Source organism: Dipodomys merriami, unplaced genomic scaffold (assembly GCF_024711535.1).
Source record: "Dipodomys merriami isolate MVZ:Mamm:240054 unplaced genomic scaffold, mDipMer1.0.p SCAF_18, whole genome shotgun sequence".
Lineage (NCBI taxonomy): Eukaryota > Metazoa > Chordata > Mammalia > Rodentia > Heteromyidae > Dipodomys > Dipodomys merriami.
In genome coordinates, this window is record NW_027203159.1 from 32,333,293 (window position 1) to 32,477,471 (window position 144,179).

Here is a 144,179-nt window from a genome sequence, read left to right on the forward strand (position 1 = left end):
CTCAAAAAACAAATTGCCTTTCTGACATAACAATCTCTCTGATTACCCACATCCTCATTGTGACCTCATGACAATTAAGATCAGACCCCTGTTATAACATCACAAGCACATTTTGACATAATTACCAGTATGATACCACATTGTCATTATGACACCATGGATTCATAAGGGACATAACAAAACTACATTTGCATCATAGGATGGTGACATCTCATTGACATTGTGACTACATAGACACATTGTGCATGCCTATTCTGTGATTTCATTCTATCAAATATGTCATGGGAGTTGTTGGTCAAATGCCATTGTGGCAGTTGGGTTGAGGCCAGAAGACCATTTGATCTCATTACTATTGTGAAGTCACAATCCATTTGTGACATCACATTGCCATGTTGATATCACTACCCTCCTGAGACATCACAAACCTGTCCTCATAACTTTTGTAACATGCAGCCATTATGACACATTATGACATCCTAGGCCCTTTGTGAACTCATAATTAGTTTTGGGCCTCATAATACTTTAGCTATGATATGTCATAGAAATACACAGACATCATGACAACTGATTCATCAGACTGCCAGATGTCATGACCTTTGTGGCACATTTTGATTTCATAAACGTGTTAGGACATCACCACATTTGTGACAACACATGCCTTTGGAGATATCACAGTCCTTTTGTGAATTCTTATAGTCATTGTGAGTAAAGGAAAATTGAAATCCAGAATGCCATTGTTACATTGAAACCCATTTTGACATCACAAAACTATTGTGACCTCATCTCCATTATTGCATCACTAACTGTGGCATCAAAACAAGATTATGATGTGTTTCTGTGCCATGACATTGCTGTTATAACACTACCACATTGTCACTTCCCAGACCTATTATGACCTTTTAGCACATTTGAAAAAACATATGGCCTTTGTGTCATCACACTCTGTGTGATGTCACCTATATCTTCATTTTGAGCTAATGACAATTGGGATCAGACATGCCATTAGGGCATCATCACATGTAAAATCAAATTGTCTTTGTGAGACCATCCATTCTTGAGACACCAGAAAAGTACAATGACATGAATGCATTAGGTTTTCACATTGTCATTGTGATATCATATACACATTATAAATGCCTATGCATTGGTTTTATTTTATATCAAATTTGGCATGTGGGTTGAAATCAGAAACCCATGTGACATCAAAATTATTGTGACCTTACACTCTGAAATCAAATGGACATTACAATATCACTAACTCACTGTGGCATCACAAATCTGTCCTGTTCTCATGTGCTGCTATAGTTATATCTAAGTCTATGTGTGAGCTCATAATTTGTTTTTGACCTCATAATATATCAGATATAACATGCGATATCAGAAATCTACTGTGATATCATGACCATTGTCAGTCATCATGAACCTGTGTCACATTGTGACATGAGCATATTGTTAGGAATTTTTGCATTTGTGACAACACATGTCCAAGGAAATACTTCAGTCTCTGTGTGAATTCATATATTTATTGTGAATGAATGACCTTTGGTATCAGTAATGCCATTCTGACAAACCCGTGCATGTGACATTAGAAATTTATTTTGACCTTATCATCAATATGGTATCACCACCTATTTGCAACATAAGTACTTTAGTATGATGTGATACTTTGAAATCATAATGACATTGTGATATCGTGATATCTCAATTCCATTGTTTTCACAAACCTATTATGACCCACAATAATTTGGAATATTCACGTACTCTGAGTACTAGAGCTTCTTCTGAGAACTCACAACCTCATTGTGAACTAGTACAAATGAAAGTGAACATGCAGTTGTTATAGTAGTTATATTACAAACATGTTGTGACATCACGAAGCCTTTGTGATCTTATTACCATTGTGACATCACAAACCCATTTCATATCACATTGCTCTTGTGACTTCATGATCACATTGGGGTATCCAAAACTTATTAGGACCTCTAAGCACCTTTAAAAAGAGTTCATGGTCTTTATGACATCACAATCCCTTTGTGTACCCATCTGGATATTGTGAACTAATGGCAATTCAGATCAGACATGCCTGTAACATCGTAAACACTTACGATGTCATGTTATTGTCATTATAACGGCATCAGCTCATTATAACATCCCCAAATACAAGAGTATCATACCATTATAACATCACAGAGTCATTATGAAGTCAAAGAAACATTATGAATGCATATTATGTATTTTCATTCTATTTCCCATAGGATATATGGGTTGATATCAGAAACGTATTCTGATCACACAACCATTGTGACATCACAAACCACTTGTGATATCACATTGTCATTGTGATATCACAAACCCACTGTGACATGACTACACTCTCCTGTCCTCATAACTTTAGTGGCATGCTGCAATTGTGATATTTTAGGACTTTTGTGAGCTCATAATCTGTTCTGTACCTCTTAATATTTCACATATGATATATGATACATAAATGAACTGTGATATTATGACCTCTATGACATCCCACTGCCAGATTTCATGACCATTTTTCACATTATGATATTGTATCACAGGTTTGTACCATCACAAAACAGGACTTCATTAAGTTTGTTACAACACATATGTGTAGACATCATAGTTTCTGTGAATTCATATACTCATTGTGAGTTAATGAATTTTATGTTTCAGATTTCCATTGTGACACCACCAATTTATTGTGACATCACAAACCTATTATTACCTCTTCACCATTATGGCATCATGAAATAGTTGTGACATTAAAACATTATCACATGATATTGTTACTTAACATTGCCATTATGATATCATTGTCTCATATTTTCACAAACATAGTATGAATTCATAACATTTTAAGAAATTCCTTGTCTTTGGGACTTCAGGCTCCCTCTGTGAACTCATATCCTCATTGTAAAATAGTAATATTTGAAATTGAAGATGTCACTGTGATATAATAACTCATAGTGATATCCCAAAAGCTTTGTAACCTCAAAACTACTGTAAGATCACAAACTGACATCAGATTGCTGTTGTGACATCATGATCACTTGTTATCTCAAATATATGACCTCAGGATCTTTTAAAAACCATATGTCCTTTGTGGCTTTGTGCAATCACAATCTCTATTCATATCCTGATTGTGAACTAATGACAATTGAGCCCTCACATGTCATTGGAACCTCACAAGTACTTTGTGACATCATGTAAAGTGTTACATCTAATTGTTATGATGACACCATTAGCTCTTTGTGACATATAATATAATATAATAATATAATATGATATAATATAATAATAATAATAATATAATATAATAAGATAATAACCTCATCAACTTATACTCCTCAAACCTTGATGCACCCAAGTATTTTTGTTAAATACTCTGAGACTTACAGAATAAAATAGATCCAAATACAATAATACTGGGACATGTTAATTCTCCACTCTCACCAAAGGACAGATCTACCAATGACAGGATTGACAAAGAAGCCTCTGAATTCAATGATAACATATCTCAAGCAGAATTAATTGGCATCAATCATGTTTTCCAACCTACAATAATCCAGTACAAATTCTTCTCAGCAGCCCATGGAACTTTCTCCAAAATAGACTGTATCATAGTTCATAGAAAGGCTTTTAGCAAGTAAATGTGAATGGACATATTCCCCTGTAATCTGTTTGGCTACAGTGGAATCAAGCTAGTTCTCAATATCAAAGCACACCATAGAATTAATGAAATACATGGAAATTGAACACATACTTCTGAGCAACACCTGTGTAACAGGAGAAATTAAAGAAAAATGTAAAAGTTTTTAAAATTCAATGAAAATGAATACAAATCACAAAGAAATCTGTTGGGCATGGCAAAAGAAGAGTTGAGGGACAAAATCTTCCTCTCAGTGCATACATCGAAAAAGTAGAGACAGAGAAAGTAAATAATGTCATGTTGCAAATAATACTTTTATAAAAACATGAACAACTTGAACCTAAAGTTAATAATGGAGTGAGAAAAATCAAAATAAGAGCTGAAATTACAGAAATAGAGACTAAGAAATCTATAAATAAATTTAGCAAAAACAAAAAGCTGTTCACCTGAAAAAACGCTGTCAAGTTTAAAAGAAGAATAGAGGAAATCAAAATCAATAAGATCACAGATTCCATGAGAAAAAGTATAACAAATATCTGACCTTCAATTCTAAATAATTATTTCCAGAATCTAAACTCAGTAAGGGAGAAAAACTTAGCAGAAATGGATGAAATTTTACAGAAATACAAATTGCCCATACTGAACATAGAGGAAATACAACAGTTAAAATAATCCAATAATTTACAATGAGATAGAGGAAACAATCAGCAGTTTTCAAAAAAGGAAAAGCCAAGGACCAAAGGAATATGATAAAACATTTAAACAGGAACTAATACCCACACACCCCAAACTCTTCAGAAAACAAACAAACAAACAAACAAACAAAAACAGAAGGAATTCTATGAAGCCAATATCACATTCATCCCCAAACCAGGAAAAGACCCAACAAAATAGAGAACTACAGAAAAATCTCCTTGATGAACATAGATGTAAATCTCCTCAAAAATATTAGCCAACAGAATTCAGAAGCATATAAAAAATCATATATCATGAACAAGTGGACTTCATCCCAGAAATGATGGTACAGTTGAACATACGTAAATCAATAAATGTATTCCATCATACCAACAGATCCAAGCTCAAGACGACATAATTATTTCCATTGATATGGAAAAGGCCTTGGATAAAATACAATGTTCATTCATGTTAAAAGATCTTGAGAGCATAGGTATAGTTGAAAAATCCTTTGAAACAATAAAATCTATATATGACAGACCAATAGCCAATATTATAATTAATGGGGGAAAACAACAAACAATTCTCCTAAAATCAGGAAGGAGGCAAGGATACTCACTCTCCCGACTTCTCTTTATTACAGTTCTGGAATCCTTAGAGCATAAAGCCAGCAACAGACACTAAAGGGATCTGCATAGAAAAGGAGGAATTGAAACGATCCCTTTTTAAAGATGACATGATAATATTCCTCATTGTTCCCAAAAACTCCAGCCTGAAACTTTTAGAATTTTAAACAATTTTGGCAATGTAGCAGGATAAAAAATTAACCCTCAAGATCATTGGCCTTTCTGTATTCTAAGAAAATACAAGCAGGAAGAGAAATCAAGGAAAGATCCCCATTCACAATAACCTCAAAAAATAAAATATTTAGGAATTAGCCTAAACAGAGATGTAAAGAAACTATTTAATGAAGACTATAAAAACTTAAAGAAAGAAATCATAGAGGACTCCAGGAAATGGAAAGATCTTCAATGTTCTTAGATAGGCAGATTTAATATGAGGAAAATGACCATACTGCCTAAATTAATATACAAATTCAATGCAATTCCCATTAAAATCCCAATGATGTAATATATTAAACTTGAGAAAACATTCCAAAAATTCATAGCCAAAACCATTCTATGAAGAAACCCCAACAACACTGAGAAATGATGATACGGATCTCAAACTATCCTATAGAGCCATGATAATAAAGAGAGCAAATTGGTACTGGCAAAAAACAGGCCCCAATCCATTGGAATGGATTAGAAGGTCCAGAAATAAAACCACATTCTTACAGACAAAGAAGCCAAAGACATGAAGTGAAGAACTGTAGCTTCTTCAACTACTGGTGCTGGGAAAATTGGCAGCCACATGCACAAAGCTAAAAATGGACCCTACATCAACTCAAAATGAATTGAAGACCTTAACAACAAATGTGAATTTCTGAGACTTCTTCAGGACAGAGAAGGACAGAAACGAAGTTATAGGCACAGGCAGGAATTTCCTGAACAGAGTCACAGGGTCAAAATATTTTGAAGAGAGATTCCACAAATGGTACTACTTTAAAAAGTTTCTCCATGGCTAAAGACATAGAACTCAAACTGGAAATACAGACAACTAATTGGGAAAACAATTTACCATGATATATCCAGTATATACAGGGAACTCAAGAACATGATCCTTCCAAAAACTAACAAAACAATTTCTAAATGACCAAGGGAACTCAAGACAGACTTCTAGAACAGATAAAAATAGCAAAGAAATACATGAGTAAATGTTCATCCTCCTTGTCTGTAAGGGAAATGCAAATAAGAACAACCCTGAGATATCACTTTACCCAATCAGAATGGTCCACACCCTAAATGACAAATACTGGAATGGAAGCAGAGAAAGAGAATCCCTACTGCACTGCTGTTGGGAATGTACACTAATACATACACTTTGAAAACAGTATGGAGATACCACTGAAAGCTAAATATAAACTTCCCCTATGACCCAGCCATACCATGCCTCAGAATCTACCGTGAACAATAGGAAGCAGTATACAGGGACACATGCATCTCCACATTCATTGGCGCACGGTTCACAATAGCCAAGATATAAAAAGAACCCCAGAAGCCCCAGTGCAGGTGAATGGACCCAAAAATTGTTTCACTTGTATACAATAGAATATTATACAGTAATTAGAAAGGAGAAAATAATAGAATTTGCAGGAAAATGCATGGAATTTAGAAAAAGTTATTTTGATGGAGGTAAGCCAAGAGTAAAGAGACAAATTGTACGATGTCCCTGATATGTGAATGTAAAATACAAAATGTATGGAGATATGACAAAGTAAACAGGTCCCTAGAACCAATGACCTCCACTCGTCTTGTTATATCATTACATAATGACCTAATTCTATTGACCAAATATATGCCATATATGTGCAATTCTGAGGGAAACTAGAAGGAATACACTAAACCAGAGGTAAACTAGGAAGATCATACTACAGAGGGGCCCATCAGCTGCACTGGAAACTGATGAAAATGAACTGGACATGTCATTGTGATATCACAAACTTTTAGCTACATTACAAACCCATTGTAACCTCATCATCACTGTGACAAATATATTGTGAAATTGCATTGCTGTTCTGACATCATGATCATATTGTGATATCCCAATCCTACTATAATCTCTTAGCAACTTTGAAAAACCACATGAGTACCCATGTCCTCATTAACAAAAGACAATTGAGATGACATGCTATTGTAATGTCATAAATCCCTTGTGTCATCATCACCAGTGTAAAATCACATTGTCATTATGACACCATCAGTTCAATGTGATATCACAAAAACACAATAACATCATAGAATTAGGATATCACAATGTCATTGTGAGGTCATAGACCCATTGTGAATGCCTATTCTGAAATTCCATTCTATTTCAAATGTGGCATGTTTGTTGATCTGTGAAACTCATTGTGATGTCATAAACATTGTGACATTACAATCCTTTCTGACATCATATTTCCACTGGGACATCACTAACACACTGAGACATCACAAACCTGTCCTGTCTTCAAATCATCTCTGAAATGCAGTTATTTTGATATCTTAGGATCTTTCTGAGCTCATAATCTGTTCTGGATCTCATATTTCAGGCATGACAAGTGACATCAGAAATCCACTGTGACATCATGACCATTGTGATATCACACTGCCAGACATTGTGACCATTCTATCACGTTATTACATTGAAATTCTGCTACAACACATGTGTCTCCACATTTATACCCTGTTACCACTGTTTTTTATTCTTTCAATGTTATCTAATAGTTTTAGTGTGGTCTAACAACCTGTGTAATTACCTCAGTGGTTTCCCTGAACATCAGGGGACTCTAGTTCCTTTAACATCTGCTTTGTATCCTTAAGCTCAGTCTGGAACTTGGAGCCTTCTGCCTTGTTATCCTCCTCCTTTTCTCTTATGAAAGCTTCCTTTCATGATCAAAATCTCCTTTTTAAACTCTTCAAGTTGCAAGTGTGCTTCTAGAGTCACATGAGAGTTCCTTTGGCTGTCCAGCTGCTGCTCCTTTTCACAGCACCTTTGCTTTTCAGCTTCACCTTGAAATTCTCAACACTGCTATCGACAGTTTTTTCATACTTTCACATTTTGCATTGGGACATGCTACTTCTGCATTACCTTTCCTGCGAGGATCCCAATAGTCTGTTAAGACTTTTCTTGGGGCTGGGAAGGTGGCTCAGTGGTAGAGTGCTTGCCTTGCATGCCTGAGGCCCTGGGTTCGATTCCTCAGCACCACATTAAGCAAAAAGAAAAAAGCCGGAAGTGGCGCTGTGGCTCAAGTGGTAGAGCGCTAGCCTTGAGCTGAAGAGCTGAGGGACAGCGCCCAGGCCCAGAGTTCAGGCCCCACGACCGGACCCCCCAAAAAAAAAAAAAAGACTTTTCTTTACTAGTTTTCTTTCTTGTTTTTCACTTCAGTTTATTTTTGTGACAGATCATTCAACTGTGTGTTTAGCTGTAATATTTTGCTGTCCAATGCTCTTTCTGTTTCCCAGGCATTCACAATCAGAGCATGTGTGTATTTTAGCTCTTTCTGAAAAGTAACAATTTTTCTTTCTTAATGTTAAATATTTTTTTTTAATTTTTATTGCTCTAATTCTATTTTTCCCGATGATTCTCCCTAAACCTATGAATTTCTGGTCTGCTGAATACCTTCATGATATTCTTAGCCTAATAATCCATAGTAGTTTGATGTTGAATTAGATTGTATGTGTTGAAATAGATTGTATCTGCAGCCATTTTGACTGCATCAATCCGTCTGTACAACTAAAGGGCTATGGTTGATGCTTGCCTTAAAATAGTCCTAGCACTAAACTGGTTCATAACAAGTGGGCAGAAAAAGCCAGAGAAACACAAGAAAGATGGCAAGTCCAGGTGTCTCTACTCCCACTCATGATATCTGGTGACAGAACAGTTAATGAATAATCCAGAGAATTACCCAGAAGTTCTAGAAACACTGGGAAACATGGTGAATAATAAGATTGGTGAATAATGAAATAGAATTCCTGCAAAGGACTCAGTGTGAGCATGATAGGGAGCAAGAAGAGGCTAAACAAAGATTGACACATTAACTTCGTGAGCATACTCAAGCTGACAAAAATTAATACAGGAATCTCCTGACCTTAAGGGAGCTAATCAAAGAATAATACAGGAATTGCCTGAGCAGGTAGAGAATAACCAAAGAGAAAGACAGGAATTGCCTGAGCATGAGGAAGCTAATCAAAGAGGAATGCAGGAATTTTGCAAGCTGGATGAGAATAGACAAAATTCAATGCAGTCATTCATGAAATCCAAATTAAGGAATTAATAAAGTCCATTCAAAATCGAAAACAAAGCTCCAACAAAGAATTTGAAGTCATAAAAGCAGACTAATTAGAAAGAAAGTAAATAAAACACAAAATAGAAAGTCTTGACAATAGGTTAACCATGCAGAAGACTGAATCTTTAGGATTGAAGACAGCCTAGGTAACACAGAGAAAGAACATACAACTATACAAGACATACTCAAGACATATGATAGGTCTATTGCATATTTTGAAAACACCTTCAGAAAGCCTAATGTGAGGAAAATGCGTGTAAAAGAGCACATAGAGACAGTAATTAATGTTCTATGAAATTTATTTAACAGGATCCTGGCAGAGAACTAACCTAACATGCAAAAACCTAGGCCTTTTAGAACTCCAAATAGATCAGACAAGAACAGGACCTACCACCAACTCAGTATGATACACATAGGATAAATTCAGAGAAAGCAAAGAATCCTGAAAGCTGTCAGGGAGAAATATCAATCATTCAAAAAGGAAAAACAATTAGAATAACTGAAGATTTCTCAGCAGAGTCACGCAAAGCAAGAAGAGCCTGGAATGTTATATGGCATGCTCTAAAGACAAACTATCAAGCAAAAATACTGTACCCACCTAAACTCTCCTTTATAATGGAATAAAAAACAGTAACCTTCCATAGCAAAGAAAACTCAAATAATATATGGAACAAAACTAGCCCTAAAAAATATACTTAAGATGTCCTACACATAGAAAACCAACAAGAGCATTATAAAGGCCAAGAAACCACACCCAAACTGAGAATCAAAGAACCATAGGAAGAACCCAGTTGTCACATCCTCCAAGAATGTGAGCTACATGGCAGGAACTAACAGAGATCATCAGTTCTAACGCTCAATATTAATGGTCTAAACTCTCCAATTAACCGACATAGACTCTTTAGATGGATTGAAAAGCAAGATCCTTCTATCTGCTGCTTTCAAAATCACAACTTGCCCATAAAAACATAGATATTCTGAAATTGAAAGGCTGTAATAAAATCTAGCGAGTAAACAGTACCCATATACCAGTAGGAGTTACAATCCAAATATCAGATAAAAAAGACTTCAAAATAAAATTAATGAGACGAGATAAAAAAAAAAGGTCCCTACATAGAAGTTATGGGATCTCTCCTTCAAGAGGATATTAAAATTCTAAACATCTATTCGCCAAACAACGGAGAACCCAAATTTATTCAAGAAACCCTACTTTTCCTCACATCTCACTTAGATTCAAAGACATTAATTGTTGGGGACTTTAACACACCATTATCCCCTCTACATAGATCAACTTGGCAAAAATTGAACAGAGAAACCACAGCTCTAAACAACGGCATAGACCAACTACATTTAACAGACTAGATTTAACAGAATATTTCACCCAGCAACATCAGAATACACAGTCTTCTCAGCAAGGCATGAAACATTTTCCAAAATAGAGCACATTTTAGGTCACAAAGCAAACTTGTCCATATTCACAAACATTGAAATTTTGCCCTGCATTCTTTCATACCTAGGGGAATAAAATTAGAAATCAATACCAAAACCCATCAAAGAAAGTCTCTTTTTACACATGGAGGCTGAACAACACATGGCTGAGTCACTAGTGGCCCATGTAAAAGACTAGACAGTAAATTCAAATGTTCATATTATTCAACAAAAATTAACACACAAGTTACCAGTTCCTCTGGGACACAGGAAAGGCACTACTCAGAGGCAAGTTTATAGCTCCGAGTTCCTTCATCAACACTTTGGAGAGATGTGAAAGCAACAATTTAATGAGACACCTGAACCTCCTTGAAAAACAACAGCAAACTAAACTGCAATCCAGTAGATGGAAACAATTAAAATTACATCAAAACTGAGTGAATTAGAATCCAAAAAAACCCCACAGAAACAATCAACAAAAGGATTATTTTCAGGGATGCAAGGCTGTTTCAATATATGCAAAACAATTATTACAAATTATCACTTCTGAAGAGCAAGGATAAGAACCAAATATTTTCTCAATAGATGCAGAATTAATATTTGACAAGGTCCAACACCACTTTATGATGAAGGCTTTGGAAAAATTTGGAATCCATGCAACATTCATCATTATTATAAAGGCTATATAAGACAAACCTACAGCAAGCATTTACCTAGATGGTTTAAACTAAATCCATTTCCTCTAAAACCAGGATTGAGTCAAGGATGACAACTCTCTTCACTTCTCTTCAATTTAGTATTAGAAGGCCAATAAAATGATGCACATATAAAGGGGAACTAAAGAGAGATAGATGAAATAAAACTCTTCCTCTTTGTGGATGTGGAGACATAAAAGTAGAGTGAATTTAACCAAGTCCTAATGCCAGAGAGGGCAATGGATTGGACAGTATGTATGATAGGAAAAAATTTGTAAAAAAGAAAAAAATGGAAAAACAAAAATTTAAATTTAAAAAGTGAAACACGTAAAATAATTTAAGTCTAAAGAAATTATACTGAGGGAAGAAAAGGATAGGATGAGAGGAGGGGAGGGACACTAAGGAGACATGAAAAACTAAAAAATAAAATTTCTTAAAATTAGTTGTTAATTATTATTAATTATACAGGTATAAAAAGATAATACTCTATTAAAGTAGTGAAGCCTAAGAGCTTATGAATCAAGTAATAAATTTCTACATTAAATATGAAAACAATGGAGGATAAGCTCTAATGTTCGAAGATAGGTGTATATCTCAAGATGAGCAAAACAGTAATTAAGTCATCCAAAAAAGAAAGAAAGAGAAAAACATGAAAAGATTGAAAAGAAGGATCCAAATGTCAAAAAAATAAAAATAAAAAAGAAGTATGCACACACCCATATATAACCTAAAATAAAACTTTTGAAGGAAAAACAAACAGATTAATAGAAAACACTTCTTAATTTAAATTTTAAAAATGTTCAAAAAGCGTTCTTTGATATATTTTTTGTGGGGAGGAGATGGGAAGACCGTATATCTCCCCTAGGTCCATAAGCAGTCTCTTGGTAGGGTCTCTGGTCTGATTGTGGTGTTTGGTTTTCCTGTGGCTTGATGGGATTCTTAAGTCAGTTTTGTTTGAGCAGGCAGAAATATGCTCTGCTTTTCACAGGATTTTGTGATCCTCTCCCCAGGCTACTTCAGTGCTAGGGAGATCTGCATTGAGTTTCACAAAAGAGGAAGATGGCTGTTTCCTCTAGTTTGGAAATGCTGTGAAGAGGCTAGGTTCTGAGTAGGGTTGAGGCCTTTCAGCAAACAGATTTTTGCTGCGGGGCTATTTCCTGAAACACTCACAGAGCCCAGCTTGGTGTAAATCTCAGGGTTTATGTTTACTGAGTTTCAATGGTTTGTCTATGCTTCTGTAGAGAGGGGCAGTCTCTGGCTTTGTATACCCAGTGAATAAAGTCACTCCTCCAGCGACAAAGCTGCATGTTTCTAGGCAGAGTGACTTTCCTCTGTGTGGTGCTGAGCCTGGCAGTTCAGGTTAGGTTCTTATGAACTGACTTTTTAATTTTCTTCTAAGCGCTGAGTTGGAGCTAGATGCTCAGCAAGGCTTTTGTCAATATTAATGATGGAGTTCTCCGTGGTGGGGGAGGGGCTGCCTTCCCTCCTCTGCTTCCTGAGGAGTGAGGATGTCAGGGTTCTATTCACTCCAGATTCGTGGTTCCTGGGATATCTCTGGTGTGTGAATGGCAGGATGAAAATATCTGCTACTCATCAGTTCTTGCTGGTATTGAGTAGAATCCACAACCCTGCTGTGTGTGGCACATTTGTCCTGAACTCTCTCTGTTGTACATATGGAGGCTACAGCTACCGCCACTGCCAACACTGCCTCCACAGCTGGGGCTACCAGCAAGTGGTCCTATCTGTATCCTTGCCTGGCCAAACTCTGTACTCTGATGGCACAACTTGGTGTGATTCTTTAGCCTAGGACTGCTCACTGAAACACTAAATCTGCTTTCTATGCAAGAGCTTGTTTAGCCTCCAGCTTCTCCTTTGGCATTTTCCTCTCCCTCCTAGGCAGTTGTTTCTTTGAGGATTTGTTCTTATAGATATGACATTTTCAAGTTTCAGATATATTTTATATATGAAGCTATTGTCCATTGTATAGCTAGTGAAGATCTTCTCCCAATCTCAGAGCTTTATTCTGATCTTGCTTGCTATGTATACTGTGCCATGAAAAAGCTCTGCAGCTTACTGCAATTCGATTTGTCCATTATTTCATTGATATGTGGTGTTTCATTTTTTCTCTTTTTTTAATTTAATTTTATTTTATTTGTGAACATACTGTACAGAGGGGTTACAGTTACATGGGCAGGATAATGCGCTTACAAAGCATTGCAGCCTCCTCCTTTGTTTACACTTCACACCCCTTCCCAGGCTACCCACCCACCCCAATCCTTCTTCCCCCCACCCACACTGATGTTGTAAAGCTCGCTTTTGACATGAAAACTTGTACTTCTCATTGTTGCTACAGGTCCACCTGTATCCTTAAACGCTTTGTTTTTTCCCCAACTCCTCCACAAGTTACACTGACATCAAATATAGTGAAAGCAGGGGTTATACTGTGGAGAAGGGACATACAAAGCAACAAAGAAATAATCTTATAAATGCGTTAGAAACACAGGCATGAAAAAAACATTAAAATACATATCTAAGGGTACATTTTCCTAATATCACATTATCTGACCTTTTCCGCTTGACTCATACATATACTAGATATTGCAAATTTGGGCCTGGCTTACTTCACTTAATATAATTTTTTCCAAGTCTTTCCATTTCCTAACAAATGGGGCAATGTCATTCTTTCTGATGGAGGCATAGAATTCCATTGTGTATATATACCACATTTTCTTGATCCATTCATGTACTGAGGGGCATCTGCTTTGGTTCCATATCTTAGCTTGGGTAAATAATGCTGCAATAAACATAGTTTTGCTGGTAGCTTTAGTGTGGTCTTGTTTGTAAACATTTGGGTAAATGCCCAAAAGTGGGATTGCTGAAGTCTTTTGAGGAACCTCCACACTGCTTTCCAAAGTGGTTGAACAAGTTTACATTCCCACCAACAATGCAGTAAATTTCCCTTCTGTCCACATCCCCTCCAGGATCTGTTGTTGTTAGAGTTCTTGATTTTTGCCATGCTAACTGGAGTGAGGTGGTATCTCAACGTTGTTTTGATTTGCATTTCTTTTATGGCTAGGGATGTTGAGCATTTCTTCATGTGTATATTGGCCATCCTTCTTTCTTCTTCAGAGAAGCTTCTCTTTAAGTCTTTCGCCCACTTATTTATTGGGCAGTTGTTTCTTTTAGGATTTGTTGTTGGGTGGTTTAATTTTTTGAGTTACAAGTATATTTTAGATATGAGACCCTTGTCTGTTGTATGGCTAGTAAAGATCTTCTCCCAATCCGTGGGCTTTCTATTTATCTTGCTAGCTATGTCATTTGCCCTGCAGAAGCTCTGCAACCTTATGCAATCCCATTTGTCCAACCTTTCTTTGATTTGTTGTGTTTCCGGGTCTCTATTCCGAAAATTTCGGCCTGAGCCAAGGAGACCTAGGGTTTCTCCTATTCAATCCTGTAATGTTTTCAGAGTGTCTGCTTTGAGTTCAAGGTCTTTGATCCATTTGGAGTTGATTCTGGTGCAGGGTGATATATAAGGATCTAGCTTTAGTTTTCTACATGTAGTTAACCAATTTTGCCAGCACCATTTACTGAAGAGGCTGTCTTTCTTCCATTCTATTGTTTTAGCTTCCTTATCGAAGATTAGATGACTATAGGTCTGTAGGTTCATTTCTGGGTTTTCAATTCTATTCCCTTGGTCCTGATGTCTGTTCTAACGCCAATACCAAGCTGTTTTGATTACTAGGGCTTTATAGTAGAGTTTGAAATTTGGTATTGATATTCCTCCAGCAGTGTTCTTTCCGTTGAGGAGTGTTTTTGCTATTTGGGGCCTTCTATTGTTCCATATGAATTTTTGGATTGCCTCTTCTATTTCCTTGAAGAATTAGGGTAGAATTTTGATAGGTATCGCGTTGAATTTGTAGATAACCTTGGGAAGTATTGCCATCTTCACGATGTTAATCTTGCCAATCCAGGAGCATGGGATGTTTTGCCATTTTTTAAGTTCTGTGTTGATTTCCTTTTTTAAGATTTTAAAGTTTTCATCATAGAGGTCCTTCATTTCTTTAGTTAAGTTAATTCCTACGTATTTTGTTTTTTGTGGGGCTATTTACAAATGGAGTTGCTTTCCTAATTTCAGCCACACTTTTCTCATTGTTGGCATACAGAAAAGCCATTGATTTTGGGGGGATAATTTTATAACCTGCTACTTTGCCAAAGTTATGAATCAGCTTGAGTACTTTGGGAGTGGAGTCTATGGGATTCTTTAAATACAAGATCATGTCGTCTGCAAAGAGGGAGAGTTTTATTTCTTCTTTCCCTATTTGGATCCACTTTATGTCTGCATTTTGTCTTATTGCTGTAGCTAGGCATTCTAATAATAGATTGAAGAGAAGTGAAGAAAGTGGGCATCCTTGTCTTTTTCCTGAATTAAGAGGAAATGGCTTGAGTTTTTCACCATTGAGTATAATGCTGGCTGTAGGTTTGTCATATACAGCCTTTATTGTATTGAGCAATGTTCCATGGATTCCTAATTTTTCCAAAACCTTCATCATAAAGGGGTGTTGAATCTTGTCAAATGCTTTTTCTGCGTCTATTGAGATAACCATGTGGTTCTTGTTCTTGCTCCTGTTGATGTGATGAATAATTTTAATTGATTCGCGTATATTGTATCAGCTTTGCATCCCTGAAATGAATCCTGTTTGATCGTGGTGTATGATTTTTTGGATGAATTGTTGAAGTCAATTGGCCAAAATTTTGTTGAGAAGTTTTGCATCAATGTTCATCAAAGAAATGGGTCTATAATTCTCTTTCTTTGATGAGTCCCTGCCTGGTTTTGGGATGAGGGTTATGATGGCTTCATAGAATGTGTTCGGTAGTGAGCTTTCTCTTTCAATTTCGTTGAAGAGTTGGAGGAGAATTGGTGTGAGCTCTGCTTTGAAGGCCTTGTAAAATCCCGCTGTAAAACCATCTGGTCCTGGACTTTTCTTAGCTGGGAGGTCTCTTATTGCTGCTTCTATTTCAATGTTTGATATGGGCCTGTTAAGATAGTTTAACTCATATTCGTTTATTTTTGTCATGTCAATATTTGCTAGGAAGAGGTCCATTTCTGTCAAGTTTTCAAACTTATTAGCATAAAGTTTTGAGAAGTATTCCCTTATAATGTTCTGAATCTTGGTTGTTTCCGTGGTGATGTTTCCATTCTCATCTCTGAGTTTATTAATTTGCGTGTGTTCTCTTCTTTTTCTGATAAGATTTGCTAAGGGTCTGTCAATTTTGTTAAGTTTTTCAAACAACCAACTCTTTGTTTTGTTGATTCCTTCTATAGTTTTTTTGGATTCTAATTCATTTAATTCTGATTTAATTTTGATTATTTCTATCCGTCTACTGGATTGGGGTTTATCTTGCTGCTCTTTTTCAAGGAGGTTTAGATGTGTCATTAAATTGCTAGTTTCAGATCTCTCCAATTTGTTGATGTAGGAGCTCAGAGCTATAAACTTGCCTCTGAGTACTGCCTTTGCTGTGTCCCAGAGGAGCTGGTAATTTGTGTGTTCATTTTTGTTGAATAGCATGAACATTTGAATTTCCTTTCTAATCTCTTCCATGACCCACTCTTGATTCAGCAGTGTGTTGTTCAGCCTCCATATGATACCCGACTTTCTTTGTTGGCTTTTGGTGTTGAGTTCTAATTTTATTCCCTTGTGCTCAGAGAGAATGCAAGGTATAACTTCAATGTTTCTGAATTTAGACAAGTTTGCTTTGTGGCCTAAAATGTGGTCTATTTTAGAAAATGTTCCATGTGCTGCTGAGAAGAACGTGTATTTTGATGCTGCTGGGTGAAATGTTCGGTAAATGTCTGTTAAGTCTAGTTGATCTATTTAGCTGTTTAGATCTGAGTTCTCTCTGTTGAGTTTTTGCCGAGTTGATCTGTCCAGTGGGGAGAGTGGTGTGTTAAACTCCCCAACAATTAATGTCTTTGGATCGATATGGGATTTGAGGAAAAGTAGTGTTTCTTTGATGAATTTGGGTGCTCCATTGTTTGGCGAATAGATATTTAGAATTATAATATCCTCCTGAAGGAGAGATCCTTTAATTAGTATCTAGCGGCTTTCTTTATCTCTTCTCACGAATTTTAATTTGAAGTCCATTTAATCTGAGATTAGGATTGCAACTTCCGCTGTTTATGGGGGCCGTTTGCTTGGTAGATTTTGTTCCAGCCTTTAACATTGAAAATGTGTTTGTTTTTATGCACAAGATGTGACTCCTGCAGGCAGCAGATAGAAGGGTATTGTTTTTTAATCCAACTAGACAGTCTATGTCGCTTAATTGGAGAGTTTAGTCCGTTAACGTTAAGAGATAGGACTGAGAGGTATTTGGGAGTTCCTGCCATGTTATCTACCTTCTTGGGGGCTGCGAAAACTGGGTTCATCCTAAGGTTCTTGGATTCTCAGTTTGGGTGCAGTTTGTTGGCCTTTATTGTGGTCTTGATGGTTTTCTATGTGTAGGACATGTTTAAGAATCTTCTGTAGGGCTGGTTTGGTGGAGATGTATTGTTTAAATTTTCCTTTGCTGTGGAAGGTTTTTACTTGGCCTTCAGTTATGAAGGAGAGTTTAGCTGTGTACAGTATTCTTGGTTGATAGTTGTTTGATTTTAGGGCATGGCACTCATCATTCCAGGCTCTTCTTGCTTTGATTGTCTCTGCTGAGAAATCTGAGGTGATTCTAATTGGTTTCCCTTTATAGGTGATTACCCTTTTCTCCCTGACAGCTTTAAGGATCTTTTCCTTGTTCTGAGTTGATCCTGTGTGGATTATAATGTGAAGGTGGGATGTCCTATTCTTGTCTGGTCTATTTGCGGTTCTAAAGGCTTCTTGTATCTGAATAGGCCTATCTTTTTGCATGTTTGGGAAGTTCTCTGCTAGGATCCTGTTAAACAAATTTCCTAGACCATTAACTTCTGTTTCTAGATGCTCCTCTACACCCATTATCCTTATGTTAGGCCTTCTGATGGTGTCTTCCAGGTGTTGGGTAGATCTATCATATTTCTTGGACTTGTCTTGGATGGTTGTATGTTCTTTCTCTATAATATCTAGGCTGTCTTCAATCCCTGAGATTCGATCTTCTGCATGGTCTAACCTGCTGTCAAGACTCTCTACTTTATTTTTTATCTCTTTTCCTTCTAATTGGTCAGCTTTGATGGCTACAAGTTCTTTGTTGAAGCTCTCTTTTAGGTCTTGTATGAATCTCTGTACTTCCTTAATTTGGTGTTCAGTGTTTGTTCTCAAATCACTTAGTTGATTGGATATGGTTTCTTTGGACTCCCATTCCTTCTGTTGGGTTCCATTCAGCATTCCCTTTGTGGTCTCCCTGACTTCCTTCAGCTCTTTGTTAATGGATTCTATGGATGCCTTTAGTGATCTTTTTGTGTTCTCTACCTGGTCTCTCAATTCCTGTATTACTCTTTGTGTAGCTTCCTCACGTTCATGGGATTCCTGCAGTTCTCTTTGAGTGTTCTCAGCCTGCTCACGCCATTCCTCCCTTTCTGTATGAGTATTCTCAAGTTGCTCACGCAAATCCTGTATCAGTTTTTGAGTAGCTTCCTCACGCTTATGATATTCCTGTATAAACTTCTGGGATGCCTCCTCTCTCTCCCTATCACGCTCATACAGAGTCCTTTGTAAGTTGTCAAACTTCTCATTTATCATGTTTGCTATTAGTGTTTGTAGAGCTATTTGGGAACTCTCCTCTGGATTGTTCATTATCTGATGTGACCACTGATTATCAAGATTGGGAATTGAGATACCCGAATTTGCCATTTTTCTTGTGTTTTTCCGGCTTACTCTGCCCATTTGAGATGAAGATAGCACCAGTTTTGTGCTAGAACACTATCTTATGGCAACCATCAACCAAAGTTTGCATTTGTACAGTCAATAGTCTACAGATACAATCTTGTTCAACAGATACATCTATTCAACATCAAACAACTATATTTTAAAGGACTTCGAACCGCAGAAAAGAATTTGGAAAACCAGAAATTATTAGGATTAGGGAGAGATGTGGGTAAAAAATAGGAATAGATTGGTGTGGGGAGGCACAGGGAGAGTTAACTATGTCCTAATACCAATGCAGGAAATGGGTTGGGTAGGATGCAACTAGAGAGAGAGAGAAAAAGAAGAGAGGGATAGGGGAATGAAAAGAGACCAGAAAAAAAATAGAAACGTAAAAAATATTTTTATTATAGAGATTAAAAGACCATCTATTTAGAGAGGAATGTGAATATGTTGAGAGAAAGGGAGGGACATAGTGGAGATGTGAAAAACTTTAAGGATGGGAAAGGGAGAAGAAAAGATCCGAAGTTCAGTAGAGCTAGACAAAAAATAAAAAGATAATTAAGAAAGAAAGAAAAAGAGAAAGAAGATAAGAAAAGAAAGGAAAACACTCATTCACTTATTCCTAAAATAAAAATTATAAGAGGAGAAAAAAAAAGTTACTGGAAATCAATTATTTTTCAGAAGAGGCAAAAATTAAAGATTAATAAAAGTTTTAGAAGAGAAAAAATTTTTTACATATCTAAAGTAACAAAAAACAAAAAACAAAAAAAGAAAAGAAGAAGAAAAAAAAGAAAAAAAGAAAAAAAAGAAAAAAGTCCTTTGATTTTTTTTTTTTTGGGGCGGTAGGGGTGGGAAGAATCCTGTATCTCCCTTTTGTCTGTAACCAGCCTTTTGTTGCAGTCTCTGGTCAGCTTGATGTCCTTTGGCTTGATTGGTTTCTTAAGTTGGTTTGTTGGAAGAGGCAGAAAAACACTCTGCTTTACCCAAGATTTTGAGATCCCCCTCCCAGGTTAGTTTTCTGGGAGGGTGATCTGCTTTGAGAATCACAAAAGAGGGGGATGCAGTGGTGAGGCTAGGTTCTGGGTAGAGTTGAGGCCTTTCAACAATCAGTAGCTTTTTCCTGGGGCTGTTTTGTGCAAAAAAAAAAAATCTCCCAGAGCCCAGCCTGGAGCCGTTCTAAGGGATTCTGTTTTTCAATTATTTTTTGAGGCTGCTAGAAGGCGGGGCAGCCTCTGGCTCTGTTTACACAGTGAGGGAAGCCACTCCAATGGCTGGCGCCTGAGCTGGGTGACTTTTCCCTGGATGGAGCCGAATCTGGCAGGTCACTTCACCTTTAAGTTCTTGTGACCTGCTAAATGACTCGTTTTATTCCAAGGCCTGGGTTTGAGCTGGCAGCTCCTCTGAGCTTTGTCGGTATCCAAGATGGAGATCACCGGTGCTGGGGGGGGAGGGGTGGCCTTCCCTCCTCTGCTCCTTGAGAAGGAGTGAGGATGTCGGGCTTCTACTCACGCCGAGTCTTGGATCCTGGGTCGTCTGTGGTCTGCAAGCTTCAGGATGAAGATGTCCACTCTTTGTTGGTTCTTGCTGGTGTTGAGTAGAATCCGCTCACCCACTGCGTCTGGCTCCTTCTTCCCGGACTCTCTGTGTGAGTGCTCAGGTATGGCCCCGGTGGCTGTGTTCTCAGCCGCTTGCGACCCTGCCGCCGCTGCCGCGGCGGCTGCTGGCGAGTACTTAGATGTGTCTTTTTGCCTTGGCTTCCCTCTCTTGTCTAACTCTCTGTCCTGTGATGGCACACTTGGTGTGATTCTCTGGCTTAGGACTGTTCACTGGAACTCTATAACTGCTTTCTATGCAAGAGCTTGTTCAGATTACAGCTTCTCCTCCGCCATCTTCCCGGCTCCCCCTCAGGTGTATTGTATTCCTTCTGAATCTCCACAGCACGCAATGGAAAGTAAGACAATGGAAGTCCATCTTTTGTACTTCTCCAGTTGTATTTATAGATCTTTATTCAAAGCAGAACATAAGTAAAATGTTTTGTGAGGGCAATTATGTCAAACTGTGTATGCCATGTTTCACAAACTGTAGAGGTGGTTTCCTTTTCTTTACCATTTCCTAGTTGCCAAAATGTAAAGTAATGTCATTCTTCAACACTAAATCCTTTTGTTAAGATACGCACTGTATTATCATAAGGCATATAATTCATTTTGGATACTTTAATTTTCCGACTGTGCTCAACAACTGTTCACATGGGAGATGTATTGTGTCTCTTATCTATATTTAAGTTATTGAGTACAAAATTGTTCTTTTATTTTGATTAAAAATTTCAGAATATTTGACGTATGACAGAATAAGGTGTTTTTTTTTTCTTGAATGTAACACTAATTTCCAGAGCTCCAAGGGAAACACAGCTTCTGCATTGAGTTTGTAAAGAAGACATTTGATATGTCTCCATTTGGGGTATTTTCAAATATATTTTCAATCACCCTTTCTATGAGTTTATAAATTGAACATAAGTAACCCATATTTCAGTAATAAAGGCCAAAATTGAGTAAATGTATGTTTCTAAAGTTCGTAATAAAATTTTATGAAGCCTGGCATTGATTCCTTCTATTACAATCATATCAATCTGAGAGATTGAGACCTCTGTATTAGTTTTTGGGGCCAGCCCAGGAGGGAAGTCATTGAGACTTTTATCTCAACTATCAAAGGACAACAGAGAGAAGAGGTGCTATTGCTAAAATTGCAGAAATCTAGCCCTCTGCCAAAGGATGCACTAGCATAGCTCCCATATCGTGTCAAGCCCCACGGAAGGCATTGTGCCCAGAGAAATCTAAAAAGAGAAAATTTGAATATTTTTTTTCACATTTGAACATTTGTTACACAGAATCATTCTCAAATTGCTTCCAAATTTGCTATTTGTCCCTTCAATACTTGCCACCTGGTACTGTGAGATTACACAGTTAATATATTACAACTTGTATAGAAAAAAACTTCTCTTGAAGATGATGTAGGCAAACCTGATATCTAAAACACAGTCCAAGTCAATGTAGGCCAGTTGCTCCAGAATCTACTCTGATGGTAGATTTCCATTTGCTTGTAGTCAACACAACTTAGAAACAGAAACAAGGCAAGAGTTCTGGGCTGGGAAGGAGGTTCAGTGATAGAGTGCTGGCCTTGCATGCATGAGTCCCTGGGTTCGATTCCTCAGCACCACATAAGCAGAAAAATAAGCCGGAATTGGCACTGTGGCTGAAGTGTTAGAGTCCTAGCCTTGAGCTGAAGAGCTGAGGGATATGCCCAGGCCCAGAGATCAGGCCCACGACCAGAACCCCCCATCCCCACAAAAAAAGAGTTCTGAAAATACATGGAAATATGTTTCCTCAGGGGAAGTCTGGGATAAAGGTAAAGAGTTTATTTATTTTTCTGAATTTTCCGTGATTGAATCTCAATTTATGTGGTGTTTATGAATGATTTGTTCCTTTAAGTGTGAAATTAAAATTCTTTGTTCAACTTGGTTTGTCTCATATGCTAATATCAATACATTTATGGATATATGCTGTCCTACATGATCAAAAGCCATGTCAAACACAATTTTTTTCTTTCTTGCTATTGCTCCTAACATATTTTTAAAATAATTTGTTCTTTTCAATGTTTATAATCCACCTAAATGTTTCTTGTAAGTTTCATAAGGCTGTCAATCTTGTTATTGTTCTTTAAATTGATACGGTTAAAAGCAATTTAGTCTAACTCCTCAACCAAGTATATATTCCTCTCGTTGGCAGAATCGTTAGAAGATCGTATTCCAAGTTTTGTTTGGGGCACAATCAAAACGTCTGGCAACAACAGGTAAAGAAAATGCTGGTTTTTATGATATATAACTTTCTGTAATAATTGAAGTTAAAGAAATAGGATGAATGAATAACACATTTTCCTTTCTGCAAAAAGATGTATTTTGCTCACTACAAACGAAGTTTTGGATTACTCTCTGACTTGGTGACTTGATAGTATAATTTTACTAAGACCAACCCTAAGATATGTATTCAAATGTTTTTTTTTTTTCATGTGATTGTTTCTAACACATTTATAAGATTATTTCTTTGTTGCTTTGTATGTTCCTCCCCCACAGTATAATCCCTGCTTTCACTGTATTTGATGTTGGTATAATTTTTTTAGCAGAAGGGGAAAATCCAATCCTTTAAATAGGGATACAGGTGGACCCATTGCAACAATGAGATGTACAAGTCCTTATGTCGAAAACGAACTTTAGAACATTCATGCGGGGGTGCAGGGAGGATTGGGTGGGGGGCTGTGGGAGTTTGAGAAGGGATGGGAAGGGGAAACAACGGAGGAGGCTACAATGCTTGATAAGAAATGCACTTATTTTCTTGCCCATGTAAATGTAACTCCTCTGTACAGTATTTTCACAATAAAACAAACAAACAAAGAAATCAATCAACCAAACCACTGAAGATCAGAATTTCCTTATCTGAAAAATCTTCTCATAGGCTTACAATCAATTTCAATCAGGGAATGCATCCATAGCAGTTTTTTTTTAACCAATACTTTCTCCCGCTTTTCATGGTTTCAGGGTTCACTCATCTCATAAATTATGAAATTGTAAGTGGGAATACCTTCAACTGGTAATTGATCAATGTACACAGTTGCATGTGGGTATCATGTCTACATTTTCAAATTGATTATTATTGTAAAAATAACTACCTGGTTTAAATTGTCTTCCTGCATTATTTGAAGAGATTCTTGAGATGAATTACAATTTGCACTTGGCAAACAGATATATTAATAAAGTATATTTAGAGCTATTTTTAATCATCAATACATACATGGATATCACATTTACCATTCTCGAATAAAATATGAAAACACATTGGATATGGTATAGATAGGATAATCAAAATTAGATGTGTAATTACAAAATGTATTGTAGCTTATTGAGTATTTATGAGATTGTCTAAGAACTGTAATTGTTAGAATAAACTTGTCCTTCCAGGGTCACAAAATATATTGTACTGTTGATTTTATGGATTATCAGAGCAACCATCTCTTCCTGAAATGGTAAGGTGGCAAATAAAGGAACAAGTGAACAGTAATTGGGCTTCCATGGAATTGTCCCTAAGAATTTATTACATGTAGAATGATGTAATTTGTGTTGCTTGCCAATAAGAGATATTATCCTTTTTATAAGTGAGCCAATGGATTTTAGATGTACTGATATTATAAAAAATAATCTTCTCTGATCAGTCCTGTTTTTTTGAATGCGTGTTTATCTTAAGACCAAATTGTATTTACATGAGCCTCTCATCACGGTCGGGCCTCATATATGCTTCCTGTGAAAAGGTAATAAGCATACTAGGAATTTGTATTCAATTGCCTGCTGTATGTTAGACATTACAATGTTATGTGCAGGATCATTTGGCACGTTTTATAGTGAAGAAAGTGTTAACTGAGGCAGACTAATGGGAATAGACATGTTCACCCTTGCATCAGATGAAAGTTTTCTCATGAATATTATAGAGAGGACTAAAACTCATACTGCTTTCACACTGAATGGATCAATTCAATATTTGATCAATAGAATTAAGAATATGCCATGGGAAATGATTTTTGGGGTCGAAAACCACATTTGAGGGCCAGGTGAAATGTTATTAATTCTAGCATTTCTTGTGTTTGAACCATTAGGCTCTTATTATGGATTAATAAAGTCAAGGAGTATTTTCAGAATCATTTCTGGAATTCATCCCCTCAGAATGGAATACTATAGAGCAATATACGTAAGGAAAATCACGTTTGGACCTGCAGTGTGCATGAATGTCGGGAACAGAAAAATCATCAACACTCTGGATATCAGAGAAAAGAAGCCTGGTACAAGTCCTTTAGGGACATGTAGGAGGCTGAGATCTGAGGAATAGTTTTCAAGCCAATCAAACAGGAACCTTTGTCACACCCTCATTACCTCATAACTGGAAGTGGCATTGTAGATCAACTGGTAGAGCATTAGAACTTTAAAGAGCACAGGGACTGTGAACAAGCCCAGAATTCAAGCCCAACGACCACCAAGATCCAAATAAAGGACTGTAATGCAATATTCATCACTGGTATTTTGGTTTACTCGCTGGTATTTCCAAAATATCGGAAATACTTTCACCAGATAGGAGCCAGTTAGATTTTATTCACTTCCTAGTTGTACTAACTTGCATTTTCTTTGCAATTCAGAGTAGTGTAACATGCAGTGATATTTCCTCAACTTCTTTTGTTATTACCATTTAATATGATTCTAAGTATTACTAGTCTGTTCTCTTATGATAATATGTCCTATTTATGAATCATAATTTTTCTGGCTTCTAAAATTGGATGATATTTGAGACCCTGTGAATTGATGGGAGAATGTGTGAATATGTAGACAATGTTACTTCCTCATTTGTCTTTTAAAATTTATCCAACACTATTTTTGTCAGTATATATATGTGAGTAGATTTGTGCATATGATCTCATAATTCTGTTTCCTGTCCTCTCCATTTGGAGATGCAAATATTTGTGTGTGTGTGTGTATTTTTGTGTGTATGTGTGTGCACAAATGAAATTGTGCACAGTTTTTCGCTTGAAAACTGAAGATATTTTTTTCTACCTTCAATTCTAGATTTTATTCAATCATGATAAACATTAAACACAGGTTGTCCAGGAATATTTTCCTTATATGTCTTCTTTGGTAATGAGAAGTGAATCCATAATTGGGCCATTGATAGTTAAACACCTGACCCTGGGCTCAAACCCAGCCATGCATTCCAAAACTTGGTGTGCTTCTGGCATGCAATTCTCATAACCATATGTACTTGAGAAAGTAATTTTAATGAAATAATATTAACCTAGTTAATTGAAATTTTCTATATTCATTTTAAAGTCCAATATTTCACTCTTCACACTGACAATTGACATGTGTATGTTTCTTAAAGGTTAGATGTTTTTCTGGACTGATGAATATATTTACTTCATACCAATTCACAATGTGAATGTCACTTTTAAGGATTTTTTTTCTCTACACATAATAATGGGAAAGCATTTTTTTTATTAGATTTCTTTTAATTGTAACTGAAGGTATTTTCATGGTATCCCTTCATAATTTACTTTCCTGCCATACAGCATCTATCCGTTTAAAGGATACATCTCATGAAATAATCACTCTTTGTGCTTTGTTTTTATGCATGCCTTCACAAATATTGAAATGACGATAAAAATATGTTTATTTAAATTCATCGCAATAACATTATATAGAAAATCCACTATGACTTTTCTATTCTATTCAACTATGTGAACACTTTCTTCTTATTTTCCTGTATCATGATACATTCATGAATATTTTAAAAGAGACATATTTCAGAACCGTTGCCAAGGCAGAGCTGAGCCTGAATGGGGAATATTGGGAAAGATTTGAAGAACTGGACCATAATAATTGTAGTAATGGTTTGACTACGGTTACACTTGTAATGTTCAACTAACTTTGAATGTGTTGAGACAGAGAGTGTCCAAGCATAATTTGTGAAATGGTTTGTATACAAAGAACAAGTTTGTATGAAAATGGAAGTGGAACAGCAAGCATGAAATTTTTTGAAAATAACTGATGATGTGCTCATTAATTTTTGAATATCTCTTGAACTACTAATGAAGTACATGTTCATATGCAGATTACAGAAATATAAACTAGGGTTTTTTCCAAAGAAAGTAAATAATACTTTTCTCTTATTTCTTACAGGAATCATTGTTATCAGACAATTATTTCAAACAATTTCTCATAGTTTTAGCTACATCTTACTTATATTTTGATTTCTTCTACCTATTCACCCCTACATTGAGTTCATAAGTAAACTCAGGTGTTTATGTCTTCATTGGAATTCACCATGTCAGTTTCCACATAGACATATTAAGGTTGCAGTATGTAAACGTCAATCATCAAATCTGAATTTTTTTCTCAACAGAGAACAAATCATATTTCATTTTTCACTGTACTTAAATTTCCTTATGGGTATCATCTTCCATTACATATATTGTTAAAATTGTAGAGCATAATAAATGCATAACAAAACCTTAATGATATTAGACTTCTTATACAAACTTATGATTTTCTTCTCTGTACTGAAAGACTGAAGATTTCTTACTATACAAGTGTCTCATCGATCTAAATAATTTCCATGTTTAATTTAATCTGAGCAAGGATTCTAGTAGTTCTGTCCAAAACCTGTGGCAAGGAAATATGAGGTTCTTGTGTGTACACAAAATATCATTCAAAATGTATTCTTTTGAGGAGGGAAATGCAATTTGTGAAGATGGTATGATTTTGTGAAGAAAATATATTTTTCAGGCAAGAGGATATTTATCTTCTGGAAATGTGTCAATATATTTCTAAAATTTTTCAAGAAGTGTGTACTGTAGCTGTCGAGGTTAACAAAAACACTTTCATGGAACCATATTTGATGACTATCTTCATTTTAAAATTGTTTGTAATTTGCTCCATATATATTTGCCCTCACATATTTATAGATGACTTGGCACTTTGGTCTATAACATTAGTTTTTTTTTTATTGTGAAAATACTGTACAGAAGGGTTACAAATACATTGGCAAGATAATGAGTACATTTCTTTTCAAGCATTGTGGCCTCCTCCTTTTCTTCCCTTCCCATCCCTTTCCATCCTCCCCTTATCCGCTCCACTCAAACCTCCTCCCCCACACAAAAGTTGTAAAATTCATTTTCGACATAACGACTTGTACATCTCATTGTTGCAATGGGTCCACCAGTATCCCTATTTAAACAATTTTTTTCCCTTCCCATCCACAAATTATACCGACATCCAATACAGTGTAAGCAATGGTTATATCATGGGGGAGGGACCTACAAACAACAAAAGAATCATCTTATAAATATGTTAGAAATAATCATGTGAAAGTTGTCATGTCAAAAACGAACTTTACAACGTTGGTGCATGGGAGGTAGGATTGGGGGGGTGGGGGGGTTGGGAAGGGATGTGAAGGGTAAACGAAGAGGCTGCAATGCTTGATAAGAAATGTTTGCATTATCTTGCCTATGTAATTGTAACCCCTCTGTACAGTATCTTCACAAAAAATAAAAATTGAAATTAAAAAAAAGAAAGAATCACATGAAAGAAAAAAAAAAACATTTGAATACATATCTTAGGGTTCATTTCCCTAATACAACATTCTTGATGAAAATGGAATAGTCTGAAGCATAGTTTAGGAAGACCCACCTTATGAACACTTGTTGGTTGTTTTCCTATGCAATATAGTATCAATGCAGTTGAATTACATTGGTACACATGAGGAAATTTAATATTTTTATTATTGGTGGTGAAATGCAAGAGTTTCTGTTTATGGGCATATGTGTGCCTAGTGTGTAATTTCAGATGTTTCTTGGTTTTCCTGAAGAAATAATGAAGAAGAATGAACTCAATATTTATTTTTGAGGTATGGCTTGGAACCTGTAGACTCACGGTAACTTTTGCCTTTTGTAGACTGTTCAAAATGAGAAGAGAACAGATCTATTAACACATGTCTGTATATAGACTGCAAATCAATCTGCATACATATCCATGTGTAAACAGGAAATTTAAAATAAGTGTATCAATACTCTACTCTTCAATTCAACTTGGCAAGTTGATGTACAAATTTATTATAATTATGTACGCAAGCCAGTGAATCACTTTTTTGTCTTATGTTACCCTATTTCTCAATTTTCTTACATTTTATTTTGCTTCAAATATCCTTGGACCCAGCAGTAAATGACATTTCCAAGATATTATCTTGTGAGGAATGTTGTGGCACTTTCCTCCATCTCAATATGTTGTTGTGTCCCATCTTTGTTCTATTCAGATTAAAGTTTATGCAATCCACAGGTTACCAAAATCAAATATAATGACAATGGAGAATCCTTATGAAAAAGAATACAATGTAAGAAAAAAGAAATAGTTTTTCACTGTATTTAAAAAAATAACAATTATAAACCTCTTATTTCAGTATGTTGGTGTTCATTTTGCTTACCCTAATCTTCTTGTTCATATGTCATAGGAATTAAGCACTTTCAGTACTCTTCTTGGATGAAACAAGACATATAACAATGAATATAAAAAGAAATACCAGCTCACCTATATTTTAAATGTCACTTCTAAAGAAAAAATATGGCCCTTCTCAAGAAAGAAGTATAAATGCAGAAAAATTAAAAAGAAATAATAGATAATAAGTATTTGTAATACTATTTAAAGGCCTATAAAAAACTTAAAAGTTATATCACCCTCCATCAGTTCAAGTTCCAAATGAATCAAAGATGTTGAGGTAATGGAAAATATTGTGAATGAAAGGAATACAGAAATACTAGGGCACATTAGAAGAGGTTGCAACTTTCTGATTACAGAGGCTTAAATAAATTAAGTCAAAGAAAAGCCAGACAAAATTGTTTGAACCTGCAGAGCTGATTCCTGACCAAGGACACATCTAGAAAGGTACATTAAGCCAGAAGACTGGAAGAAGATCTTCAGAAGCCAAGAAGTAGAAAATGGTCTTAGAGCCTAAATATAATGAAAATTCAACCAGCCAAAGCTCCCTGCCCCCTAAAAAATTCCAATCGATAATGACCCTTTATGGCAAGAAGTCTAAATATTTAAAGAGAGATTTCAGTGATGGGGAATTGAGAATGATTAAAGGAAATATGAAGAAGTGCTCAACAATGCAAATCAAGTCAACATCGAGATTGCAACGCATTCCATTGGAATGTAAAAGTCACATTAATTGCAACATTATTTACCATAGGAAAAATAAGAAATCACCCCAGATGCCTGAGTGTCGATAAATGGATCAAGAAAATGTAGCATATATACACAATGGAAATCGATTTTCCACTAGAAAGGATGGCACAGTCCCATTTGTAACGAAATGGAAAGAGTTAAACAAAACAAAACAAAACAAAACAAAACAAAACAAAAACTGAATTGAAGGAGTGCAGACAAAAAACAAACCTAACGTCCATGGTTTCTCTTATTTGTAAAATCTGTTATATGTCCATTTTGGTCCTAAAGGAGGATCACAATAGCTTAATAATAATATACGTAAGACTGTAGAAGCTTAGGCTAAGCAAAATGAATTCTAGATACAAAATAAGTTGGTTTTTCTTTCTGGATTTTTAAAAAAGGAATCTGCGGAGCTGTTTCTTTTTAGTTGCATTTTTCCTTTACTTTCCTATGTTTTGTACAATGCTGTCATTGTATTTGGTTTTGGTACACTGTGTATTACATTTAAGTTAATCAGAATTAGGCATGGGAAAGGGAATGTCAAAATATGAGACAAAGGAGAGAGAAAGAAATTAAGAACAATCCCAACAAAATAATACCTTGGAAATACACATTACATCTAGTGGGGAAAAAATGGAGATTTTATGCTGAAGAACAGTGTAGGAAAAATTAAGTAAGAACATATAATGAGAAACGTACTTATTCACGGTCTTACATATGTAATCTCTTCCCTCTGTACATCACCTTGACAAGATTCTATTTAAAAAACTATATTGGTATATACACCACAATTTTCATAAATTTACACATAGAAATTTAAGTCGATGGGTTTGTAGTACATATACACAATTGTGGAAATAGTTTTGTTCTCTTGAGTTTCCTAAAACATAGAAAAGTTACAGGTTTCTCTGTCACAAGCTTGCAAGGCAAAGTTGACAAATGAATGTTGAAATCATTTTTGTTCAAATATTTCTGTACAAATTCCAATACTCATTTGAAATTGCAAACCCAGAGAAATCCTGAGGCTCAAATATGCTCAGATCAGAAACCCTTACAATTTCACAACTATCATAAATGTGAGCAAGATTCTCACATGTGAAATTTCCTCATCTGCAGTCAAATATTTCAACTTTTTTGATTACATGGCAAGAGAGATCTTCCTAAAGTATGTTTCAAAGGCTATTCCATTTATCAGTAGGAATGCTGTGGATCAGGAATGCCAAATGAACCATAACATGGTTGTGGTAGGCCCATAAATATGAGGGGCAAATTACCCAAAATTTGAAAACAAAAATTCATTAGATATGGTTTTGTGAACTGCTCCTGAATTATAATCCAAAGTTACAGATTAATCTTTCTTCAAAAGATTAGAAATGTACCAGTATATTCTCAAATTACACACGTATTCTTATCTGATAAATCACAGATTCTCTGTACAAAATATGGTATCTTCAAAAAGTACACATTGTCCCCCCAAAACCAAAAAAAAAAAGGTCGATATTGTATGTACCCTTGCAAGAATATTTTTTCCCTGCTACAAGCAATGGGAAGAAGTCACAGAATTCTGCAAATTACATAACACATGAAAAATATTGAGAAGATTTAGGATATTATGACTTGTGAAAAACATTGCAAAATTAGATGGTTTAACAAACCCATAAACTTTCCCTACCCATTCTTGTGTTTGGAACACAGAAGTTGATCTGAAATTTTTATAAGGGAACAAATATAAGTATACTTTTCTAATATTTTTATTATATTCTACAGCAATAACTTCTGAAATGGAACATATTATTCCAAGAAAAACATAAATATTGTGATGGTTCCACTTACATTTAGAATTTAGAAAACAGTACTTTCCTCAGTTATCTTTCTTCACCCAACAACCTGGGAATGCTAAGTAATGAGCACTATGCTATGTCTAATGTGTCCCTGAAAGATGTGCTTTTGGTCTTCTATGCCCTTTAGTTCCACATTTTGTTTCATTGACTGTTCTGGCATTAGGCACAATTATTCATTATGCAAAATAGTCAAGATACTTAACTTCCCTAAAATCAGAAAAAAGCTGATTCTTTTCTATTTGCCTTGAAATTTTTCTGTAACTCTTGTCCCTATCATTGCAGGACAAAACAGTCATATAACTTTTGCATTCTCTAGAGAAACATAATTCCAAACCACTTGTTGGTGTCTCATTATTATCAAATATTCCATTGTACATTGGTTCATATCTGCTATCAATAAATCGTTAATGGAAAATTCTTGATAGTACATAGCACACTAGTAAGAATTAAGATATGTGTAGGAAATGGTTATTAATATCACACACACACATTCTGCTCATATGGAACCCCCCTTTGTAAAATGTGTGATTCTTTTTGAAGGAAAATTTTGAATGGAATGATTCTGAACTTTGTAATTTTACAAAGCTCTGTAAAATTCTTTCAAAAAATGCCATTTCAACATAAGGCTGTTAGTATTTTGAAGCAATTCTGCCAAACATTAAGTGTGTAGACCTTCAATGTTACACAGAAATATTGTGAATGTTTCTTCCTTTTTTTGTTTGTGGTGGAGTTTGTATTCTGGGCTTGGGCTTGTTCCCTGAACACTGCAGCTCAAAGCTTACGCTCTGCCACTTGAAAGAGACTGCTATTTTTGGTTTTCTAGTGGTTATTTTGAGACAAAATTCTCACTGACATTCCGGCCCATGCTGGCTTTGAAACTCCATCCTCAGGATTTTTCCTTTTACTCTCAGTTCTAAACATTACTCATATTCAGAGATTTTCTGAATATCAGTTTTTATCTTCCTACAAGTTCATTCTCTTGTCATATTCACTAGTTTTGATTGAAATGCCAGGATACTACACAATGAATAGCAATATTGTTCTTATCACATAATAAGTAGAACTGCTCTCTAAATTTCTGGCCAATATTCCATTAACTCTCCAAATTTAAAACTTTGTCTTTGCTAGAAAACTTTCAGAATTGTTTCCCAGCAGTTAATAATAACACACAGATAAATATCAAAATGTACTTTCAAAAAATGACATTATTCAGGCACAGAAACTATATATCTATACATTTTCAGTAGCTTCCTGGGAATTTTTCCCATAATTCAACCTGTGATCCACAAAGTACAAATGTTCTACAAAATTCACTAAACAAAATATACATTTTTACAATAAAATTTTATTGAAAATTTATGGAAAAACCAATCGTTTATGTAGGGATACAGGTGGATCCATTGTAACAATGAGATGTACAAGTCATTATGTAGAAAACAAACTTTACAACATTGGTTGGGGGGAGGGGAATTGGGTGGACGGGAGTTGGGGGGGATGGGAAGGTATGCGAAGAGGAAAAAAAGCAGGAGGCTACAATGCTTGATAAGAAATGTACTCATTACCTTGCCCATGTAATTGTAACCCCTCTATACAGTATTTTGAAAATAAAATATAAAGGAAAATTTTTTTATTAAAATCATCTGAATAGTTCTGTGAATTAGGCTGTTTATCCTCCATATGCTATGCACCAAATAATAATACAGAATTAATTCCAGAAACATTCCTAACATTTAACTTCAAAATGTATATTAAATAAATATTGAGAAATCTTTCCATCTAAAGGAGGACTTCAAATGAATTTAGTAGTTATCCAGATGTTTCATATCTGAGATAACATTTCTATTATTCACATCAACATAGTTTCCAAAAATGGACCTAGGGGAGATATTTCAATGCCTTTAATTTGAAGGAAACAGGAAAGTATTTGAATATATTCTGCAATAATCAGTTCTACGTTGCTTCTAGCCACTCTGGAGAGAGGATCCAGAAGGCAAGCATATTTCCTGAAAGTCATGTCAGAAATAAAGTGGAAAATAAAAAAAAAGTACCTCACCCGAAAGAGTAATGAAGAATAATCAATCAGGCTTGTTACTGACTAAGGACTCACAATCAATAATTTATGAGAAAAAAATCTTCACCATCCATAACCAAAAGGCATTGACAATTCTGAAAAAGGGAACATGTTTCATGAATAAACACTTTTTGAGAAACAACTACCAAAATAATCTTGTGTAAACTAACTTTGAAAATGACTGACATTTTACATTACCGGTACTAGGTTTTGAATTGAGTTATTAATTCATTTAATTATTTTCTGCCTTGAAGGGTATAGTGATTAAGGGGATGTCCTCCAGCTTAGGTGCTCTGGGAGAACATACACACTGTTCAGATGACATTCCATAGGATCTACATTTTATGCAGTTAATAGTAATTATACTCACACATTCTACCTTTAATGTATGGAAGATGCACAGCTGACCTAACAAGAACAACACTGTATGTCTGGCTATAAAATCACAAGCTCTGTTTCTTTTCAGATAAAGGTTGATTTATTTATGAAAATTTATTCAAACTTCTAATAGTTGGTCAATTTGAGACAGCAGTCCATATGCTAAATCTGAAATATTCTCCATTTTCTCTTTGAGTATCCTGGAGAAAAAATCCCCAAAGACAGTTTGCTAAGTAAATATGATTTCCCGATTATAAATTTAGACAAAACCGTTTAATGTGACCTAATGATAATTCAAATATTTTAACCTCATTTTGAAAATAATTGTCAACTCAAATTATAGTTCTTTTAGGAGGGAAGTATACAATAGTCTAGATATTTGTGTAAAGAGAACATGTGAAAATATAGTGGCCAAATGAAGAATTTCCATTTTTTCCACAAAATTTTGATTTGTTTCTTTGTGTCGAACTATGTTAATGTGTGTGTACTCATCACTTGCTATGTTCTTGTTAGTTTCTTCCTATCATTTTCTCTTATACATGTTTCTGAAGTATTTGATTTGATCTGGCGCAATCTTGTTTCAACTTATGCCTCCTCAGTTGCAACAACAAAATTTTTCTTCCATTATTTAGGGAAGCAGAGATATTCCCATGCTTTTAATAGGATTAACCCAAGCATAAATATGTTCAAGATGGCACCTAGAAATAATATTTAAAATAAAACATTTTTATGTTTCCTGCCTAAAATTCTCTCTTATCCCTCATTTAGGATAACCACTAATTTCTCTAACATTTACAGGATTTAAAAAAATATAGATGTTCCCTTTCAGTACAGGTCTGAAGATACAGATATGTGAAAATTAATTTTAAACAGGATTAAGTCTTTAGAAGCTCCTCACATTGTGCTGTTGTGCAATATTGACATTTAGCATTCATAAATTTATGAAAATATAATTAATTCTACATTATTCTATAGCTTTCCCTATTATCATTACATACTGTGACTGTTATTACTTTACAAACATTGCACAATCCTTAAGGGAAACAAAGCAATTCTCAGTTTATATATAGGGCAGAATTATGCATGGCATGACTTTTGGATTTATATTGAAGATTTTTTAAATCATATCAGTTCATAATTTTTTGTAGGTTGATAGAATTCTTGAATCAATTACTAGTTTTTCATGACAGAATATACATAGCTTCACATTGTGTTGTGCAAGAGTTTTTTTTTTTTTTTAATTTAATTTGCGGGGAGGGGTTTATGAAGCCTGAACTCTGGGTCTGAGCACCGTCCTTCAAATCTATATTTCAAGATTAGTGCTCTATCACTTCAGCCACAGAACCACTTCTGAATTTTTCTGCTTATTTGGTTCTGCGCAATTGAACCCATGACCTCATACATGTAAGGCATGCACTCTACAAATGAGCCAACCTCCCAGCCTCAGACAAATGCTATTTTCAGAATTTTGGATCTATAGCAATCCCCATGAATATATGTGCCAGTTATTTCTTGATTACAGAAAGTATATTAAGGTCTTTTGCACGAAAATATATCAATATTGTATTGTTACCAGTGAATAGTATTCTCCCATTCAGGAATTAATTTTTAGCACCAAATAAATCATTCTTTTTTTTTTTTTTTTTTGTAAGCACAGAAGAATCGTTTATTGCAAGCTCGAGCCTCATCTCCCAACCTTCACAGATGCAGCGGGTCAGATTTGAGAGCCCCAACTTATGGGATGGCAGGGTTTTTTTAATCACAAGTAAAGCAAGGACAGGGGGCCCCCAACTTAGCACTTACATCATTGGCTAACAATTGGATAGCTAAGTGTTAGTAAGTTTTGTCATATTCTTATTGGTTAGTACAATTGGTTACTCTTTACCAATTTTAGCAGACATTTAGTCAGCGCTTTATAAAAGTCTTGTAACAGTCTCATTAGATAGGGCAGCGAGCTAAACCACCAAAAATATGCTGGCAATGCAACACTTGTGGTCTCAGGGCTCTGGGGAATTTCCACCTTCTCACTCATTGGCTGTTGCTAGGGGAACTTATCAGGTAGGGTGAAGGTGGGATATCTGTGATCATTTCGGAGACCTAAGCTCCTATGCTGGAAATAGGCCATGTCTCAAATTGGACCTTTTATGCACAAAATGTTGATTGTCTTGGTAGGGTTCTACATATCCCCCTTTTCTTAAAATTACATAGGGGATCCAATCATGGACCCCTAATATTAAACTCTATGTTAACTTTATCAATGGGTGTGTGGTAAGGGTTGTCTTAATGTCTTTGTATCAGATCACCAAATAAATCTTTACAAAATTTTATATTTTACAGAAATTTCAAATGGATTTATATACCCCAAACACAGGAATTCCCACTGACATTTGAACTAGAACTTTCAAGAAAACTTTTAGACAAGAATAGACTACTGCCATGTTTTTGACAGAATCATTCTATCACAGGTGATCACTGAGTAAATTGATTAATATATAGTGAGGTTTTAGATTTTAGTATTTACTCATATTGCTGAAAGAACTTCAAAGAGAGAATACATGCTGAATATTTTAAGAATGTGATTTGTCAAAAACTATTGAAACTAGCAACATGAAAATGTATATTAGGTGTTGATATGGTGAGATTCATAAATTTTAGGAAAAATTCCACATCCTGTTACAACTGTTGTCAATTACACCTCCAACCTCACAAACCAACAAAAGTATGATACATAAAACGAAGTTGCTGAGAATTTCATTTAGCCCAATACAAATCCCACTTTTAACACTAACTGCAAGTTACATCATTTTCTTGTTACTTAATGAATTACTACTTATAATTTAATTGATAAACTATACATTCTTTTGGCTGGACATTGCACTATAATAAAAGTGTTTGTTTTTATTGTTGTTTTTTAGTTTCCTTTTTATTCTTTTTCTTTAGGACGCTTTCATTTGTATGCTTCTAATTTCATGATGCTTGTCTTATTATTTGAAAGCAGAATATATTTGACAAGAATTTTTTTGGAGTAATCATTCTGAATATCAATAAACATGAGGTAAACATTATAATTGACTTCAGTTTAATTGCTTTTCAATTTTCTGCTAAATCAATAGAATTCCACCCTTGAGAATAGAAAAAAAGATAATTTCTTAATACAGTTTGTTCAACATAGAATTTAGGGAATAATGCAGGCTAACATCAACTGGTATATTCTCTTAAATCCTGATCATATTTTCTGTACCTTTCAGGAAAGGGTATTTTCCTTTGAGAACTCAAACAGAACAAAAATCTCACAATGCAAAAATTGTCATATGTGATAAAGCTACCTCTACGAAATAGAGTAATAGGGAGTTTGGATGGCATAATTAGTTCATTTTTGTTTTGTGTTGGTATTTTTTGTTCTTTTTTAAAAATGTTGTGAAAAGATGCTGTAGAGCAGAGTTACATTTATGTCACTAATGGGGATATTTCTTTTGGAGCATTGATACCCATCCTTTGTTTTATTTTTCCACTACCATTTCTCTCCTACATCTCCAATACTCTTTTTCCATCACAATGTGGTAAAGTTCATTTCCAATGGAGTGTCCTGTGAGTATCATTATTTGAAAGGGTCATATTTTGTTCTTGTTTCAGGATTTTAATTTTCTCCTTCGCCTCGCAAATTAGACCAATTTATATAGAAAATAGGTACCAAAAGCAAATGCAGTGACAGGAATATAGCAAAGTGAGGTGAGCCAGGGCGAACGCAATTAGACTCCGCCCACTCCCTTGCAGCTTTGAGGTAAACAACTCCATATTAGGCAGTGCTTGGTGGGACGGTGGGGCCTGGGCTTTGCGCATGCGTGAGCCACATAGAGTCCCCAGCCAATCCCGTGGCACTTGGTGACGGTGAAAGGCAGACGACCAATAGTAGAACGACACGTGTCCCTATTCCCTATATAAGCGGCCATGTTTTTTGTGCACGCTCTCTCGCGCTCAAGCTCTCCTACAAGTAAGAAGGCTCTCCAATAAAGTGTGATCTGAGAAGAATCCTGGTGTGGTGGTCGTTCTTCCTCGCTGGTCGAGAAGGCGTTCGCCGCAAGTGGTGCTGAAACCTGGTACCCACGCGAGAGGCCGAACAGGAGCCAGGACTCAACACACAGAGAGTGTGGTGCACACAGGATGGTGCACCGGTAAATTCCCAGGAAAAGGGGGAATCCGCGACAAGAGCGGGGGTAAGTTCCCAGGTAAGAGGGGATCCGCCATAAAAGTGGGAGGGATTTTTTTGCTCGTCTCGGTAGATAAAAGAGAGAGCAGAAACCCGGGAAGAAATAAAACACAGGCCTAAAGTGAAAGTAACAAAAAATAGAACTTTTAGAACTAAGATGGGTGCTGCCACATCACATCCAATTTTTCTGGCCCTGGAAGAGCTGCTTCGCTCAAAAGGACTAAAGTTAAAAAAGGATACTTTACGGAGGTTCCTTGAGGAATGCAACATTGTAGCTCCTTGGTTCATAGTGTCCGGGAGCCCTACCTCAAAGGAAATGATGTTACAAATGGGCTACTGCCCAGGGCAAGGACTAGGAAAAAACTTGCAAGGCTGTAAAGAGCCTATTGATGCCCACCGAAAACTTGATAGACATGGGCTGGGTTTTTCATAGGTGCCGCTGAGAATCATATTTGAAAGAGTTATATTTTACTGCTCATCATTGTCATACCTTGTAACTAGCATTTAGATATTTAAAGGATCTATTAAATTAGCATTGTATTTGGACAAAACAACCAAACTGCAGGCCTATTTTCTTTCATACCTAATTAGAAATAAAAGATAGAGGTTCTTTAAATTCAGTAGGCCAGTAATAGCTTATAATTCCCTTTCTTAAATTGACTCTTCTGCTGTGAGCTTTCTAATGACCTTATTTTCGAAGTTCCTGTTCAGGAAATTGAGGAAAAAAATGCTTGGATTCAGGTTGATTTTGAATATGTTTCCTATAACTCAAACACAAATTTTGATTAGTTTTAATTTGATCCTAAGTGTTTTGAATTTCTTGGCTGATATAGTAAGATAGTAGAAAGATTCAAGTTTCATAGACTCAGAAACAAAAGTTAGACAAACAGGACTGGATTATTCATAGCGGCCACTGGGGGGGGCATTCCCATAGTTTGGAAGACGGGGGATCCAGTATGGGTGCCTCAGTGGCCACTGCCCTCTGAAAAGCTTGCTGCTGCTCAAACTCTAGTACAAGAACAGGTAGAACTGGGGCACCTTAAGCCTCTGTTTCTCCTTGGAATGCTCCTATTTTTGTAATAAAAAGGAAATCCGGAAAGTGGAGATTGCTACATGACTTGCGTGCAATCAATGGACAAATGCAAATTATGGGTCCAGTTCAGAGGGGCATTAATTCTCAGTTGCGAGGAGGGTTAATGGTGGTCAACCAAAGGATTGATCTCGTCCAGGAACAAGTGGACACCCTTTGGCAAATTGCTCAGCTTGGCTGTCAGTGGAAGTATGCGGGGTTATGTGTGACAAGCATTCAGTATGATAATCTTACCTGAGCTGCAAACTTATCTAAACAGTTGTTGAGTTATCTTCTAGGTAACTGGACTGGTGAGTTTGATGAAATGCTGGATCAGCTGCGGATTGCCATTGTGACCGTGAATTCAACGCGAGTGGACCCTGGATTGGTGGATGGACTCCAGTCTTGGATCTCCTCTGCAGTCTCCTGGTTTAAGAGTGGGTGGGAGTCGGAATGTTTTTAGCCTGCTGCCTGGGAGGATGCGTGGTCTGCCTATGGTTGGTCTGTGGCCTTTGAGCCCAAACCAGAAGGGACAAGGTTGTTATCTCGCAAGCATTAGCCGCTTTGGAGAGTGGATCCTCACCCCAGATCTGGCTGTCGGCCCTGAGAGGCAATTAAGCCTTAGCATTCTGCATAGCCTTAGCACACCGAGGGATCAGGGGATCACATTGCACCGGGACAGGTATGCAATTTGCAATTTGTTACAGGGTGCGAAGCAAGTGCACTGCACTTGAGGAGGACCATCTCCTCAAGAAGAGCATGTTGGGTTGCAAGTGGGTTGATGCCCAAGATCCCACCTCTGCAAAAAATGCATCGGACGGGCCTGGTCATCACTGGGGAAGGCGACCTTCAGGCGAAGACCAGTGCAAGGTCCTCTCATTAATGTTTTAGACAGAGGCCCAACCTCTACTCTTACCTGTTGCCAAAAAACAAAAAGGGGGAACTGCGGGGAGCCGGGGCGAACGCAATTAGACTCCGCCCACTCCCTTGCAGCTTTGAGGTAAACAACTCCATATTAGGCAGTGCTTGGTGGGACGGTGGGGCCTGGGCTTTGCGCATGCGTGAGCCACATAGAGTCCCCAGCCAATCCCGTGGCACTTGGTGACGGTGAAAGGCAGACGACCAATAGTAGAACGACACGTGTCCCTATTCCCTATATAAGCGGCCATGTTTTTTGTGCACGCTCTCTCGCGCTCAAGCTCTCCTACAAGTAAGAAGGCTCTCCAATAAAGTGTGATCTGAGAAGAATCCTGGTGTGGTGGTCGTTCTTCCTCGCTGGTCGAGAAGGCGTTCGCCGCAGCAAAGGAGAAAGAACCTACAATAGAAACAACAACAAAATTCATTTAATATATTAAAATCAAGAAAAACAGCTTCTGTCCATATATTTTTTGATTTCACGTAACATAGTTTTATATAGTATTACAGTAACTATATACCTCTATGTATCTATGTATCTATGTATTTATGTATCTATCTATCTATTTCTCTCCACTTATCTATCTATAATCTATCAATCTAATTCACTTTCTGCTCATCTGATATCATATACATATGCCAATTATTGCAAATGATCCATTTGTGTTGATCCTTTGGAAGGGACAAACCGAATAAGCATGAACAGAAGAGACTCTAAAGGGATTTTATAAATTCCTATACCAATCACATCTAGAAGAGATAAAACTGGTCTTGAGAAATATCCAGGAGATACTGCTCAGGTATAGTGAGATAAAATTATTACCTGTCCAGTTACAACTAAAAATTTTGTTGACGATTGCAAAATCATATGTTTCATTGTATTTTCAATAATTTTGCTATACATTTTTCCTGTCCTTTTTGGATGATTAAAATTGGAGACCTGGACTTGGTGTTCAAGACCTAAAGGGACACAAACCTAAAGGGATTGTAGTCTGATATGAAATGTGGACTATATAATTAATGGCAGGAATTGAAATCCAATGATGTATATAAACTTTCAATGTGACATTTCAAATACACTTCGTTTGATTAATTTCAGGAGATAGTTATGAGGGCCAACACTTAGAGATTTCCTGTACTCTAGTAATAAATACATAAAGAAGGAATGGGATTTCCTTTTTGAATAATAACAAAATATGCCAACAAACAAAATGCATGAAATATGAAGAAGGAAGTTAGTCAAGGAAAACTTTCTTTCTATGCCTTTCATAGAACAAATGGGAAAATAAATATTATATATCATTTGCTTGAGATCAATGCATTCTTCGTTTTTCAAAATGTTACTTCATGAGAATTTTAGAAAAAATGCTATTGATCATATTTTTTCTTACTTGTCAACGAAAAATTACAGCCTTCAAATGTACAATTAGGGTAAACGCTAAAACACTATTAACTGCACATTTTGCAAGTACTGATGAGCCAGAAGCACATGCTACTCAAGTTCATGCCAATTTTAACAATTTTGCACATGAGTTGAAACACTAATTACTAATTGTTTCCAACATAATGTATTTCATTGTTTATACAAACTGGTGTTATATGTATCTTTTTTTTTGAAATTACGAATTGTTTTCAAATATATTGCCAAAGAATAAATGATACGGTGGAACTATTCCTGTTGCTAACTAAACTGGTTCTTCAAAGTTTATTTTGTGAATTTCTACCTTGTGATAGAAACAGGAACTGTGTAGTTAGGGTATAGGTTAGATATGTGAATAAGGACAATGATCATCACACCTGCTGGTTTTGAAAACAGTTTGTTTCTGGTGATGTGCATATTTATTCATTAGTATTTTTCCTATTGAATAATATAAAATATTGACTGCAATCTTTGCAGAAAAAGTTATCATGAATACAATTGTTGAGCTTGATTCAAAACTAATACTTACTTGAATCCTGGAAAAGAGAGTATATGGCTTACCCTAAGGAATTTCTATTCCTATTGGATTGTTTAGGGACTGTAGAAAGACCAAAGAATAAACGTAAGCAGAAACGTTTCACAATGCATATCAAAATGGAAAAATGTGAGAATACATACATAGATTGGCTATATCTGCCCTTCCAGACAGTGACCAACATAAGTCAAGAAACATTCATTTTTATAAATTCTACACGTTTCTATAAGTGTTCATGTCAGAAAAATGGAAGCCTCTTTGTGGTGAGCAAAGCATTTTTTAATATTCACATTTTCTTATTCTGTAGTTGGTTGTTGTGTAGGGTCAAAACACCTGGACAAAGAAATTAAAGTCAGTAGAGTCATTGAAACTTGGATGAACTCCTCAATTTCAGAAATAACATGATTTCTCTGTCATCAAACAATTCATAGATGTTTAACTCAGAAAACTTTTTTGTGACAAACCATTTTGAATAGTTTTTCAGTGTGGTCCATGACATTTCAACTACAATAGTGCCATGAAGCAAAACGTTCATTGAATCATTTTCTTTGTTGCTTATCCTGTGTGCCTTATGCTTGATCACTGTTAGAACAAATTGCAAATATTCATGAATCCTTGAATGCCATTCACTAGAATACAACTTCAGTGATGTTTTTTTGGTTCTTCATGAGACACTGTCCTTTCAAATATTTTCCCAACATATAAATTGTGCATGAATTATTAATAATTGTAGCTATCAGTAGGCTCTCAAAGATAGTCTAATTTTATCTCTATTACTTCCACTGAAATTGGTGTTAAACGAAGTATCTTGTATGCAGTAGCTTACAATGCCGTAGCATACACAACAGAGATAGTGAAAACGGGACTGACTAGTAGAAGGAATTAGAATGAGGATCAAATTGCAGGCTGGTCAATAACAGGCAGAAATTATCTACTGATCAAATTACTGAATTTTAATACAGTTGAAATGAATTCTACTTCGTTGAAGAATATAAGATGTTGGATGTTGTCCTAGACTTTGACTTAATTGTCAGAAACACATGTTCGGCTGGAAGTCCAGAGATCCTGATTCTTATATGATCTTGATTTTTCCTATCAGAAGAATGATGAACACATCCACAATAAACACAAAATCTCATATTTACTCCTGAGAAGCCTTCTGAAGGGAATTGTTTCTACCTACTTAAGAGAGGGTTCCTGCCCTGCTTCACCACATATCAAGCACTCCTATATCATCCTTTATCAGATTCTAAGTGCTCATGTTTTTGCTTTTGCTCAGAGATTGGGCCTGACTTTCCATTTAAAGACAAATAATAGTTTTTTAATAGTTTTCTCTCTTTGTGGTTTTATTAGAATTGTCTCAAACCATGTTCCATTGTTTGACACATAGCAATATTGAAATTCCTCAGTTCCTCAGGTTTAGCAAAGAGCAATTCCAAACAGGGAGATCTGACAATCCACATTATCCGTTCCTTATATTTTAATAACAACTACTTATATTTGCAGTTCTTTGTTCAGATACACTAGATATTTAATGAAGGAATGTGCCACTGAGTAATACATACTAGGAATTTGCTTAAGTCTCTCTACTCCTAAAGTCCCCTGAATGTGACTAGAAAATATCGGGTAGGAGGTTTTTTAAAAAATCACTTGGTATTATGAAAAATATGGGTAGTGAATCTACCTAATACTAGAATAGTGACAAATACAATGGACCACCTTCTATATGTCATTACACATGTTGATTTCACTTTTTAGAACTTTGAATATACTATTTTTAATAATACAAATTTGATTTCATGTTTTCTGGATAGATCTGTAAACCAAGGCTTTAATTGAAAATTCTACAAAGAAGTTATATTCTTTTGAAATATGCAAATTCTTCCTATTATGTGGAACACAAATACATAAAACTATATGTGTGTACATAAACCCACACATTCAGTAATATTTCTTTATAGAGTAAATGCTTTGGTTTTTTGTGTTATATACTAACATTAATATTTGTATCCATTCTGGTCTTTATCTTGCTCTTTATTTTATATTTGCAAGTAGTTGCTTTGAGAAATCATAGCCCATTTTACTTTACATGAATATGTATCTAAGGTATGAATTATAAAGACATACAGAAAGATGAAGCACATGAAGTAAAGAAGATGAATTTTTTTGCCATAAGTCAAATATATTCTAAAAATATCTTATGAAACTACTTTTTATTAACATATTGCTAATTGGCATTCCTGTATATAAAAATAAACACTGTCATTCTGAGACAAACTCTACCCTTACAACAATATGGATAACTTTGTGTAATGATGGAGTCAGAGAATGAACATGGAAGTTTTATGTATAAACAGCACTCAAACTTAACCCGAGACAATTTGCTTTAGTAAATTAGCAGCAGTAAGATTCATTTTTGTGATTTATTATGATCACTTTTCAGGATGCACCATTTATGAACATGAGAATTTTCCTAATTTTCAAATGATGCTGCCTGTCTGTTTACTAAAGACAGCATTTTCAAGATGTTCCTAGCTATCAGTAGGAAAATAAAGAAATGAAGAAGGGAAGAAAATAGTAAAAGTTAAAGATTGGTTTATTGTGGTTAATGAACCACAGAAGTATATTGCTGTCTAGGCAGAACTAACAAATAGGTCTTGAATATGAGGTCTAGGGCAGCGATTTGAATTGCAGTCCTGGGACGTTAACGCATGTCTTGGGACCTGTACACAGGCCTGGGAGTAGAACTTGCTGCCTGGGTCTTGAACCAATGGCCTGGCCCTTGAACTCAGGATGGGCATTGACAGTATTGCCTAGGCCTTGAATTTAACTCCTGGACGTTGAAATTACTGCAGCAGACTTAATCTTGGCTTGGGCCTTAAAGTCAGTGTCTGGGAGTTGAACTGGAGCACTGGACCTTGAAAACGGTGCCTAGGATTTGAACTGGGATCCTAGGACTTGAATTCATATTTGGGCTTGAAACTTTGGCTCAGGCTTGAACTTACAACTTTGGTCCTGAAGACGGGGCCTGGAATTTGCCCCTGGACCTTGATCTCTGAGCCTACAATTTTAATTTGGGACCAGATATTTTTACTCATGGTCTTGGACTTGACTCTTGTCCTGGGACTCAATTCAAGGCCATGGCCTGGCATTCAAAACAGCCATTTGAACTGGGATCCTGTGCCTTGATATGGGCCCTGGGATTTGAACTTATTTGTGGACCTGAAACTATAGGCCTGCACATTGAATTCACACACTGAACCTTTAGCTCACAACTTGAGGCTTCATCTCAAAATGTGTTATTTGAATGGGGCCCTGACCTTGAACTTCAGGTGGAAGTGGGAACCTGGGATGTAAACTCACAGCCTGAAACTTGAACACATGCCTGATCCTTGAAATCAAGAACAGGGACTTGGATTGTGGCCCGAACATTAAACTCAGGACTCGTGACTTAAACTTTTAGCCTATGTCTTGATCTTGGGGCCTAAGACTTGAATTTAAAAGTTGGTAATTGAATTCACAGCCTAGGCTTTGGGGTTGGGGCCTAGGTATTTAGCTTTCTGTCTGGCTTTGAATTTGGGCCGAGGACTTGAACTTTCAGCATGGAACCTAAACTCAGGGCCCAGAGACTTGAACTTGGCATTCAGGACTTGAATAACCACCTTAAACCTTGAACTCAGGCCCTTAGCCTTCAGCTTTTGACCTGGTCCTTAAACTCAGGGACTGAGACTTGAATTCAGAAACTGGGACTAGAATCCCAGACTGAGCATTGAAATTCTGACCTACTCCTGGAATTCATGAACTTAATCTTGAACTCAGTGCCTGGGACTTGAGTTTGAACCATGAGCAATGAACTCGGGCCATTGGTCTTGAATTGTCAGCCTGGGACTTGCAATCAGGGTATGAGACTTATAGTCACATCCATGGCATTTAACTTGTGTCCTAGGCATTGAACTTGGGAATTTGGCCTTGGACGTTGAGAATTGAACTCTGGATTGGGACTGTAACTTGCATGTCGGGCCTTGAACTCACAAAATAGAACTTGGACCTTGACAGTGTACTCAGTGTCAGGGATTTGAACTTGCAGTATGCAATTTGAACATGGGCCACGGATGTTAACACAGACTAGGAAATGAAATGTTCATGAACCTTGAACTTGGAGCTTGGTAGTTGAACTCAGGCTTGGCCTGGATCTCCCGTGCTGGGCCTTGAACTCACAAACTGGGACTTGAATTAGGATTTACCTGGACCTTTTACTCAGTGTTCAGGCAGGGGCTTGAACTCATGGGGTGGTACTTGAAATGCTGCATGGACCTTGAACTTGCATGCTCGGATTTGAAATCCTGCCTGGGCTTTGAACTCACAACCCAGGATTTGAGCTGGGTGCCTGAGCCTTGAATTTGGGGCCTAGGAGTAGAAATCATATTTGGGGCTGAAACTCTGGTCCTGGATCTTGAATTCACAACCTGGGTCTTGAAGTTAGAGTCTGGGCCTTTATCTCTCAATATGTGCTTTAATCCTAGGTCTGGGCCTTGAACATCCAACCTGGGCCATGAATTCAATGCCTTTAACTGACAGTCTGTGATTTGATTTTATATCCTGGTTTTTGAACTGGGGTCCTGGACCTTTAACTCAGCAAGAAGGGAATAGTGGTGCTTCAGTTTGGGGCCTGGCCCTTCAACTCATGATCTGAGCCTTAGTCTCCTGGTCTGCTCCTTAAACTGAAAGCCTAGGATTTGAGGTCTGTGTGTGGGTCTTGAATTCAATGCTATGGCATTTAATTGGTAATCTGGGCCTTGAACTGGGTACCTCAAACTTGAAATGGAATCTGGAACTTGAACTCATAGACTGGGTCTGGGTTTTGAACTCAAAGACTTGGCCTTCAACTCACAGCTTGGGCCTTGTTCCCACAATGTTGAACTATAAGAGGAAGAGGGAACCTCAGATTTTAACAAGGTTCCTAGAAATTAAATTCACAGCCTGGGTCTTGACCCAGTCTTGGCACATGAGTTTATGTCCTGGGCAATAAACCTAGGTCCTCGAACTAGAACTTATGACCTGTGATTTAAACAGTGGCAATGGGACTTCAACTCAAGGACAGGGACTTGGACTCAGCACCTGTGACTTGAATTCTCAGCCTGGTATTTTACTCATGGACTGGTACTTGAATTTTCAGCCTGGGATTTGAATTCCTGGCCTGCAACTTGAACTTTTGGCTTGGGATTTGAACTACTGGCCTGGCCATAAAATCTTAGCTGGGCTATTTAACTCAAAGATTACTACTTGAACTCATAGACTGAACTTTTGGCCCGGACATTGAACTTAAAACCTGGGAATTAAACTCAGAGACTGAGCCGTGAACTCTCAGTGTGGCATTTGAATTCAGAACATGGACTTCTAAGTTGGTGCCTGTGATTTGAACTAAAGTCTTGGACTTTGAACACAAAACCTAGGCCTCAAATTGGATGATTGGACATTGAACTGTTTACCTGGGACTTCAAACCATAGCTGGGCCTAAAACTGGGCCTGGGACCTAAACTCACAACCTGGGCCTTGAAACTGAAACCTGGGCATGAACTCACAACCTGGCCATTGAACTCAAAGCCTGGGACATGAACTCATCGGCTGGTAGGTTAACTGGGACCCACGTCCTTGAAATCTGGGTCTGAGGATTGAAATCAGGCCCTGGGCCTTGAACGTTGGGCCTTCAACTTGAAGTACAGAACTGGCAATTTTACTCTGGAGCCCTCGTTTCTGTTCAGCTATATGCGTCATCTGTACTGGTGGCACTTGGCACTGTGAATGCGTATCCTCGGGTCTTTGTGTCTGTGAGTACTGGCGATCCTGCTACTGCATATGTGGCATTGATAGTGAGGACTCCTAGTAATGTTAATGTGTATCTTGGAATCATTGTGTCTGTTCATCCCAGTGAACCTTCTGGGGCACAAGTTGCTCTGGATTCACATGCCTGCTCTATAATCACCAGTATTTGATCAAGAGAATATGTTTATTCTTGTGGTTATCGCAATTAGTATACTTTTTCTTGCAGAGGAAAATGTACAGGACATGGGAAATGATTTTTGTGGTCTAAAACCACACTTGAGCCAGGTCAGGTGACAATGGTGTTAATTCAAGAGACTCAAGTGTTTTACACATGAGGCTTACAAATTAATAAAGTCAAGATTTTTCTCAGGTTCATTTAGGGAATGAAGCCCTCAAATTGAATATTGAGAAAAATCATGGTTACTCATAGAACATAAAGTCCCATCAATACAGTATGGATAACAGAGAAAAGAAGCCTGATACAGGTCAATTAGAAACCTGTAAGAGGCTGACATCTGAGGATCAGGTTTCATGGTAGCCCAGCAGGAGCCTCTATGAGGCTCTCATCACTAATTCATCACATTAGAATTGGAAATGGAATTGTTGTTTTATTGGTAGAGCATTAGCCTTGATGAGAACAGGCCTGGGAGTTGAAGCCCAATGAAAACTTCCAACAAAAACCAGAGACAGAAATGGCATGCAATGTGGATTAATAATGCCCCATACTCATTGGTATTTCCAGAATCTTTGAATTAATTTTAATGAAATAAGGGTGATTTACATTTTATGCACTATCTATTTGGACCATCTTGCATTTTCTCTTTGAAAGTCAGTCATGTTTGAGGGGCAGTGATATTTCCATAAGTTCCTTGGTTGTGAGAACACTTAATGTAACTCCATGATAATACTAATCTTGTTCCCTTAATCTAATATGTCTTAGTTATAAAAGCATAATTATTTTGGCCTTTAAAAGTAGATGAAACTAGCAATCTGTGAATTGATAAGAGAATCTATGACAATGTAGGATACCAGGTTACTTGCTGATGTCAATTAAGGTTTTAATCAACTCTGTCTTTGTAATTATACACCTGTGAGAAGATTTCTGTTCATGATCAGATATTTTTATTACCTATCCATTTGTAGATCCTTGTGTGTCTGTTTCTGTGTGTGGGTGTGGGTGTATGTGGACAAACTGAAATGATGTCACAATTTTTCCCTATGCTTTTCAGCACCCATAAGATGAAGCAGAGCACATTACTATGATTTTTGGAATTTAAAACTCAGTAGACTTGCCCACCTTCAATAATTGATTTTACTCCATCATGATAAACTTTAATCACAGGTTGTACCATATATTTTTTGTATTGCTTCTTTGGTAATGAAGATTGAATCCATGATTGGGTCATTGCTTTCAAGCCTCTTACCTTGTGCTCAGTCCCAGGCAAGTGCTCCAAGTGTTGGTGTGCCTCTGGCATAGAAATCTCAAAGGCATACATATTTGAGAAAATATTCTTAACAATGAAATGGTAATGTAAGTTAATGACAATTATTTCCATGTTCATGAAGTCCAATATTTCCATGTTCATATTGACAGGTGACATTTATATATTCTTTTGCCTGAAGAAGATATTTACGTGATAACACTTCACAATGAGATTGTCACTTCACAATGGTATTTGTTTTGTCCGCATATAAGAATGTAAAAAGATTTTATTTATTTGAGTGATGTCACATTGCTTGTAATTGTACCTGAAAGTATTTGCATGCTATCCCTTTATATTTTGCTTGCCTAACTTTAAGCATGTGGCTTTGGTAGGATATATCTCATGAAATAATCACTCTGTGTGCTTTGTTTTTAGGCATTCCTTCACAAATATTGAAATGGAGATCAAACTATCATGTTCATTTGTGTTCATTGCAATAAAGTTATACAGTATATCCACTGGAGATTTTCTTTCCATTACAACCATTGAAGGATCCCTCCTAATTTTCGTGGATGCATAACATATTCAAAAATAGTTCTTAAGAGACATATTTCAGAACTTTTGCCAATAAATAACAGCCTGAATGAAAAATTTAGAGTAAGGTTTGAAGAATTGGACGATAATAATTAAAGAAATAGATTCACTACTGTCACATTTCAAATGTTCAACAAACTTTGTGTTGGGAAACAGTGTCAAAGAGTAATTTAGAGAAGTTGTGAATACAGTGCAAAGTTTGAATGGAACTAAATGTGAAAAGAAGAATGAAACTTTTGACAAGAACTACTGTTATTAGTTTTTGCATTTCTCTCCAACCACTACTCAATTTCCTTGTTCTTTATAGGCAGAATACAGAAATATATCTTTGGGTCTTTTCACAGCAATAAAAATACTATTGTTTTCTCTTACTACTTTGCAGGAATAATCAGTGAACAAAACATGAGTTGAAACCATGTCTCATTACTTTACCTACATTTTAAATTTATAAATACATTGTGAAGCTCAATCAATGAAATAAATTCGCTTTGATTTTTAATACCTATTCCAACTTTCAAATTTCATTAGAGTACACCTTGTTTTCCTTGAACACAGAATTAAACCCAGGTGTTTGTATTTATTGCAACTCACCATGTCAGTTTCCACATAGATTTGGTAAATTAGGAGTATGGAAACTTCAATTATTAAGTCCAAATTTGCATGCTTCCCTAAATAGAACAAGTCGTACTTAATTTTTCACTTTCCTCAAGTTTTCCTATGAATATGAAGTTCCATTTCATTTATTGCAATAAGTGTAAAGCACAATAAATCTTTAACAAAAGTTTAATGACACATTATCCCTTATATTAATCTTACATCAATTCCATATAGAATGGCATGAAAGTTTAGACGGGATTTTTCAACCAAAATTCTGAAGTGTACGTTTTACTATACAAGATGCTCATCCATCTCAATGATTCCCATGTGTAAGGACATGTGAGTTCTTTCCAAAGCCTGTGGCAAGGAAAAAACAAGTACACAAAATGTGTTTGGTGAAGATAGGATATGTTTGTGTGTAGAATGTGATATTTATTGGGCAAGAGGATATGCATCTTTAGTAATTTCACAATATATATTTACAATGTCCTAAGAAAAGTGGGCTGTGACTGTCGAGTACAACACAAGGCACTTTCATGAAACCATATTCAATGACTTTATCTTCATTGTCAACTTGCCACATGTATATATGGCCCCCACATATTTATAGTTAATTTGGCACTGTCGTCCACAAATTCCTCATGCAAAATGGAATATTCATTGATGAATATTTTAGGAAAATCCACCTAGACACAAATTGTTCAGGGGAATTCTATGAAATCAGTGGAGTTGAATTATTTGAGGATAGATGAGAGAGTTAAAAATTTGAGAATTTGGCTTATAATTAGAATTTGGCTTATAATTGGTGTTGAAATCAGAGAATTTCTCATTATGGTCACATTTGTGCACCTATTGTGTAATTTGAAATACATATTGGTTTTCTGTAGAAATAGAGAGCAAGAATGAATTCCGCATTAATTTCTGAAGGATACTTTGGAACCTGTGGACTCAGGGAAACCTGTGACTTTTCTACTTCAGTAGGCAAGTAAAGAAACCAAAACTATCAACATATGTCTGTATATGGAATACAATATATATACATATATACATATATATATATATATATATATATATATATATATAAATGAGTAAACCTAATCAAATCAAGAGAAGTGTATGTAACAACCCCCTTCTTTTTTAGTTAAATCTTACTGTCAATGTGATGTATAAAGTGATTATTATGTATGTAAGGCAATCAATACTTTTCTTGTCATATTTTGCCACATCCCTCATTTTTCTCACACTTATTTTGCCTCAAATCTCCCTTTTCCTAATTGTAAATATCTCTTCCAACATGTTGCCCTCTGTGGAATATTGTAGCATTGATTAATTCTGTATCCTCTATCTCAAGATTTTGTTGTTCCCCTTCCATGACCTATTTAGATTAATATGCATACAACCACAGGATACCAAAATCAAATGGAGCTGCAGCAAGGAAGAAACCCTATGGAAAATAAAGTTAAAAACACAAGAAAAAGAGAGATCTTTACAGTATTTTAAGAAAAACACCAATATTGAAGGACCTCATGTTTCCATAATTTGCAGTTTATTTTGCTTAACCTAATCTTGTCTGTTTATATATGCATTTCTGTTAAACTATTACAATCTTCTATTACACTGAACCAGGATATATACCCTGGTACCTAGAATGTAAGTGTCACTAGTAACAAAAAAATGTAACTTCATTTGGCAAGTTCAAACTTAAGCAGGGAAAATGCTGAAAAATAAATAAGCTATATTCTATAACCAATTCTGGTAAAACTGGTTAAATAGCTATAAAAATAATGTTACATACTTATATATCACCTTCTGTCAGCATCAATTCCAAATGAATCAAAGATCTGAAGTTAAAGGAAAATATTCTGACGGGAAGGAATATGAGAAATCCTAGGCCTCCTTAGAAGACTTTGACATTTTCTTAATATAAAAGCCTAAATGCATCAAGTAAAAAAGGGTTATACAAATGGCAATGCTTGAACCTGCAGGGCTTCTTCATGACAAGTGCCTAGTTAAGTAGGTAAATAGAAAGCCAAAAGACTGGGAGTATTTCTTTACTAGCCATGAAACAGAAAATATTCTTATCTTATATATAATGAAAAGTCAAAAGTTGATTTCCCCAAAAAACTTCCAAACAATAAAGCCACCATATGATAAGAAGGGTAAATATTTAGAGAGAGATTTCATTGATGAGGGATTGAGAAGGCCCAAAAGGCATATGTAGAAATTCTCAACAGCTCTGGCAATAAAATCAATGCAAATCATGTCACCATTGAGATTTCACCGCATCCTTTTAGAATGGTAAAGTCAAGTTCATTGCAGCATTATTTACCATAGGGAAAACAAGAATCCACCCCAGATGCCTGAGAATAGATTAATGGATCAAGAAAATATGGTTTATATTCACAGTGGATTCCTATGTTTCTATAATAAAGAATGAAATAATCCCAATGTTAAGGACATGGAAAAACTTGGAAACAATCATGAATTGAAGGGGCCAGAACAAAAGAAACATAAAATCAATGAATTCTATTTGCAAAAATTGGTATACGCCCACTTTAGTCTCAGAAAAGTATCACAGTAACTTTATAGCAATATACATATGATTATAGTAGATTAGGCTAAGCAAAATGAACTCCAAGGCTTATCATTGTTGCTCTTTTTTTTTAAATGTACTATTCGAAGCTACTTCTTTTTAATTGTGTTTTTCTTTATTTTCCAATTTTTATAAGTTTTTATTGGGAAAGTACTGTTCAGAAGGGTTACAGTTACTTGAGCAAGGTAATTGCATTTCTTATCGTTTAGTCATGGTATTTGATTTTGGTACACTTTGTATTACATGTAAGTGAATGAGAATCAGAAATGGTAAGGGGAACATCAAAATCTGAGACAAAGGCAAAGAGAAAACTGAGAAAAAACAACAATGGGACAAAACAACACGTTGGAAATAAAATTTACAACTGGTGGGAGTGGATGGCGATTTGAGGCAGAAGAAAAGTATGGGAGAAATGATGATTGTGTAATAACATATGACCAGAAATGTACTCACTCAGTGATACATATATAATTTTAATCCCTCTGTCTATCACCTTGACAATAAGATTCCGTTAAAAAGAAGAGTATTGGTACATACACTTTTCAATTCTCATAAATTTCCACATAGACACATATATCGATGGGTTTGTAGTACATGTGCAGACATGTTGAAATAGTTCTGTTCTCTTTACATTCCTAAACACATAGAAGAGACATAGGATTCCATAAGTCACAAGGTTCCAAGCCAATATTGACAAATTACAAATTAATACTGAAATCATTTTTGTTCAAATATTTCTTTTTTTACCTACCTATTGATTTTTTTTGTTGTGAAAATACCATACAGAGGTGTTACAATTACATGGGCAAGGTAATGAGTATATTTCTTATTAAGCATTGCTGCCTTCTCCTTTGTTCCCCTTACCATCCCTTCCCATTTCCCTGCCTCAATGTCCCCTTCCCCCTGCCCATTCAACTTGTCCCACCTCCACTCCCGTTCCAATGTTGTAAAGTTTGTTTTTTGACATAACGTCTTGTACATCTAAATGTTGCAAAGGGTCTATATGTATCACTATAATCAGGGCCCAAAGAAACATAGTTCCCATGATTTCCCTTATTTGCAATAACTAATATATGTCTGAGACAAGCAGAAACGGTCAGGTAAGTTGACATTAAATGAAGTGAACACCAAAATAAGGACTCAGTGTGTTTTTCCTTTGTTGCTATTGTTTCTAACTTATTTATAAGATATTCAGTTGTTGTTTTGTATGTCCCTCCCCCCACGGTCAAACCCCTGTTTTCTCTGTATTTGATGTTGGTATAATTTTGGAAGGGGAAGGGAAAAACACATTGTTCAAATATTTCTGTAGGAATTCCAGTACTCAAGTGAAATTGCAAACCTGGAAAAGTCCTGGTGATGAAATATGCCCCATATCAGAAACCCTCCTATGTTTACACCTTCACATTTTCATAAATGTGAGCAAGTTTCTCACATGTGAAACTTCCTCTTCTGTATTGAAATACTTCAACTCTATAGAACACATAGAAAACCTAACTACTAATAAATATGTTGGCAATGTAGATCTTCCTAAAATATGCTTCAAAGGCTATTCCATTAAGCTATAGCAATGCTGTGGAGCAGAAATAGCAAATCATCCATAAAATTGTGGTGTTGGGTCATCTAAATATGAGGTACTTATGATATAAAAGGTGAAAACAAAGTTAGACTCATCGGATATGGTTTCATAATCTAGCCTTCAATTACATCCAAAGTGACAGATAAATCTTCTTTGAACATTTTAGCAATATACAGGAAAATTCTCAAATGCTGCCTCTATTCTTTTCTGATAAATGTCACATTCTCTGTATAAAATTAGGTATCTTCCTAAAGTGAACATTGTCCCCCAAAACTAATCAAAGTTGGGTGATAGGTTATGGACACCTGTAAGTATGTTCTTTATCTCTGCCACTGGCATTGGGAAGAAGTCACACTCTTCTCTTTGTACAATAGAAGTTGATGGGAAATTTGCATGAGGTTACATTATCATTATACTTATATTTTTACTATGTTGTACAGCAGTCTAAAATGAAATGGAACATATTATTCTCATGGAAATGTAGCTATTTTGAGGGGGTCTATGTATGATTAGAAATTGGGAAAAAGTTCTTTCTTCAGGTTACTTACTTCATCCAAAACTTGGCTCTATACAAGTTATCCCTGAGCGACGCGCTTTTAGCTCCCATGCCCTTCAATCCCACATTTTGTTTGCTTGACAGTTCTCCAATTAGATGCAATTATTGATTGGATACATTACTCAAGATTCTTGACTCCCCATAACATCAGAAAAAAGGAGATACCTTTCTATCTGACTTGGAAATTCTCTGTAAGTCCTGTCACTTTCATTGCAGGACGAATGGTCATATAACTTTTGTGTTCTGAGAAAAAAATGGAATTCCAGATTCCTTGTTGGTGTCTCAATATTCCCAGATTCCTTTCTACATTGATAAATATCTGCTATCATTAAGTCATTCATGGAAGGCTCTGGATAGTACATACCACAATTATAAGAATTTAGGTATATATAGGAAAGGAACAATATCACACCTTCTCCATCATAAGAAACAAATGTGTAATATGTGTTTGAGTAATTTTGAAGAGAATTTTTGAATATTGATTCCGAATTTTGTAATTTGGAAAAGCTCTCTATACAATTCCATTGAAAAATGACACCCCATCCTGAGGCAGGAAGAATTTGCAGCACTTCTGACAAGGACTAGAACTTTCAATATTATACAGAAATGTTTTATACATTTCTCTTTCTTATATATTTTTTGTCTATCATGGGGTTTATAATGTGGGAAAGAAGGAAGATGTGAAGCATAAAAAATGAAAGAGGGAACGAAGGAAAGAAAAAGAAGGAAGAGAAGAAAGACAGGGAAGAAGGAGGGAGGAAGCAAAGAAGGTAGGAAAGCCGAGAAGAAGGCAGGGTCGGAGGAGGGAAGTCAGGAAGGAAGAAGATATTGAAAGGAGGGAGGAAAAAAGAAGGAAGGAAAGAAGAAGGAAGGGAAAGAAATAGAAGGTATTAAGGCAGGGAGTCAAGTGGGAAAGAAGGAGGGAATGAAAAACGAGAGTGAGGAAGGAAGAATAAAGAAAGGAAGGGAGAAAAACGTAAAAAGAAGAGTAAGCTGGAAGTAAGGAAGAAGGAAAATAAGGAAGGATGGAGGAATTGTGATCTTGGCACAGTGTGGAGGAAGCTCTTTGGTTTACACCTGGGTTGTCTGAACTTACTTGGTTTCCTTCCTGGGTTTCAGAGGTGCAGTGACTGAAATCTGATGATGTGTTTGTGTGTGTCCAGGGGTAGGGTGGTGGTTGAGGGCACCTTGCCTGGGAAATGCCCATAATCCAGCCCTATATATGTAGTGAAATTTAAGCACTGAAGGATCACATATTCGATTCTAGGCTGTTCTGCTTTGCCAGTTCACAGCCAGCCAATGCTTGATCCAGCCCCACAAACTTTATGTTCCAGAAGGTGGGCAGGAATAAATTCACACAAATGACGAGGAGAGGGAAGGGGAAACAGAGGCTGTGGGTGAGCAGTATTATTCATTTATCTTCCTCAGACTGTTTTCAGGGCTTCCTCTGCTTGATCTCAGAGCTCCAGATAGGAGTTGGGGGCATCTGTGGGGGATAAGAGACAGGTAGCAGCTGCCTCCCTCCTCCGCATCCTCCTGTTCCTTCTAAACCTTTACCTCCATGAACCCGAAGGTGGCCATGGACCCCACTGGATTACCATCTGGGAAAGGCATAGGCCATGGTTCACTCAAATCTGTCATAGGAAGACAGTAAGTGACAGCAGGAAGCCCTACGTCAGGATTAGGATACACTGGGTGAGAGCTGATGGAGAAAGCTGGTTGTGGGTCTAGAGAGGGAAGATAATACCTGGCAGTCACAAGAATGGAACAAGGCTTTGGGTCCCATCACAGGAAAGATTCTGTTTGTAATGACCTCTGGTACAGATCTTACTTCACTCAGAAAAGATTAGTTGGTTGACTGATTCTTGCAGTGGGTTATTTGGTTGATTGTTGGCTTGGTGAGTGACTTGGTAGGTTGGTTAATTAGCCAGAGCAATTCTTTTCTCACTTGATAGTTCATATCACAGTCTCTATGAACCTGCTGTCCAGGCTTATGTGAAAAAATGATATTCACATATCAAACTCCTGCACTGATATGATTTCATACATGAGGAAACAATGAGATGCTCCATGAAATTTTTTATTAAACTTTGGAAACATAAACATGCTCAAAATTTCTGCCTCTCTTTATGCACATAATTTTACTTATATATACATGATGAATGTATACAAAGGGTGATTGAAAATATCCCAAATGGAGGGTCATCACAGGTGACTTGTTTACAAAACACAAGAGCAGAAACTGTTTCTCCTATATCTCTAGAACTTACTGTAGCAGTGTTAAATTAGGAAAAATCTAATTTTCTACCTATAATTGTGTCAACCTTCAAATATTATGAGGTTTTTCGTCCAAGTAAGAGCAATTCTGAATCAATACCCTAGATACTGAAAGAGGAACAATGAATCTCTCCATGTTATAAGTTTATAACCACGGCCTGAAATCTAAAGGATTGAAGCTGAATTCAGATTGTAGGATAATAGAGTGGATGTCTTAACATATTAAAATTTAACCTTCAAGAATGTCAAGAATTTACATGTTTGCCACTAAGCAATGATGAGTGCAAGGAAACCACCTCCAATATTATTGAAATCTGGCAAAAACAGTTTATTGTCCAACACAAAACATCTTTCCCATGCTCTGCTTTAGAAACACACAAGTTTAACTTCAACTGTCATAGTTTCCACAAAATTCTGCAGTTTTCAGAAGAAATAGAAAAGTCTCTACATGACATTACTTCCCACATACTCTCTCATGTCATTCACAACATTTTCCAATATTTACCTTAAAAGGTATACCCAAATTTATTCATGAACTGATAACTTTATGTGGTACCAATACATTCTACTGAAACATTAACTTAGTCCATTTCCCCAGATGGTATGGGAATCTGCACAATCTAAGACTCTGACTGTTATCATTGGGACACTGCAATAAACACTCAGGACCCCCAGATTCCTCTGAAAATAAAAAAAATGTACTGGAGAAAAGAAATATACAGTGTAAAATAGAAACCTTTGTCGTTATTCCTTTAAGATCTGTAAAATAACTTAGGAAACCCTATTAGGAGAATGAAGATTCATAATATGATGAAGTTTTATGGAAATTACCTTCTGATGTATTTCACTTCCCTATAGGTAGTTCTTACTTTTTTTCTTATTAAAATATTCATTCCAGTTAAACAATTAATGTTTGAATCAACTGGCATTATTACCCTGTGTTGTCTTCTGAGAGTATACAACATGCAGGGTTCATGATTTACCTGCATTTTTACAATTCAATGAAGAAAAAGCCCCAAATTTACTTGTTTTCTTGCATCTCAATCTGGCATACATAATGTCAAAGTTATATTTATCATCATGTCTAAAATTTCAGAGTCCATAAAGAGCAATGTTATCTATCCTGTTCTGTTGCTTCTGTGAATATAACTTCTGTAATTCAAAAAAAGAAGAAAATAAGGTGAATTCGACCAGGCAAATGATTTCTAAAAATATGTGTATGTACTTGTACTGAGAGGTAAGTAAATGTCTGCAAGTCCAGTGGGAGAAAATTAAAAGAGAAAAATCATGACTAAATATTTCAAAATCAGATGACATATATGAAATTACTTCTTTAGTGAAATGTAAAGCAAATAGGTAGAACATATTTATCTCTAAATCTTTTTGTAGCTATACACACATGCACTGAAATACATTGATTTCTCTGTCTATTTCACAGATTAGGATCACTTGTAGTAAGCAATAGAAATATATAACTTTTGAGTGCAACACAATCCATAATTTTCAGGTATTTGTTTTCTCCATCATAGGCAACCAGTAAAGGAATATATGTCGTGACAACTTTTAAGTGAATTTGGAAAAGGCTTCCTAAATTATAGATGTCTCGTTTATCAATTCCATACACCCATTTAAAATATCAGACACCTATAAAAATATACACTCACCTGAAAGAGGATTTGCCATTCTTCTATACCTATCTTGATTCCTGCTAGGATTATGAGATCAGTAGGGAGAATTATTCAGATAGCTGCTTCTTAGAGAAAATATGTACCACAAAGCAAAGGAATCATGAGAGTCAAAGTTTGAAATTGGGACTGTTGTTGAATAATTAGTAAATTTCAGTAGAACAGTGTCTAGTTGACCATGAAGTAGAGCCAGAAGACATTTAAACACAGGACTCACAAAAATGTCATGGGAATAGAAGTAAATTTGAAGGTCGTCAGAATGGAAATTGCTATTTTCCGAAGTGTGGTGAAGTAAAGTATTTTGATTCTTCTATCCATTGAACAAAAGTGCCTACTAGGAAAAACTTTTGAAAGTACATCTTGCAATGTCATTTGTAGAAAGAAAACAAGCCATTCAGAGGAAAATGTCCCAGTGACCTCCAAGAGCCAAATAGATATGGAAGAAGGCCCAAACAAGTTCAGTATCCATTCCTCCATACAATGGAAGATATCCCATTCTTAGGGTTTCTACAGCAATCGATACTTCTGTGTAAAGTCTTTTTTGGGTGCGTCACAGTTACTGTGATGTAGCCAATAATCCTCACCTCTTTTTAACAAACTGAGGAAATTCAACCCTATTTTCCTATATGAAAATAGAACTGCCTCTGCCAGCCTGACACCAGGAGGCAACATCTCATTTTCTCTTATATGCATTGTTGGATTATAATTCTATGAAAGGGAAATACTCTCAGTAGTCAAATAGTCTGAATTGATTTCCCACACTTTTAAAGTTTGTGTGTGTGTGTGTGTCTTTGTGTGTGAGAGAGTGTGCGTGTGCTGTCTGTGTTTTAAAGATAATGTAAAGAGAGGTGACAGTTATATGAGCAAGATAATGATTCCTTTTCCTATCGAGCATTTACCCTCTTGATATTTTCCTACCATGCCTTTCCTCCTTACCTCTCCAACTCATCCTACTCCCATGCAATGTGGTAAAGTTTGTTTTCAACATAGTACTTTGAAGATATCATTGTTACAATTGGTCAACTTGTATCCTTATTTAAGCATTTTGTTTTATCCCTTTCCCTCCCCAAATTGTAGTAGTTTATATGCAAGATTCACGACACCCACATCAAATACATTGAGAACAGGGGTTCTAACATGGGCAAGGAACATACAAATAAACAAAAAGAAATTACATGGTACATTATAAATACATTAGGATCAATAGAAAGAAAGAAAAAAGATATTTTGTGTCCTTATCTTGGGGTTCATTTCAGTTAACATCATCTTATATGATCATATGTACAAAGATTTTGATTATTTCCGCTTGTCGTACATATGTACTACTTATTGCAAATAAGGGAAACCATAGGACCTATGTTTCTTTGGGACAGGCTTACTCACTTAATAAATTTTTTGCGAGTCTCTATTCTATAACAAATGGGGCAATGAAATTTTTTATGATGGAGGCATAGAATTCCATTGCTTATGTATATACCACATTTTCCTGGTCCATTCATCAACTGAGGGGCATCTGTGTTGCCTCAATATCTTAGCTATGGTAAAAAATGTTTCAAACAACATAGTTGTGCTACTAATCTGTACATGGCCTTGTTTGTGATTGTTTGCAGAAATGACCAAAAGTGGGATTGTGGATCATTTGGGAGCTCTATGTGGAGTCTTTTCAGGAAACTCCATACTGCTTTCCAAAGTGGTAGAAAAAATTTTCACTCCCACAAAAATACAGTAGGGTTTCCTTCTGGCCACATCACGTCTGTCATCTGTTATTATTAGATTTTTTGATTATAACAATTCAAAATTGAGTGAGATTGAATCCTAATGTTGTTTAGATCTGCATTTCTTGTATGCCTATAAAGGTTGAGCGTTTCTTCTTGTGTCTATCGGCCATTCTTATTTCCTCATCAAAGATTTTTCTCTTTAAGTGTTTAGCTCATTTATCTATTGGGCAGTGTTTTCGTTGAAGATTGGTTGGGGAATTTAATTTTTTGCAATCCAAGTATAATTTAGATCTGAGACCCTTATATGTTTTATGCAGGCTTTATATTGATCTTATATTGGTCTTTTGCCATAGAGAAGCCCCACAGATTCATGCCATCACATTTGTCAAACCTTTATTTGTTTTTTGAGTTTCTGGGTCTCTATTAATAAAATTTTAGCTTATGCCAAGGAGACCTAGGGCTTCTCCTATTATTTCTGGTAAGGTTTTCAGTGTGTCTGCTTCGACTCTGAGGTTTTTGATCAATTTAGTGTTGATTCTGGTGCAAGGTGATATATAAGGATCTAGCTTTAGTTTTCTTTGGACGATTAACCAAGTTTGCCAGCACCATGTACTGAAGAGGCTTCCTTTCTTCCACTGTATTTTTAGATCCGTTATCAAGGATTAGATGGCACAGGTCTGTGGGTTCATTTCTGAGTTTTCAGTTCTATTCAATTGGTATTCAAGCCTGTTCTTATGCCATTACCATGGTGGTTGATTTTATGGCTTTGCAGTGGAGTTTGAAATTTAGTATAGGTATTCCTCTAGCACTATTCTTTCTGATAAGGATCGTTTATGCTCTTCGGGGTATCTCATTTATTTATTTTTTTTTCCGGTCATAGGGTCTGAACTCTGGGCATGGGTGCTGTCCCTCAGCTCTTCAGCTCAAGGCTAGCGCTCTACCAATTGAGCCACAGCGCCACTTCCGGCTTTTTTCTTTTTGCTTATGTGGTGCTGAGGAATCGAACCCAGGGCCTCAGGCATGCAAGGCAAGCACTCTACCACTGAGCCACCTTCCCAGCCCTCTTCGGGGTATCTTATTTTTCCATACCAATTTTCAGATTGTTTCTGCTATGCTATTAAAGAATGGGGTTGAAATATTGATAGTTATCTCATTGGATTTGTAGATAGCCTTTGGAAGTATTGCCATTTTAACATTGATCTTTCCAATCCACGAACGTGGCAGTTTTTCTCTACTTCCTAGATTTTGCTTTGATTTCCTTTTTCAGGTTTTTAAAGTTTTCATCATAGAGGTCCTTCACTTCTTTAGTTAAGATAACACCTATATATTTTTTTATTTTTTATTTTTTTTAATTTTCTTTTATTTTATTTGTGAACATACTGTACAGAGGGGTTACAATTACATGGGCAGGATAATGTATACATTTCTTACCAAGAATTGCAGCCTCCTTTGTTTACCCTTCACATCCCTTCCTAGCTTCCCCCCTCCCAAACCCAATCCCAATCCCAATCCTTCCCTCCCCCCTCCTGGCCCCACACCGACGTTGTAAAGCTCATTTTGAACATGACAACTTGTACTTCTCATTGTTGCAACAGGTCCACCTGTATCCTTAAACGACTTGTTTTCCCACATCTCTTCCACAAGTTATACTGACATCAAATATAGTGAAAGCAGGGGTTGTACTGTGGAGAAGGGACATACAAAGCAACAAAGAGATAATCTTATAAATGCGTTAGAAACACGTACATGAAAGAAAAACAACATTAAAATACATATCTAAGGGTTAATTTACCTGACATCACATTATCTGACCTCTTCCGCTTGACTCATACATATACTAGATATTGCAAATAAGGGAAACCATGGGACCAATGTTTCTTTGGGCCTGGCTTACTTCACAATATAATTTTTTCCAAGTTTTTTCCATTTCCTAATAAATGGGGCAATGTCATTCTTTCTGATGGAGGCATAGAATTCCATTGTGTATATATACCACATTTTCTTGATCCATTCATTTGCTGAGGGGCATCTGGGTTGGTTCCATATCTTAGCTATTGTAAATACAGCTGCAATAATCATAGTTGTGCTGGTAGTTTTAGTGTGGTCTTGTTTGTAAACATTTGTGTAAATGCCCAAAAGTGGGATTGCTGGGTCATAGGGGAGCTCTATGTGAAGTCATTTGAGGAACGTCCATACTGCTTTCCAAAGTGGTTGAATAAGTTTACATTCCCACCAACAATGAAGTAAGGTTCCCTTCTGTCCACATACCCTCCAGCATCTGTTGTTAGAGTTCTTAATTTCTGCCATTCTAACTGGAGTGAGGTGGTATCTCAATGTTGTTTTGATTTGCATTTCTTTATGGCTAGGTATGTTAAGCATTTCTTCATGTGTTTATTGGCCATCCTTCTTTCTTCTACAGAGAAGGTTCTCTTTAAGTCTTTTGCCTACTTATTTATTGGGCAGTCGTTTCTTTGAGGATTTGTTGTTGGGGGATTTTATTTTTGAGTTCCAGGTATATTTTAGATATGACACCCTTGTCCGTTGTATGGCTAGCAAAGATCTTCTCCCAATCCGTGGGCTTTTTATTGATCTTGCTAGCTCTGTTCTTTGCCATGCAGAAGCTCTGCAACTTTTTGCAATCCTATTTGTCCAACCTTTCTTTGATTTGTTGTGTTTCGGGGTCTCTATTCAGAAAATTTCGTCCTGAGCCAAAGAGACCTAGGGTTTCTCCTATTCCATCCTGTAATGTTTTCAGAATGTCTGCTTTGAGTTCAAGGTCTTTGATCCATTTGGAGTTGATTCTGGTGGAGGGTGATATATAAGGATCTAGCTTAAGTTTTCTACATGTAGTTAACCAATTTTGCCAGCACTATTTACTGAAGAGGCTGTCTTTCTTCCATTTTATTGTTTTAGCTCCCTTATCTAAGATTAGATGTCTATAGGTCTGTAGGTTCATTTCTGGGTTTTCAATTCTATTCCATTGGTCCTGAGGTCTGTTTTTATGCCAATACCAAGTTGTTTTGATTACTATGGCTTTATAGTAGAGTTTGAAATTTGGTATTGATATTCCTCCAGCAGTGTTCTTTCCATTGGGTAGCATTTTTGCTATTCGGGGTCTTTTGTTGTTCCATATGTATTTTTGTTGCCTCTTTTATTTCCTTGAAGAAATAAAATAAAATACCTAGGAATTAACTTAACCAAAGAAGTGAAGGAACTCTATGATGAAAACTTTAAAATCTGGAAAAAGGAAATCAACACAGAACTTAAAAAAAAATGGCAAAACCTCCCATGCTCCTGGATTGGAAGATTAACACCTATATATTTTAATTTTTCGGGGCTATTACAAAATTGTTGCTTTCCTGGTTTCAGCTCTACTCTTTTCATTGTTGGAATATAGAAAAGCCATTGATTTTTGCAGGTTAATTTTACAACCTGCTACTTCGCCAAGGTTTCAAATTAGATCGTGTAATTTGGGAGTGGAGTCCATAGGATTCTTTAAATACATGATCATGCCATTTGCAAAGAGGGAGAGTTTTACTTCCATTTTTCCTTTTTGGATCCCCTTTATGTTTGCATTGAATTGCCAATACATGCATGAAGATATATGCCAAGCAAGAAAATGAAGAGTAATCATGATATGCTGTCTTTCCCAACAGTTGCAAGGGGTTTTCTATATGATACATGCTCCTAAGGCTTACATTGCTTCTGTGATATAGTTCTACTTAGAATCTGTACAATAATAACAAAACCAAAAATAATATATTTCCGTTTATATTATTATTCATAAGTTTTTTGTTGCAAAAATACCATCCAAAGGGATTACAATTACATTAGTAAAATAATGAATACACTTCTTATCAAGCATTTTTACCTCCTCCTTTTTTTGCCACGTACCATATCTGCCTTACCATCGCCACCCACCAGTCCCCACCAAAGTTGTAAGATTCATTTTACAACACAGAAACTTGTATATTTCATTGTTGCAATCAGTCCACCTGTATCCCTATTTAAAGAATTTGTGTTTTTCCCTTCCCCTCCACAAATTATACCAATATCAAATACAGTGAAACAGCAGTTATATCGTGGGGGGGGACACACAAAGCAACAAAAAAATCATCTTATAAATATGTTAGAAACAACAGAAAGAAAGAAAAACCATTTAAGTCCTTGTCTTGGGGTTCATTTGGCCAAGCATCAATTTATCTAACCTTTTCTGCTTGTCACAGACATACACTATTTATTGAAAATAAGGGAAACTATGGGACCACTGTTTCCTTGGGCTTGAATTACTTCATTTAATATAAATCCCCCAATGACAAATCCTCAAAGAAACAACTGCCCAATAAATATGTGGCCTAATGACTTACATAGAAATTTATCTGAAGAGACAAGAAGGATGGCCAGTAGACACATGAAGAAATGCTCAAAATCTTCTTGCCATAAAATAAATACAAATCAAAACAACACAGGGCTACTATCTCACTCCAGTAAGAATGGCTACAATCAAGAATTCTAACAAGAGATGCTTCAGGGAATGTAGACATAGTGGAACCCTACTTCATTGTTGGTGGGAGTGGAAACTTGTTCAACAAGTTTGGAAAGTAGTATGGAGTTCCTCAAAAGGCTCCACATAGAACTCCCCTATGATACAGCAATATCGCTTTGGGGCATTTACCCAAATGATCACAAACAAGACCATACTAAAGCTGCCAGCACAACTACTTTTATTACAGCATTATTGATTATAGCTAAGATAAAGAACCAACCCAGATGACCCACAGTAGATGAGTGAATTAAGAAAATGTAGTATATATACCCAATGTAATTCTATGCCTCCTTCAGAAAGAATGGAAAGGGTTGGAAAAATTTATATTTTCTTAAGGTGATCATGTTCATGTGCCTCTTTTGTCATTCAATGCAATTATTTTAACATTGATATGGAAAAACAGTGAATAAAGTAATGTGAAATACAAACTAATTCTTTTCAAACATTTTTTTTTACCGAAAAATAGTGTACAGAGGGGTTGCAGTTAAATTAGTAAAGTATAAGTACATTTCCTGGAGTATTCTTACCTCCTCCTTTGTGTTTCCCCTGCCAAACCTTCCTTCTCCACCTCCCTTATTCTTCCCTCCCCTCCCCAAGTTTTAAAGTTTATTTTCAAAACAGTGTCTTGTATACTTCATTCTTACAATGGGTCAAAGTGTATCCTTGTTTCAGCATTTTGTTATATCGCTTTCCCTCCCCAAACAAAGTGCAGGGCACCAATGTCAAATACAGTGATTTTCATCTTATCTGCTTGTCCTTGACTTACACTAGTTATTGCAAATAAGGGAAATCATGGGACCTATATTTTTTTGCGCCTGGCTTACTTCACTTGATATAAATTTTTCAAAAAATAAAAAAAGAAATTAAAGGAGAACTAATAAAGTGGAAACACTTTCCATGCCCCTGGATTTAGAAGATTAACATCGTGAAAATGACAATAATGCCAAAGACAATCTACAATTTCAATGCCTATTCATTCGAACCTCATTCTTCAATGGAATAAAAGCCATCCAAAAATGCATATAGAAGAAGAAAAGACCCAAGTCTCAAAAATAATCTTTATCAGAAAAAACAGCACTGGAGGAATGATAATACTAGTCTCCAAACTCTAGGATAAGTCAGTAGAAACAAAAGAGCTTAAGACGGCCACAAGAACAGATTTGAAGACCAATGGAATGGAACCGAAGAAACAGAAATGAAACCACAGAACTATAGCCACCTAATCAAATGGAAGATAGACATTCTCTTCAGTAAATATTGATGGAAAATTGTATAAACATTGTAGAAAACTAAAAATTAGATCCTTATCTATCACCTTGCACCTGAATCAAGTATAAATTGAACAATGACCTCCAAGGTAAAGCAGAACCCTTGAAAACACTACAGGAAAGAACAAGAGAAACACCAGCTCCTTGGCACAGTCTAAAATATTCTTAATACTAATTCATCAATGCTAAAACAAACACAGTTTGTTAAAGAACTATCAACGTTTTTTCTATTCTCAAGTATGGAATTCGATTGATTTAGGCAGAAAGGGGAAAAGCAATTAAACTTTAATCAAATTTTAATGTTGACCTCATATTTATTGATACCCAAATGCCTCCATTGCCTCCTGAAAATGTTGTCAATGCATTCTGATTTGAAATGAGAAGACACACGTCAGGAAATAAGAAGCAAACAAGGAGATTTTAAACTGAAAGCACCCTAAGGCAAAAAGAATAGACATTAGCCCCAAACCAAAACCAAAATCAAAATTAGATTCTTTTCTTCTATCACATTGCAATGTCCATTCAAGAGAAGGGAGAGTTTATCAACACTAATATTGGTGTAATTCATTCAAGGGACAAGAAAATGAAAGCAAGAAACTTAGAGATATATAGTTAAAAGTGGGATTCATACTTACGAGTACACGTTTTCATCAATTTTGCTTTGTACAACATTTCTTTGAGGGGGTGGGCATGCGTGTTAGATGGGGAAACTTTCCAAGATCTTTAACAGGCTGTGGAATATTTTCTAAAATTTGGGATTTCAGATATTTCACGATGATATAATTTTATGCACTTCTAGGTCCAAGAGGGATTTTAAGAAATCACAATCTTAAAATATTCAGCATGTTTTTTTTTAAAGTTTTACTGTAAAGGTTCTGTACAGAGGGACTCCAGTTACATGAATAAGGTAATTACTACAGTACTTTTTGGTCAATTTTACAGTTTCACTTGTTGATGTCCCACTATCCCTTCCAACCTCAACTTCTTCACTCCTCTGCATACCCCTCCTGAAGAAGTAAAGTTCATTTCTAATATACTGTCTTGAGGTTATTCTAGTTGCAATATGTCATGCTGTTCCTTAATTCAGGCATTTATTACACCCCTTCCCTTCCCCATAGAAGACGAATATATATATATATATATATATATATATATATATATATATATATATATATATATATATATATATATATATATATATAGGATATATGGTACCAAAATTTAGTACAGTGTCAGCAGGATATATGCCATAGGGCAAAGATCAAACAAAGGAGACAACAATAAAATAAAATCTCTGAGCACATTTAAAACAATAACTATAAATACAGCTCTTTTTCTTCATATTTTGGAGTTCATGTCACTTAGCATTATTTTATATGATCATATGTGCATCAGTTTTGAGCTTTTCAGCTCATCTAATAAGATTATATTATATGTATATTATTATTGCAAATAAGGGAAACCATGGGACCTAAATTTCTTTGGGACTGGGTTACACAACTTAATATGATTTTTACAAGTTTTACCATTTCTTAACCAAAGGGACAGTGTCCTCCTTTCTGTTGGAAACATAGAATTGCTATCTCTCTATATATGTACATACAAATGTATATATTTGCCATATTTTTTGATCCACTCATCTAACTCATCTATTGAAGGTCATTGGGTTTGGTTGTATTTCTTAGATATTGGCAATAATACTGAAATAAATATAGTTGTGCTGGTAGCTTTACAAAGGCCTTGTTAGTGATCAAGTAGTTAAGTGCCCAAAAGTAGGATTGCTGAATCATAGGAGAGCTCTATGCATACTATTTTGAGGAAACTTATATTGCTTTTCAGAATGTTTGAACAAATTTACCATCCCAACAACAGTACGGTAGGGTTCCTTTGGAGCCACATCTCCAGCCCAAGCATCGGTCATTATTAGATTATTTATTATAGCCATTCTAACTGGGATAAGGTGGAATATTAATATTGTTTTGATTAAGAATTTCTTTATGGCTAGAGAAATTGAGCATTACTTCAAGTGTCTATTGACTAATCTCATTTCCTCTTCAGAGAGGTAATTTCGTTTTGGCCTTAAAGAAATTATGAAGACCAATTGTCTGGCTCCCTGAAAACAAGAAGTGTGCCCTTTCAGAAAATTGTTCAGATTTATTGGATAAGAAATATAAAACTTTTCTGATCTTACTCATCAACTATTTATATATTAAAACTTAGTTTTACATAGGAGAAATGTTTCAAAATAAAAAGTACTTTTTGAAAGGAGCATCTTTTCCAAAGGAATAAGACAAAACAATATTTATATAGTTTCTGTGAAAAAGAAATTAACACATATTCTGTAATCGGCAAATAAATAAAAAGGTTAATCATAGGGGTTGCTATAGATACCAGAATCTGTAAATAGTTCTTTACTAATTACACTAAAATTCTTTTGTGAAGGATTGTTCTTTTGTGGTTTACTCATTCCATTTAAAACGTTCTAATTAATAAGAAGAGATTATCACCTCATGTATGATTTTTTTCTGCAATTATATAGTCACATTCATTTCATGTTATTGCTTCTGTTTATAAAGGAAGCAGTTCGCTCTTTAGTCATGGTATATATTCTTTTTCATTTCAAATAAGTAAATGATTTTCAGATGAAAACCGTATTTCTGTTGTGACGGTTCTGTATTAATGTGACAGTACGTGATATTGTCCCCAAATTTTGGGGCTAACATATTCTCAACCATAAAGTCCATGAGAAATACAAATACTCATTTAAGTGCAAGATGAGATTTGAGTTCAGGCCCTAGGATAGCATATTTTACTTTGAGCAAGATATAAGAGAGTATATGGAAGACACTAATATATTTCCATAAAACAATGTATTAGACAAAAAATAATAATTGCAACAAATGGTTGTAAAGCCTCAAGGAGAAAATAAAATTATGCCACTTTTTGACATGTTTTGTTTACTTCAGTTCAATTTCAATAATTCATGAAACAGGATGGATAGGATTTTAAGGACTTGCACTTGCAAGGAAGAAAGGATTGAGCAAATTATTTGGTGTATAAGCATGACCGAAAAAGTTGTCATCATTGAAGAGAGATTTATGCATGATAAAATGCAAAACTGAAGGAGCTCTATTTACTAAAGTCAGTCATTCTAGGGAAAAGGAAAGTGCCATGTTACCAAGAAATGTTGACTACACCATCAGAGAGATAGTACATCCAGCATAGTAAAAGGCCGACGTTTTATAGGACTTGTGGTACAAATGAAATTTACCTGTAACTTCCACATTAGACGTTGGTTCCATCGAAATTAGTATATGCTTATTGGTTTGATTCCATGGAACTAATTTGTGAATATTTTGAGGTCACACAGCCAAATTGAGAGAAAGATTGGCTTGATTGTATGCCACCAATGTCTCATACAGAAAAAAAAAATTTGAGCATTTTATATTCTGATGACTGAACTTTTATAATATTTCTAGATTATGGATAACAGCATTAATTAAATGAAAATTATTCCACAAAATTATCAATAATCCACTGTAGCCCAGTAGACTTATGAAGATTCCTTTACCAGTATCATGTCATTTACTGAAAATATACCCTGGTCTTGCAACTTGATTAACAGCTAGGAAATATGACTTAACAAGTCCTGATGAAAGATGTAAAGTAAAAGTATAAGGAAAGTGAGAAAATATTGAGGTTCATATTGTGAGATTTCTACTTCAGTTCCATCGGTAGAAAATATGTTCACTTAAGTATGTAGTTGCTTGGAGTTATAATAAATACAGCAAAGTTTATAGGACAATTAATTTGTCAAAAGTCAAACCACAGAATTTTAGAGAATTGGAGAACAATGTAGGTTATTTAGAATGAAGACAGAAATGAAGAACATAAACTAGTACATGCTACAAGACTGAAAATAAACTTAACCTATCATTAAATGTGACAATATGAATGAGTCTCACCAAGGAGAGCAAGTAACCTTACCCACTGAAGAAAGAAAGCTTACATCAAGCAGGTATGTCTACTGTTGTTGTCCCTTGCTTCCAGTGTGCCTTCAGGATGGGGATATACTTATTCTATTATTTTTTATATTTTATTTTATTTTATTTGTGAACATATTGTACAGAGGGGTTACAATTACATGGGCAGGATAATGCATACATTTACATAACCATATTTTTTATTTTGAAAATACCGTACATAGGGGTTACAATTACTTGGGCAAGATAATGAGTATATTTCTTATCAAGCATTGTTGCCACCTCTTTTTTCCACTTCCCTTCCCTTCTCATCCTCCTACCCCCCCCATAACCATAATTTCCTTGTCAACATTACTCAGTTTATTGAACACCATCCCACATGATGGCTCCCAGAAAGAACAAATTTCATAAGCTAAGATACCACAGCATGCCCTAACTTTTCTCTTTTAGACTTCCTGAGAATTGTGCTGTGGTTCAGTAGAATTGAACTCTGGGTGGAATTCTTACCCTTTGTAACTCACATATAAAAATGTCCTACTGCTTATAGCTATTTGTCCTTAACTACCCATCATCTAGGTTCGATTGGTACACTTGTTTCATGTGCACTTTCATTCTTTGTAATACCAGTGTTCATATGAATAGAAATTAAAAATCTGGACATTATATATTAGGTTTCAATTAGGGTGATTATAGGGCAGTAGAAGAACCTCCTCAAATGACCTCTCAAAATTCACGACTGCCTATTGAAGACATGAACTCATGAAGAAGCCTTTACCACTATCATAATAATTACCCGAATCTTACCATACCAGCAGGTATTACTTCAGAGTTTGTTAAGGAGGATTTGAAGGATGAATGTGGAGATAGTGAGAGATAGTAAAACTTGTGATATAGTAAGTTTTGTCTAGCTGTCATGAATAAATGTAAATGCTTACAAATACTTACCTTCAAAAACAGAATATTAGTTGAGAAATATTTTACTGTGTCAACAGAGCCCAGCCTGGAGCCCTTCTCAGGCTTTATGTTTACTGAATTTAAGTTTTCTAGGCTTTTGTAGGGGGTAGCAGCCTCTGTTTACCCAGTAGAAAGCCACTCCTGGGGGCGCATTTTCCTCTGTCTGGGCTGGGTGACTTTTTCATGGTTTGAGTTGAGCCTGGTAGGTCTGGGCTGAACCCTGTGACGTGCTAACTGACTCTCCTGTTTATTCCCAAGGTCTAAATTGGTGCTAGCAGCTCAGCCAGGCCTTTTTCACTATCAAAGATGGAGATCTCCAGTAGAGGAGTTGGTGATGGGTGGCCATCCCTCCTCTGCTCCCTAAGAAGGAGCTCACACCTCCGGAGTGTTGGTTCGTGGGTCGTCTCTGGTCTGCAATCTGCAGAATGAAGATATCTGCTCCTTTTCAGTTCTTGCTGGTGTTGAGTAGAATTCGCTTGCCGGCTGCCTCTGGAACCTTTGTCCCGTACTCTCTTTGTTGCAGGTATGGTGGCTATGGCCACTGCCACCACCGCTGTGGCTGTCAGCAAGTGCTCAGATCTTTCTCCTTTCCTGGATTTTCCTCTCTGGCAAAACGCTCTGTATTGTTATAGCACACTTGGTGTAATTATCTGGCCTTGGATTGTTCACTGGAACACTAAAACTGCTTTCTATGCGAGAGCTTGTTTAGCCTCCAGTTTCTCCTCCCCCATCTTCCTAACACTTCTCCAAATATATTGTATTTAAATTTTTTGTTGTTCCTAAACATAAAAAATGTTGAAAAATATTCAGATGCCAGGGGCTCTCACCTATAATCTTAGATACTCAGGAAGCTCAGATTTGAGGATCTCAGGTTGAAACCAGCCTGGGTAGAAAAGACGATGAGATTCGTAACTCCAATTAACTCCTCAAAAACATCCAGAAGTTGTGCTAAAGATCAATTGCCAGAACACTAGCCTTGAACAAAATGAGCTCCGTGACTCTGCTCAAGCCCTGAATTGACCTCTCTTGGCAAGCAAAACTCAAACAAAAAAAAAAAAAAAACAAAAGAAATCTAAAAATAGTCATAAAAATTATTAAATATTTAATAAAATCATATTTTAAGATCATTTTTTAATTTATTATCACATACCAGACTTTATGCTCATACCACCCAGATTACTCAAAAAGTTGTTAGTTTGTTAGAAATAAGGTAATCCTGTGAAATATAAGGAGTTTTCAAAATATATGAATGTATTTTGTGTAAAGTAAATTTTATGGTACTTTTGTTTTGGAATCTTTTGTGAAGAAATAAAACATTAGTAAACTATTCATGTAAGAAGTATCCAAGTGCCTCAATGTTAGCCTTGAATATGTAACCTAAAGTTTTAAGAAGGTTAAGACAGGGGACTAGAGGCATGTTATTAATTTGAAAATAGATAATAAATAAACATAAGAAGGAAAGGCCATGTATTAGACCAAGTCTTGGCAAAATATCCAGACTGACAAGTAATTAAGAGGAAGTTAGAGACAGAGGCATGTAGAAGTCTGGCAAGAACATAATATAAATAGGAGTGTGAATCTGTAGCCACACTTAACAAGTTGAACAGAGGTCCCTTAGATCATAATCAAAATGAGAGAAGAAACACACTCATTAGGATCTATCAACCTACATGATAGAGAAAAGTTAGTGAGTGTAACAATTAGTGAAAGAATGAAAAGACAAAACAAATCAACTCAGGATGTTTGAAAACTCTAGACCAAAACTGGGCGGACAGAAAAAGGAAAAGAAACTCCATTAAACTGATTGCTTACACATGTATATTTTATAGTGTTTGTGAAGAATAAAGAGAAAGTGAAGATGAGCAGCATAGTTATGTACTTTAATAAGAGGACTCATCAGCCCCTTACAATATTTTACTCTTTGAAATTGACAAAATGCTTGCTGAAGCCAGGTCTATCTTCTAATTTATTAAATATCAGATAGTGGCAAGTCTTCTTTAGCAGGCATTTTGACCGTGTTTAAAACAGATGAAAATGAGTTATGAAATGATAAAACATATGAGAAAGTATATGTATTTGTTTCCATTTACTTACAATTAACAAATGTCTGACCCAGTTTGAGAAAGTCAAATACATTAACATAGTGTGATCTCCAAAAGCACAGATGTAAGTTGAGTTTCATACTAGTATTTACCTAATAACAGAGGAGTCCGTGACTCAGAGTTCTCTTTATAAAATTTTTAAGAATTTTACTGTCTTCAGAATTGTTTCTTTGAATTCCACCTAATCTGTTTGAAACGTGCAGAATTCCCCATCCAATATGTAGAAAGTTTACCATGGCAGGTATATACATGGAGTCCATAATGCACAGCTCAGCTCCATTGTTCTGATAAGTGGGATTTAAATGTGATCGTCTTGGATTTAGTGTGATTGTGGTTGGCAGGTTTGATAAGGTGAATAATCTTTAAGAAGAGGAAAGCAGTAAATGGACAGTAAAAGGACAAGCTGATATATATACATCCCTACTCTAGTGTCTACAGTATCCCAATTCTGTTTTGCAGATGTAAAAAATAATCAGAGCAAGGACAGACATGTGGAGTAAGGAAGTTTGGGGCAAAGGGACAAAGACAAATGGTAATGCCATTTGTTTATTTGCCCATTGAGGTACTATGAAATGGAATGTAGTGATTAAATGAAATCACTTTTTTCCTCCAGAATATTGAGTTATATTAAACTTTTATTAGAATAGTGGTTGACAGGAAATTTAAAATAGTTTATAGTCATTTGATATTATGTTGAAAATGAACTTTACAAATTTCGTGAAGGGGAGGTAAGTTGTGGAGTTGGGTGGGAAGAGATTGTAGGGGAAAAACAAAGAAGAAGGCAACAATGCTTGATAGGAAATGCACTCATTACCTTGGTCATATATCAGAAACCCTTCTATACAGTATTTTTACAATAAAAAATGAAAAAAGCTGATAAATAAGTTAGAAACAATCGCATTTATTAACTGGGTTTTTTTGTATTTTTTATTGTAAAATAAGTGTACAGCTGGCCAATAAACTTTACAATCACTTTTCTGCTACTTCCACTTTTTAAGTCTAATACTGTGTCTCATCATTTGATGTACCGGTTCTTTTGTATTACAAATTGCCATAGAATATTTCACAAGAAGTCCTGAGTAGGATCTGCCATTTCAAATTCTTCTTTTCCAGCATAATGTTGAAAATGAAATAATTTCAAGAATATCCCATCAGTTCCTTATGCAAAATTGCAAAGATATATTTTTAATAATAAGGAGAATTATGGCCACTAGTAAGATGAATGAAATTGATTGAACTTATATTTTATTATAGGAAAACTGGTTTATATTTAAGTAATCTGAATTTACAGAAAGGAATTGACAATATTATTGTGGCAAGATTTCACATCCGTCTCATGTCACCATGAAAATGACTCAAAAGTATACATTTTTCTCATTTTTATCTCTGATTTTATTCTTTCCAATTAATCTAAGGATTTTATTGTACCTCCTTTGGAAAACGGAAAATTAATCTGACCTGACCTGATAATCCTCATATAATTCACCCATTGCCAACATATTGAGCAATTAAGAAAACATCATAGTTCCTTATTTGATATCTACCAGCTTAGTAAGTATTTAAATAAAAGACTAATATTTATTATTTAGTTGTATCACAATATTATGTGAATGTGTAATTAGATCTTAGTTTTAACTCATATGCAATTTAACAGTCTAAACTTGTTAAAATTTAAAAGCCAATATTCGGACTTAAACATTAAAAATAATTCACTTATGGCTTTCAATAATAGCATTCCTTCCTTTTGATGTTGGGTTATAGATTTTCAGAAGCTGTCTTATTTTGGCTTTTGTGTGTGTGTGTCTAATGTCCTTGGCCTAAGGTTAAATCAAACAGAGAAGGGCTCATGATACATGCATGAATATTCATTGGAACTTAAATTAAATGGAGATGCTGCTTTCTAAGTTTCATCCTGAAAGTGGTTCACTTTTTCTTCCCATATGATGACATCAAAAAAAGTCTCAAGCCAGGTGAATTTATTTATTTACTTTTTATTTTTTAATTGTCCAAATACCGCACAGAATGTTTACAATTACATGAGCAAAGTAATGAATATATTTCTTATCAAGCACTGTTTCCTCCATCTTTGTTTTCGCTTCCCTTCCTTTCCCATATCCACCTCCCACCCCCTACAACCATGCCCCCCCTTTGTATCTTCCAAAGTTGTAAAGTTCGTTTTACGACATAACGTCTTGTACATCATATTGTTGCAATGGGTCCAATTGTATCCCTATTTAAACAAATTGTTTTTCCCCTTTCCCTCCACAAATTATACCAACATCAAATACAGTGAAAATACAAGATATACCGTGGGGGAAGGACATTTATTTTCATTTAAAAAGAAAATATAGTTTGTTACTTCCAGTGACCACGTCATGAAATATGAAAATGATATTCACAACCAAGGGCAATAGAGAAAAATTTTGCTTTTTTTTTTTTTTTTTTTTACTATTTGTATTGTTTAAAGAATTTTTTATTGTTGGGGGGTTTAATTTTTTGAGTTCCAAGTATATTTTAGATATGAGACCCTTGTCCATTGTATGGCTAGTAAAGAGCTTCTCCCAATCCGAGGGCTTTCTATTGATCTTGCTAACTATGTCATTTGCCCTGCAGAAGCTCTGCAACTTTATGCAATCCCATTTGTTCAACCTTTCTTTGATTTGTGTTTCCGGGTCTCTATTCAGAAAATTTCGGCTTGAGTCAAGGAGACCTAGGGTTTCTCCTATTCCATCCTGTAATGTTTATAGAGTGTCTGTTTTGAGTTCAAGGTCTTTGATCCATTTGGAGTTGATTCTGATGCAGGGTGATATATAAGGATCTAGCTTAAGTTTTCTACATGTAGTTAACCAATTTTGCCAGCACCATTTACTGAAGAGGTTGTCTTTCTTCCATTCTATTGTTTTAACAAATCCTCAAAGTAACAACTGCCCAATAAATAAGTGGGCAAAACACTTAAAGAGAAAGTTCTCTGAAGATGAAAGAAGGATGGCCAATAGACACATGAAGAAATGTTCAACATCCCTAGCCATAAAAGAAATGCAAATCAAAACAACATTGAGATATCACCTCACTCCAGTTAGAACGGCAAAAATCAAGAACTCTAACAACAACAGATGCTGTAGGGAATGTGGACAGAAAGGAACCATACTTCATTGTTGGTGGGAATGTAAACTTGTTCAACCACTTTGGAAAGCAGTATGGAGGTTCCTCAAAAGACTTCACCTAGAACTCCCCTATGACCCAGCAATCCCACTTTTGGGCATTTACCCAAATGTTTACAAACAAGACCACACTAAACTACCAGCACAACTATGTTTATTGCAGCATTATTTACCATAGCTAAGATATGGAACCAACCCAGATGCCCCTCAGTAGATGAATGGAGCAAGAAAATGTGGTATATATACACAATGGAATTCTATGCCTCCATCAGAAAGAATGACATTGCCCCATTTGTTAGGAAATGGAAAAACTTGGAAAAAATTATATTAAGTGAAGTAAGCCAGGCCCAAAGAAGCATGGGTCCCATGGTTTCCCTTATTTGTAATATCTAGTATATGTATGAGTCAAGCGGAAAAGGTCAGATAATGTGATGTCAGGAAAATCAACCCTTAGATGTGTATTTTAATGTTTTTTTTCTTTCATGCATGTGTTTCTAACGCATTTATAAGATTATCTCTTTGTTGCTTTGTATGTCCCTCCACCACAGTATAACCCCTGCTTTCACTATATTTGATGTCAGTATAACTTGTGGAGGAGATGGGGAAAAACCAGTTGGTTAAGGATACAGGTGGACCTGTTGCAACAATGAGATGTACAAGTTGTCATATCCAAAATGAGCTTTACAACGTCGGTGTGGGGGGGAAGGGGAGGCAAGGAGAAGGATTGGGATTGGGGGGTAGGGGGGAGACTGGGAAGTGATGTGAAGGGTAAACAAAGGAGGAGGCTGCAATGCTTGGTAAGAAATGTACGCATTATCCTGCCCATGTAATTGTAATTCCTCTGTACAGTATGTTCACAAATAAAATAAAATTAAATTCAAAAAAGAATTTAAAAAAAGAATTTTTTATTGTAAAAATGCTGTAGAGAGGGGCTACAATTACATGAATGAATTAATGAATATATTTCTTTTCAAGAATTATTTCCTCCTCCTTTGTTTCCCAGTCCAGTCCCTTGCCATTTACCCTGCCCCTGTCTCCGCCCATCCCATCCATCTCTCCCCTCTTTCCTCTCCCCTTGCTAAAGTAATAAAGATCGTTATTGGACATATTGTCTTGTACATCTCATTGTTGCAAAAGTTCCACCTGCATCCTATTTAAACTGTTTGTTTATTCTCTATCCCTCCCCAAATTATACTAATATCAAATACAGTGCAAACAAAGGTTACACACTGGGGGCGGGACATACAAAAGAATAAAAAGATCACGAGGACCTTATAAATAGAAAAAAGTAGCAAGAAAGTAAAAAAAACTTGTGTTCTTAATTTGGGCTACATTTTGATTAATATCATCTTATCTGATCTTTTCTGCTTGTCTCTGACATATACATTTTTGCAAATAAGTGAAACCATGAGACCTATGTTTCTTTGGGACTGGCTTACTTCACTTAATATAAATTTTTTCCAAGCAGAACATTTATTAATAGAGACCCAGAGACACAACAAATCAAAGAAAGTTTGGAAAAATGGGACTGCATTAAGTTGCAGAGCCTCTGCATGGCAAAGGACATAGTTAGCAACATTAATAAAAAGCCCATGGATTAGGAGAAGAACTTTACTAGCCATCCAATGGACACGGGTCTCATACCTACAAAATACCTGGAACTCAAAATATTAAATTCGCAAAAACAAGTCCTCAAAGAAACATCTTCCCAATAATGAGTGCCTAAAGACTTACGGAGAAACTTCTCTGAACAGGAAATGAGAATGGCCAATAGACACAGGAGAAATACTCAACTTCTCTTGGCATAAAATAAATGTAAATCAAAACAACATTGAGATTCCACCTCACCCCCGTTAAAATGGGTATAATCAAGAGCTCTAATAACAACAGATACTGGAAGAGATGTGGACAGAAGCAAACCTTACTGCACTGTTGATGGGAGTGTAAATTTGTTCAATCACTTTGGAAAGTAGTATGGCACTTCCTCAAAAGATCCACATCGAGATCCCCTATGACCAAGCAATCCCACATTTAGGCATTTACTCAATGATCACAAATAAGTCTATACTAAATAATGCAGTACAACTATGTTTATAGCAGCATTATTACCATAGCTAAGATAGGTAACCAGCCCAAATGCCACTCAGTAGATGAATGGATCAAGAAAATATTGTACATAGACACAATGGAATCTATGCCTTGATTAGAAAGAATAACATTGCCCCATCTTTTTGAAAATGAAAAAAAAAAACTATTTCTGACATTATATCAGACATTTCCATACAGAAGGAACACTCAATGCCATATCACATCTCTGAAGTATTAGAAAATAGTAACTAAAATTAACATTTATTCCCTATTGCTTTCTCTCTTCATGCAAGCTTATGTTAGAACATTTGGTATTATTACATACGTTTTAGTAACTGCTTACTCCACAATAATAAGATTATTTTTTGCAATTAAAATAACACTTTCTCAACAATCATTCACAAAGACAAAACTTGCATTTTTCTACTATATATTAATTTGACTGAATTCAAATTTCATATAAATGTCTGATACAGAATAAAAGTAATTTTTTGCTGTCAATAATTTATTTTTATCCTTGCCATTGCATCAGATAGCAGTTTAATTATTTTACTATGTACTAATCTAATTTATGAAAATAGCATATCATTTGTCAGTTTTTCCACTTCTTAACTATTATAAATATTCATACTATGAGAATTCATATAAAGAGTTTCAGTAGAAACTCTTTTTTCTAAGCATTTTATTTTAGTGCCTTTTGTATTTTCTATTCTTTACTGTGTTCTTGAATTTCAGTAGTTTCTCTTAGCTTTAGTCTAAGATTTTGTCTGATTCTAATTTCTTAGAATATGAATTGTGTTATTTTATTATTATTTTTTATGTCAGTCATGGGTCTGAACTCTGAGCCTGGGTGCTGTCCCTTAACTTTTCAGTTCAAGGTTAGTGTTTTCCCATTTGAGCCCTGTCCAGCTTTTTTCTCATCATACGCTGCTGAAGAATTCAACCCAGTACCTCATGCATGCAAGAAAAGCTCTCTTCCACTAAGCCACCATTCGAGCTCCAAATTATGGTATTTTCCTGGTTGCTCTAATATTCAAAATACAGAGTAACATAACGTAAATTCCTCTAAAAATAATAAAGTTGCTGTCTCTAATTCATAAAGAAGATTCCCAGTTATTCTCTCATTTCCCTAACAAAATTGCTGTCATTCATTTCCCTGAATCATAACCTCTAATCATTTTATTCTCTTTTGTAATTATTGATTTAAATAACATTCTATCAATAATCTATAACTAACAGAAGGAGAATACTTTATTTTGATATATGGAAAACACCTGAAATTAACTTTTTTAGAGTGTAAAAAATATATTTTTTATCTCTCCCATTTCCCTCTTTGTAAAGAAGATTCAACATTATCTGCACAGCAAGTTCATTTGTAACAAATGGCTTCAGTTTTTTTATTGTAGACAATCTCTGTCTCTGTATCTCTCTGTTTCCTTGTCTCTGTCTCTTTTTGTCTCTCTCTAAATATATATATATATATATATATATAATCACTGAATGAAAATTTCTGGTTTGATTGTGATTTCATTGTAATCCCAACAGCTTTGTAAATAATCTCTCCATTTTTTGCCATTAAATATTTTGCTATTTTAAAAGGGTAGGAAGACTTTCATGCATGATATATAAACAAACATTTCTTCTCATTTTAGCTTACAGCTAATATAACTGTTATATCAGTTCAGGTGAATCTTTAGATAGAATTAGGTGCACCTGTTGCAGCAGGTGAAATCTTTGGAGAACTCCAGGACCTTCGTAAACACCATAAATTTAGAAGTTAAAATAGAAAGCCTGTGTACTGCAAAATATCAACTCTTTCTACTCTGAAAATCTCATTGACTGACAATGTTATCCCACTCTCTCCTATTTACCACAGCAGAACTTTGGAATAGTAAAGAGTAAGGGTAGAGATCAGAAGGCTTCTCCTTTTTCTCCACATGTTAACTCCTCTGTCTACCTATACATGTACAACCAGACCGTTCCTTGGTTGAGAGCACAGAGGTTAAAAAAATACTCTTGGGCTGATTCTGTTCTGATGCTCTTACAAACCATTCATCTCTTCCTTTACCATATTTATATTTAAATATTATTCTCTGATTTATTATTTTCAAAGACATCCACTCATATTTTAGATTTCCTACACATCCTTTCTTTAAGTCGGGGGGTGATTTCTCTTGTGATTTACCATTTGCATCACTTTCTGTAGTCTTTGGAGTACCAAAAATAACTCCAGCTTGATTAACCTAACTTCCTCTTAATGGGATCATGATAAACACATTTTTTCTTGAACAAATTCTTGTAGATGGCAGTTGCTCTCATATCCTATTATTTTTAATAGATTTTAAAAATAACTCATATTTTAGGAAGCTATATATGCCACTGTTCAATTCATAATTCTCTAGCTTTTATTGCATTTAAATACAAGAACAATAAATTACCCAAGTCCCGTATAATACTTACAAATATTTCAGGGAAATGGTATAGAAGCCTCTTTCCTGGCCCAATGATGAAATCATCGCCTACTCCAAACTGTTGAGTCAGGTGAGCTTAATAGACCCTTTCTTACAAGTGTATTGAAACGATTTTTTGGTTATTATTGTCATTAAAATATTTATTAGGTACCATGTGAATTTTTATTGGTTTGGATTTCCCTCCCCCATGGTATAATCCGTTTTCATTGTATTAAATGATGATATATTTTGGGGAAGGGAAGGGAAAAACAAAATAGGGTACAGGTTGACCTCTGACAAAAATGAGATGTAGAAGACACTATGTTGAAAAACGGATTTTACAATTTATCTGGGGACTTTGGGGGGAGTGTAGTTGTGAAGATGGGAGGGAATGGATGTAGGGGAAGGAGAAGGTAACAATGCTTGATAAGAAACATACTCATTACCTTGCTCTTGTAACTGTTACCCCTCTGTACAGTAGTTACAAAATAAAAAAAGTTATTTAAATAAAAATTACACGAATATTTCTAGCTATTCCGGAGTGTGGAAATCTTAGGGTCTCATTTCCAAGCTAGACTCCATCTCAAATTTAACAACAAAACCAGGGCTGGAGAGATAGTTCACTTAGCAAAGCATTAGCCAATAAAGCAAGCAGAGTGAGTAGGAAATCCTGAGTTATAGTAGTAGTACCACCAAAATCAAGGAAAAAATTCTCACTTTCTTTCGATTCTTTCCCAGTAATCATATTGAAATACGTTTTACATTTTTGGGCTTTGTTTTGGTTCATATTTAAAGATGACTTACAATTCTGGAATACATTTTCAAAATTTCTAGTTATTATTAGCAATTCCTTCTTTGAAATTTGATTGTAAAAATGATATACAATATGTTTACAGATAGGTATGGAGTACATTTCCTTTTGAACAGCATCATCCCCTTCCTCACTCTCCCCAACCTGACTCCTTTCCACGTCCCAGTTATATAGTTCATTTTTAACATATTTTTCCATTGGATTTCTTGTTATATTCATATTCTGTGTTTTTTCATTCATATACTATTTTAGTTAGATTTAATCAATTCTTCTACTTATATCTAACAAAAAACTGAAATGTATCTTACTTATATTGATTTTTGGTGACTCTTTTATATTAACCAATATTTATAGAAAGAAATTTCATTGTAGTATTTACCTGCATTTATATAATATTCTTTGATAAAAAGCATCTTGGGTTACATCATTACGTTTCCATAAAACTGTATAGAATATTATGATCCCCATTCAATCTACTCCATTTGCTCACACCTTCTCTGTAATCTTCACAGCAAAATACTCTTTATTTAATGTATGTTATTTATTTAAGGTTCCAAACGCACATATAAAATCTATGTGATAATATTAGTCTTTCTACTAAATATAGAACACTTGACATGGTGACTTTCAATGTTCTCCATTTTCCTGCAAATGACATAATTCTTGATGTAAGAATAATAATCGACTGTGTCAATACACTATATTTTTTTATTATTTCTTTCTTTGAATGGATCACCTAGTTTGATTGCATTGATTGACTGTGTAAATTACCCTTTAGTAGATCTTATGATCTATGTTTAGTTTAATGATAAACTTCTATTGTGATTTCCATAGTGGATTTACTAATTTACATTGCTATAAATAGCATAGAGATTACTATTTTCCCAACATCTTCAATATCACGTGTTTGGAGTTTTTGTTTGTTTTGTTTTATTGCTTTGAGGATAGTTATTCTGACAGCAAAGACACAGAATTTCAGTGTCTTTTGATTTGCATTTTTCCCTATAAGAAAGGATGTCAAATAGTTCTTTATATATTTGTCAACCATTAAATTGGTTGGTTGTTTGGGTAAATCCTCATATTGCACCTATGTCACAACATAACCAGATCATATTTTAGTCAGGCCACATTTATAATATTAATGTGGTCATAAATATAGTTGTTCTGGTTGCTTTCACATGTTCCAGTGTTCTCCGACCACATATATAATGGACAGTATTTACTGATAACAATCTGCAGGCAATCTATTTAATTGTAAAATTTCTTGTTTACTAACATTGCTGTAAAATCATCCTTGCTGAACTCAATAATTTTCCAAATTTATTCATATTAGTAACTCTATATAATAATTCTCTGTGCAGAGTCCCAATTGTCCTCCCATCTTTCATTTTCTTTCACTGGATCATTCAGGGTCTAATTGGTGTTTGCTTAACTTGTCTTATCTGTCTCTTTTTCTAAACTCTGTTGATCCAATAACCATCATCTTTAACTGGGTTCCTTATAACTTGTTGATTTTTCTGTAGACAAATCACAAGAGATTTGGGAAAGTGATAGATTGTGTCAATGAATTATGCACAAGGAATGATTTGTCTGATGAAATATAGAATACCGGGATGAATTTGCATTTCAGATGAACATACTTTTACTAAAAATTATATATTGTTTATCTGAAATGCTAATTTAAGTGGATATTTTGTGTTTATTACAGGTATGCCTCTGCTAATATTTTTGGCTGTTCTGAGGCTTGAACTCAGGGCAATGTCTTTGAGTGCTCATGACTAGCACTCTATCACTTGAATCAAGGATCAACGTCTGGGTTTTTCCATATAGTTTATTGGAGATGGGAGTGTCATGGACTTTCTTGCCTGAGCCTATTTCAAATCAAATCCTCAGATACCAGCATCCAGAATAGCTAAGATTAAAGCTGGGGGCCACTTGCACGCTCTATTAACATTTTTATTCCAATTTATAAGTTATGCTGAGAGTAGTTCTCACATTGATTTCTTTAAGATAATCAGACTATTTTCCACTGTGGCTCTCTAAACCCACTCACATTCCTGCCGAAACTGTAAGGGTTCCTTTTACCCACACTATGGCCAAATTTGTTAACTTCACTAGTAAGGATATTGTATGACCTGATTTCTATGCTGTTTAAGTTTCTGTTTTAATAAGGTTTAAATCACCCATACAAATTTTCAAAACTTAACATACTTATCCCACTTTTAAATACATTTTTATTCTAAAAATACTAGTACAGGGGGTTACGGTAATGTGATCAAGGCCATGAGCATATTTCCTATCAAACATTATCTCCTCCTTTGTTTTTATCCTATTTTCACTTCCCACCAACCTCTGCAACTCCCCCCTTTCAGTCTAATTTGTAGTTTCTTTTTCAGCACAGTGTCTTGTACATCTCATTGTCACAATGGGTTAACCAGTATCCCCATTTAAGCATTTTGTTTTTTTCCTTCCTATCCCAAATTAGAGAAGTGTATGTACAAAATACAGGGCATTGACACCAAATACCATGAAAACAGGGGTTATATCGTGTGGGAGGAACATACAAAAAACAAAAAAATAACATGTTAATTTACAAATAGTTTAGGAACAATAGCAAAGTAAAAAACTCATTTGTGTCCCTATATTGGGGTTCTTTTAGCTTAATATCATTTCTATGGTCATACATAAATAGCTTTAAATCTTTTCTGCTTGTCCCAGACATATATTGTTTATTGCATATATGTAAATGAACACAATAGGATCTATGTCTCTTTGGGCCTGGCTTAATTCACTTAATATAATTTTTCCATCTTTTTCCATTTTCTAACAAAAGGGGCAATTCTTTTCTTTCTGATGGAGGCATAGAATTCCATTATGTATATATAATACATATATTGTAGAAAATTATACATAATATATATATATAATTTTATTTAATTATATATAATTCCATTATCCATATAAGATATATATACCATATTTACTTGATCTTGTCATCTAGATTGGATCTGTATCTTAGCTATGGTAAATAATTCTGCAATAAACCTAGTTGTGCTGGAAGCTTTAGTGAGGATAGGAGAAACCCTAGTTTTACTGAGGATAGGCTGAAAGTTTCTCAATACAGATCAAGAAATACAACAAATCAAAGAAGGTTTGTACAAATCTGATAGTATGAGCAGCAGAGCTTCTGCATGGCAAAGGACATAGCAACGAAGATCAATAGAAAGTTCATGGATTGGGAGAAGATATTCCAAACATACATGGAACTCAAAAGATAAAATCCTCCAAGAACAAATCCTCAAAGGAACAACTTCTGATAAGTGGGCTAAAGACATAAAGAGAAACTTCTCTGAAGAGGAAATAAGAATGCTCAATCGACACATGGATAGATGCTTAACCTCTCTAGCCATGTAAGAGTTTCAAATGAAAACAACATTGGGATTGCACCTAACTTGGTGAGGGTGGCTATAATCAAGAGATCTAATAACAACAGTTGTTAGAGTGGATGGGGCCAGAAGGGAATTCTATTGCTTTGTTGGTGGCAATATAAACTTGTTCAACCACTTTGTAGAGCTGTATGGAGGTTCCTCACCCACTCCACATAGAGCTCCACTATGACTCACCAATCCCACTTTTTGTCATTTACCTGAATAATCACATACTAAAACACTTTGTGTTTGCAACTAACACTCCAAACAACACCCCTACTTTCTCTTTTTCTGTTCAATAAACTTTCTTTCAAAGTCTACAAAATTTTCCTACACAGCTTCGGTTCTTTTAAGTTCAAGAGTACAAGATTTGGTCTCTTTCACCTAAAACTAAAACTTTCATCTTGTAAATAAATTTTCATTCCACTTATGGTGGCACACACCTGTAATCTCAGCATTCCATTAGTAAAGGTAAAATCATCCAAAGTTCAAGGTCAGCCTGAACTATGTGTAAAAAGGAAAAATGAATTATTTTTTCTCTAAGTGCTTGCTTTTCCAAAGACTGCCAAGTGTGCACTTGATTCATCCCACCGGAACACATAAAAGACTAGCAGGATTTTCACCATGACCAATTGAATACAAGTTCTAGTATTTGTACATCCAAGCTTGAATTTTCTGATATTTAATCTTTTAACAGTAACAAAAGCTAAACCATAAGCTCTTTCCAGGGTTATAACTCCTTCATCTTATTTCACAAATTTCCAGCCGATAATAAGAAAAAAATAATTCAAAATGTCATTCCTGATGTTACCTACTATAAGTTCAAAAGGGCTCAGCTCTCATGTAAATTAATTTTAAATCTCAATGATATCATCATAATTCTTCCATTATTTTCATTCTGTCAATTTTAATGCTGTATTCATCTCAGAGTTTGCAGTAAAATGGTAGTGCCAGTTCAGTTCATGATAATTACAGACACAAATAAATAACCCTAGAATTTACTTAACAAGAAAACCGTTTATAGAATTTCCAGCTACTTTTTTAAAAATCACATTATTTTGAAATAGAGGCCACTCTAATGACTAAAGTAGTCAAGGGAAAGAATACAAATACATTGACTTAAATGTGATAACAAGAACTTTCCTGTTGTTGAAAATAGAAGATAATTGTACAACTGCACAGCACATAAATCTTCAAAACCAGGACATTTTAAGAAAGATAAAGAAAAAAGTGAGGTAGATTATTAAAATATTTGCTACTCTTTCAATGTGGTCAAATTGTATCTGTTGACTCATTACTTACCAATATAGATAAAGACCTGGAAAAATTATATTAACCCTATGTGTATGCTTAACAATTTCTATGTTCATATCAATTTATTTGGACAATTCTTTCTTACACATAGTTTTGAAGTATTTGGTAGGACATGGTGCAAAGCTGTTTTACCCTATACTTCCTCGGTTTCAAAACAAGATTTTTTTTTCTTATATTAATTAGGGAAGCATCGATCTTCCCAATTTTGTAATAGGAATAACCTATATGGAACCTTGCAATAATAATTGCAATAAATCATATTTTACCTAACTCCTGCCTACACTAATGTCTTCTTCAAATATACTAAAATAACAAGTATGTTCTCTAATATCTGCAGAATTTGTAAATATTGATATCTCTTTTCAGAAGTCAGTCTTCTGAAACTTCTCATATTGCCCTGTTGAATTGCTATATTCACAGAGATTTGGCATTCATATATTTATGGAATTATAGCTAATGGTATATCATTGAATATCTTCTCTGTTATGATTTAATATTATGACTGGGACTATTTTACAAACATTTGCAAACATTGCTTTTCTCTGATTAAACATAGAGGCAACATGTACATAAAATATCTTTTGTAATTGTAATGAAGATTTTTCTATTGTATTACTTCAAAATGTTGCATACATTGTATAACTTCAGTCAATTCATGTCAGTCTTCTCATCAAAATAATACATAGCACTTCACACTTCGATGTGCAAAAATTTGAGAAATGTGTAAAGGAGTAGAGTAGTCATATAAAATCATGAATAAAGTCCTTCCAAATTTAGTAATGTTCTATTGTATTTTTATATCACATTCTGACATAATTTTCCAAACTCTACTTCCTGACAGTACACTCAGGTTTATGAATGAGATGTATTATGAAAGTGTTATAAACCTTTTCAGAAGATTGTTTATTCACCCTAAGGCTAACTTTGTAAAGGTAGACCTAAACCATAGAAATTATGCAATTAGTAGTGTTACAACAATATGGTAACAGCATATTTAACATCAGTATACAAAAGGTCATATATAGGATATGATATTTACAACTTGGATGGTGGGATATTGGAGATTGAAAGAGAGAACAATGAGGAATGATGTAACATGTATCACAAGAATTTTATTCAGTCCCTTCTTGATTTAATGATATCACTTTGGATCTTACCTTGAGAATAATATTGAAATTTAACAAAAGTTAGACCTGAACCATAGTGACAATAGGGGTCTGCAATAGGAGGAAGACAATGAAATAGAAAGAAAACTCACATAGTATAGTATAAACAAGAAAAACACATACCAAAAATCCCTTATGCGAATATTTTGACTTAATTTCATTTGCCATCATAATTTATAGTTATATATATGCACACACATGCATTTAAATGTTTATATACATATACATATGTACGTATACATATACATATGTACATATACATGTATATTTATACATATACATATATATACAAAATTACATGTACACATATACATGTACATGTACATATGTATATGCATATATTTTTGAGCTTTTATGTTCATCTGACAAGCTTACCTTAAACATATACTAATTATTGAAAATAAATAAGAAGCATTATCTTGATGGTGTACAAGTAACAATCCAAATAATTCTGAACAGAAGGACACAAGCAGGATTTGAAACTTACTTCACAAGTCCACTGAAAAGAGTTAAAACCTCCCTCGAGAAATACATTCAATATATGTACTTCAGGCAAAATTACCACACATAAACCTATTAGATGCTTAATTACAACAATTATGTTAGTTGGATGAAGCTTGCAAAATCATTTATTTATGCCTTTTGATATCCTTTGTTTCCTGTTCTTTGGTGTTGATTAAAATTGAAGAACTTAACCTTTGTTCAAATCAGTTTGGTTCAAAACTAATTGACTAAATGGACATGAAAAGTGTTTGACTGATTCATTGTAGTATGAGATAATGAATTTGACAGAAATTCAAAATTAAGGAACTATATTAATAGCTCAAATTATCTTTCTATTATCGTTTGTTACATTTAATTTTAGGTGAAAGTCATCTTGGCCAATACTTTGAGATGTCCACTACCCTAGTAATAAAATGATGAAGAAGAGATGAAAACTACTCATTGAATATTAATAAAATAAGCCAACAAAATGCATGAAATATGTAGAAGAAAGTGAGTCGAGGAACATTCTATATCTTTCTAACTCTTTGAAAGAGTGATGAAAACACAAATATCCAATATCATTTTCGTTGAGATCAATGCAATGTTGAGTTTTCAAAAATACTTCAAGAGAATTTTAGAATAATTAATTTGACCATTTTTTCTTACTTGAGTCAAAGTTAAATTACAGTTTTCTATTATACAATTAGGATAAATGCTAAGATCTATACTTCCTGCATATTTTGAATGTACTGATGTGCCGTAAGCAAACCCTGTCCAAGACCTTACCAATTATATATATCAATTTACAAATGAGTACAATCATTAAGTACTACTTGTGTTGCATATAAAATCTTGCATTGTTCATATAAACTGGTGTATTTTCCTTTCTAAAACTACAATTTAGTTTTAGACATTATTGCACATGAACAAATAATACACTAGCCCCATATCTGCTGCTAATTGAACTTGTTCTTTAGGTACATTTTATGAAGATCTACATTGTGAAAAAAATTCGAATATTGTATTTAGGATATAGGTTACATATGAGAGTTCATAAGATGATCACCATACGTGCTAATTTTGAAAAAAGGTTGTTTCTGGTGATATGCATATTCAGCAGTTTTATTTTTCCTATTGAATATTAATAAAAAACTGAAATATTTGCATAAAATGTTGAAAATGATTACAATTCTTGTGATTGATTCAATTGTAACAATTATTGAAATCCTGCAGCGTCTATAAGTAAACTGTACCATTTTTCTATTCATATTGCAGTATGTCTCAAGGAATCAATATAAGGAGAATCTTCTCACAAGGCATATTAAAATGGAAGAATAAGAGAATATAAAGAGATTTTGAGTGTTTCTGCAAGTTACATACAGTGACCAACAAAACTAAGAAGAGATATTTTCTGACATATTCCTATATTTTTGCATATGTGTTAATGGAAGGAAATGGAAGCCTGTTTGTGGTGGGTAGAGAAATTATCCATGTTTTCAGACTCTTTGTTAGACTTTTTTCCAGGCATAAAACACCTGTTTAAGGAATGGAAAGCCAGTATAATCACTAAGAAATGGATATATTCTTGATTTTAGAAGCTCCAAATATTTCCTATTGCTAATCAGCTTATGGGTATTTACCTCAAAAAATTGTGATTTCTTTGTATTCATTTTGTGACAGTTATTCAGATTGTTTCCTTTCATTCTGACTCTAGTATTGCCACAAAGGAAAATTTTCATTAAATCTTTGTTACTCAGCCTGTGTGCACCATTTAACTGAATGATCTTCATACAAATAATACATCAATGTCATTGACTAGAGTACAAATTCAGTCATTTTTTCCTGTTTCTTCATGAGTCAATTTGTCTTATCAAGTTATATTTTCCCAACATATAAAATGTGCCCTAATTATTTCTAATTGTCGCTATGAGTAGGCAATTTCTATGAAGAAAAACAGTGGAATTCTACTCAATCTTTCAAACATTGTGTCTAAATTTATGTCTCTTACTTGTTTGGAAAATAGTGTTAAGAAAAGTAACTTGTAGGTAGCAGCCTACTGGAACACTAAGGAAGACAGAGAAAATATCACTGGATTGGAAGAAAGAATGAGAATGAAAATCAGATTGCAGGCTGGTCAATAAAAGGGAAAATTCCATCTAGTGTTCAAATGAACTGAATTTTAGTACAGTTGAAATGAATTTCAGATCATTTCACCATAAGAAGAAGGAATTGGATATTATGTTATAGATTGACTCAATTGACTGGAGCACATGTGCTGAAATTTCTGGTATCTTGGTTCTTACCTGAGCTCACAAGAATGATGAATACACCATACTAGAGAGTTAGAAAAACTGATCATTACTTCTGAGAATCTTTCTGATTGGAATCATTTCCTGCTCAGCTTTGGTGCATCAGATTAATTTCAGGAGATATCAAGTACGACCATACCATCCCTTCTTTTATCAGTACATGTGTCCACGTTATTTGGATTGCTCAGAAATTTTGTCAGGTTCTCCATCTAAAGACTAAACAGACTTCTAAGTCTTCTCTCCCATGTCAGTCTTGTTAAAATCGTCTCAAACCATATGCATAGCAATATTGAAATGCTTCAGTTCCTTAGGATTTATAAAACAGTAATTCCAAACAGGCAGATTTGGAAACCCACAATTAAATGTCCTTATTATTGTAACACCAAATATTTTTATTACCATTTTGTTGTTCATATACACTAGATATTTAATAAAGGAACTTGCCACTGAATAATGCATACTTCCAATGTCGATATTTAATTACCCATACTCCCAAAGTTCTCTCAGTATAAACTCAAAACCATAGTAGATTTTGATTAAAAAATTGCTTGGTATTTATGAAAAATAATGATAGGAAATGTACCCAATACTAGAACAGTGACATATACTAGACAATAGCTCCTACATGTCAGTGTCTACTGATATATTTTACTCACACTTTTAAAAATTGTATAATTAAATCATATTTTTATTAATTCCTAATTGACTTTCATATTCTACATAAACCTGTCAACTGAAGCATTACTGAAAAAATTTCCAATTATTATTTATATTCCAGGATATCACTAATTCATTTATACAATTTTGATTAAATTTTGATCAATGAAAAGCCTATATGTATATATATATATATATTTATACACATACATATATATACATATATATGAAAAATTCACTAATATATCTCTATATATTCCATGTTTATTTCTTTTTTTTTTTTGCCAGTTTTGGGGCCTGAACTCTGGGCCTGGGCATTGTCCATCAGCTCTTCAGCTCAAGCCTAGTGCTCTACCACTTGAGCCACAGTGCCACTTCCAGCTTTTTCTGCTATGTGGTGCTGAGAAATCGAACCCAGGGCCTCATGCATTCAAGGCAAGCACTTTACCACTGAGCCACCTTCCCAGCCCAAATATTTTTGTTTTGGGGGGTCCAGTCCTGGGGCCTGAACTCTGGGTCTGGGTGCTGTCCCTCAGCTCTTCAGCTCACGGCTAGTGCTCTACCACTTGAGCCACAGCGCCACTTCCAGCTTTTTTCTTTTTGTTTTATGTGGTGCTGAGGAATCGAACCCAGGGCCTCGAGCATACAAGGCAAGCCCTCTACCACTGAGCCACCTTCCCAGCCTGCTCTATGTTTATTCCTTATATAGTAACATTACTATTTGTTTAATAAAATATATTATATGTTCATAAACAATACTTCTGGGAAACTTTCTCTTTCCTGTTTATTTTATTTAACATTTGCTAGTCTTTGTTTTGAGAAATCTTTGCCCGTTTCACTGTTACTTTGCATCAATATGAATATAAGATGTGAATTAAGAAGATATAAACAAAGAGAAAGCATATCTACAAGGCAGGCAAAGCAACATATGTGTCAGAAACTGGATAACTTCTAAAAATGGCTCATATTGAAATTACCCTCTAATAAACGTAAACATAAAACGAGAGATTTATGAAAAAATAATCACTGTCATTCTCATACAAAATCTACATTTAGAAGAAAGTTGTCACCTTCGTGTCAGAATGGTGAGCCAGAATGTTCATTAAAGTTTAATATAGAACCAGCATACAAACATAACCCAAATCAATTTGAAATAGAAAATTTGCACTTAAAATGTTTATATTTGTGTTGTGTTTGCATCATTGTTCAGTAGTCACCATTCATGAACACAAGCATTTTCTGAAATCTCAAATAACACATACTCTTTCTTTCCCTAAGAAACCATTTTCAAATTTTTCCTAGCTATCACTATGAAAAAAAGATACTAAAGAAATGAAGAAAATAATATTCTTTTTGGTCCAGTCGTGGGGACTGAACTCTGGGCCTGGATGCTATCCCTCAGCTCTTCAACTTAAGGCTAGCGCTCTACTACCACTTGAGCCACAGCGCCACTTCTGGCTTTTTACTTTTTTGCTTATTTGGTATTGAGGAATCAAACCCAGGGCCTGAGGCATGCAAGGCAAGTGCTCTACTACTGAGACACCTTCCCAGAAAATAATATTTAAAGATTGATTTATTGCAGCTGTATGGGACATAGAAAGATTGCACAACAACTTAGAAAGAAGGAGCAATTAATATCTAGATGAAATATGTGAAAAAATGAAAATACCTAGGATTTAACTAAAGAAGTGAGAGACATCAATGATGAAAACTTTAAAAACCTGTAAAAGGAAATTAAATCCTGACTAAGGAAATGGAAAAAAAAGTCCCATGCTCCTGTATTCAGAGGTTTAACATCGTGAAAATGGCAATACTGCCAAAGGCTATCCACAAATTCAAAGTGATACCTATCAATATCCCAACCTTATTCTTCAAGGAATTATAAAAAGTAATACAAACATTGGTATGGAACAATGAAAGAATACAAATAGCCAAAAGACCGCTTACCACAAAGAAGAGCATTGGAACAATACCAATACCAACCTTCAAACTCCACTTCAAATACATAGTAATCAAAAGAGCTTGGCCCTGGCACAAGAACATATCTGCGGACGAAAAGAATAGAACAAAGAATGGAACAATGGACTAGACAAGTAATAAACCCACCATCCTATAGCCATCTTATCTCTGATAATTTAGCCAAAAAAATAGAATGGAAGAAAAACAGCCTCTTCAATAAATGGTGCTGGCCAAATTGGTTAAACCTCAGGAAAACTACTCCTACAACTTTAGATATCACCCTGCACCAGAATCAACTCCAAATAGATCAAAGACATAGAAGTCAAAGAAGTCACCCTGAAAATATTACAGGAAGGAACAGGAGAAACTCTAGGGCTACTTACTTTTCATGGGGCAAATTTTTCTTGTTTTTTAGTGGTAATTTTTTTTAGTAATAAGTTTTTTATTGTGTGATGTTGTGTGTTGGACAATTATTTTAAACTGTGTTTGCCAGATTTCATTTACTTTGGAGAAGGTTTTCACTCACTATTACCTAATGGTGAAAATGTAAATTACTGACATTATTAAAGGTTAAATTTTAATATGTTAAGACATCCACTCTATTATCATGTGACCTGAATTCAGCTTGAAACCTTTAGATTTCAGGCCTTGGTTTTAAACTGATAACTTTGAGGTACTCATTGCATTTTTTCTATATCTAGGGTAATGATTTTAAAAATGCTCTTAGTTTGATTAAAAAAGTAACTTCACAGTGGATGAATGTTAAGAAAACATTACTTCAGTAAGTTCTAGAACCGTAGGAAAGAGAGTTTCTGCTGTTGTGTTTTGTAACAAAAACACCAGGGATGTTTTTAAATATACTTTTCTATCACATTTTGCATACATTCATCACATACATATAAATAAACATTATTTGCATACACAGAGGGCAAAATTTTGAATATACTTATGATTCACATGTATGATAAAAAAAAGTTCATGGAGTTTCGCACTGGTTCTCCATGTATGATATCATATCAGTGAAGGAGTTTGAGTCCGAGTATCATTTTTTGAAACAAGCCTGGACACAAGATTCATAGAAACTCTTATATGAGCAATCATATGAGAAAAAAAGTTTCCTTGCTAACTAACCAACCTACCAAGCCAACCATCAATCACTCCATCATCCCAACAACCAACCAAATAATCCACCGTCTGACCAGTCGTCCAATCCATCTTTTCTGAGTGAGGTCAGATCTTTGCAAGAGGTCATCACAAACATAATTTTTCCTGGGATGCTCTCTACAACCCTACATCTCTGTCAATGCTTTCTATTTCTTAGCCTCCCAACTCCCCGAACCTCCCTGCATCCATCTTCCCCAGCAATTCCTGATACTGGTGCAGGACTTCCTGCTGTCCCTGGCCTTCTATGGCTGAACTGGCAGCAGCATGGTGCTATGCCTTTGCCCAATGGTCATCCAATGCTTGTCCATGCCCTCCTTGGGGTTGATGGAGGTAAAGGAAGAGGAAGAGGAAGAGGATGACAAGGAGGAGAAGAGCAGCGGCTCTCTGTTCCTTCCGCCCCCCCCCCCCCCTACCTACCTAGGGTTTGATGGATAATTTAAATGAGAATCTGAACACACTGTGGAGGAAATAATCAACAAACGCTGACCACTAGTAGCCTATTTTCGCTTTCCTCTCCTTGGCATTTATGTAAATATATTCTGGCCAACCCTCGGGCCCAAAAAGTGTTTGGGGCTGGATCAAGCTCTGAGTAGCCTTGAACTGGCAATTCAGAATAGCGTGGAGCTGAACATGGGACTCATTGCCTTTAAATTCCCAGGTACATTGCCTTTAAATTCACACAAGTACATGGCCAGGATAACTGTTATTTGCCAGCCACTAGCCCCACCATCCCAAGGTCAGAATCCAGTTCCCTGGACATCCCACATGGATAGCGAGACCCAGGAGGGAAACCAAGCCAGTTCAAACACCCCAGCAACAAGGAATGTGTGTAACATGGTCAAAACTCCTCCTTCATCCTTTATTTCCCTTAGTCCCAGCTTACCCTTCTCTCCCCTTCTTACTCCCTTCCTTTCTTTCTTTCTTTTTCTTTCCTCACTCTCATCTTTTCTTCCCTCCTTCCTTTCCACTTACCTCCCTACATTACTACCTTCCTTCTTCCTTTCTCTTCCTCGTTCTTATATTCTTTCTCCATCTTTTCTTTCTTACTGATTTCGGTCCTCCTTCCCTTACTTCGTCTCTTCCTTGCTGTCTACTTTCCTGCTTTTTTTCCCTTCATCTCCTCTTTCCCCTCGCTTACTTCCATTCTTCCTTCTTCCTCCCATCCCTTCTAAATTCCTTCTTCCCTCCTTCCCTTCTACCTTCTTTTCTCTCTGCCCTCCTTTCTTTATCTCTGCCTTCTTCTTTCCTTACATGCTCCCTTTCTACCTTCCTTCTTCTCTCTTCCTTTGCCCCTTTCTATTCCCTTAATCCTTAGGCCCTTCCTTGCCTCCTTCCCTACTTCTTTGCCAACTCGACCTTCATAGCCTCGTCCATACTTCCTTTCATCTTCCACTTTCTATCCCCCTTCCTTCCCTCTTCTTTCTATCATTCCTTGCTTCTCTTTTCCCTTATGGCCTCCTTTTTCCCACCTTCATTGCTCCATTCCCTCTTTCCCTTTGCCACCTTCATCCCTCCTTCTCTACCCACCATCGGCTATCACAATTCACACAGCTTGGCTAAAGGAGGAACCTGGGTTTTCCAAGCAAGAAGCAGATCCTTAGGAAAACAGTTCCACCAAACAAACGATCATGTTGAGGCCTTCCCACCGAGGAAGCAGCAGGACAAAGAAAAGGAGGGGAAGGAGAGGATGAGGAGACAGAATAGAAATGAAGAATATAGGAGATTCTTTCACTTCACAAAGGGCCTGTCTCAGGAAACCATTGTCTTTCTTGATATTGAACAAAACAGGGAAACAACGACAAACAAAACAACAACATAACAAGTCCTGTGGTGAAATTTTGGGAGCTTTAATCTTCCCTCAGCAGGGCAGGTGGGCCTCTGGATGGTGAAGTGAATGTACAAAATTTCTGGGATCAATATCAATCCCTCAACCCTAACGTGAAGGAAAAAGTAGCTGGCAAGGTAGAGAACACCTTGTGCAAAGTGGGGCCTGTTTCGTGAAACTTCTCCCAACCCTTTGTGTGTGTGCATATGTGCAACTCTATTCCTGTGTGCTTCATACTTTGGTCTTGCAATTAATTCTTTTTTTTCCACAGCTGTCTCTGTACCCTGTCCACCTACTTATCTCCCGACAGACTGGAAGGCCTGATAATGCCCTCTCCTCTCTTTCTATTGGAAGCATACAAGTATAGAGCCCCTCCCCCCCACACACATTACACGCTCCCTGCCTCCCAGCCCAGCCCCTACACTTTCACATAAAGGGAACTATTTACATATAAAGCAGAAGCAAATAAACCAAATGTGAGAAATATGGAACCAGATGGATTGACTTCTCTTGTACCGAAAAGTACATTTGTGATTCAAAAACTAAAACTAAATCGAAAAATCTTTCCCCAGCCATGGAACAAACACAGAGAAACAGTTTCTAGGTCCCATATTCAGGGCCCAGGCTACAAATTCAAGGCCCAGAAATGAGTTCAAGTTCCTGGGCCAAAATGCATGGCATAGACAGTTAGGTCAATGAACAGCTTGGAGTTCAAGACCCAGGCTGAGTTGAAGGCCTAGGAACCAATTTAAAAGCCCCAGGTGTGAGCTGAATTCCCAGGCAATGAGCTCAGGCAAGGATTTCTATTCAGGTCCCATTTCCCTATTTTTCAATCTCAGGTGACAAGTTCATGTCAGGACATGAATTCACGTCCCAGGCTGTGAGCTTAAAGGTCACACCTGACTTCAATGCCCAGCTACGAGTTAAATGCCTAGGATCCAATTTCAGTTCCAAAGCTCTAGTTCTAGGAAAAGGCCGTGAATTCTATTCCCAGGCCACGAACTCAACTGCAGGCCTGGATTCAAAGCCCACATTGTGAATTCAAGGCTCAGGCCCAGAGTTTCTGGCCCAAGTAGGAGTTCAAATTCCAGCTCAAGAGTACAAGTCCAAGCCTTTGATTTAAAGGACCAGGGTATTAGTTCCAATCTCAACCCCAATTTCAACTCCCAAGCCAGGAGTTTAACTTCAGATCTTCATGCTTGGGTTTGTCAGGGAGGGTAAGGTGAAAGGAAAGAATGAAATGATTTTGGATGGATGGTATGAGATGGAGGTTAAATTGGAGTAGGAAGAAAGAAGGAAGTATAGAAAGGGAGAAGAGAAAACTGGAAGGAAGGAAGGAAGAAAGGAAGGAAGGAAGGAAGGAAGGAAGGAAGGAAGGAAGGAAGGAAGGGATAAAGGCAGGGAGAAATAAAGGGCAGGAGCAAGAAAGGTAGAGAGGGAGGGGGGGAAGAAGGGGAAATGGAAGAATGGGAAGAAGTAAGGAAATAAGGAAGAGTAGAAGGAGGGGAAAGAGAAGGATGAATAGTGAAAGGAAGAAGAGAAAGAGGATGAGGAGTGGGAAAAGAGAGGCAGGGTGAGGAGGAGGAGGAACAGAAGAAGAAGGATCTTTCCCCGGATTTAATGTAAGTATTAGTGTTGAATCAATCCAAAGAATTTTATTCATGTTCAAAGTTTGCTTCAAAAATTGGAGGGCATTGATGTTAGGGAAAAACAAAGGGAGAGGCAACGGTGCTTGATAAGAAAGGTATTTATTACCTTGCTCATGTAATTGTAACCCCTCTGTAAATATTTTCACAAAACCAAACTTATTGAGAAATTGTAGCCAATTTTTGATATTATTCCATAGGTAAATGTTGCTGTATAAATATGCACATCAACAAAAACAACCTGTTTTCAAAACCACTATGTCTGCTGATCATCTTCTGAATTCACATGTCTATACTATACTCAAACTGCACTGTTCCCTCTCTCTTTCACATTGTAGAACTTCAGAAAAAAATGCTTGATGTACCAGTCCAATTAGAAACAGGGCAGTATTGTGTATTATGAGTTCATGTGCAATACTGTCTGAAAAAAAATGTATTTTCAGAAAGAAAGACAAGCATTACACTGGATAGTGTGAACAAGAAAAGATACTATGTGGAAAAGAAATAATAACTAGTGATTGAACTCAATATGGAAAATTGTTAAAATTGATATGACCTAGGTAGCTTGTGCTTACTGCACTTTCATACTTCCAAAATAGCTAATAGAATTCTTAGTATTTATCAAAGTTGTATACAAATGATTGCTATTTTTCTTTGATTCAAGAAAAAATGAACAAGTATATTTTTCTAAAATTTTCTTGTTGTTTTCTGAAAGAGATTAAAAGATACAGTGTCTTCCATGACTGCCTTTCTTCTTCACAGGGTCAAAGGCTCCATCCAGAGCAGGTGAGCATATTTTACTCAACATCAGCAAGAACTGACAAAGAGCAGTTATCTTCATTCTGCACAACCCAGACGAGAGACAATCAGAAACCAAGAGTACAGCATGAGTAGAATCCTGACATCCTCACTCCTACTCAGGTAGTAGAAGGGAAGTCCACCCCTCCCCCCCACTACTGGATATCTCCATCTTTGATCCTGACAAAGGCCCATTGAGCAGCTAGTTCCAACGAAGGCCTTGGAAGAAAACAAACAAGTCATTTAGCAGGTCACAGGAATCTGTCCTGACTTGCCAGGCTCAGGTCCATCCGGGAGAAGTCACACAGCCTATTCATACACAAGAAGCTTTTAGAATCCATAATAGATCAGACCATAACATGACATCCCACCATCACAGTATAATCTGCACAGTATCAATTCAGACCAAGGAAAATATCCTTAAAGCTGTAAAGAGACAAGATAAATCACCTATAAAGGGAAACTAATTAGAATTACCTCAGATTTTTCACAAGAGACAATGAAAGCAAGATGTTCCTAGAATTATGTATACCATGCCTAAAGAGAAACAATTATCAACCAAGAATACTGTACTCAGTAAACTCTCCTTCATAACCCAAGGTCAAATAAAAAATCTTCCATAGCAAAGAAAAAGTGAAAGAATGTATATCAACCAAAGCAGCCCTAGAAAAGATACTTAAAGATGTCCTACACAGAGAAAACCACCAAGACCACACTAAAGGCCAAGAAACCATACCCAAACTGAGAATTCAAGAACCATAGGAAGAATCCATTTGCCAAAGGTGCCAATGTAGTGGATAAAATGGCTGGACATCCCAAATACCTCTCCGTCCTATCTCTCAACATTAACGGATTTAACTCTCCTATTAAGCAACATAAACTGACTAGTTGGATTAAAAATCAAGGTCGTCCTATCTACTGTCTTCAGGAGTCACACCTTGCCCATCAAAATCAACACATTTTTAATTTGAAAAGCTGGAATAAAACTACCAAGCCAATCATCCCTATAAACAAGCAGGAGTAGCAATCATAAAATCAGATATAATAGACTTGAAGTTTAAATTAGTGAGAAGAGATAAAGAAAATCACTGCAGAGTTCCGGGAAGATGGTGGAGGAGATGTGGGAATCTGAACAAGCTCTCCCAAAGAAAGCAGTTTTAGAGTTCCAGTGAACAGTCCTAAGCCAGAGAATTACACCAAGTGTAACATCACAGGACAGAGAGTTACGCAAGAGAGGGGAAGCCAATGCAAGGAGACACATCTGAGCGCTTGCCAGCAGCGGCCACGGCGGCGGCAGGGTCCCGGCGGCGACTGCAGGGCACCAAACCTGAACCACAGATAGTCCGGGATGAAGGAGCCAGACCCAGCAGGTGAGCGGATTCTACTCAACACCAGCAAGAACTGACAAGGAGCAGACATCTTCATCCTGCAGTTTGCAGACCAGACACGACACAGGAACCAAGACTCCACGTGAGTAGAAGCCTGGCATCCTCACTCCTTCTCAGGGAGCAGAGGAGGGAAGGCCACCCCTCCCCACCCAGCACAAGAGATCTCCATCTTGGATATGGACAAAGCTAGGAGGAGCTGCTAGCTCCAACTCAGGCCTTGGAATTAAACGAGTCATTTAGCAGGTCACAAGAACTTAACGGCAGCGTGACCTGCCAGACTCAGCTCCATCCAGGGAAAAGTCACCCAGCTCAGGCACCAGCCATTGGAATGGCTTTCCTCACTGGGTAACCAGAGCCAGAGGCTGCCCCTCCCTCTAGCAGCCTCAACAATCAATTGAAAAACAGAAACCCTGAGAATGGCTCCAGGCTGGGCTCTGTGAGTTTTTCACAAAATAGCCCCAGGGAAAAGCTACTGTTTGTTGAAAGGCCTCAAGTCCACCCAGAACCTAGCCTCATCACTGCATCCCCCTGTTTTGTGATTCTCAAAGCTGATCACCCTCCCATTAAACTAACCTGGGAGGGGGATCTCAAAATCTTTGGTAAAGCAGAACATTTTTCTGCCTGTTCAAACAAACTGACTTAAGAAACCAATCAAGCCACAGGACCTCAAGCTGACCAGAGACTCCAAGAAGAGGCTGGTTACAGACACAAGGGAGATACAGGATTCTTCCCACCCCTCCCAAAAAAATCAAAGAACTTTTTTTTTCTACTTCTTTTTTTTTTGGTACCTTATATATATATTTTTTTTCTTTTCTAAAACTTTTATTAATCTTTAATTTTTGCCTTTTTTGAAAAAAAATTGTTTTCCAGTAACTTTTTTTTTCTATTATAATTTTTATTTTAGGAATACGTGAATGTGCGTTTTCCTTTCTTTTCTTGTCTTCTTTCTCTTTTTCTTTCTTTTTTAATTATCTTTTTGATTTTGTTTAGCTCTACTGAACTTCTGATCTTTTTTCTCCCTTTCTTATCCTTTTCACCTTTTCTTCTCTTTTGTTCTTCTTTATGTGATTTAACTCTTTTCCTGCACATCCTCAGATAAACCTGTAGTTAACTAGTAGACCCTATCCCCCATTGTGTACACACTTAATCCACAAATTTATTACTCAATTCAAAACCTCTGAGACTTAAATTCCTTAATAGCACTAATACCTCTTTTTAAGTTTTTACTTCTCCTCTATGTCCCTCCCTTTTCTCAATATATTCACATTCCTCTCTAAATAGATTGTCTTTTATTCTCCATAATAATATTAATTTTTACGTTTCTATTTTTTCTGGTCTCTTTTATTTCCCTTTCCCTTTCTTCTTTCTCTCGCTCTCTCTCTACTTGCATCCTACCCAACCTATTTCGTGCATTGAGATTAGGATATAGTTAACTCTCCCTGTGCCTCCACACACCAATCTATTCCTATTTTTTACCCACATCTTTCCCTAACCCTAATAATTTCTGGTTTTCCAAATTCTTCTCTGCGGTTCGAAGCCCATTAACATATAGTTGTTTGGTGTTGCATAGATGTATCTGTTGAACTAGATTGTAACTGGAGACTATTGACTGTACAAATGCAAACTTTGGTTGACAGTTACCTTAAGATAGTGTTCTAGCACAAAACTGGTGCTATTTTCATCTCAAATGGGCAGAGTAAGCCAGAAAAACACACACAAAAAAATTGCAAATTCGGGTATCTCAATTCCCAATCTTGATAATCAGGGGTCACAACATATAATGAATAATCCAGAGGAGAGTTCCCAAATAGCTCTACAAACACTGCTGGCAAACATGATAAATGAGAAGTTTAACAACTTACAAAGGACACTGTATGAGTGTGATAGGGAGAAAGAGGAGGCATCCCAAAAGTTTATACAGGAAAATCATAAGTGTGAGGAAGCTACTCAAAAACTGATACAGGATTTGCGTGAACAACTTGAAAATATTCAAAGAGAAAGGGAGGAATGGTGTGAGAACGATGAGAACACTCAAAGAGTACTGCAGGAATCCCACGAATGGGAGGAAGCTAATCAAAGAGTAATACAGGATATGAGAGACCAGGAAGAGAATACACAAAGATCACTAAAGGCATTCATGGAATCCATTAACAAAGAGCTGAAGGAAGTCAGGGAGACCACAAAGGGAATGTTGAATGGAACCCAACAGAAGGAATGGGAGTCGAAAGAAACCATAACCAATCAACTAAGTGATTTGAGAACAAACACTGAAAACCAAATTAAGGAAGTAAAGAAATTCATACAAGACCTAAAACAGAGCTTCAACAAAGAATTTGAAGCCATCAAAGCTGACCAATTAGAAAGAAAGGAGATAAAAAACAAAGTAGAGAGTCTTGACAGCAGGTTAGACCATGCAGAAGATCGAATCTCGGGGATTGAAAACAGCCCACATATTATAGAGGAAGAACATACAACCATCCAAGGCAAGTCCAAGAAATATGATAGATAGATCTATCCAACACTTGGAAGATACCATCAGAAGGCCTAATCTAAGGATAACGGGTGTAGAGGACAACCTAGAAACAGAAGTTAATGGCCTAGGAAATTTGTTTAACAGGATCCTAGCAGAGAACTTCCCAAACATACAAAAAGATAGGCCTATTCAGATATAAGAAGCATTTAAAACCCCAAATAGACCAGACCAGAATAGGACATCCCACCTTCACATAATAATCCACACAGGATCAACTCAGCCCAAGGTAAAGACCCTTAAAGCTGTCAAGGAGAAAAGGTTCATCACCTATAAAGGTAAACCAATTAGAATCACCTCAGATTTCTCAGCAGAGACAATCAAAGCAAGAAGAGCCTGTAATGATGTATGTCATGCCCTAAAATCAAACAACTATCAACCAAAAATACTGTACCCAGCTAAACTCTCCTTCATAACTGAAGGCCAAATAAAAACCTTCCACAGCAAAGAAAAATTGAAAAAATACATTTCCCCAAACCAGCCCAACAAAAGATTCTTAAAGATGTCCTACACAGAGAAAACCAACATGACCACAATAAAGGCCAAGAAACTGCACCCAAACTGAGAATCAAAGAACCATAGGAAGAACCCAGTTTTCGCAGTCCCCAAGAAGGTGGATAACATGGCAGGAACTCCCAAATACCTCTCAGTCCTATCTCTTAACCTTAACGGACTGAACTCTCCAATTAAGCGACATATACTGTCTACTTGGATTAAAAAACAAGACCCTTCTCTATGCTGCCTGCAAGAGTAACATCTTGCCCGTAAAACAAAGGCATTTTCAATGTTAAACGCTGGAACAAAATCTACCAAGCAAACGGTCCCCATAAACAGGCGGGAGCTGCAATTTTAATATCAGATAATATATACTTCAAATTAAAATTCGTGAGAAGAGATAAAGAAGGTCGCTACATACTAATTAAAGGATCTCTCCTTCAGTAGGATATTACAATTCTAAATATCTATTCGCCAAACAATGGCACACCCAAATTTATCAAAGAAACACAACTTTTCCTCAAATCCCATATAGATCCAAAGACCTTAATTGTTGGGGATTTTAACACACCACTCTCCCGACTAGATAGATCAACTCAGCAAAAACTCAACAGAGAACCCGGAGAAATAAACAGCTGCATAATTCAACTAGACTTAACAGACATCTATGAACATTTCACCCGCAGCATCAGAACACACGTTTTTCTCAGCATCACATGGAACATTTTCTAAAATAGACCACATTTTAGGCCACAAAGCAAACTTGTCTAAATTCAGAAATATTGAAGTTATATCTTGCATTCTCTCTGAGCACAAGGGAATAAAATTAGAATTCCACACCAAGAGCCACCAAAGAACGTCAGGTATCACATGGAGGCTGAACAACACACTGCTGAATCATGAGTGGGTCATGGAAGAGATTAGAAAGGAAATTAAAATGTTCATGCTATTCAACGAAAAAAAAACAACACACAAATTACCAGCTCCTCTGGAACACAGCAAAGGCAGTAGTTAGAGGCATGTTTATAGCTGTGAGTTCCTACATCAACAAAATGGAGAGATCTGAAACTAACAATTTAATGACACATCCAAACCTCCTTGAAAATGAGCAGCAAGAGAAACCCCAATCCAGTTGACAGAAGGAAATAATTAAAATTATATCAGAATTAAGTGAATTAGAATCCAAAAAAATATAGAAAGAATCAACAAAACAAAGAGTTGGTTCTTCGAAAAAATTAACAAAATTGACAGACCCTTAGCAAATCTTATTAGAAAAAGAAGAGAACACACCCAAATTAATAAACGCAGAGATGAGAATGGAAACATCGCCACGGAAACAACCAAGACTCAGAACATTATAAGGGAATACTTTATGCTAATAAGTTTGAGAACTTGACAGAAATTGACCTTTTCCTAGCAAATATTGACATGCCAAAACTAAACCAAGATGAATTAAACTATCTTAACAGTCCCATATCAAACATTGAAATAGAAACATCAATAAGAGACCTCCCAGCTAAGAAAAGTCCAGGACCAGATGGTTTTACAGCAGAATTTTACAAGGCCTTCAAAGCAGAGCTCACACCAATACTCCTCCAACTCTTCAATGAAATTGAAAGAGAAAGCTCACTACCGAAGCCATTCTATGAAGCCATCCTAACCCTCATCCCAAAACCAGGCAGGGACTCATCAAAGAAAGAGCACAATAGACCCATTTCTTTGATGAACATTGATGGAAAACTTCTCCACAAAATTTTGGCCAATCGACTTCAACAATTCATCCAAAATATCATACACCATGATCAAACAGGATTCATTTCAGGGATGCAAAGCTGGTTGAATATATGCAAATCAATTAATATTATTCATCACATCAACAGGAGCAAGAATTAGAACCACATTGTTATCTCAATAGATGCAGAAAAAACATTCGACAAGATCCAACACCCCTTTATGATGAAGATTTTGGAAAAATTGGGAACTTATGGAACATTCCTCAATACAATAAAGGCTGTATATGACAAACCTACAGCCAGCATTATACTTAATGGTGAAAAACTGAAGCCATTTCCTCTTAACTAATAAATAAGACAAGGATGCCCACTCTCTCCTCTTCTCTTCAATCTAGTATTAGAATGCCTACCTATAGCAATAATACAAGATGCAGACATAAAGGGGATCCAAATAGGGAAAGAAGAAATAAAACTCTCCCTCTTTGCAGATGACATGATTCCACTCCCAAATTACACAATCTTATTTAAAACTTTGGCAAAGTAGCAGGTTATAAAATTAACCCCCCAAAATCGATGGCTTTTCTGTATTCCAACAATGAAAAAAGTGTGGCTGAAATTAGGAAAGCAAATCCATTTTTAATAGCCCCCCAAAATTAAAATACGTAGGAATTAACTTAACCAAGACGTGAATGAACTCTATGATGAAAAGTTTAAAAACTTGAAAAAGGAAATAAAAAAATGAACTTAGAAAATGACAAAACCTCTCATGCTCCTGGATTGGAAAGAATAACATCGTGAAAATGGAAATAATTCCTAAGGCTATGTACAAATTCATTGTCATACCTATCAAACTTCCAATCTCATTCTTCAAGGAAGTAGAAGAGGTATTCCAAAAATTCATATGGAACAATAAAAGACCCCGAATAGCAAAAACCCTCCTCAACCGAATAAAAACCCTGCTAGAGGAATATGAATATCAAATTTCAAACTCTAATGTAAAGCCATAATAATCTAAACACCTTGGTACTGGCACAAGAAATAGACTTCAGGACCAATGGAATAGAATTTAAAACCTAGAAATAAACCTACAGTCCTATAGCCATCTAATCTTTCATGAGGGTGCTAAAAAAATAGAATGGAAGAAAGACAGCCTCTTCAGTAAATGGTGCTTGCAAAATTGGTTAACTCCTTGTAGAAAAATAAAGCTAGATCCTTATATATCACCCTGCACCAGAATCAACTCCAAAATTGATCAGAGAACTTGGAGTCAAAGCAGACACTCTGGAAACATTACAGGATGGAATAGGAGAAACCATAGGTCTCCTTGGCTCAGCCCTAAATTTTCTTTGTAGAGACCAGAAAAAACAAAAATCAAACAAAGATTGGACAAATGGGATTGCATGAATTTGCAGAGTTTCTGCTTGGCAAAGGACATAGCAAGGTTAATAGGAAGCCCACCGATTGGGAGAAGATCTTCACTAGCCATACAACGGACAAGGATCTCATATCTAAAAAATACTTGGAACTCAAAAAATTAAATCCCCCAACATTAAATCCTCAAAGAAACAACTGCGCAATAAATACTTAAAGAGAAGCTACTCTGAAGAGGAAAGAGAGATGACCAGTACACACATGTAGAAATGCTCAACCTCCCTAGCCATAAAAGAAATGCAAATCAAAACAACACTGAGATACCACTTCACCCCAGTTACAATGGAAAAATCAAGAACTCTAACAACAACAGATGCTGGAGGGGATGTGGCCAGAAGGGAACCTTACTGCATTGTTGTTGGGAGTGTAAACTTGTTCAACCACTTTGGAAAGCAGTATGGAGGTTCCTCAAAAGACTTCACATAGAGCTTCCCTATGACCCAGCAATCCCACTTTTGGGCATTTACCCAAAGGATTACACACAAGATCATTCTAAAGCTGCCAGCACAACTATGTTTATTGAGTATCATTTACTATAGCTAAGATATGGAATCAAAAATATGCCCCTGAGTAGATGAATTTTTGAGGAAAAAGTGGTATATATACACAATGCAATTCTATGCTTCCATCAGAAAGAATGGCATGGCCCCATTTGTTAGGAAATGGAAAGGCCTGGAAAAAATTATATTAAGTGAAGTAAGCCAAGCCCAAAGAAACATAGGTCCCATGGTTTTCCTTATTTGCAATATATAGTATATGTATGAGTCAAGCAGGAAAGGTCAGATAATATGATGTTAGGAAAATGAACACTTAGATTTGTATTTAATTTTTTCTTTCATGCATTTGTTTTTAACACATTTGTAAGATTATTTCTTGGTTGCTTTGTATGTCCCTCCCCCACAGTATAACCCCTGCTTTCACTATATTTGATGTTGGTATAATTTGTGGAGGAGATGGGGAAAAACAAGTCATTTAGGGACACAGGTGGACCCGTTGCAACAATGAGATGTACAAGTTGTCATGTCGAAAACGAAGTTCACAATTTTGGTGCAGGAGGGAGAGGGTTAGGTTGGGGTGGGGGGAGGCTGTGAAGGGATGTGAATGAAGGGTAAACAAAGTAGGATGCTGCAATGCTTGATAAATATCCTTTATCTTGCCCAAGTAATTGTAACCCCTCTATACAGTATGTTCACAATAAATAAATAAATTAATAAATAATTAATTTAGTTAATTGAAAAAACAAATGATATGTACATTTTTTCCTTTTGCTTACTGTCAGCTGTTCCCTCTATCTCCCTCATTCCCTTCCTCCCAGCACTGCCCTTGAATAGCTTAGTTCATTTTCATTAATGTCCAATGAAGCTGATGCATCCTTCTGTTGTGTTTTCCTCTATCTCTGATTCTGTATCCTCTTCTTAGTTTCCCTCAGATGTGTGCATATATATCTTAAATGTGGTCAGTAGCTTTGGGTTATTTTATAATGAAAAAGATGACTGGAATTTGTTTGTCAAGTCCTGTTTAACTTGTTGTACATCTTTACATGTTGTCTTTAATATCCACATATCAAGGAGATCGTTTTCCATTTGTCTCTTTTAGCTTAGCTCACTCAAAATTATTTTGGTAGTTCCATCCATATCCCTGCAAATGCCATTACTTTGTCCTTTCTTATGGCTGCATAATATTCCATTGTATATTGGTACCACCATTTTTGGAATTATTTATCCATTAGGATCATCCAGTAGGGCATTTGGGTTGTTTGCATACCTTGACTATTGTAAGCAGTGCTGCAATAAACACGGAAGTGCATGTGTACTTGCATCCTGGTTCATGTTGTTCAGCATAGATGCCTAGGAGTGGTATGGCTGGGTCATTGGGAAGGTCTATGTTTAGTTTTCTGAGGTCCCTCCAGACTGCTTTCCAAAGTGGTTGTGTTAGTGTCCATTCCCAGCAGCAATGCAATAGAGTTCCTTTCTCTGCATTTGTCAATGGCTCCCTCCAGCCTTTGTTTCTATCTGACCTTAGGATGCAGACCATGCTGAATTGAATAAGGTGAGATCTCAGGATTGTTTTTATTTGAATTTCCTTTACAGCCACGGATGAATAGCATTTCCTCATGTGCTACTTTGCCAATTTTATCTCTTCTGTGAAGTCTCATTTTAGTTCCGTTGACCATTTAGTAATTGGTTCATTAGGTTTGGGAGAGATTAGTGTATATTCTGTAGGCCTTTGTCTGATAAATTGCTGGTAAATATTTTACCCAATTGGTTCTTTCTAGTTTGGTTGCTATGTCTTTCGCTGTGCCGAATCGTTTTGTTTTAAAGTAGTCCCATTTGTTGAGTCTCTCCCCAATTTGTTGTGACCCTGGGACTCTGCTAAAGAAGTTCCTGCCTGTGCCTATAAATTCAAGTGTCTTTCTTAGTCTGTGCTTCAGTAGATTCAGATTTTGGGGATTGATGTTATGGTCTTTTATCCATTTTGATTTGTCATATATCAGATGATTGTAAGCAAGTGGTTTTATTTCTGGATATTGTAATCTATTTCATTTTTTTTCTTTTATGCAATACCAAATTGTCTTTGTTATTATGGCTCTATAGTAGAGTTTGAGGTCCAGCATAGAGAACCCTGCCTTTTTTTGCTTAGAATTGTTTTGGCACCATTTCCTGGTGTCCTTATATCTTTATGTTTTTATTATTTTCTTTCAATAGATCCTTTCCATCTTTGGTTAGGATAATTCCAAAATATTTTATTTTTTGAGGTCATTGTGCGAATAATTTCCTTGATTTTCTTTTCAGCTTATTTGTTGTTGGTGTATGTAAAGAGAACTGATTTTTGTGGGTTTTTGTATCCTGCTACTTTGCCAAAGTGCTTTATAAACTGTTTTGGGGTGGAGTTTTTAGGATCATTGAGGTATAATTTCATTTCATCGGCAAGAAATGCTAGTTTAACTTTTTTCTTCCCAATGCAGAACCCTTTAAAGTCTTTTTCTTCCCTTAATACTCTGGCTAAGTATTCCAGGACTATATTGAAGAGGAGTGGTTAGAGTGGGCATATTTGCCTTGTTCTTAATTTTAGGAGAATTAGTTGCATTATCTCCCAATTAAGTATAATATTGGCTATTGCTCTCTCATATATGGCTTACAGAGTTTTAAGAAAATTCCTCTACTATTCTCTTCACAGCCTTTAACATGAAAAATTTGTATTTTATCAAAAGACTTTTCCACATCAGTGGAGATAATCATGTGGTTCTTTTCTTCCATCTGTTGTAGTGCCTAAACTGTGGGCCTTGGTGATGTCCCTCAGATCTTCAGATCAAGGATACTCTACCACTTGAGCCACATTTCCACATCTGCTTATGTGGTGCTGAGGAATTGAACCAGGTCCTCATGCATGCAAGGCATGTACTTTACCACTGAGACATCTTTCCAGCCCATTCCTGACTATAATTAGGTGCTGGTGGCCTGAGATGTTCAATAACCAGTCTGGGATACACAAGTTATACTCTGGTGTTGGGCTCCCTGCACACACACAAATCTTTTGCTGTCCTGGTTTGGTTAATGAGGGCTGCTATGCCTTTCATTCCAGCCTCTTCTGAAACCTGTGCTCAGCCTTTGACTTCAATCAGAAGAGGTCGTTATATAGCTCAGTCACCCATCCCCTGCCTGGTCCTCTCTTTCTGTCTCCAACCTGGGACACACTCTTTGGGCTTAGGTAGGACCTGTGCTGCTGCGTTTCCCATGCAGGGTACACAGTTTGGATTTCTTCTTCTGCTAGCTCCTGTGGCCCATTGGTATTCTTCCCAACTTGAGTGTTTAAGCTCCCTTTCTAGGTTGCTTTATTCAAGCCTGGTGGGCTACATGTGCTCCAAAGGCTGTTGGGGTCCTTGCACAATTTTAGTGGAACCTGTAGTCCAGGTTGTAGGGGCAAGGGTATGGGCCAAGCTCTGGAGACTACTGCCAGCACTGGTCTCTTCTGGAACGGGGTAAGGCTGTTCCTGTTGGGGTAATTAACTAGAACTGGTTGAGAGCTGTCGATTGGTGCTGGCACAGATCATTGTCTCTGTGCACTGTAGACGGCAGGTTGCTACCAGGGTTAGCATTGTATTGAGATGATGGTGCGCTGGGTTGGGTGATGGTGGTGGCTCAGGGCCTTTGCTTTACAAAATCTCTGACTCTGTTTATTCTGTCCTGGTAAGCACCATGGGTGTTTTTGCATTGGTTTCCTATGGGTCACTGTGGTTCTGGTGGCCCAGGAGTTTTGGAAGGATGGCATTGAACCGCCAGTGAGGGATCCAATAGGATATTTCTGCATGTTCTGAGCTCCGATGTTTTTGTCTCTATTTGCAATGTCCATATCAGCACAGGCATCTCGGCGTCTCCTGCACTGGCCTTCTGTGGATGGACACCTGTTGTTCTTGGCTTCCCACAACTGTTGTGAGGCCTGGAGAATTTGGTAGGATTATGCAAGGTTGCTCTACCGATGAGGAGTTTGTGAGTTCGTGAAAGCTTTTTGTGAAGGTTCCAATTCTGAGGTTCCTCTTTTAACAATCACTGATTCTGGCACCAGCACTTTGGGTATGTTGTTCGTGGGCATTCTTCAGATAGCCTACTGTGGTTCTGGGGACTCTTGGCTGGGCTTTGGTTTGGCATAGATTTGCAAGGACATTAATGGTTGTGGAAGGGTTTTCGTATTTTTCCCATTGTATTTTTTTCCTTTACTTTTTATTGCACCTCTTTTTATCTGGGTCGTCATATTTTCAGTCATGGGTCTTTTGTGGATATGGGGACTTTTGGAACTCTCTCTGTTTGTTTGGAGAGAGCTTTGGTGTTTCCCTACTGTTTCAGCACCGTCTTTGTCACCCTTCAATAATTATGTTTGATGTCAATATTAGTTGGTTATACCATAATTTTGAGGAGCTCACAATAGATTTGTAATATCGTGATGGGTTGATGATGTCACAATGGCATGGTGGATCTCAATTGTCATTAACTTATAATGATTATGAGATCTCAAAGGACTGTGATGTCTCCAAAGGTATGTGTTGTCACAATAGTTGACAAGGTGGTGATGTCACAATGTAACACAGTTGTCAATGACATCTAGCTGTGTGTTGTCACAGTGGTCATGATGTCAGAGTGAATATCTGATACCATACATTTCTGAAATATCATCATGTGAAAAACAGATTATGAACTTACCTAGAAGATAATATGTAGAAATGGCAAGATATCCCAAAAATTAAGAGGACATGACCAATTTGTGATGTCATAATGTGTTAATGATATCACAATGGGAATGTGAGGTCACAAAGGGATTGTCATGTCACAATGGTTATGAAGTCAAAATGGGTTTCTGATATCAACCACATGCCTCATTTGAAAGAAAGAAATAATTTTCCTAACATCACATTATCTGACCTTTTCCACTTGACTCATACCTATACTAGATATTGCAAATAAGGGAAACCATGGGACCTATGCTTCTTTGGGCCTGGCTTACTTCACTTAATATAATTTTTTCCAAACCTTTCCATTTCGTAACAAATGGGGAAATGTCATTCTTTCTGATGGAGGCATAGAATTCCATTGTGTATTTATACCACATTTTCTTGATCCATTCATCTGAACCCTTAAATATGTATTTTAATGTTTTCGTTTCTTTCATGCATGTGTTTCTAACGCATTTATAAGATTATTTCTTTGTTGCTTTGTATGTCCCTCCCCCACAGTGTAACCCCCGCTTTCACTATATTTGATGTCAGTATAACATGTGGAGGAGATGGGGACAAACAAGTCGTTTAAGGATTCAGGTGGACCTGTTGCAACAATGAGAAGTACAAAATGTCATGTCAAAACCAACTTTACAATGTCAGTGTGGGGGGGGAGGGGAGTATAATTGGGTGGGGGGAGGGGGGAGGCTGGGAAGGGAGGTGAAGGGTAAACAAAGGAGGAGGCTGCAATGCTTGGTAAGAAATGTATGCATTATCCTGCCCATGTAATTGTAGCCCCTCTGTACAGTATGTTCTCAAATAAAATTAAATTAAATTAAAAAAAAAAGAAAGAAAGAAATCACAACATAGGCATTCACAATGTGTCTATAATGTCACATTGGCTATATGATGCCGTAATAGTTAATATTGTACTTTTGTGATATCAAAATAAGGTGATGATATCAAAATGACAATTATGGTGTCATAATGGTTTGTAGTATTACACTGGCATATCTGTTGCAGTAGTTATTAGTTCACAATGAAAATATGGATAAAAAATTGGACTGTGATATCACAAAGATGATGTGTTTTTTCAAAGGTGCTCAGAAGCCAAAATACGTTTGAGATGTCACAATTTGATTTTGATGTCACAACTGCAATGTGATGTCACTATAGGACTGTGCTGTCACAGATGTAATGAGGTAATTTCATAATATTAGTAATATCGATTACACATACCATTTCAATTGCTCTTAGATAGAAATGATAGGGCTTCACAGAAGGAGCTTGATGTCACAAAGCCATGATTTTGAAAACTGTAATGAAGTTATATTAGTTTTTTGAAAATACAATGGGAGTTATATACCAAATATGATATGCTGTCACACTGGTTACTGCATCAGAAGAGATTCTGCTATCAACCCAGAGTCCACGCTTGAAATAGAATGAAATCAGAAAATAGGTATTCACAATCTGACTATGATATCACAAAGACACTGTGAAGTAATAATGCTATGGTGACGAGGTAGGTTGGAGATGTCACAATGAGCAATGTGATGTTACACTGGTGATGATCTCAGAAAAGATTTGTGATGATACAATGGCATGTCTGATCTCAATTGTGATAGTACACAATGAGGATAGGGGTACACAAAGGGACTTGATCTCACAAAGGCCATGTATTTTTTCAATGATTGTAAAAAAGAGGTCATAATAGGTTTGTGATGTCACAATGTGATCGTGGCTAAATGCATGAGTGATGTCATATTGAAGATGAGGTCACAATTGTTCGGTGCTGTCATAATTAGTTTATAATATCAATTTCAATTGGTACTTGTTATCAATGAGGATGCTGGAATAAGTTCCTGGGCCCCAATCATTTGTGGGACCTAATCATTATCTTGCCGCTGTGGTCTGGCCTATGCAAGAGGGTGGTTTATACTTTGGAAGGGGTTGAGCTGTCATGTAATACACGGAGATATTTCAAGAAGGGATTGGGCATTGTGCAGTTTGAGAAGTGATAAATGAAAACTTAGGCAAGAGATCTATTGGAGTGCTGGAGGTGTACAGCCCTTATATAGGCTTGTTCATATCAAACCAAGGGGAGAGAAAGAGGGGAAATAACTGGAGGGAAGAAAGTGGTGAAACAGCAGGAGGGCAAGACCTGACAAGAGAGGAAATTGAATAAGAGCAGGAGGATAAGGATGGCAACTCATCAATGGGGCATGGAAACTCATCAATGGGGCACAGTCATGTGGAAGTAGAGAGGCCTAAAAAGAAGGAACTGGTGGAAGGGGAATAGTGAAAGACCTGAAAGACAGGACAGATCTGTAGAGGTGTGAGGAAGGGAAAAGCAAAACCTTGTCTTTTGAGCTTTGGAGATCATAATTTTTGTATTGGTGGTTTGCAGATGAATTAACAAAGGGCATTGCTGCCCATTGGATGTCTGAGGTTTGGTGTTCAATATTGTTCTTGGTCTGATTAATCATCCCAGGACAAGATAAACACAGGCCCCTTTGTAGTGTACATAATTTGATTATCTTTATCATACCTTGATGGATTATTTCATGCTTTACAGGACTTAAACTTTGGAGGCCCCATAGAGATAATCCATATGGATGGAACTGGGCTTGGCCTCAGGGAAACCCTCCTTGTATGTGAGTTTATCATCCTTGTATGTGAGTCTATCATCCCTCAGGGGTGAAAACCTATCTAGACTTCTTGTTTCCTGTGGACCAACAGGGATAAGAGTCATTTCAGGGCTAGGAAGGTACTCAGTGGTAGAGTGCTTGCCTTGCATGCCTGAGGACCTGGGTTCCATTCCTCAAAACCACATGAGCAGAAAAATGTAGAAGTGGCACTGTGGCTCAAGTGGTAGAGTGCTAGACTTGAGCAGATGAGCTGAGGGACAGGACCCAGGCCCAGAGTTCAGGTCCCATGACCAGCCAAAAAACAAACAAAACACCAAAAAAGTGATAAAAAGAGTTATATCAGACCCATGTAGGGGTGAGAGTCTTGGCAAACTTGTCAGCCTGATTTTGAAACCTCTTCTGGAGCTCATCTGTGGCATACTCAAGAGGCCATTTGGACCTCCTCTGAAGGATATTTTGGGTAATCTCAAGAGGCCATCCTTGAGAGGTCATCTGGGGCCTTATTGAGAGTTCATCTTGGGCTTCCTTTAGAAGCCATCTGTGACCTAATCTGGAGGTTATCTTAGCCCTCCTCAAGGTCCTCATCTAGGCCTTCCTCCTGTCTGGGGTTTTATTGGTAGGACATCTGGGCCTGACTTCAGTGGAAATTTGGGGCTTCTTCAAGAGCTATTTGGGGCCTCACCTATAGTTTCCCTGGGAATTACTCTGGAGGTCATTTGGGGTCCCTGCAGTGGCCATTTGGGAATTTCTCCACTCGTCATCTAGGCACTTAAGTGAGAAGGCATCTGGGACCTCTTCCAAGGGTCAGGTTAGGCCTTCTCAACAGGTCATCTCAGATGTCCTCAGTACATTAATAGGAACCTCATCATGAGGCCACCTGGAACCTCCACAGCAGGTCAACTGGAGACTACAAGAGGTAAACTGGAGGGTCCTTTAAAGCCAACTGAGACCTCGTTGAGTGGTCTTTGGTAGCCTCCTTGAAAGGCCATCATGGACCTTCTCCATAAGTCATCTAGTATCTCCTCAGTAGCCCTTATGGGATCTCCTCCAGAGGTCATCTCATACCTCCTCAAGAGGGCATTACTGAGAGATATGGGACATGTGGGTTTAGGGTTTATGGCTATTTGTGCGTGCTGATAGTTCTGTTTCCTGTACTCATCTCTGCTTTCTCCTTTTTTTTCCATGATGGGAGTAGAATAAGTTAAAGTTCCTGTAACTGAAATATCTTCCTTCTGGTGTTACAGGATCCCCCAGAAGAAGACACGTCCTCCTAATCTGTGCCATCAGATCTCTGATGTTCAGTCCCTCCATACCAGAATTAGTTTCTTGAACCAGCCTGAGGTGGTACACAACAGGCACATTGGGGTGATGGTGGCCAAAACAACTTTCTAATACATGTTCCCTTTATAATTAGTGTCATGTATACGGGGAAATAGCAAAATCTGTCCTTTTCTGAAAAAGTCCAGGGCCTCATCTCCTTAAATCAGCCAACCTGTGATGACTGAGGGCAACGTTTACAGGTGATTTTCATCTAGGAGGAATGGAGAGAATCCGGCACAGTGGCTTTAAAGTTGTCCTTGGACCAGATCATTCCCACAGTGAAGACTCATTCCTATTGGAGCTGGGAATAGAAGAGCAATCAAGGTAAGGATGTGCTTAGCAATATTGCAAGCCTGTTAGCAGGGTAAGGGCAGCGGCTAGGAAGCCAACTAATTTAATTAAGATGAATGAGACTATAGTTCTCCAAAGAATCCCCTAATGCTTTTATAGAAAGCCTCCAAGAGGCCTATAGGAACTATATGGCTATAGATCCTGAGGCCCAGGATAATTGAAGAGTCCTAAATATGTCTTTTACTACATCGTCGACCTAGATATTAGGAAAAAAGCTTCACAATTTAGAAGGATTTGAGAAAAGGTATTATCTGAGTTGGTAGCAGTTGCCCACAGGTGTTTCATAACAGTTATACAGTGGAAGAAAAACAGTCTAACAAGAGGTTTCACATAGCAGCACCAGGACAGGGTTCAAGAGACTCAGGGTGAAGACAGTTTAATTCATTTGCAAATATCAATAGGGAACCTCTAGAACTAGATCTGTGTGCTTACTGGAAGTAAACAGTAAGGGAAAAAGGAATTTCCAAGGAAGAGAAGGATTAAAAATGACATGATAAGTAGGCAGGTTGCCACTGGGAAACTGTGATTATATCTACTTAGAACAAGGCAAATGAGCTTGGGAGTCTGAAATCCAACTGTGGTAAACTTAAAAATCAGCCCCAGGAATTTAAGAAAAAATGTGGTGATGAAAAATTTCACACATTTCGGTTTGAAAACACATGCTAAAAATTTTCTAAATCTCAAATACATGTTAATCAAAACCCACAATTAGGTTAAAAGTGCATTAAACTGCACAGTGGAGAAAAGAAAGAATTATATGATGTGAAGAAAAGATTTGATGACATAAATCATAAAATTGTGAGAGTCAAAAATAAGAATAAAAATTCACAAAATGAAACTGAGAAAAACGCAGAATCAAATGAAATCCAAGTACATCAGACAAGGTGTGCCTGATGCAAAGGTGGAGCCCACAGGTTACAGACTGAGGAGGACAAGGACACCACTGCTTCCATCCTTGCTGACTACAAGCAAGGCAGGGAGAAGATCCTGACACTGTACGTGAAATCAAATCCAGGAAAAAGGAGCTGGTCATGATACAAGAGTGCATTAAGCTTTGACCTTTGAAGGGTGTGAGCAAAAATTCAAAGCACCAGAGGAAGAACTGAAATGCCAGTTAGAAGAATAGACCCAAAATTCCTGTGTCATTGAAGAAGAGGCCAAGAAAAGTGAGCAGAATAATAAATGGATCAAAATAAGGATTGTTCCTCTTTAGAAAGAGTCAAGGACACTCATATTTTGATGGGAAATACCCGGGAAAAACAGCATTAGGCACAAAAAAGAAGAGTTTATCTGTTGAAAGATTTGTCATAAAAATACAAGGAAGTGTAAAACAAGGAAGAGGAGCTAATAGAGGAAAACCCAAAGACAATGACAAGATTCTCACCCTAAATGTAATGAAGACGTAGCATATTCCAATGAAGCAGATGGAGGTGAAAAAAAAAAAGAAACACGCTCAATAGCCACACTGAGAATTGAACAGGAGATGAAGAGAAAGTAAAGGTGCTGCTGAAAGAGCAGGAGTTGAACAGTCAAAGGAACTTTCCTGTGACCCTGGCTGAACATTTGCAAGGTCAGGAGGAATTTACAAAGGAGATTGGGATCATAAAAGCAAGCTTTAAAGAGTGAAAAGGAGGAGGATAAATGGAAGAAGTCTCCAACCTCCAAACAGGTTCAGAATAATAAAAAGGAGTTAAAGAAACTAGAGAACAAGTAGGTGCATGGAAACAACTGAGCTAATCAGGTAGCTCAGTAAACCACTCTAAAATCAGGCATGCTACTAGAATTACTACTTGTTAAGATTAAAGAATAAATTAGAAAAGGGTAGTAAAAGTGTATAAATGTGGATACTGATTTGTGAAAAGAATTACATGCTCAAACCTTCTGTCTGTACCTATTTATTTGACATGCTAGTAATTTGCCACCAGCCACTGCCAAAACAATCTTGAAAACCTTTGGGGCCACTGCCTGACAAACTTGTATATAGAAAGTTGCCAACAAGTAAATTCTGGAAAGCTCCAACATGTAGTTCTCAGAAGGAACTTCAAGTCACAATATGATCATGATGTCACATCAGCAATTAGATATCGCAGTGCTGATGAGGCCCCAATGGATTTGGGATGTCACAATGAGCTTGTAATATCACAATGATATGGATGATTTCAGTTGGTACTAGTTCACAATGAATTCAATGTTCAAAATGTTCAAGGAAGGAGCTTGATATGTAAAATGTTTTGAGGTCATGATGAAGTATGGAGGGCATTTCTGGCCATCACCTTATTGTCCATATGATTGATTGTGTGGTCTAGCATCTTGCTTTCATGCTGGGGGAAGAAAACCCGCTGCCTATCACCTAACTCCAAGGTAATGTGCATGACCATATCCCTGGAAACAGGTGTAGGTACTTGGCTGATAAGTAACTGAATTTGCTTGGACTGGGAATTTACTGATGATCTGACCTCTGCACCGATCTATTTAGGTCTGAACCAGCTTAGACCTCATTATATCATGCCAACTGTCTCACTGATCATGTCCTGTGTCCAGTCTCCTGGCTCAGCATTGGTCATCATTGCAGCCCAATTAAGCTATCCATACCATTGTTGGCATGGTTTTTGTTTTTTGTTTCTCTTTAGCATGGTTCCTAGCGGTGTTACTTTTATTTGCTTGCTGTAGGTCTTTGTAACAATTGGCTACCTGCAACCTGTAAACTTTATTATAAATAATACAAAATACTATATTTCAAAATGAGGCTTCTGGGATGATTTCCCTTACAGCAATTAAAGTGTTCTGAAAACACTATGGGACAATGATATCACAATGAAAATGGGTCCAAATATCATGTTATAATAATGTTTTGAAGTCACCATTAGCTGTTGATACCTACTGTGATGAGATCACTGTAGGTTTGAGATGTCACGAAGAGGTATGGATAGAAAAATGGTATACAGGAACACAATTTTCACTAACTCATAATGAATACATGAGTTCACAGAAGAATTGTGATGTCTCTAAAATATGTATTGTGAAAAATGTGATGAAGTGCTAGCAGGTTTCTGATTTCACTATGTGACAGAATAGTCATGACATCTGGCAGTGTGATGTCAGAGTGGCCTTGATATCACAGAAAATGACTGTTCAAACATGTCGTATCTGAAATATTATCAGTTTGAAAACAAATTATTAGCTCACAAATTGAAAGCAAATTATTAGCCTAAAATATCACATGGCAAAGAAAGTTTGTGGAGAAGAAAGGTTTGTGATGGCACAGTGGGTTACTGATATCATTATAGCAATGTAATGTCACAATGGTGATTAGTTCACAATAGGTTTCTGATAACACACATGCCACATTTTAAATAGGATGACATTGCAGCATAGGCATTTACAATGTGTCTATGATGTCACAATGCAATGTGATGTCATAGGGTATGATAGGATTGTAAGTTTTGTGATATCACTGTGATCTGATGCTATCATAAGGACAATGTGACACAGTTGATATCACAAAAGTTTTTGATGTTACAATGGCAGGTTGAATCTCAATTGTCTCTAATTCACAATGAATATATGGGTATACTAGAGACTATTGTGTCACAAAGGACATGTGTTTTTTAAAAGTGCTTAGCGGTCCTAATTGTTTTAATCAACATCTCTCAAACAAACCAGTTTTATTGTTCCAGTGCAAAGTCTAAGACCTTAGACTCACATGACATGACATAATAGTAGAGAGAGATTGGTCAGATGGGAAAAATACATGCAGCTTGATTACGGAGACAGACTTGAGCTTTCAAAGTTGTCCTTAGCAGTAGCTACAGAGCTGCTACCATTGCCACCTCATCAACAAATACAGCCCAGAACACAGTCGCCAGAAGTGGTGTATGAGCAGATTATATTCACCACCAGCAAAAACTGACAAGGAGCAAACATCATCCTGCTCACCACAGACATTTGCAGACCATAGATGGCCTAGAAACCCCTGGAAAGGCATGAGTATCACACAAGCCAGACTTTCTTAATCCTTTCCACAGAGCAAGAGTGGGAAAGTAGATACTCCCCAACCACAAGAGGAGAACTCCATCCTTGATACTGACAAAGACATGGAAGAACACCCCATACTAAGACCTTTGAAGAAACCAGTATGAGCCATTTAACAGATCAAAGGAACCTGACATTCCAGGCTCAGATCCAGGCAAGGAGAAAGTTTTACTTTCCAGGCAGAGGAATCTCTGCCCATAGATGACTGACTTTCCTCACTGGGTAAGAGGCTACCCCACCATAATGTAGCACAGTCAGCAGAACTACCTGCCTGAGAGTAAAAGAAAAAAAAAAAAAGGAAACTCAGTAAATATGAATCCTGACAATGGCTCCAGGCTGGGCTATCTATATGTGTGTCTCAGGAGCTAGCACCTCAGGGAAAAGCTACACATTCTGAGAGGCCTCAACACTACCCGGAGCCTAGCCCCATCACAGCAACTCCAAGCTAGAAGAAAGAGCTATCTCTCTCTTTTGTGATACTCAAAGGAAATCATCATACCATTGAATTAACCTGGGAAGGTGACATAAAATCTCTAGTAAGGAAGAGCGTTGTTCTGCCTGCTGAAACAAAATGATTAAAGAAACGAATGAAGCCACAGGAAAATCAAACACTCTAAGCAAACCAGAGCACCAATAAACTGGTTAAGGTCTCAGGGGAGATAGAAGATCCTGCCTGAAAAAAAAATGGAGAACCCTTTTGTCTATCTGTTTTTAGAATTTTGAAAAAATTGTTTTCTAATTTTTCATCATTTTTATTTTAGTTTTTTGTTGTTTTTACTTTTGTCTCTTGGTACTTTTGTGCTTCCTTTGCTATAATTAATAGCTGTTCAATTCATCTTCGGATATATATCCATATTCAATTATTTTCCCTTATTCTTAATTGTGCACATACTAATTAATGTATTGATTGCTTAATTCACAAACACTCATCATTTACTCCCATAGTTGTATTATTCCTTTACACATTTTTAAGCGTTTCATCTAAAAATGTTTCCTTTTTTCCTTTTTTTGTATCTCCCTTCTCCTATCCTTCTATCCAATACCTCTCTCAGCATTTAGGTATTATGGTATCGCTCTCCATTTCCATCCCCATATGTGTCTAATTTTATTTTCTCCTCACAATTCTCCCTGAACTTACTAATTTCTGGACTTCTGACTTCTTCTTTGATTTTATTTGTCTATGTATCCCTAGTTGTTTGTTGTTGAACTAGATTGTTCTAATGAACTGGATTGTATATGTACTTATTATGACTGTGTTAAACAATTTGTGCAACTACAGAGCTTAGGTTGATGATTTCCTAAATCAGTGTGCTAGCACAGTATTGGTTTGCCTTCATACAAAAATTGGCAGAACACGTGTAGAAAGACAAGAAAAATGGTATGGCCAGGTATCTCTACTCCCACTAACAATGAGTGGGAGTCCTTATATTGGGGTTCATTTCGCCTAACATCAACTTATCTGACCGTTTCTGCTTGTTTCAAACATATACAAGTTATTGCAAATAAGGAATACCATGAGACCTATTTTTCTTTGCGCCTGGCTTGCTTCACTTAATATAATTTTTCCAAGTTCTTCCATTTCCTAACAAATTTGGGCAATGCCATTCTTTCTGAGGGAGGCAGAGATTTCCATTTTGTTTATATATCACATTTTCTTGCTCCATTCATTTATTAAGGGGTATCTGTGGTGGTTCCAAATCTTAGTTATCACAAATAATGCTGTAATAAAAATAGTTGTGCTGGTATCTTTAGTATGGTCTTGGTTTTGTTTGTGATTCTTCAGGTAAATGCCACAAAGTGGGATTGCTGCGTCAAGGGGAGGTCTATATGGAGTCTTTTGAGGAACCTCCAATACGACTTTCCAAATTGGTTGAACAAATTTGCAAGACAAGCTCTCAAATATTTTTTCTAACATATTTATGATTTTTTTGTTGATTTGCAACCCCTCCCAAGGAATAACCCCTATTTTCATTGTATTTGTGCAGGGGAAGGGAAAAACCAATTGTTTAAATAGGGATACAGGTGGACCCTTTGCAACAATGAGATGTACAAGACCTAATGTCGAAAAACAAACTTTAAAACATTAGTGCAGAAGTGGTGGTGGGATGGGAAGATATGGGAAGATGAAACAAAGGAGGAGGCAATAATGAGTGATAAGAAATATACTCATTAATTGTTTATGTAATTGTAACACCTCTGTACAGTATTTTCACAATAAAATAATATAACAAGTAAATATAATAATCCAGAGGAGAGTTCCCAAAATCCTCTACAAACACTAATGGTACATATGTTGAATGAAAAGTTTGAAAGCCTGCAAAAGACTCTGTGTGATAGGGAAATGCAAGAGCATGAGGAGGCCAAGGAAAGATTAATACAGGAATTAATGAGCCTGAGAGGCTGATCAAAGAGTAATTGAGGAATTGCATGAGCAAGATGAGAAAAAAATGATTAATATGCATTAATGGAACCCATAAACAGAAAGTTTGGGCAATCCCTAGAGGCTACAAAGGAAATGCTGGGTGAAGCCCAGTGAAAGGAAAGTTTATCCAATTAACTTATAACCAATCAAGAGATTTTAGAAAACATACTGAAAACCATATTAAGAAGGTAAAGAAGTCCATACAAGATGTAAAACAAAGCTCCAACAAAGAATCTGAAGCCATCAAATCTGAGGAATTAGAAGGAAAGGAAATAAGAACACAATAGAAATCCTTGAGAGTAGGTTAGTCTGTGCAGGACATCCAGTCTCTGGGACTGAAGACAGACTTGACACTACAAAAAACATACACATCTAAGAAATATGATAGATATACTCAATAGTTAGAAGAGACCACCAAAAGGCCTAATTTAAGGCTAATGCTTGTAAAGGAACGCTAAGAGACTTTATCGCATTTCTGTGGAGACCTGCATTTGGAGATATAGTAATCCCTTTTTGAACTTACATATTTATTTAGAATAAATGACAATATAAATGACTATATAAACCATGACATTTTAATTTCAGCATCCTATTGTGACCTCAGAAATCTGCTGTGACCTTATCACAATTATGGCATCTACAACTATTTATGACATCAAATCATTCAGTCATGGTATGGTGACATCACAGTTTTTTGTGATAGCATTATCCCATTTTGTTTTCACAAACCTATTTGAACTCCATCACATGTTAGAAAACTGAGGTGCTGTGGGACTTCTAACTCCTCCCTTGAAAGCATATTCTTATTGGAAAACAGTAGCAATTGAAATCAGACCTGTGATTGAAATATTACAAATATGGTCACATCATTATCCTATTGCTGATGTCATAACCACTGTGACATCACAAAAACATTGTAACATCACATTGATGTTGTGACATGATTATCACATTGAGAAATCCCAACCTGTTATGACCTCTCCGAACCATTGAAAAAAAAAAAAAAGGCCTTCTTTGAGACATCAAAGTCCCTTTATTTACTTATATCCTCATTGTGGATTAAGGAAAACACACCTTCAATTGCAACATCAGAAACCTATAGTGACCTCATCACCAGTATGACAATACAAGCTTGTCCCCTTGTCATAAGTTTTGAAATGCTTCCAGTGTGATACTTAGGCCCTTTGTGAGCTCATATTCTGTTTTCAAGCACATAATATTTATGACGTGATATTATAGAAACACTGTGACATCATGAAAATTGTGACATAATATTGTCAGAGGTCATGACCACTTTGTCACATTTTGACTATCATAAGCTTGTTAAGAATTCATCACATTCCTACCAACACATGCCTTTGGAGACCTCACAATAGCTTTCTGAGCTCATATAATCATTGGCAGTTAGACAATCCATAGGGACATAAAAAAATTCTTGTGACATTATCAACATTATCACATCAACCAATAATTGTGACAACATTACATAATCTTGACATATCATATTGCCATTGTGATATTTCTGTTCCATTGGGTTTTCACACACATTATGACTTTATAACCTTTTAGAAAATTCATAGGTTTGGGACTTTAAGCTCTATATGAACTTGTATTTTATGACCCATAAAATCAAGACACTCCTCCGAGACACATTTAAGATAACAAACAAATTCATTTATTCTAGAAAAGGACCTGTAGCTACCTAGTACTGGACTAGATACCCAGAGACATGAGCATCTGTGACTACCTCAGACCACCAATGGGCAGCCCTGTCCTTTATTAATTGGTCTGCAAAACAAGAGCCACCCAAATTAAAATCTCCAAATCTCCAAACTTCAAAGGGCAAAGATTTTTCCTTTACCCTTCCTCCCACCTTTTCTACACACCTCTCCTATCTTCCAGGTTCTTCCCTTTTCCCCTTCCACCTCTTCTTCTCTTCAGTCCCCTCCACCCTCCACACGATTGACTTGCTCTACCTTGGTGCCCAATTGTCATGCTTCCCCTCCTACTGTCTCTCAACTCTGACTCCTCCTAGGGATTTTCCATCCTACTGTCTCACCACTATCTTCCTTCCAGGACTTTCTCCTCTTTCTCTCCTGGTCTATTGTTCTGAACACACAGCCTATAGCTAGATTGTACCTCTCCGTCTCATCAATGGCTCTCCTGCCGTACAATTTTAAACCATCTCATAGTGCACACTGCCCAGTCACTACGTGACAGCTCACCGGGTCGGGCTTGACACCCTATCCCCTCCAGCAGCTCTGTCCCATTTGGTGGAAAACCTTGTCCACTCCAGCATATCAAGTCATGGGGCTACACTGATTATTGGGCCGTGGTGACTATTGGGGCCCCACTGGTTAAATTTCCCACTGGTTATCACGTACAATCAAATCATTGATACCTTCTGGAACAAATCCTAAATTTTCCCTTCTCTCCCCTGCCCTCAACAGATTTAAAATAAAATTATAACAAATAATAAGGAGTAAACCATAAAGACACAATAGTTACCACTAACTAACACATGGTAAATCATTCCAGAATACATTCTTTGAGTTTCCCTGAACTGTACATTGTGCAGCATTCTCTGGATATTGTTCCAATTGAGAATGATGGATCCAGTGCTGTTTCCCTGCAGCATTAATAGCCGATGATCTAATTAGGAACACCAAGTAAGTTTCTTTCCAAATGGGCTCAAATTTAGGAACACGATGCCTTTTTAACCAGACCAGCTCTCCAGGCAAAAAAGAGTGGGTGGAGTTATTCTCAGGAGGCCAGCAGATAAGCCAAAGAACGTGTTGCAAAGACTGCAGGGACTGTACAGATTGTGGTTAGACATTTCTGTTGATATAGCTTTCCCAAGTTTAGGAACAAAGGGGGACCACCGATCAGAGGCTGGAGAAGGCACAGGATGTGATGCTGCCAACCTTGCTGAATACAAAGTAGGGCAGGAGAATATCCTGACACTCTACATGGAAATCAATGCCCAGATAAAGCAGCTAGACATGATGCAAAAATATATTAGGATGAAGTGCATAGTAATTATAAACTATGAAGCATGTGAGTTGAAAGCCAAAAAAGAAAGAATGAAAAGAGCAGCTGATGGTGCTGACTAGAGTTGCCATGTCATAGAAGAAGAGGCCATGAAAACTGAACAGCAAAATATCAGAATCAAGACAGAGATTGTTATTCTTCAGAAAGAGTAAAGGACAGGCATGCTCTGATGGGGAATGCCCAGGAAAGGGAAAGAGCATTAGACAGAAAAACAGAAGAGTTAAACAGTTAAGAGGTTTGTCACAAAATACACTAAAGAGAAAAGAAATAGAAGCTATTAGAGGAAAAGTCCAAACAGACTTGAGATCTCACCAAAAATATAATGCAGAAGTAGCAGGTGTCAATGGAATTGTTGGAGGTGGAAAAAAAAACCCTCTTGATAGCACCATTTCAAACTTAAAGGAGGAGCTCAAGACCAGTTAGAGGTGTTGTGAGAAGGAGCAGCAGTTGGAGAGTGGAAGGCATTGTGTGCCCCTGGAAGAACATTTGCAGGATAAGGAGGATTTTGACGTGGAGATTGTGATCATGAAAGCTAGCTTCAAAGAAAAGGAGGAGGATAAAAGGGAAGAGGATTCCAAGTTCCTCACTGAAGTCAGAGTACTAAATAGGAGTTAAAGAATATAGAGAAACAACTGAGATTATCAGGTAGCTCAGGAGACCACTCTAAACACAGAGGAGTGTCAACAGTTACTAATCATTACAATTGAAAAAAGAGGAAAAATAGTGATATCAGGTGTGCAAATGTGGACACTAAATTTCTCTAAAATGGTTATAGGCTCAAGCCTTCTGTGTCTTTATTTCTGGTTATCAGGCACTCTGGTAAATTGTCCCAGGCCAATGCCTGAAACAGTTGGTCCTCAGGCTTACAAGCCTATGTAAAGTATGTAGAAATTTCCCAAAAGGTAAATGCTGGAAAGCTTGAACTCATGGAGAGAGTGTTTATGCAAGTTACCTCACATGGTTAATTTGAAGAAGTGGATTCATAGAGGTAAAGCCTGAAATATGGGTGTCAATATGATAATGTGATGTCAACATGCTATGAATTCATTATAGTTTGGTGATATCACTGTAAGCTGATAGTTTCATAATGACAATGTGATGTCACACTGTTGATGACCCAAAGTGTATATGATTTTAAAAGGCATGTCTGATATAAATTGTTCTAGGATCACATCAGGATATGGTACACAAAGGGACTGTGATGTCAGAAAGTCTCTGAGATGTGTCAAAGGTGCTAAGAGGTAAAACTAGGTTTGGGATATCACAACGTGATAGTGATATCACAATGGCAATATGATGGCACAGTGGGTTTTTAATGTCGCAGTGGTAATGAGGTCACGATGTGAGAGTGATGTCACCATGAGTTTGGAATATGATCATCTCATGTCCGATATCATTTGCGAATGTTTCACAATGAGGATACTAGTTCATAGAAAGAGCTTGAAGTCCAAAGACAATCGATTTTGTAAATTGTTATGAAGTCAAAATAGCATTGTGAAAACACATTAGAACAATAATAACCTTATGAAAATGTGATGTCACAATATCATGTCATAGAAATGTTTTGATGACACAATTGGTGATCCATAATGATGATACTGTCACAGAAATTTTGGGAGATCACAATGAGTTGGTGATGACACATGGCATGGAGTATATCAATTATCCTTAACTCTAAATGAGTACATGTGTTCAAAAAGGGATGGTTATGTCCCAAAGGCATGTTTTGTCATAAATGGGAGGAAGTCCTAACAGGTTTGTGATGTCACAATGTGTCAAAATGGTCATAATATCTGGTAGTGTGATATCATATTGGTCATAATGACACTGTGGATTTCTCCTATTACGTCATACCTAACATATGACAAGGTCAAAAACATATCATGAGTTCAAAAATGGCATAAGAAATGACAATGGCAGCATGTCACATAAGTTATGAGGACAGGGCAGATTTGTGATATCACAGTGTTATCATAATGGCAAAATGATGTCACAAAGCATTGTATTTTCACAATGGTTATGAAATCATAATGGTGTTCTCATTTAAACAGACATGCCACATTTGAAATGAAATGAACTCACAGAATAGAAATTCCTAATCCATGATGTCATTTTAGTATAGTGATGTAACAATGAGTTGATAGTGTAAAAATGACAATATGATCTGAAAATGGTGTTGTCACAAAGGAAAGGTGAGCTTACAATGGAATGTATAATCTCAGTTCAATAGTTTACATTTAGACTAAGAATATGCAAAACGACTGTGATGTCACAAAGGATATTTGTGTATTTACAGGTGCTAATAGGTCATAATAGGTTTAGGATATCACAATGGGATCATGATGTCATAAGAGCAATGTCATGTCACATGGGTTTGTGATGTCACAGGTAACTTTGAAATATCACAATTACATGTCCAAATTCAATTGCTATGAGGATACAAGTTCACAGAAGGACCTTGAAGTCACAATGGCCAATTTTCTAAAAGATTATAAGGTCAAAATTCATGAAATCTCAAAGGGACAGTGATATCATGATGGCAAGTTGTCAAAAATATCGTTTTGTAATAATGTTTTTATGTCACAATATGTTGGTAATGCCCTAATCGTGATAAAGTTTATTTTGTTATAAATGTGATGATGTCCTAAGAAGTGTGTGATGCACTAGGTGGCACAGTGATGATGTCTGACAATGTGGAGTCACAGTAGCCATGATGTTACAGTGGATTTCTGAAATCACATATCATATCAGGAATATTATGAGGCTGAAAACAGATTATGAGCTCACAAAGACCTAAGAGATCATAATGGTACCATTTCAACAAAAATATTGGGACAGGACAGGTTTATGACATCACAGTGCATTAGTGACATCACAATGGCTTGTAATATCACAAAGAAATTTTGATGTCACAATGGTTATGAGGTCACAATGGGTTTCTAATATCAACCAATATGCATTACCTTTAAAACAGAATGAAATTACAGAATAGGTATTCAGAATTAGTCTATGATCTCACAATGACAACTAGATGTCATAATAGTATGATCTCATTACAGTTTGACGATGTCACAATGAGTTGATGATGTCATAAAGACAATGCAATTTGGTACTGATAATGATGTAACAAAAGTTTTGTGATATTACAATGGCATGTCCTTAGTTCACCATGAATATATGGGTAAACAAAGTTACTAAGATATCACAAAGAATGCGTTTTTTTCAAAGTTGCTATGAGGTCATATAAAGTTTGGAGTGTCACAATTTAGTCGTGGTGTCACAAAGGCAATGTGATTTCAAAATGGGTTTTTGACATGACAACTTGTATTTCTCCTTGTTGCAACAGGTCCACCTGTATCCTTATTTAAATGAAATGTTTTTTCCTGTTCTCCTCCACAAATTATATCGACATCAAATACAGTGAAAGCAGGGGTTATACAGTGGGGGAGGGACATACATACCTTAGGATTCATTTTCTTAACATCACCTTATCTGACCTTTTCTGCTTGACTCATACATATACTAGATATTGCAAATGAAGGAAATCAAGGGAAACCTATGTTTCTTTGGGCTTGCCTTACTTCACTTAATATAATTTTTTTCCAAGTCTTTTCATTTCCTAACAAATGGGGCAATGTCATTCTTTCTGATAGAGGCATAGAATTTTGTTATGTATATATACCACATTTACTTGATCCATTCATCTACTGAGAGGCATCTGGGTTGGTTCCAGATCTTAGCTATGGTAAATAATGCTGCAATAATAATGCTGGTAGCTTTAGTGTGTTCTTGTTTGTAAACATTTGGGTAAATGCCCAAAAGTGGGATTGCTGGGTCATAGGGGAGCTCTTTTTAGTGAAGTCTTTTGAGGAACCTAAATACATTGAGAAAATAAAGTGATTGTGTAGCACAGATTTACTAGGGAGCAAACCTGCACATGAAAGCCTCGGCCAATTCTCAACGTTTACTCACTTTTATAACTAGGATATTTATAGTGGGTTTACATGAACATAAGAGTTTTCCAGCGGGGATTAGTAAGAAAATAACTGATGGTAAGATATAGATAGCATGTGAAACGATTTGAAGCATGAGAATGGAGAGATTAAGGAAGGGGGTGAAGTTAGAAGCCTTGCTAGGTGCCAGCTAAGGAAGGTGTAGTTACACAAGGGAAGTGGAGCAAATCAGGAGTGTTTATCAACAACCGCACTGGACTGATTCCTCAAATTAAGGATCTCTGTCTATGTGGACTGAACAGATTCTAACATGATGTTTCATTTATATTAAGAAGCACAATTTTAGATTTTTGCAGTATGAGATGCTGCATAGTCAAAGGCAATCTTTGCAATGCCAGCAAATCCAATCTATTCATTCATGTGTAACCTAATAGCCACATTTCAACACAAACCAATACAATGAGATTTCACAAATAAAATTTTAACTTTTCTCTCCGCTGATTGAAAATTCTGCGAAATAATTTAACTTCCATATATTTACAAAACATTTCTCATGATCTTTTCTACTATTTTGGCTTCATTACTGATGTTCATTGTGCTTTTTTTTTGGGTGGGGGGGTGTCTGATCGTGGCGCCTGAACTGGGAGTGCACCATGTCCCTCACCTCTTCAGCTCAAGGCTAGAGCTCTACCCCTTTAACCATATCGCCACTCATGTTTATTTTTTCTTTCTGCTTATGTGGTGCTAAGAAATAGAACCCAGGGCCTCATGCATGCAAGGCAAGTGCTATACCACTGATCCACATTTGTGGGGCTTAAACTCAGTGTTTCATTGTCTCCATAATTTTTTTTTTTTTTGCTAATGAATGATGACACTCTATTCTTTGAGTCATATCCTCACATTCTTCATCTTGCGGGGTAATTGGAGATGTTTTCATATTTTTGTCTGTTTAGGCTGACATTGAACCAAAATCTTCAGGCCTTAACTTCCTGATTTTCTAGGATTCTACATAAGAGGCCTCTAACATCAAGCTTTGTGTTAGTGTTCTTTAAATTATGTAGTAGAAGAATGTGGAATTATATTTGTGTTAAATACGTAATTTTCAAAACAAGTTTGAATCACCTTGTTATAATGTAACTGTTATCTATTTTAACTGTTAAACCAATTAATGTTTCACATTCCCACAGAAATATAATTGAAAACAAAAGGTATATTTTATTTCTTTTTTGGGGGGGTTAATTTTATTTTATTTTATTTGAGAACATACTGTACAGAGGGGTTACAATTACATGGGCAGGATAATGCATACATTTCTTACCAAGCATTGCAGCCTCCTCCTCTGTTGACCCTTCACCTCCCTTGCCAGCCTCCCCCCTCCCCCCCAACCAATCATACCCCCCTCCCGCCCCCCACACCGACATTGTAAAGCTGATTTTGACATGACATTTTGTACTTCTCATTGTTACAACAGGTCCACCTGAATCCTTAAACGACTTGTTTGTCCCCATCTCCTCCACATGTTATACTGACATCAAATATAGTGAAAGCGGGGGTTACATTGTGGGGGAGGGATATACAAAGCAACAAAGAAATAATCTTATAAATGCGTTAGAAACACATGCATGAAAGAAACGAAAACATTAAAATACATATTTAAGGATTCATTTTCCTAACATCACATTATCTGATCTTTTCCGCTTGACTCATACCTATACTAGATATTGCAAATAAGGAAAACCATGGGACCTATGTTTCTTTGGGCCTGGCTTACTTCACTTAATATAATTTTTTCCAAGTCTTTCCATTTCCTAACAAATGGGGCAATGTCATTCTTTCTGATGGAGGCATAGAATTCCATTGTTTATATAGACCATATTTTCTTGATCCATTCATCTACTGAGGGGCATCTGGGTTGGTTCCATATCTTAGCTATGGTAAATAATGCTGCAATAAACATAGTTGTGCTGGTAGCTTTAGTGTGGTCTTGTTTGTATACATTTGGGTAAATGCCCAAAAGTGGGATTGCTGGATCATAGGGGAGATCTATGTGAAGTCTTTTGAGGAACCTCCATACTGCTTTCCAAAGTGGTTGAATAAGTTTACATTCCCACCAACAATGAAGTAAGGTTCCTTTCTGTCCACATCCCCTCCAGCATCTGTTGTTATTAGAGTTCTTGATTTTTGCTGTTCTAACTGGAGTGAGGTGATATCTGAATGTTGTTTTGATTTGCATTTCTTTTTCAAACTCTACTCTAAAGCCATAGTAATCAAAACAGCTTGGTATTGGCAAAAGAACAGACCTCAGGACCAATGGAATAGAATTGAAAACCCAGAAATGAACCTACAGACCTATAGCCATCTAATCTTCGATAAGGGAGCTAAAACAATAGAATGGAAGAAAGACAGCCTCTTCAGTAAATGGTGCTGGCAAAATTGGTTAACTACATGTAGAAAACTAAAGCTAGATCCTTATATATCACCCTGCACCAGAATCAACTCCAAATGGATCAAAGACCTTGAACTCAAAGCAGACACTCTGAAAACATTACAGGATGGAATAGGAGAAACCCTAGGTCTCCTTGACTCTGGCTGAAATTTTCTGAATAGAAACCCGGAAGCACAACAAATCAATGAAAGGTTGGACAAATGGGATTGCATAAGGTTGCAGAGCTTCTGCAGGGCAAATGACATAGCTAGCAAGATCAATAGAAAGCCCACCGATTGGGAGAAGATCTTTACTAGCCATACAACGGACAAGGGTCTCATATCTAAAATATACTTGGAACTCAAAAAATTAAACCCCCCAACAACAAATCCTCAAAGAAACAACTGCCCAATAAATAAGTGGGCGAAAAACTTAAAGAGAAGCTTCTCTGAAGAAGAAAGAAGGATTGCCAATAGACACATGAAGTAATGTTCAACATCCCTAGCAATAAAAGAAATGCAAATCAAAACAACATTGAGATATATTTTTTTTCTTAAAACAAGTATTGGGCCATGAATATCTTTCACTTTACTTTCATGTTTTATAACTTAATTAGCAGATTTCAATGAAGAAAATAAATATTGTATACCACAATAAGCAAAGTGAATATAGTTAGGAATAGATATTTCAACAAAGCAAAAAGACAAGTATTTTGAGCAGTATCCTAAAAATGTAAAGAAATTTAAAGCAACTAATGTATATGGTATGGTTTGATCATTACACAACATTTAAATGTATGAGCTACCACTAAATTCTTCATAACTATGTAAAGAATAATTATGTAGCTAGGGGCCATTGGCTAATGGTTGTAAACTTAGCTACTATAAGAGGCTCAAATCTGGAAAGGCCCAGGCTGGAAAGTCCATGAGACTCTTTTCTCCAATGAACCACCAAAAAACTGGCAGTGGCTTAAATGATAGAGCACTATCCTTGAGCTGAAAAGCTGAGGGATAGCATTCAGTCGCAGATTTCAAGCCCCATGAATTAAAAAAAATAAATTTAAACAATTAAAAAAATTAATATTTTGACAGGAAGGTTAAAATATATATTCTAAAAAAATTAAATCCTCACTAGATATACTAGTTTATATAAAAGTAGCTATGTGTTTTCTGGTTTTAGGTGTCAGTGAATTGTGTAAATCAAACAATTCTCACTCAATTCACATTTATATATTTATATGCCATAAGTATAATTGTTAAGTGATAGGCAGTGCTGTTTTAGGAATCTCCCTTGGCTTTTTAACATTAACCCTTCTAACCTAAAATCGATATGCCCTCCAACCTTGTCAGGGTTTTCATTGACAGTAGTCACTCATCTTATTGGAGTAGGAAAGTATAAGCCAAAATCATTGTTTGGCACATTTTACATGCTTTTCACTATGTTTAATGTCTAAAACATTGAAGTCATCTTAACCATGCCAGTAATAGCAAAATATCTTCTGAGGCTTTCAATCTCTTAAGAGATGAAACTCTTTAGTTATACATGTAATTTTTTATCCTCGCTAACATCCTATTACTTAGGATAATCTTTTTTTTTTTTTTTTGCAATATCTAGTATAGGTATGAGTCAAGCGGAAAAGGTCAGATAATGTTATGTTAGGAAAACGAACCCTTAAATATATATTTTAATGTTTTCGTTTCTTTCATGCATGTGTTTCTAACGCATTTATAAGATTATTTCTTTGTTGCTTTGTATGTCCCTCCCTCACAGTGTAACCCCAGCTTTCACTATATTTGATGTCAGTATAACATGTGGAGGAGATGGGGACAAACAAGTCGTTTAAGGATTCAGGTGGACCTGTTGCAACAATGAGAAGTACAAAATATCATGTCAAAATCAGCTTTACAATGTCGGTGTGTGGGGGGGGAGGAGGGGTATGATTGGGTGGGGGAAAGGGGGGAGGATGGGAAGGGAGGTGAAAGGTAAACAAAGGAGGAGGCTGCAATGCTTGTTAAGAAACTATGCATTATCCTGCCCATGTAAGTGTAACCCCTCTGTACAGTATGTTCTCAAATAAAATAAAATAAAATATTAAAAAAAGGATAATCTTTTTATTTAACCTGTTCCAGATTAGAAGACTGGAACAAAGGCAAAAATGAAAACCAATTAAAAAGCAATCACAGACCCACCTGATTTCACTGACAATATACGGTAAAATATGACTTTTTTGTTATTTAAAGAACAACAAATAAACTTTAATTAGCAGTGAAGAAGTGAAAAGAAAACATTTGAAGACAGTAGGACTTTGAAAATATTAACATAAGCATAATAAATGTATCTTATTTTCTATGTAGATCTCAACATAATAGAGAGCAACACCCAAAGGGAGGAAAGCACCTAAATCGCACAGTAAAACTATGTCTATAAAATAAATGTGTGTGTGTAACTCTTTCAAAATCAGGCTTACAAAGAGGAAAAGTGTATTTGCTTTAATGTAAACAACAAAATATAAAAATCATTTATTAATGTTTTACATATCTTGACTAGGATTTCTCATGTTGGAGAAGAGGAAAGATATGAAAAAGTTCAGTATTTTTTTTACTGTTTCCCAAGATCATTCTTATTTGTCAGCTATAGCAACTGATGTGGTCTTGGTTACTCTTAGTATCATGCTTGTTTACAACTAGAAACATTATTTGTTGCTGGGGTACAGGGTGCAAACACTTGCATATTAATAAAGAGTCATTTCCTTAGGAAGGAAAATTGTGGTGTAAAGAAACCTAAAAAATAAAAGATAGCATACTGTAAACTATTTTCTAGCAATATCAGTCTGTAGGTGTAGATTTTGTTTCCCATTGTTTCAGGGGGCCCATTTTTATTAACTTCCTTATCTCCATCTGGTGATCTTATAATATCTAATAACATCTTGGAATTGTTGTATCTTTACTGGATTCTCTCATTTCTGTTGGAAGGGCCGGAAGGATAAAAAATTGAATTTCTTTGGTTTTACATTTTTTTTTATTATTTTAGGAACTGTCACTAAAAATGACATATAATATCTGGAGACAGATTTCATTTATATATTCCTACCCTAGTCTTTGGTACTTAGTGATCCCCAAATGTGAAAATAAAGATAAGGAGCTGCTTATTTAGATGTTCTTTAGAATTTCAAGACTTCATTAATGCAAAGCCCTTAGTATGTACATCATACATGTGTACAAAACTGGTGGCAGTTTTTACTTATTCTCAGAAACTAGTATATGTGGTGTCCCTGTAGTTGCATCAGGAAAACTGTGTAGTTGAGTTTAGTTTACTAAACCAAGACTGCTGTAACAAATTTCTTCAAGTTTAATGGATTGCATTATCCATATTTATAATTTTACAGTTCTAAAGGACAGATATCTAAAAGAAGTCTCACTAGATTAAAATCTAGCCACAAACAGAGCTGAAATATTTTCAGATGATTCTAGGGGAAAAGGCATTTACTTTTTTTTCTTTTTTTTTATTTGTGAGAATACCATACAGAGGAGTTACAATTACATGGGCAAGATAACGAGTAGATTTCTGATCAAGCATTGTTGCCTCCTCTTTGTTTCCCCTTCCAATCCCTTCCCATACTCTCCCAACGTCCCCACACTCGGTCCTAACCCCAACAACAAAGTTGTAGTTGATGTTGGTATAATTTGTGGAGGGGAAGGACAAAAACAAATCATTTAACTAGGGATTCAGGTGCACTGATTTCCACAGTGACATGTACAAGTCATAATGTGGAAAAACGAACTTTACAAGGCATTTACTTTCTGTTCCACTTTCCAGAAATTTCACAATATGGTTGTTGTCTTTTCCTTTTTTTGATTTCGCAATCTGGTTGTTATCTTTTCCTTCATTTTCAAATGTATCATCTTTACAACTTTCTGATGGTTAGGCCCCAATCATTGCCCTGTCCAACTAAAACTGGGACATTTAATTACCCATTTGAATATAGTTCCTCCATGTGATAATGATTCAAATTTGCACTCCTTGGGTAAGGAAAGGTGATTATTTTACGGATATCCAAAATCTACATTTGAGGGATTACATATTTGGGGACAATATAGGTTTGGGGAAGATATTTTTCTGCCTATCACAATAAATGTGTAGCATTCTTTCTACTATGTCCTGTTATATTTTCATTAGATTTGAACAACATATTTCTTCAATGAAATCCAACTAAAACAATTAAAATTACTCCTTGAAAATAATACTGATTAAAACATTGTCACCTTCTAGATACTTTAAATCCCAGAGAAGAGCTCCTGACACAATTTTGGCACTGTCACTTTTTATACACTCTGTTTAAAAAGTTTCTCTTTTCAAGAGCATTCGACTGCTCTTTTTGGTAATATGGTTTATATTTATTTGACTGCAATTTTAAAGAGTGCATCACTCAAGACATGTTCTCTTTTTCTACGTTTCTTGTGCCTAATCTATTTCTGAAAGAAACATAATTATTTGAATTATTTAAACTGCTTATTGAAGTTGAATCAGTATGGAGAGGAAATGAAAAAAAAAGTCTCTTTGTTTATATCAGTTTCAAAATGTACCTTCGAGCTATTTATCTTAAAATCATCTATTTTCCATTAGTTTAGATTCTGATAAAATTTAGCCTCTCAGCACTCATTGTTATTGCAACATTATTTCAGATCTCTCAAAAGCAAACAAAAACTTCCTATTTATTCCTTTTAAAAGCTGAGCCAAAGGAAATGGTTTATTAGATATTTAGAGTCATGTTCAGACACTCTGGTGGAAACCAGAGGTGAAAAGAAAATCAAGTTTTTATTCTTCTATGAGCCACTGTGATTTATTTAAGCGATTTCTGAAAGAATGAAATTCTTGCATGGATGCCTTTTGCTTAATATCCACAATGAGTCATTCATCCTTTATTAGTAGGAGAGTTTGGAGAAAGTATAAATATTCATATTAGAAAAAGGAGAAGGTGAATATGAAGGAGAAATGTAGGCATTTTGTTTCTCGACATCTCAATCACAATGTCTGGATAATGATTGTGGATATTAGATATCATGCTCAAGAGTGATTAAACTCATCTATAGAAAATATAACCCCACATGCAAGTGACCACATGGAGAATGCTTATTGAGAGGAAAAATATAATAGCATCAAGCAGGAAATTTTATCTATTTGTTTACTTCTTGTTTAGAATTTGTTAAACTCTGGTGTTCTATAGTCAATTCTTATGTAGGTATACAAGGATGGTAAGAAACTAACATCTTAATATTATGTTCTAATATTAGCTTAGGTTTTGCTGTGTTATATGAGGCTGCATGTGAGTTTTGCCTTTATTTTACAGGAATTAGTCTTCCAGAATATAATTTGAAGGAAAACTCCCTCTGGAAATATGCTACCTTTATTTGTTTATTTATTTATTTATTTATTTATTTATTTATTTTTAATTTCAGGCCGTGGGCCTGAACTCTGAGCCTGGACGCTACACCTCAGCTCTTCAGCTCAAGGCTAGCACTCTACCACTTGAGCCACAAAATATGCTACTTTTATAGATATGGGAAAGAAATCATTTGTTAGGAACAGATAATGGGATAAAAATCTTCCTCTATAAATATTTTTCAGTGTTTGCTTCTGGTTCAATTTTGTAAGATGAAATAAGTCAAATGACCTAACTTGACATTCCAGACTAGATGGAAATCTCACTTACAGGAAGCTGATGTATGTCATAAAGTTATTTGCAAGGATATGTAACACTTGAGAAAAAGAGATAGAAAAAGAGTATTTTAACACAGTCAACAATACTTTCCATTACATGTCTCTGCAGGAAGGAAGCTATTACGTACCTTTCTTTAAAAAACTAGTAGAATTTCAAATCATGTTTTCATGCCTTGGATGTTACAGGAATTAGAGAATATTTTGATACTGAGATCATAAAATGTCCAAGAAAACTGGAGTCATCTTTTCAATACTAGGAGAAGAACTTTATACTTTGTAATGTAATATATTTTCTTTTTATATAAATATATTTTGTTAACTATATATGACTATCCACAAGAATAAATTTCTACATTTATCTGCTTCTTGTGCAGAGAGCATAGTCAATTAGATAAAAATGGGAGATAATCAGTAGCACTTTTAAAATGCGAAATAAGTGGAGAGTAAGCTAATACACATATTTTTCCACTATCGCCTTCCTCCTCCCCCTCCTTCCTTACTAGAAAACACTCTCAAACAAAAAAAAATGGCTTAGGTATTTGGCTCTTGGCCTTGAAATTGCAAGTAGAATGGTATGAATGTTGGAGCTGACTCTTTATGCTGTTTTACATAATAATGCTACATGCAACAATTCTATGAGTCCTACAGGTCTTAACTGTACTTTCTTATTGATGTGTCAGGACTTAGTATTGTTTTCTACTTCCTTTTCAGGACCTGGCCATAATTGAGATATAGTGTAATGGAATGAAAATGTAATATCTTAAGAAGAAACTCATTTACGGCTCTGGAAATGTGGCTTCATGCTACAGTGATTGTCTAGCATGCATGGAACCCTGAGTTGAATTCCTCAGTACCACATAAACAGAAAAAGAAACACTGGAAGTGGTGCTGTGGCTCAAGTGGTAGATTGCTAGCCTTGAAGGTTAAAAAAGTCTTGAATTCAAACCCTAGGACTGGCAGAAAAAGGTCATTTAAAAAATAAATGCAAAATAAAGAACCCATACTTGGAATATATAATTGCTCCATCCATACTGATACCTGACAAGAGTCCCTAATTCATGGGCTTACCTATATTATGATACTGTGTTGAAAAAAATTGTATTGTTCATTAGGTCATGGCAATTAATGCCAGGAATGTGCTTAGATAATAGGTGAAGATTAATACTAGAAATCCAAAGATTCCAGGTTTTTGACTGGTCACATCTAATTACAATGAAAAGGTTAATCCCAGTGATATTTAGAAATCTTTTTGTTCAGGCACAGCACCAAAACACAGAAGGTAGTTTATAGCTATGACAAATGAGAAGGAATAATTCCAAATGGAAGGAATAAATGATAGTAATTTATACCAGAAACTGTTCCATGGAGCCATTTTTGGATATTGAAGAATTAGTCTTGTTTATCTAGGCTTATTCTTCATTGCATTTAGCATTCTAAATCTATTACGCTATTTCTTAACCTCTGTGTACCAAGTTATATCTCCTTCTATGCTGATCTTTCATACCTGATCTCCTTTGCTTTCTAAAATTCTCAGTCTTTATTTCTCTATGAACATTTTCTGATATAAAGTCCATCTATCTAGTAGGCAGAGGATGATAATGTAAGGGTCCCATAGCTAATCAGTCATTAACGTAACACCGAAAAAGAGGACATATTCATTGCTATTTCAATTATTCTGAATAGATGCAATATCATTATTTCATTCAAATTTCCATGATTTGTCTACATAATGTCATTAAGTGCACAAAAATGCAAATATGAGCTGGGTGCCAGTGACTAATGTCTGTAATCCTAGCTAATCAGGAGGTTTAGACCAGAGGATTGAGGTTAAAATCCCCCTGGGAAGGAAAGTCCATGAGAATCTTCAATTAAGTAAGCACTAGAAGACTGGAAGCAGTGAGGTACATAAAGTGATAGAGCAATCATCTTGAGCTGAAGATTTGAGGGATAATGCCCAGGTGAAGAGTTCAAGCCCCAGGACCAAAAATTCACAGAAGAAAATCTGACTTTGGGTATCCCCAAAAGAAACTATGATGTCAGTAGTAATCTTCCCAAGCGGAAAAAAAAAATAATTTAGTGCACCTACTTTTGCTGAGTTAAAGCTATGGCTTATTTGCTGGACAAATTCTCTTTCAAAAATTGTCAAATACTAGCTTCAGAATAAATTTCTACTAGTATTTCTCAGTTCAAAGTAGAATTCTTGATACAATTAGTGTAACTTGTCTTAGTTAATATCTCATTTCACAGCCACTCAGGATGGAGAGCCTCTCAAACTCATATTTGTAATTAAAACCAAGGTCAAGAAGTAGAGTACTAGCTTTGCTGGCAGGTGGACAGAGAAATCAACTCTTCCGGGACAGGGTCCAGAGTCTGAGTTTAAGCCCCAGAACCAGCACAAACTAAACAATCAAACAAAAACAAAAACAAAAAACACCAGATATATCTTTGTGACCCTTCTTAAAGCAGCACTGGTCTGAGAAGAGTCTCCTTTTGCTAATTATATTCACTGGATCCTGCTTTTTTGGAATCCTTGTTGCTATGGAGAACCCAGGGCCAGACTATAGGAATTAATAACTGATTCCTGCCACAAGAGAATCATTTCAGGAGAGAAATATCCATCCCAAAGGCACTTTAAAACCTCCATGTTTTCGTTTCTCTGCAGTAGAACACTTTCAAAACAAAGTAATTTCCTTTTTTTCGATGTTGGCCTTCAAATTGCATGAAGTTTCCTTTTGTAATACTCTTAACCAGAAGTTTACAGACAAGTTTGATATGAGTAATGAATACACTCGAACAAGTCAGGAACAAAGTTTCCTTTAAGCCTTCAATTCTTTTCTTGTACAGTAAAAAGTAGGGCACAAATTACCTTGAACTTTGTCATCCTCTATGTTCAATTCCTCTTCTTGATCAGTTTCCACTTCCAGTTACAGTTCCTCCCAGTTACTTCCAATAAGAATCTATGGTGCTGCTCTTTTAATGGTATTAATATACAATGAATGTTTTCATGCTTCACTAAAATAGCACAAGGATATCTTTGGACATGAGATAACATGTGTTTCAGAGACAACTTAGGAAAAAAATATGAAATTTAAATGGCTTATAAAACATTATCCAGGAGTACATTGAGTTCAAATTTTGTAAATGCTCCGTAAATTAACGCCAATTTTAACTAGGAAGAAGATTTTCAGAAAATTGTGTGTGTGTGTGTGTGTGTGTGTGTGTGTGTGTGTGTGTGTGTGTGTGTGTGTGTATGTGTGTATGAGTGAGTGAGTGTGTGTGTTGTCCATTATTTCCCAAGTGTACATGAGTTAACAGTAGGGGAACAAGAGGAATAAAAGAAAGAGAAGTACTTTCTTAAAGTATAAGGGTACAATATACTATAGAAGGCTCTATAAATGACAACATTGAAACAGTAAAGCCAAGGCCAGTATGTTCATCTATGGGAGTGATATAGAGAAAGCATTACTAAGTGGAACATGAAGGATGAAGCCAGCCTCTTTCATCTCCTGGCTCTAAATCATGGTTGCTAATCACACACATTATTAAAATATAGGAAGGAAGAATAATTCTGGTTCCAAAGCAAGTCAGATATAAGGGCATGGACTTAACTGGAAAAAAGGCCATATTGAGAAAACAGGGATGATACTAGCAATGAGTTGGTGGCAAAGATCACATTTCCTTTCATTTGCTTCTCTTTCCTTTCCATTCCTTTTTTTGGTTCTGGGGCCTGAAGTCTGGGCTTAGATGTTGTCCCTCAGCTCTAGCTGTAGGCCAAATTCTACCATTTGAGCCACAGCGACACTTGCAGGTTTCTTGTGATTGATTGGAGATAACAGTCTCATGGAGCTGGATACCTGTGGCTCATGCCTTTAATAATAGCTACTTAGGAGGCTGAGAAGTTAAGATCTCGGTCCAAAGCCTGTCTGAGTAGGAAAGTCTGTGACATCTTATCTCCAATAAACCACTTAGCAATCCGAAAGTAGCACTGAGGCTCAATTGGTAGAGTGATGCTGCAGGACGAAGCACTGAAGAGCAGTGCCCAAGCCCAGAGTTCAAAGCCCACGACTGACCAAGGGAAAATAAAAACAAAAACAAAAATAAAAAACAAACAAATAAAAAAAAACAAAAACAAGGCTCAAGGACTTTTCTCTCCGAGATGGCTTTGAACTCCAATCCTCAAAACTGTCTTTTGCGTAGATAGGATTACAAGCATGAGCCACTGACACCTGGTTTAAGATCTCATTTTGAACAGTGTACACTCAGGATATGTAATGTGTATGAACATCGTTATTTGTATGAATTCTGGGGTTTAAAATCAGGGGCTACAACTTTCCCTTCACACTCACAGTTTAAAAATTGATACTCCTGGAAATATTAAACCTAAGTATGTAAAAGGGGATGGGAAATGCAGTTTGCAGGTAGCGTTGGCAGAACAGTCTTTGAGACACTATCTATAATTAACCAGTCAAAAGCTGCTTTGGAAGAATGGTTCAAGTGATGGAATGCTAGTCATGAGCAAGATTGCTTAATAAGAGCTTGAGGCTTTTGCTTATGTCAAACAAATCTACACATACACACATACACAAATGATACAACTCACAATGTGTAGCATTGTTAGAAAACAGTAAAGCATGTCTTCATGTGTCTATTGGCCATCCTTCTTTCTTCTTCAGAGAAGTTTCTTTGTAAGTCTTTAGCCCACATATGGTATTTGCTCCATTTGGAGTTGATTCTGGTGCAGGGTGACATATAAGGATCTAGTTTTAGTTTTCTAAAAGTAATTGACCAATTTTGCCAGCACCATTTACTGAAGAGCCTGTCTTTCTTCTATTCTATTGTTTTAGCTCCCTTATTGAAGATTAGATGGCTATAGCTATGTAGGTTCATTTCTGGGTTTTCAATTCTATTCTATTGTTCCTGAGGTCTGTTCTTATGCCAATACCAACCTGTTTTGATTACTATGGCTTTATAGTAGAGTTTGAAATTTGGTATTGATATTCCATCAGCAGTGTTCTTTCCGTTGAAGAGTGTTTTTGCTATTTGGAGTCTTTTAGTGATCCAAATGAATTTTTGGATTGCCTCTTCTATTTCCTTGAAGAATGAGGTATGAATTTTGATAGATATCGCATCAAATTTGTAGATAGCCTTGGGAAGTATTGCCATTTTCACGATGTTAGTCTTTCCAATCCAGGAGCATGGGAGGTTTTCCCATTTTCTAAGTTCTGTTTTGATTTCCTTTTTCAAGATTTTAAAGTTTTCGTCATAGAGATCTTTCACTTCTTTTTTTAATTCAACTTCCCTAGCCATAAAAGAAATGAATATCAAAACAACACTGAGATACCACCTCACCCCAGTTAGAATGGCTATAATCAAGAAGTCTAACAACAACAGAAGCTGGATGGGATATCGACAGAAGGGAACCTTACTTCATTATTGGTGGGAGTGTAAACTTGTTCAAGCACTTTGGAAAACAGTATAGAGGTTCCTGAAAAGTCTTCACATAAACCTCCACTATGACCCAGCAATTCCACTTTTGTGCATTTTTCCAAATGTTCAAAAACAAGACCATACTAAAGCTACCAGCCCAACTATGTTTATTGCAGCATTATTTACCATAGCTAGGATATGGAACCAACCCAGATGCCCCTCAGTAGATGAATGGATCAAGAAAATGTGGTATATATACACAATGGAATTCTATGCCTCCAACAGAAAGAATGACATTTCCCCTTTCGTTAGGAAATGGAAAGGCTTTGAAAAAATTATATTAAGTGAAGTAAGCCAAGTCCAAAGAAACATAGGTCCCATGGTATCTCTTATTTGCAATATCTATTATATGTATGAGTCAAGCAGGAAAGGTCAGATAATGTGATGTTAGGAAAATGAGCCCTTAGATATGTATTTAAATGTTTTTTTTTTCTTTCATGCATTTGTTTCTAACTCATTTATAATATTATTTCTTTTTAGCTTTGTGTGTCCCTCCCCCACAGTATAACCTCTGCTTTCAATATATTTGATGTCGGTATAATTAGTGAAGGAGATGGGGAAAAACAGTCGTTT